Raw genomic sequence first — 144179 nt, 5'->3', positions numbered from 1 at the left:
GTGAATTAGACCTTTCTGTCCAACGAGCTACCCCAGATCAATCCATCAGCTTGGTTCTGCACGTGGATGAAAGTAACTCCAGCTGAAGAAGTAAAAGCTGCAAGAGCATATTCTGTTAGGTTCTCTTTCCCCCATATCACAAGGCTGCATTCATAGTGAAATTAAATGCACACACCGTGGTAAATCCCCCAGAAAGAAACCCTGTCAAATACTGGAAGGAATATTGTCTCATCCCCTCTCCGGGTATGCGACAGTAAAAGTTGAACACGTGCAACTGGGTGTATAGTAAAATTCACTATAATATTTTCAGCCCTAGGACCCTGTTTCAAAACATTGCTTGCCTAATAGCTAAAAAGTTGTTGAGGTTGTTGCTGTAAAGGATCGAAACCGCCCTCACTATTTACCGGAGGACTGGCATCCATCCCTGCCGCAGAGGGCAGCCAAAGGGTGCCCGATGGGAGAAGATCAGCATTGCTCTCTTGTCTCTTTCTATATCGCTATGTCCGGGGAATGCAAAATTGTGGCAGGGAGCCTCTCTACCACCTACAGCTTCCTCCTGTGAAAGAGGCTTTCCCATCCAAGCAATTTACATGGTTTTCTGACCTCTCTGTGACCAAGCTCTTGCCAATTACTTATTACCAGAAGGCCAGAACCCAGGCTTTAGTGTTCAGTATTGGAATCAGTTGGCAGGAAAAAACCCATACTGCAAGGATGTTGTGAGAAAAAAATGAGTGTTTTTTTCTTTGCAGATTTCTTTATGTTTATGACCTGCCACTCTCCTGTTTTCTGTTATTTTAGGTATGTAGTCTGCTATTCATTCAGCTACTCCCCACAGTCTGCACTGAGCTACAAGACCAGTCTTGATCCAGAAGCCGGGAGATCCTGCCTCTCTCCTTGCTCTAACTCCACTTGCTTTGGAGGAGGAGTTGCCTCAGTTTCCTCCTCTCTAGAGCAGGAATTCTACTGTTTATGAAACGTTCCTGGGACCTTGTTGGACCCTTGTGCAAAGGAGAGTCTGATGATGTGAAATGCCCTCTTACTGTGGAGCAAACTAAGACAGAAGAATGAGTGAGCGAGTGATGTTTATAACTCAGGTGTTTGGTCCCTACTCAGTTATTTTTAAGCGTAAATTTAATTTTCTTTCTCTGCCTCTGCAGTGACAAATCTGTGCAAGCTGTCACCTTGGCGTCACTGGGACAGCTAAGTGCTATTCCGTGTGAGAAAGCGCTGCAGAATTAGACCTCAGTTAGGAAATGTTTTAGGGCCATCAAAAGCCTGACCCCTTCTCTGGCTTCAAAGAAGTTATTGCTAAGTATTATTAGACTGTTCAAACTGGGACACTCATAATAGTGCCAGGAGCAGAAAGTGCTCCAGCTTCAATAGGCATTTTGCATCGGTAAGGTCTCCAGGAGCAAGCTAGCAGCCTTTGAGCTTCCCACGTGCTGTTGGGAGTTAAGTGGGCAAAGGCGCCTGTGAGTCTTCAGGTGCACAGAACTGCTTCATCAAGGCCTGGATGCACATACCCTTCCTTACACTGAGAAGCAACTCGTGTTGTGTAATGTATTTTTTTTTTGATGTGAAATCAAGCCCAGAGGAGTCAGTCCTGTCGGTTGGTGGGTGCCTTCAGCAACCATTGAAGTGAGCAAGAGCAGAGGGCATTTGCGCCCAGTCGGCAAGCATAGACCTGTAGTGTTAAGTAGAGAAATTACCTGTTGTACACCAGGGACTTGAAAGTTGTGGGAACATTTTATATGTTATTAGAGTAACTGCTCGGAAACGAAAAGGGGAATAATAAAATTACTTCTTCCTATTCTTATCTGCCACAGATATTAGATACGGTTATATTTGGTAAGATGATTTCTTTGGTAATACTTGTTTCAGTGTTATTCCTGCTTGTGGTTTAAATAATAAAAGAGCAATGAATTAACTGTCTACACTGGAAGGAGAAAAGTGCTGCCATCTTCTATTGGAATAGCAGGGAGTCAGAAAATATTTTATTTTTATTATTATTATGACTAAGGGTTGTTAGGAGTTGTGACTGTTCAAACTCCCTTAGTAATGAGTTTAATGTTACATTTACAGAACCAGCCCAGTTAAAGAAGTTATTGCTATTTAAAGTTAATTCTTACAAATAATAAGAAAAAATTAGCAAGACAGCAAAAATGAGTTTTATTATATTTTTATAACTGTTCAGTTACTGTGAATTGCTAAGATTTGTAAAGATCTTTGAAGATGAAAAGCTCTGTGTAATATTATTATACTGGCTTGGAGAAAGTAAAAGGAAAAACCCCAGTTCATCCTGTTATAATCCTTTTAGAAATTTTAACAAATCCAACAGCTTTCAAGTAGTGGAAATATTTCAGAAAGTGCCACCACCACTACTGCTGTTGCTCCAGGCTATAATATCATATACCATAGTGTGCATGGAAGCAAAGCTTAACTAAGGTCATTCTAATGAATTTTGAGCAGTTACATGGACCTAATTTGACTTTCTGTCCTGTATGAAAGGCAACCTCTTCATGCTGCAGCACCCAACAGAAACCCTTGAGTCGTCTTATCAACCTCATCTGCATTTTTCATCATCTGAAAGAGCTGCAAGTAATGCTTAGTCTATGAACTCGGTGCACGTGTGTGCTTTTTCCATCTTCAGTATAGGGGCTGAACAATAGATTTTTTCCAGCCTGAAAGGAACTGAAAATGTATTTTATTCTGCTATCTCCACTTCTGGCTCCGGTTTCATTTTCTCATTTTTGTTACCAGATTTGAGTTCTCAGGTACAAAAGGATATCATCTTGCCAAATGCCTTTGATATCAGTTCTCTCCGCCATTCACAAGAGAGCTGCAAGGCTTCAGTGGAATTCCAGGAAGCCATTTCCCTGTTGTGGATAGAAAAGCCACGTTGAAATCCTGATCTCCTGAATTCCTGTCAGCAGTGTGTGGCTGAGGAGCTGGTTGAGCTGGGCCTTGAGCCCTTTGCACTCTTAGTGCACACCCCCCGACCTGGGGCTCCTTCCAGTCCCGCGTCCTTCCTACTACAGGGTCCCGTACCAGGTGCTGCGGAGGAGGGTATGGAAACCTCTTAGGAGCTAAGCACAATGTACCGCCCCAGGAGCCAAGTCAGAGTGTCTGAAACTAGAGAAAGTCCCGGAGATCTGAAGTTCTTTACAAAAGTTTAATTCCCATTCTCTCTATTCACTGTGGATATTCTTTACTTTGTAGAAAGTTTAATTGTGGTAAATTCTTGCTCTCAGGGAAATCCAGTATTGGTGAGCTCCAAAGTAGTTGGAAATTAGAATTTCATACTGCAAGAATTGAAATACAAAAATGAAAATAGAAAATTCTCAAGAATTCCCAGTTCCCATTTTTTGGTGGAAAATGTTACTTTGTGATCACTGAAACGCTCTGATAGCATTTGATTATTTCTTTTTAACTTTTATCTAATATATGATACAATGAAAGTAGTTAAATCAACACACTGAAATTTAAATGAAATATTTTGCTTTTTCTGAAAAATGTTTGTTAGATTTATAACATTTGTAGATATTGTCATAGATGCTTTATTTATAATGCTTCCATTTTTACAACATTGTAAACTATACAACAGAAAAAACGGGGGGAAAAAAAAAATGTATTCAGGACTCTACCATAGTTTAATTTTGAAATGAAAATAAGAAGTTTCTTTTTATCATTGTTGCATTTGCCATCTTTTCATTTCAGTAAATCCCTTGCTCTTAGGTGAAGCTCCTAACCTTTCCCAGATATTCAGTTTTCATACTTGGATCATGCCCTTCTCATGTGTCTCCTTTCTAATGTAAATAACCCTGTGCTTTCAACTACTCTTCAGGTGAGGGTTTGGGGGGATTTTTTTAGGTTCTTGGCTATTCTTAATTATCTTTTTTTATCAGCTCCTCATTAATCTCTGCATTATCCCTTTTGATAGAAACTTATCAGAAATAATGCTGTATTTTTGAAATGGCTTTATCATTGATAAAGTCAGTTAGTGATACTTTTATTTTTGCCATCATATTCTTGCATCACTTGCATTTGCTGTTTTTTCACTGCAATCCAATACTACCATTATTAGTGTTTGTGTCATCTGTCTTCCTGAATGGATTTTAAGTGAAAACATTTTAAGGTTCACTAGAAGACAAAAAAAAAACATTAAAGCACTGAAAAAAAGGGATATATTTGATCATTAAAATATATTTATTATCATGGTACCTCTTCACCTATCTAGCTTACATCTCTCCAAGGGTCAACCATAGCCATCTGTGGCTGTTGGAGGTATTTAGCAGCTCCTCGTTTTGTTTTAGAATCCTAAGGTCTTCCTGGGTTTTTTTGACAAGTCTGCAAACCTTTTGACAAACCTATGCCAAGGTTTGTATAAGGAAACCAGGTGCACTCTGCATTGCTTTTGATTCTACAGCAAGAGTGGCACATAGCTGTAATTTCACTCAAGTCCCCAGCACCATTTTGCTTAAATTGCTCTGCATTTGTGTACTAGCATTTTGCAGTTCACCTGCCTGCATGTTCTTCAGGGTATACTGAATATTGCCAGGTTGCTAAGACACTCAATGAATTCTTATCAAAATGTGACTGTGTCTTCCACAGTCTCATAGGAAATTGCAGAAAGACTAAAAGCAGAGTGTTTGAAGGCACCTGTATGTGAGACGCAGAATAGTTTTGCTTAGCTTTAGACATCCAACTCTATTAGGAGGCTGATCTCTCTAGGTTTGCTATATCCTCGATGAAGAGAAGGACTAGTATTTTGAATGCACTGAAGCTCTAAGCAGTATCAAATGCACCAAACTCTTGTGTCTGTGGAATCCCTGATCTTCCAGCTTCTGTAGAGGGAGACGGGATGCAGGTTACAAACAGCCTGTCCCCTCTGGGGACAAGAAAGGCTACGCACAGTCCGCTGCTCTATCCCTTCAGTCCCTGCGAATCCTTGCAAAGACCCTTGAGATGCTTGTAGAGTTCCTTGTGATTGCAGAGCTGGATCACCAGTATCTGACTGCGATTCAGTATAACCAGCCAGTAAAAGTAACCCTTGTTCTACCCCTGATTCTTAGAGTAGCCCCAAATGAATGGGAGAAGACATTTTTTCGGTATTGTCTGCAATCTGGTACATTGGATCTTTGAGGACTTATTATACAGCAGGTATTTCAGTTCTGCCATCCATCACTCAGGCTGCTGAGTGACCTGCCCTTTGGTAATGAGGGGATTTCTGAACTTGGTAGTTACTATGCCTTTTTGTCTTTTAGTGCTCCAGCCCACAGATAACGCTTGATGATGCCGGTTTCCAGAGAGACAGTGTTACAAGTTCCTGTGAGTAAATCTCAGTGTTACAGGTATGGCCAATATTAAATTCTCAGTCTTGGCTCATTTCATTGAGTATTAATTTCTGTGGACTTTATCATGTATGTACCACTAATATTGCAGGATATTTTGGCTTCCTTGTCTATATTGACATAAAATAGAGTTGCAAGATCAAGGCAAACATCCATCTCAAGACAGAGCTTTTATTTCCAAGTATCAAGTGTGAAGAGCTTTATGTGTTGATACTTTGATCAATTTGGTTCTTGGAGCCCTTGCCTACTTTCTATTTGTATCCAAGTTACTCAACGTAGCAACTGCTACCTTAATCACCCTGATTCTTTCCTAAATATTCTATGGCTTTTCTGTGTGATCCATTTTCTTTAAATAATGAATCCAAAGGGCCTGATCCTAGACTTCCCCTCTTCAGTGGCAGCTCAGGGACTTGCTTGAGATTAAACACCATGTCAGTCCAGTGTCTAAAATGTCTGCTGTTCACTATTAAGTCCTCAGAGCTGTCCAAAGAATTACATGGCAGCACATACCCCCGACTTCTAAACAGCAACAAATGTTGAGCAAGAAAGATTTGAGAGCGCTAAATTATCTCGTTAAATTAACTGGAACATTTTAATTTTTACTAGAGTTGAGTGAGCTTGAGTAAATATGACGAATTGGAAGCTCACTTCATTTAGCAGACATCAAACACACACAGAACGTTGCCCAATTTAATTTAGCCCTGCCAAGCTCCGAAAATGCTCGTATAACATCAGTGAACAAGAAAAGGGCTAAAATTTACTCTTGGTTGAGAATGCATGCATAAATACCCTAGACATAAACTGGTGTTCTATATGTATGTATGTATATATATCATAAAGCTTCCCTCAGGGAAAATCCTCCAAACACCTGCAACCAGAGAGAATTTGTGCTGCTATGTGTTATTCCCAATGAAGTCAATAATAGCTTTCCCTATTGTTCTAAATGGAATATATAAACTGTCTCACACCCCAAGGTTTATCTCCTTTTCCTCTGCTGCCTCTTATCAAACACATACCAGCACAGTCGCTTGTTCAGTCATGCTCAGTGGAGTGGCTGTTATTTTTTTAGGCTTTATACCCTGAGCTTAATGGGCACATTTTGCGAAGAGTGAGCCAACCAGGTAAATAGCTGCTACTATGGAGCTTAAGAGCTACAGCTCTCAAATTAGGAGGTGCTTTTTGTCAAATAGGCCTCTGTAGCTCTAATATTAGTAACAAAACAAGGGCTTTTCAGACAAGAAAAAAATCTTTAGTCTGACTCTGTATCACACTTAACTCTGTTGCCTTGTCAAATATGTCAATGTTCATATTATACAGCAGCATTCATCTGTGGATGCAAAAATGCCTTACAAATATTACCTCTTGAATAGTTTTAATTTATACTTAACAACCAGGTTTGTGAGATGCTACTTGAAAAGTATCAGTGAACTATTAAAAAAGTTAGTATAAATAAATTATAGTGATTTATTTGCTTTCCTGTTGCTCTTTAGAAGGGTGTTGGTTTGAGCTCCAGAACAATGCTACCAAGGTATGCTTCAAACAGCATTTTTTCTCCTTTTGTTTTAACACCATGTCCACACATAGTGTCGTGGTTTAACCCCAGCCAGCAACTAAGCACCACGCAGCCACTCACTCACTCCCCCCCCACCCAGTGGGATGGGGGAGAAAATCGGGAAAAAGAAGCAAAACCCGTGGGTTGAGATAAGAACGGCTTAATAGAACAGAAAAGAAGAACCTAATAATGACAACACTAATAAAATGACAACAGCAATAATGAAAGGATTGGAATGTACAAATGATGCGCAGGGCAACTGCTCACCACCCACTGATCGATGCCCAGTTAGTCCCCAAGCGGCGATTCCCCGCCCCCACTCCCCAGTTCCTATACTAGATGGGACGTCCCATGGTATGGAATACACCGTTGGCCAGTTTGGGTCAGGTGCCCTGGCTGTGTCCTGTGCCAACTTCTTGTGCCCCTCCAGCCTTCTGGCTGGCTGGGTATGAGAAGCTGAAAAATCCTTGACTTTAGACTAAACACTACTTAGCAACAACTGAAGACATCAGCGTTATCAACATTCTTCACATACTGAACTCAAAACACAGCACTGTACCAGCTACTAGGAAGACAGTTAACTCTATCCCAGCTGAAACTCGGACACATAGCTACATGCTTCTTTCATTCCAGTTTCAGCTTCTCTGCTGCTGTAGTTTGTGGGCATCTTCTGGTAGAGCACCAGGAAGGAGGTACACCGGAGGCAGAATACAGCCCTGCGTAAAGGCCTTATGGTCTCAGATGCATACAACAGGCAAAAATAGTCATCTTTTTTCTCCAACTTGTTTATGAAATTTTATTACTTTTTCTGCATGCTTCAGAAACATTAGCTAGAAACATTACTGAAGGAGTTCCTTGCCTTCAGGCTGTGCAACTTCTGCCAATGTTTTAAGGCATTTTTATTGAATTTTTAAGCAAATTTGCTTTGAGCACACTCTTTCATTTTGCGTTTTCTGAGGACAAGGCTGCAAGCCTGTTTGCAGAAGGCAGATGTCACAGACACATGTTGTGAGTTTTAAACTGCTCTGTGAAATACAGTGCACTGGGACGGCTTGTACTGTTACCTGTCTGGAACAAAAATAATAGTGAGTTACCTGCTCACCGATAACAAACTGGATGCTAGTCATTCCTTATGTTAATTTATCAGCTAGTTTATTGGCTAAAAATTATTAGGTTTTGTGAGTATCCCATGCATTCTGTATATCTGTAAGAAATGTTATTTTTTGTGTTAAAAGAAGACTACGTTGAGGCAAAGAAAAACAAAAGGAAGCTGCAGGCAAGCTGTGTTTTGTGCTTCGGTTCTTGGGTTCCCGATTATTGTGTTCTAGGTCTCGAGCATCAGAGCTGGTACATGCTCACAACACTGCTTTGAGTATTCTGAGAATTGCAGGTTATTTTTCCCTTTGAAAATGAGGCTTTTGGTGCCCAAAGCTAGGTTCCCAAACTGAAACATTTAAAAGCAGAGGCCTTTGTATTCATCAGGGATGCACACAGACAGTGAGTGAGCGGGAAGGAATTTAGACTGCTTACCAAGGGACGGTTGAACAATGTGAAGGTGTTGCTGTGAAGCACATTTATTCTTGCTGCCAATTCAGTGAGGGTGCTCTTGCATGCTGAGGAAAGCACAGGGACTGCTCCTCCTTGGCGATCAAGGCTGCTTTGGGCTGGTTTGTTTTCTGGGCTGCTTTAGGATAATAACTCTGTAGACAACTAGGTTGTGTAAGAAAGCTCCCACTCAGGTACATAAGCCTAAAATAATTAGATGTGTTCCTAGGGCATAGATAAATGTTGGCCTTCTATCTTTTGAAAGCAGATGAACTTACTAGACTCACCCTAATACTCCGGGGTTATGTCCTGCCTGATGGGCTGCCACAGAAGCACTAAAACCGTTGTACACAAAGGCACCACGGGACTCCCACCATCAACATGAGCTCTCTGCCTGCCTCTGGCACTAGCTGTCAGAACCGCTTCATCTGAAATCAAGGTAAAGAATCAGCAGCACTAAATACTACAGGACAAAGGCATAAACTAGCTTTGTAACCCTGGGCAACCTGGATGTTTGCTGACTGACAGTGTGAATGACAGCCCAGTTGTCAGTCTAAAATATCATCCTCTAATCATTCCAGATGTCACCCGACAAGATGATGGCTACTAAAAAGGGGAATAATTTGGGAAAAGTCATAAAGCCCATTATCTCCTGCTGAAACCATTTTTCTTTGCCATTTCTGAAGTCTCTGCAAAATAGATCCAGAATCCCATATGTAACACGCGACTGGTTTATTAAGAGAGAGCGGCCGCTTAAAACTGCACCGGGTACCCCATTACATTCCTAGGGAAACCTGCCCCCAAGGTATGCCACTCCTTCGCGTCTTGGCAGGTGACTCCAGTCTGGCCATACAGCATAACTGAAATACTTCACCTGTTCCAAAATGCAACAGGGAGCAAAAGGCTGCCACAGAAGTCGTTCACACACACAGCCTAGCAAACCAGAGAGAGAGGATGGAGTTGTTCACAATGGCAGCAGAGTGCAGTTTCTGGTTAGAATTCTTATTAATATTTTTTCCCCTTAATAAAGAAGGAAATACCTGAAGACATTAAGGCATTTCCAGCCATGTTTAATTTATTCAACCGCATTTTAATTTCAATATGAAGAGGGGACTGTATTCTGAACGTCAGGCAGAATGAAGGGCTGCACATAAAGGGAAAATACCAAATAAAAGGAGAAAATCTCTTCTGAGAAGTACAACAAAAAATATAGCAGAGGAGGGGAAGACAGGAAAAGCAGAAGATTGTGTCTGGATCTTGAGCTTTATTGGGTTTGCGTGGCAAGGTTTTGGTAGCTGAGGGGCTACAGGGGTGGCTTCTGTAAGAAGCTGCTGGAAGCTTCCCCTGTGTCCGACAGAGCCAATGCCAGCCAGCTCCAAGACGGACCTGCTGCTGGCCAAGGCCCAGCCCATCACTGACAGTGGCAGCAACCCTGGGAGAATAGATTTAAGAAGGGGAGAAAACTATGCAACAAACTGCAGCCAAATAGAGGAGTGAGAATATGCAAGAGAAACAGCCCTGCAGCCCCCCAGGTCAGTGAAGAAGGAGGGGGAGGAGATGCTCCAGGCGCCGGAGCAGAGATTCCCCTGCAGCCCGTGGTGAAGACCCTGGTGAGGCAGGCTGTCCCCCTGCAGCCCACGGAGGTCCACGGTGGAGCAGATCTCCACCTGCAGCCCGGGGAGGACCCCACGCCGGAGCAGGTGGGTTCCCGAAGGAGGCTGTGACCCCGTGGGAAGCCTGTGCTGGAGCAGGGTCCTGGCAGGACCTGCGGATCTGTGGAGAGAGGAGCCCACGCTGGAGCAGGTTTTCTGGCAGGACTTGTGACCCTGCGGGGGACCCACGCTGGAGCAGTCTGTGCCTGAAGGACTGCACCCCGTGGAAAGGACCCACGCTGGAGCAGTTCGTGAAGAACTGCAGCCACTGGGAAGGACCCACATTGGAGAAGTTAATGGAGGACTGTCTCCTGTGGGAGGGACCCCACGCGGGAGCAGGGGAAGAGTGTGAGGAGTCCTGCCCCTGAGGAGGAAGGAGCGGCAGAGACAATGTGTGATGAACTGACCCCAACCCCCATTCCCCGTCCCCCTTGTGCTGTTGGGGGTGTAGGCAGAGAATCCGGCAGTGAAGCTGTGCCCAGGAAGAAGGGAGGGGTGGGGGGAAGGTGTTTTAAGATTTGGTTTTATTTCTCATTATCCTACTCCAATTTGGTAATAAATGAGACTAATTTCCCCAAGTTGAGTCTGTTTTGTCCATGATGGTAATTGATCTCTCCCTGTCCTTATCTCAACCCACGAGCCTTTCGTTCTATTTTCTCTTCCCTGTCCAGCTGAGGAGGGGAGTGATAGAGTGGCTTTGGTGGGCACCTAGCAAACAGCCAGGGCCAACCCACCACAATTTTGCAAGCATAGCCTGAAATGCTGAAGTCAGAATATAATTTGTCATCCATATAAAAGTAAAAGTGAACCCACAGACTGGTTCATTATAGCAGGCCGTTTTAATGACATAAACTAAAGCTGGAAAACATTCATTGATCACTGTGTTAATTCCTTTCAAGATCTAGTGCAGGAGATTCCAGACCGTGAGCCAGAAAATTCTGTATGTCATTCATATAAAACATCTCAAAGAACTAGACTGCAATATAGCTGCCAAACTTTGGCAAAGAGGACAAAAGTATGCTTAGAGCAACTGTTAAAAATCTATCTCCTGTAGGCTGCATTGGGCCTGATTCTGCCATTTTCACTCATACTGGCTGATAACTGATTAATTTCAATGAAGGCAGTAGAATAATTTATATAGTAAGGAATGAAATTGCAATGAATTTAGGCAGAAGGTTGTAGTCATTTGTCTTAATGAATAATTTCAGATTGCTTGCTATCTTAACACGGTCATTATGATGATGTGGAGGCATGGAAGAATCCCACCTAAGAAAAGGTAGATTTTTCTTACTGGCAGTTAGATTTCTAAAACTGTATTATGAAAATACAGTTTCTTCTTAACTAATCAGTTCTGCTTGCCAAAACTTTATCATATGGTAGTTCCCAAGTTTTTGCTTGTCCAAAGAGCAGCTTGAATCTAGCACCAAAAGCTTGGGTTTCCAAACAGTGACTTCAGTGGTTTATGTAAAAAGTTATGGTAAAAGATCATACTGAAGTATCTTCCCCTGTCAGGTTAGATAATATCACTATCTGCTTCTAACAATATTTTGGCTGTTGCATTGTATTGTGCCTTACTTCAGCTTTAGAAAGTCTGGAAACACAAAGCCTTGGTGGGAGCCTGTGAAATTGATATACCTCCCATGGAACGTGAGGTGGAGGCCATGATGTTCTTGGTCATGGAGCAGCCCAGAGCAACTTCAGAAAAAGTATTTATTTCAGCTTTTGTAGAAACTGATCTTAACTCTCTGTTAAAAAATTATAAATTTTGGTATTGATTCTCAGTATCTGCAAGTCCTAATTATAGCCTGGCTGTGTTTTGCTGATATGTGGGTACGTACATATGTGTTCGTGTGCGTTCACAAGTTTTGGCTTCCTTTTAAATCTATAGAACAGATATACTTTTATACAAATCTACATGTTGTTCATTATTATGACCCCCTTTCTAGCTGGAATACAATTTTTTTTCTGATATACCTTGTCCCCCATGTCCTGCTAAGCTTTGCTAACAGATACAACAATGCAATGTTAACCAGTAACTCTTTTTTTTAGGCTAAAGTTGACGTATGTGCTCAGATTGTAGGAATATAAAATCAGGAGGCTATAAATTCTGCCCTTGCTTGGTAATCAAGTCCTGTCTGATAGCAGAATTGGTGCAGTAATTCCACTGCAACGTAATAAAGTTTGGAGCCAGCAGGAAATAGAAATGTGTGAGCGTATATCCATGTATGCATCTGTGTGCCTGTAAATACTTGTTTTCTGTAGACAATTCTGGTAAATCTATCTAGTTCTGTATATTATAGTAAAGGGTTTTGATTTTCTGCAAAACTGTATGTGTATTTTATGTTTATAAACAGGTTTGCCATGCCAACAATAAAAATCCACTGAAAGTAGTGGAAAAGTGGATTGCTCCCAATTCATTCCTTAAATACAGCAGAAGTAACCTGTTGTTTCACAAGGTTGGGAGGGGGTGTTTTGCTTTGGTTTAGAAATGCTAATAATTTTATGTGTTCTGGTGAAGTTTTGCTTAGAGTTTTGCTGTTGGTTACAAACCTGAAATGCATAGTGAAATCTCAGCTTGTAAAATCACTTAGACTGGAACTTAGATCAGTGTTTGCATAGACCCTCTCAACCTATGAGTTGTATAGCTCTGATCTAGATGGAAAGGCTGAAAGAAAGCACCAGGCCTTTAACAAGTAATAGTAAACAGCAGATCTGGAAAAAAAAAAAAATCTGTGAGGAACCAAAAGGCTATTTTAGGCACTCGATTATTAAATTTATTACTGCTAGCAGAAATTTAAAAAAATACTTCTTTTCCCTCTGATATTTTAGCTACCCATTTTGTATTATGCCATTCTTTTGGTCATCTCACTAATACCACAGCTCTAATGAAACTAAAGCAACTCTAGGGATGACTTCCATTTGTTGTTGACTTTCTTTTATGAAATTTTAAAGAAATCTATTAAAAAAATGCTGTTTGTTATCTTTACTCTAGGAATGTCATGCCCTTTACTACTGTGTAATTTCTCATTACTATGTTTTAGTGCTATGTTTTGGACTACCCATTGTACATACCACTCGGGATTTTTTAGAAATTGCATCTGCCTATGTATCTGCAAGATCAACAAAGCCTTCTGGATTGTGCTGGTTTTGGCTGGGCTAGACTTAATTTTCTTCACAGTAGCTAGTGTGGGGCTATGTTTTGGATTTGTGCTGAAAACAGTGTTGCTAACACAGGGATGTTTTCATTATCGCTGAGCAGGGCTCACACAGAGCCGAGGCCTTTTCTGCTTCTCCCCCCACCCCACCAGCGAGCAGGCTGGGGGGGCACAAGGAGTTGGGAGGGGACACAGCCGGGACAGCTGACCCCGACTGACCCAAGGGATGGTCCAGAGCATATGGCGTCATGTTCAGCATATAAAGCTGGGGGAAGAAGAAGGAAGGGGGGACTTTCAGAGTGATGGGGTTTGTCTTCCCAAGTAACCGTTAGGGGTGATGGAGCCCTGCTTTCCTGGAGATGGCTGAACACCTGCCTGCCCATGGGAAGTGGGGAATTAAGCCCTCGGTTTGCTTTGCTTGTGTGCGTGGCTTTTGCTTTACCTATTAAACTGTCTTTATCTCAACCCGCTAGTTTTTTTACTTTTACCCTTCCGATTCTCTCCCCCATCCCACTGGGGAGGTAGTGAGTGAGTGGCTGCGTGGTGCTTAGTTGCTGGCTGGGGTTAAACCACGACATGAAAGAAGTAATATTAAAAAAATATATTTTTTTTCTAAATCACAACTAAAATTATTACGATTTGAGCTGCATTACATTTAGTTATGCTTTGACATCACACAACTAAACCTATGTGACCTTTAGATCAGGCTTCAGTGACTGAACAATTTCATGGGGCTTTGCAATTCCTTATGTGGAGTTAAGAACCTCTCTCCTCTGGTTTGGTCCTTGAGCCAGCACAGTGCAATGACTGCTCTTCTAGAGAATTTCCTCCTTCTCTTTAATCTCTTTGATAATCATCTCTGGTTTGTCCCATGCTATCCTTTGACAATAGTGTCAGGCCAGTGAGCATAAAGAGAGGGCCATGAGAGAGCTACCAAGCATCCTGGTTTACAGCAACTTCCACTGAAGGAAGTCTCAAGCATGCTGCCAGCTGGCGGTTGGAGAGATACAGCCAAGCAGAGGGATCTCGAAGTACAAACTTGGCTCCTCTGCTCTTCCCCACCCTTCTGCCACTGGCCGCTGCTGGAGGCAGGACTCGGCCTGAGAGACCTTTGGTCTCATCCAGTCTGGTTGTTCTTATGCTAAAACCTTTATGTTGTGCTTTGATTTTTCTTCTGTTTTCTGTGGATAGTTAGATTTCTAAATGATAAAAGGACCAGAAGAAAATTCCCTATTTCTTTTCACACTTCTGTACTTCTCAGTTTACTGTCTGTTCGCTGCCTAGAAGGAGAAAAGAAATGAAGAAAAGGAGGGCAAATATTATGGCATCCCTTGCCTTCCTGAGGCTCATAATCCAGCCAGTCACAGTCTCAGCCTCCTATAGCTCAGTTTTCCTGGAAGTTTTAGGAGCATTTCCTGCAGCCTTGGCTCTCAGATGTCAGAGCTGATAGAGAACTATGGGAAATGAGTTGGTAACTATCAATCTCTCATAATTTTTTCCAGTATCTTGAAAATTTTGTGTGAGTTTCCCATAAAAGACAGTTTTTCTAGAGCAAGTTAGAAGGAAAACATTTTGCAGGTTCATTAGAAGAATTTCTGTTAAAAATGTGTTTGAGGGAGCTCCTTTCTGATTCTGAAAATGAAGTTGTAATGGAGCAGTCTTTTCATAAGTTGTATTTTTACTGGGAATTCTCAGAAATCCCAGCCAAGAATTATTGCAGCATTGTATGAAGCTGAAATTCCCTGTAGCTCTGTGCTTAGCACTTGCTAAGGCCGTATGGCAGCATATGCTTTTCTATTCACATATTTATTCTGTGTGACTGAAATTAATGCAAAATTTACTATTTATTTGCATGAAATTAACTTATTTTTGGGCATCTTTGGCAAAATTGAAGAACTGATTTATTTATTATTGAGGACAAATCTGGTAAAATCCTTGTGTTTGTCCTTAATTTTCCTAATTTTAGCTTACTTGTTTAACCACTGTGCTCTCCTGTGAAGTTTGCAGAGGAACATGCTTGAATGTTTTGCTAATGTAAGTTCCAAGATTGGATCCATTGCTATAATGTATGGGTTCTTTTTATAAATGCGAGGTTTAACTGTTTTTCCTTTTTCAGGAGGTAAGTCCAGCACTGCAATCCACATTTTAAGACTGATCGAATGCTTTAACTAGTTGATAGTTCCCCTTGGGTATGTATTGTATATAAAGGTTAAAGCATGCCTTGGTGAAAAAGTGTTTGCCTTTAGCTGTTCATTGCTATTTTATCAATTGCTTCAGATGAGAAAAGCTTTTATATTTGGTTGAGGTTTGTTTATTTCTCACTGCTAAACTTTTCTGTAGTTTGCACCATATGCCGCTTTGGTATTATGCATTATATTCAGGTTTGAATTTTGGCTTCTCTTTGGAGTATTTTACAAGGAGAGAGATTTTACACACTAAAATGCTTTCCGTAGAACACAGCTGTGAAAAAAAAAAAAAAAAAGGTGAAGTAACTCAGTCTATACTTTATGTCTCCTTGAAACATATTCTCTTTAAAAAGGGTTTATGTAATTTTACATAATTCTTTTGGCATGAATGTTTATTGCCCAGCTGGGTGAAATTATTAATGTAGGTCTCAAGCTGCATTTTCAAAGATCAGTAATATATATAAACCTCTTTGAGGGTCCTTGATACATACTATTTTTATTGGAAACCCTTGTTCCACTTCAGTAAAAGGATGACACAAAATGTTTACTTAAAAAAGAGTCTTTGACATCCTCCTGAGAATGTTTTGATAGAATGGCATACATTTGGTTACAATTAGTAAGCCAAACAATTTGCCATTGTTATCTCACTGTATTTGTCTAGAGCCTGTAAGGAGCTTTCAGAAAATATCCATCTCCATGTTTCAGTTAATTGATTGCATGTTCAATAGAATTACTCTGTTTTATACAACTCCCTGTCCTTTTAGTTTTATCAGAGAGATTTAACACTAAGGCATGTGGTAGAAAGCAAAAGGGAAATATCGGCATGGCTAAGCATAAAGAGATATTGTAGTTGTATCAAGGCTGATATTCCTGTGTGTGGGAAAAAATACCAATGTGTTCCTGCTACTTCTGGGTGCAAGATGTTATACCCGAGGGCTGAAAGTAATAGCTGCTGGTGTGAAAGTATTCACCAATATCAAGTGCAGATGAATGCTTTCGGAGCCAGCTGAAAGCTGAGTTACTCATATTTTAGCTTAATGTTTGAACAAGTACTGTGGTATAATAAATAATGGGTGCCTTAATTTTATTTGAACTTTATTAGTAGTGTGATTAAAGGACTCAGATCCTTATCTGACACCTTTGCTGTGTTGTGATTTGTTTGCTTGTTTGCCGTTTTATACCTAATATAGAATTTCACTTTTCCTTTTGTATGTTAGCTGAAATACACTTTCTCTTGAACATTTTATTTTCTAAATAGAGATTGAAGAGTCTCAGGTAAGATGATATCTGTCTTTTTAGGTAGTAAGCATATCTTGGTAAATACATCCCATGTTGCTTACAATTGTTTGGTGGTTACGTGATTAAGCTGGCTGTAATGTGAATTAGTGTCTATGTCACAGAAATTCCCCGTGCAATTATCACCCCTTGGAATTGCTGCAGTGCCAGATTTAGGCCTGACAGCAAGAATTGGTGCTTCAGTGCCTCCTTTAATCATCCTTTTTTCTTTACCCTCTTATTGGAGAAACCACTGATCACAATTCCTGTAACGGTAGGTACACACTGGCAGCAAAGAAATGCAGAGCTTGTGCTATTCCGCTTGATAAACCTGTGTCCTTGAAGTCTCCTGCACCCCTTCCCTGTCAGACTGGTAAAGTCATGCTGCTTTTATGAATTCTTGGTGGGAGTGGTCAATACTGAATTGAATAATTCCCTTTTGAATTATATCTTTAACAAAACAATCCTTGAAAAGGCCTGCTAGGTTTCGGATGGGTGCACAGGAAGAAAAGGGTAAGAAAGAAATTCCTCCTCCAATGCACGGCTGGAGAAGAGACGTACTTGAAGCGCTTTCCACGGTTGCTGCCTCTGCTCCCTGGGCAGGGTGGGAAAGGACAGACGTACACAGAGTTGTCCTCTGTGGCTGTCCTGCCCCACGCTGCCCTCGGAGCAGCACTGCAAGAGGAGGTCAGTGTCGTGGGTCTCTGCACCACTGGCACAGAACTTGCACCTTGGTCAGCCATGCCCCAACGCTTCTCCGTGCAACGAAATCACCCTGCCTGCTGCCTCCAAAATTGGAACCGAGAGTTTGGGCCCCTCAGTGCATGTCAGCAGCGAACTCACCCTTTTTCATTTCCTTGTCATCAGAGCTAAGTTATGTCAGTTCATATTCTCTAGAGCAGTTTGAATTCAATTTAGCTGGTGATTAAGTTACTTTGTTCAAGTGAATTGGGTGCTGGTAGGAATGTTTGTTCAAAGGGTTAACTTAACCTTCCGCATGGTTGTAACGGACACTGGAAGATCAAAAGCTCCTCCAAACTCTCAGAGAAAAAAAAAAAAAAAAAAAAAAAAAAAAAAAAAGAATTGCTTGCTCTTACAGTTTTCAGTCAATGTCTTCTCTCTGCAAAGAAAGTCTGTGTTTAACGTACTTAAGCTCACAGTACAAGCGATTCATTTTGTATCTAATCATAAACATAATTTGTCTGGTGTTTCAGTTCTTTAGATTTATGCAGTAGCCATGTTTGTCAAACTATTTGGCACCAGTGACATCATCTTTGTTGAAATGCCGGACAGCGTGATGAGTCCCAGATGTTAACGCGCACCAAAAGTCAAGGAAGTATAAAATATAAAGATCAACTGTAACAGCTATGGAGGTAATAAAAAGTGATTCTGTTTTCTTCTAGTATTCAAAGATAATTATTTGTGTTTGTTTGAGCTTTGTTTTGCATAAATGATCAATCAGGGACTGTGCTGAATACTCTGCATGTGCAATATAAGGGGAGACTGAGATGTGAATTTGGATGAACGCTGAATAAAGCGTGATTTGACTTCATGAATGCACTATTTCCTTTGTGTTTTTTCCAATCTTTTACACTTTGCATGTGTAGATTACAATATATGCAGAATATGTGTACTGAGAACCAAATGTGCCTCTTCCTGAACTGCCAGGATTTAACGTGTCATTTGGATAATGGTCATGCATGGTTATGTCAGCACATCATGTTTTCTAATGTAATGTAACATGACATGCCAATGTAACCAAGAGTAGCACCATTTCCTAATGACATGTCATGTCTGTGAAATGTAAAAAGGATGTGACTTGCTGAGAATCAGGCTTGAAATTTTTTTTTTTTATTATTTTAAAATAAAATCACTCTCTGCACAGTTTGTCCATTTTCAAAAGTAGTTTTCATAAAAGTATGGTTTAGGTGTTTTAAGGGAAAAAATCATAAAGGTACCCAGGCATGGTTTCATATTTACTGCATAGCTACCCAAGCATTTCATGTTGCCTACATATGGCAAAGAAGGCATTAACAAATAATATATCCATCCACCTAGAGCATCCTCAGCACTACATAAGGCTGACCTGACTAATATTTTCACAGAAAATCAGGCAGAGATACTCCCTTACTTTCATATGGACAACGAATACTTTCTTTAGATCATTCTGTTGTCTAGATAGTGTTCACTGTCATGAAAAATTCCCATATCCACAGTTAAAAAATTGACTTGGAAAATGCATACCTAGTTGTCAAATTTTTTTCCTTAATTTACTGCAGTAGTTCTCCAGGCTTTGTAGGCATAAGACAAATTGTATTAAAGCCACGGGGAGAAAAAGGAAATTTAGACTTTTTATATCGGAGAATTGTATCCTATAAAGACAAATAATCAGTTGGATGTATAACACATATGTCACTGTCTTCTCTAAAAAGACTTCACATTAGAAAAAACCTATAGAAATGCATCAAAATATAACCTTGTTTCAGTTCTTCTTAGTAGATTATTCTTCACCTATTTTTTTGGAGTGAAAGTTTTGAAAGTACTTGGCCTTAGTCTCAATACATGTGAGGGGCTGTGGTGTTGGTTGGTGGTGCATTTTTCACTGTGCTGCTTGGTTTTGAGCCAGCCAGGTGACATTGACATTGCTGACTACGTGGGATTTATTTTGAAATTATTTGGATTTCTCTTATGTTTTCTTTCAGGCTGCATGGTAATTTGGGAATAACATTAAAATACAGATCAACTTATATTGTTCTTTCTGTTTATAAGACTGTACTCAGGTTACATTCTGATGTTGATGCATGAAGAGTAGGGTTTTTGTCAAGGACTCCTAAAGCTGTTAAAACTTGCAGGTAAGTCTTTCAGATACCCTTACTAAAACCAACATGTCTACAGGATTTTGCTAGATCTCATTTTCAAAAGCACTTATGTTATTTAGGGGTCTAATTCACAGTTCTGAAAGCAGCTTGGATGCTTAGTATATTAGATCTCACTGACCTTCAAAGGGACATCTAAGCATTTATGGTCAGATACTGAATGTAACAGGAACCTAGTAGGATTTTTTTATAGCGTTTCATCACCTCAGTCCCTTTGAAATCACTTTAAACACTTTCCTTCAATTTAAAAAATGGGGCATGGATTTCTAAATCATATGTGTACTTATGAAAATATTACCTGTAATTTATTTAAACCTTGTGAATACCCCAGGAAAAAGGTGTGTTGTGGATGTAGTGCTTTAGTAGAAAATGTGTTCTATGAATTTTGGGACAAATCCTGGGTTTGTCACTAATGTGTCATTTCAGTCATTACTTGCTGAGCTGTATCATTAGAAATCTGGGTCACACAGGCCATGCTTAAATTACATATCAGATGACCCAAATGTTTAAGGCAAGCTGGTGTAATTCAGCATCACTTTAAGCAATTTATGCCACTGAAGATCAACCCCTCAAAGTTCTGCATCTTCCTGAGTAGAATTACTTCACCTTCTCAAGTCTTTTCTTATATCTTCTCATATTAGTCAGGACCCCCTGCCTTCCCATCCCTGCCTTATCTGACCAGCTTGTGGTACTGATGCAATTACTGTCTCCATATTCACTCTATTATTAGTCTTAAAAACATAAAAATTTCACCTGAAACACAAACATACCTGTTATAGATAGTGGGTGGAAATACTGAAGGAGAAAATCTCGGGGCAGGGTGGGGGGGAGAATTTTGCTAAAGGGTGAGGAAAATGTACCTGTTTGTTGCATACAGTTATGATAATACGGTATCCTATCATGTAATAAAATATCACACAACATGATATGTCTTTTCTATGATTTAGTACTGGTTTTATTTGCTGAACAATTAATAGGTGTGCAAACAGAATAGCTAGCTTTGCCAGTTTTGCTTTGGGGTTTTTTTGTTGGTTTTTTTTTTTTTTTTTTTAATTCTTCCATCCATTTTCCAGCTGACATTCCCTTTCCTTCCCATTCTTATGGCCAGAAAACTGTGCTGCTGCACACTGACAAATGTGTATTAAGGTGATTAAAAGTCATGTTCAGAGCTATTGATTACACACCCAACGACTTCTTGCAGGGCCACTATATTTGTGCCAAACTGTGTCATCAGACTCTCTGCTAGCACAGCTTTAGTGCAATGGCTTTTCATTGGTTCTGTTTAAAATACATGGAAAAACATTTGCCAAAAGCCCTGCATGTGATGTTGAGCACAGACTTTGCAGCTGTCTCTGTAATTCTTAGAAAGGTGGAAAAGCAATGACTTAAAGCTCTATACCACCCAAGTCTCAATTTTTTGTCTAAGGTCACCTTATATTTGTAGATCTTGGAAAATTGTCATGAATATTTATGATGGCATCAAAAAATCAAGCAGCTGCAAATTGTTTACAACATTTTTAAGAATATGAAACCAGCTTCTACAATAAATCAAATACATCTGTTAGAACCGGATGAAAATTGAAAGCTCTCTGGTTCCATCCTATCCTCTTATGTACCTGCAAGTTGAAAAATTGTCAGTAGCACAATTTTAAAACACTAATGTGGGCTGTATAGATAAAAGGCAAAGCCTGAACAAAAGTATCAAGTTAATCATTCTAAAGATTGCACATTAAACTAATGAAATATTAATTTGAAATAGATACCTTAAAACTTTGTAGAAACTTCCAAAATATAGAATCACAGTCTGCCTAAAATTTTATTTTCTTATGCTTTTTCCCTGCATTTAGAAAAATAAATTCTTCCATAACACAGCAGCTCAGATGTGCATATTTGAAAAAGTGCGCGTTAAAAATGTGCGCAATATTGGCTTCAAGTATTTTTTGATTTTTCTTCTACAGAGCTGTGATTTACAATCTGTCACTAATTTAATAGCTAGCTGGAGAAATACATCAAGAGAAATAGCACTATCTTTGTTTAGGCAGAAGTAATCAATTCTAAATCTTGGCACTGCTGGTAAATTCGTATTTAGATTGCATTTATCGTATGAAAACATCAAAATATTTGGTTTTGTTCAAACCACAGGAATAATGTGTATACTTTAGATGGGACCCACTACTTGCCTAAAAACTAATATCTTGCATGAAAGAGAAAACTGTTCATCTCTCAGGACTACGATTTTCAAACCTTTTCTTGTCAGGTACTGCCATCAGCAGCAGTGGTGGCAGCAGCCTCAGCCTGCAGCTCCATACAGGCTCACATGTCATGGTGCAGACACTTGTGTACCGCTCGTGGTGTGTCGGCTGCAACTTGGGACTGCCTGTATTGGGGCCCTTAATCCATTTAAATATACAACTGTGCTAATAAATAAAGGATCTGATTTAGAGACTACGGTCTCGCTTTACCTCTCTTTAGGAGGCTTCATATTTTCTGTATTTGGTTTCTCCAGTTCTTCCTACCAGTTCAATGCTACTTGTACCATCCCTCAGTTTTTCGCTGAAACACTTTTGACTTGGAAAGCACGTGGGATTTCAGGGTCTCCCCATTTCATGTTTTAAAGATAATTCAAAGACATGTGTGGCCAGAGGTACCCCTCCACTTTGCAAGAGGATCTTCGTCAACTGCCATATAGTTCATTCTGTTCAATAAGCTGAAAAATAAACTCCATTTCTTTTTCTGCTGCCCAGTGTTAGAGACTGTCACAGACTGTCAAGCCCCGAGCAGGATTGCATTACAATTCAGTAAAGCTCCTACAACCAGCATGCAAGGCTTCATCAGAAGGCAAAATGCTAGTCTGAGAGGATAATAACTATGAGACATTCTTTTAATAAGGACCATTTTTAAATGTTAAGAATGACTTGGTTTAATTGAAGGAGGGGAAAAGAACTCCTACCAAGAGTCAAAGAGATCCCCCAGAGCTCTCTGAAGTCTTCAAATTGTCTTGTATGGAAATGCCTAAGAATCAGAAATGAACAAAGGTTATGAAAAATTTCCAACCATCTTACTGTAAGGTTCATCTGACAAAGTTATTCTCTTCGGCAGTTAGAAATTTGGCTTTAGTTTAAAATAAGATACCTGACCATCCTATTTACTGAAGGCAAATCATGAGACTCATTTTATAGACCCAACTTGTGCTGGGTTTTTGTAAGCAGGGTTGCAGAACAATTACCATTCAAACCATTCTTTTCAATCTACTATACAATATCCACCTGTTCTGTCAGACAGCAGGAATGTATGCCACAAATACTGACTACTGCCGTGGCAGCAGCAGGTGTATGGCAGCAACAACTAATCAAATCAGCTGAATTGGAGGTGTGAATCACATTGCACTTCTGTGCAATGAAAACGAGCAGAAAGGAGAGAGCTAAATGGTTGTGAATTTTTGTTTTGTTTTATTTTTAAGAACTTGCTTTAAATTACAAGCAGTACAACTGGTAAGTACAAGAAAAAAAATAATGAGGAATTGAAAGGAAAATGACATTTTTATCCTTGCTGCAAAGGGCAGGCAGAGTGAGATAGGTATAGGAGACACCCATTGTAATCACTCTGAAAAAGCAAAGCATGGATTTTGATTTTCCTAAAGAAGCAAATGCAAAAGAACTCTTGTCTGTACCATATGACTCATGATGCTTCTTTACTAGACTTAAAGAGAATTGAACTTGAGTAATAGCTCCATTAGAGCTCTTTACCAGGAGCTAGTTCCTGTGGTTTCACTGGGTCCAGCTGCTGATGACTCACAGAGGAAGTGGCAGAGATTAGGTGCACAGGGGAAAAATCAGAACAGCTCAGAAATAAAGCAAATCAACCAAGCATTACCTTTTGTGCACAACAGAACAATGGCTTAACAACTAAGGTTCAAAATGATCCGTCTTATTCCCCTCATTTGTGCTATTCCTGTTGGAAAGACCACCAGGAAACATGTGAACCACTGTGGAATACACACTGTAATCCATGGAACATCTCAATTAATATTCCCTCTTGACTACAGCTAGAACAATACATAGCATCAAGCAGTTTAATCTCCGGCAATAATGCCTTTTGTAAGATCAAGAGGTCTTTCCCTTGAATTAAGGTTTAAGCGAGGATTTTGAAAATTAGTTAGGTATTCTGCATAATGTATAGTGGTGGCTACAGGTTCCTTAAGTAGTAGCTAGGTAAAATGCATAGACACAGGCTGGTTGTCATTGGAAATGTTGTTATTAGTAATTTTTCCTTTGCAAATTGACATTGGGCTCCCTGTAGAAGAGAGTTAATCCTCCGACAGGCTTTGTTAAGAGCAAATATATTCAAGCTTGTATAAAATTTAAAACTCTGCCTCTAATAGTCAGTTTTGTGCTACAAAGAAAGTATGTCCCCAGTAGCAAAAAGTTAAAGTATCTAACTTAAAAGGGAAGATACAGGGGAAAACATTCTGGATGTTGTTTAAATTACTAATATACAGTAGTAGTGCTGCTGTTGGCTCACGTCACTACAGTCTCGGACACATAGCTCAGGGGATGTTTTCTTCATGGAAATTGCAAAGAGTTTAGGCTCTAAACTCCTTGGAGAGGAGTCCTGTCTGAGTTGCTATAGATTGATAGAAACATAAGACTATTTCGACTAGATTATGCCATTTCTCTAAAAAATCTTTGAAAAGGATGATGTACTAAGAGCACCCTAGGAAAAAAATTTTGCAAATTTTACTAGGTCAGCAATTTATCCTTGTTTTTAAAAATAAATTGGAATAGACAATTTAACCTACCTTCCACTTTCTATTTCCCATAAGAATTTCAGAGGTAAGATCAGTTAGTGATTACACAGAGAGATGCATTTTATAAACATTTGCTTTAGTGATTAATGTAAAACAATTCACAACCATCTCTTTAGAATATTAACTAATGCACTTCACTTTGCGTGTTTACCATCAGCCGGCGTTTCAAACCTCACAAGGTGACTGTGTGACACTGGTACATGGCCTCTGCAACACAGACTGAGTTCTGAAAAGGTCCACACTACCCTCAGCTTCAGCTGTGCTTCAGTTTAAGCAATAAGCACTTCAAAAAATATTGCCAATAAGAAAGGTGCTTCTGCCTGTGTTTTCCTGTACGGAAAATAAAACACAAATCCAGTTTGTGGCTTCTGTGCTCCCCAAATGCCACGGCCGCGTTACCTGCAGTAAGCAATAAGGACTGCATTTAAGACAGTACAGATTGCGCTGTGCGTTTAGGATAACGTTTAGGGGTGCAGCAGCCCATAGCGCTGTGGTTGGCCGGGGTGCGCACAGGGTGCTGTCGTGGCTGTCCCGGGCACTGACCTGGGGCACTGTGGCCTTTGGGGAGAGCTGCGCTAGCTGTCTTGAAAGATATGAAATTCCTCTTCTCTGCACGTAGCTACAGGGCCTTCACGCACTTGGAAGCACATGGATGGAGCAGGTCAGCTCATTTACTTTCCTCTCTTAAAAGTCAGTTATTTTACGTTTAAATATTTTCATTCATCTCATCCATGTTGACTCTTTGGCACATATGTGAAGATGAAAGGCATGAAACCTTATTCCTAGCAATGCCATCAATATGGATTCTGGAGGAAAAAAAAAAAAAAGGTGAAATGGAGTTAAATACGTATTAGAAATTGTTCGTTTGATACTGTTATACCATCCCTTTAAGATATACTAATATGAACTGGCTGTCAATACAACATCACTTAGTTGGTTTTCGTCTGGACCTTAGAGCACAACAAAATTATTAGTACATAAATCTCTACTAATTTACTCTAGATTATGATTCTTTCATCAACATGCACATATAAATTATACCATTAATCATAATGATTTCTTTCAGTATTCATGTGGATGTAATATGTAATTTCTTGGGAATCCCACTGTAATTTAGCATGAATTAATGTCCACTTATTGGAAAGTACTACCTACACTGATATTTCTAGGGGAAAAAAACCAACAACCGTGATGCATCTTAAACTACAGCCTAAATGACCAGGGTGCTGGTAAACAACCGCCAAAGGAGCGTCACTGCAGGTAGAGGAAAGTTACCTTAAAGGCAGTTTGTTTCAAAGCTCATTAGGCCAGATGGCAGCCTGTCTTCTAGGAGCACGTAAAGCACGTGTGAGGGAATGGGGGGAATTCTCTCTCCTTCGCCCTGCCCTGGGGAAGAACGGTGTGAATACGCGGAGTGAGGGGAGAGCCGAAGCAGAGCGGCATCACTAGATGCTGGAGAAGGCAGTGCAAAGCCATCTGCTACACTTTTTCAACAGAGTGGAGGCAATAATAGCTACATCAGTCTTAACGGGTAACACCTTCTAATTGGCCTCAACAATGAATTTCACAGAGAGAAGCAGCAGTTTTGCCCACTTTTCTGCAGACTGTATTTTAGCAACGGATTACACGCTTGGAGGTGGCTGGCCCGTAGATGGAGCAGGTTGAGGACCCATGGATGGGCTGCCTTGGCCTCAGTTTCCCCCACCTAAGAAATGCAGCTGCCTCCTTGAGAAGTGCTGTGCCCTTTCTGGAGGTGAAGTAAGATATTACTTAATCTAGCTATCAAATATATAAATGGAACATACATATATACATATGCATGCTTCATAAGTGAGACAGTGAGGGGGGAAAAAAGGAACTTCTGACTATAACGAAAGATTCATTAGGAAAAATGAACTAATCAGTGCTCTCCAAGGAGAAATTCATTCTGTTTAGGAGGCCGTACCCTCTGCTGCTGCACATACTTAATATAATTTATATTATTATTTAAATCACTGCGTAAATTTTAGATACTTTTAAAAATCAAGTTAATGGACCATACTTTACTGCTTAGCATCATTTATATCAAGAATTAGTGGCTGTGGAGATAATATATGTGAATACAGAGGTGAAAACACAAACAAGCAAATATTATAAAACTCATCTGTAGCACGGGCTTAAAATACAACCGCAGAAACGAGCCCTTGGAAGAGTTGTGTGTTGTGTGGCACAGGCTTTCCTTTAAGCTGTGTGCACCCCTGTGTTTAAATACAAGGTATTCTTGAAATCACTTACCACGACGTAGGGGGCCCATCCTTGCACCATCCTGTCATGGCAGAATATTTATTCCGCTGGGAAATGTCTTCCTCTCCTCGTTTTGGATACAAAGGCAGGCAAGAATACAGCATGGCTTTCCCATAGCCGTTAGAGAAAGCAGAGATGGCAAATTAAGGAATTCTTGGGGACAACACAGGCACCTATAAAGACTGCTTAGGAGCTGCGGAAAGGGGCTGAGACGCTTTAAACAGCCACCGCCTGGAAACAAAGGGAGAAGGAAATAGAGAAAGATAATAAGAACCTGAAAGAGTGAGAGCGTTCTGGCAGCCGAGATAAATCCAGGGCCTTCTGCTGTGGGCTCATTAAAAGACAGAATATATTCTCTAAAAATGTCTTACCTGTACCAGGCAATAAAACAGCTGTGCATCATTGCTTCCTTCAGGTTAGCTGCGCCGTATTTCATTCCTCCGCACGCTCGCAGCAGAGAAATTTTGACAGGGAGCCCGGTTTCTGAAGCTTTGACGCGAAGCCTCTCACAGCCCCAGACTCCCGTCAATGTCACGCTGAAGCTCGTGTCACCGAAGCGCTCGCGCTGTCCCGGGGAGGGTGGTGCAGAGAGGGCACGGCCCGGAGAGTCGCAGCAGCCACGGGGGAGGACAGAGTCGGGTCCTGGGAGGTGGGCAGCGCGTGCGGCAGCGAGCACGAGTGGGACACGGAGGGCGCAAAGGACCAGGGCTGGCGCTTCTTATTTCACTGCGCTTCTCTAACTTATTTTACGATGCTCCTGAAAAACAGAAATTTAGGTAAAGGGTGAGTGATATAGCCCTCGGAGTGGAAAAAAATGACCCGTGGCTGAGTCCGGGAGGTGCGAGAGGGGGAATTTGGAAGGGGAAGGGCAAAGCAGGGACAGTGCCCCTTGTCTCGCTGGAGAAAGTGTCACGTATGCCGTCACTGAGGAGTCAGTCTCTGTGGGGAGGGTAGAAGGTTTCGTCAGATTTGAGTGTTACTTTCGGATTAATTAATTCTGTACAATTTCATCAAACGTGGTCTTCCGATAGAAAAACAGTTTGTAGCTGAGAATGCTTTGCTTATGCATCTCGTGACTCAGGCCTAAATTCATCCACGTTTCATATTCCCTCATTTGCAGCCTGCTTGCTTTCTGCCTGACTTGTGAACTTTCTACTCAGTAAAAGTTGTGAGGTTTTTCCATCTAGTAAGTGAAGCTCCAGGCGCAGATCCTTTGCTGCTGCCACAGTGCAAAGGCGGTTGAAAAAGTAAGCTTTTATTAACAGAGACAAACTCGGCCCTCTGGCATCTTACAGCAAGCCCTGACAAAGTCGCTGTACTCAGAGTCTAATTTTAAACACAGAGAGCAAAATTCATAGACCAGATATCGCCGCCTCCTCTGTGCACTGCCTAAACTTATGTTTGGCCGAGAGGATGGTGAGAAAAGCTGTTTTACCTCTGTCCTGATTTACTCTCACTTAAGGTTTGTTTCTTTGGGAAATGCAAGTCATGTTTTATAAAGCTGTGTTTTACCTTGCAGTTTGGAATCCACAGAGTTACTTAGTTCCTGAATGTGATGTTGGATAAAGTTGTTTTTCTTTCAAAAAACCCTACAAATGCTGGTTTGGCCGGTTCATTTCAGGTAACAGTAATTGTCTAAATGATTACTGTACCTAAATTATTAGTTGCTGCCCAAATGACTGCCTGCATTGCTGGGTCACCTGGCAGTTTTGTATGAGCATTTTTACTGCCTATCCATAAATAATTTTCTTTCCTGATGAATTCACAAGCTGCTGCCTCAAACTCTCCATATGTATCGGCTGTATATTACTCGGGGTCTGAAGCTAAGTGGGTAGATTGCTCACAGCAACGCATTTCATATAGGTCCTTTGGTTTCGGATGCAGCGTGCGCTTCCAGCTGTCCAGCAGCACCTCCATTACCCAGCCTTGTGGTAGAGCAAATAGCATTCTGGCCTCAGTCTTCAAGCAGTAGATTAGTGACAGCAGTAGGCAGACAACTTTTGTCCCCAGGGAATATTAGAAATCTAGAGCTAGAAATAGATGGATTAACTGAAATGCAACCCAACCTCTGATCTACATTATTGCTTCTCCTCTTTATCTCACAAGGGAAGCAGAGATAAAGAGTGATAGACACTGATAATGATGGAAGTCCGCGATAATACACCGAAGTGATAAACTTCTTTGTGGCCCTCATTGTGCCCAGTTGTCTTCAGCTGGTTATGAGCTCTAGCCTCAAGCTATTTACACCATGATCAGGCTAGTAATTAGCAAAATGTTTAATATAATATAGAAGCAATTAGGAGGTGATAACATGCAATTAAGATGTGTTTTCAGATTAAAGATTTTATAGTGCTCTCTTTCTTGAAAAGATAAAGTGCCTATCTCAAAATGTCAAACTGCAGTGATTTAATCTGAGTTATTTTCAATTAATATGCATGTATTCTTGCGATGTGTTCACCGTTGTTATTGACATTGATAAATTAAGCTCATCCCAGCAGAATTTATCCTTGAGTCGCTCTATATTTCCTGAATGTCAGTTCTTTATTCGTATTTTTTTTTATGCCTACAAGCTGTGCACGATCTAACTCTAAGTCCCTCGATTCATCCCTGGGATTACAGTAATGTGTCAGTCTGAGTGGAACAATAATCTGAAAGGGCATTGTTATAAATAGTGTGTTAGAATATAATTGTTTGTCATGTCGTTTCTCCCCTTTAAATCCCTCTGAGTCCTGTTTAAGTAATTTAGACAGCTAGAATGACAAGAGTCTTGAGACTTCACTTATAGAGTTGTCCAACCAGTCTTCAGCCTACCCTGTCTTTTGAGACTGTCTCATCTGCAAAGTAGGAAGTGCAAACAACAGATGAGTTCCGACTGCACCGCAGATTTGTTATGAGATTTTGCTCAGGCCATTTATAGAACAATGTAAATGCTACTGATACTAATTTTGCCCTGGCTAGTCAATAAGAAGTGCTTAGACAATAGACATAAGGGTGTTTCCTATCTTCATTAAAGAAGGTAGAATCCTAAAGCATTGCAATTCAGATACTGCAGTTCAATATCTGAAGGTAAAGCTTTTTTTTCATTATTAGATGCTTTTTGACAAATTTGCTAATAATAAAAAAAGAGCTGAGGCAGAAAAGACAGGCAATTTATTTATTTTTATTTTTTTTTTTATAACAGAGCCAGCTTTTTAGCAAAAGTAGTAAGACATTTCCAAGGAAAAAAATTGCTAGAAATGAGAGTGTCCTATTAGGTCATCCATTCCAGTTGCTGGATCATGCAGGGTTATTCCCTGTAACGCATTTTTCTGCTCTTTGGTCCTCTCTATGTTTTTTATATATGCAATGAGGCATCCAAACTTCAGAGGATTTGCATACAGCACGTATCAGAAAGGTTTTCCTGAATTTAACAATTTTTTCCTTTCCTGTTTCTGCTGAGTATTTTCCCCATAGCTAGTGCTAACAGTTTTCAAATATTTATGTTTAGGTCTTTTGCTCTTTCTTCTGCCCACTTAGGGTCTGCTTTTATGATTTTTTGTTCCTATGTGGTTGCAAAAAGGCAAGTTAGCTGACAGTCATTGCTAAGCAAGGCAATTTGTATTTGGCTTTGTGTCATCCAGCTGTGATTAAACTCTTTGGAGGCCATGGATTTAGTAAAGTAAGATGATATAACTCATCACAGCTTATGCTGACTGGCCAGTTGCTGTTATCATTTAGTCGGCTAACCCAGATCTTCACAGGACTGCCTGAACACATTGAAATGTTGCCTTTTGACAATCCCTGAGTCACTGTTGGTCAAGCCATGCATATTTGATTCTCGCCTATAAATAAACACCTGCAATATTCTTCATTAATTGTGCAGGCTAACTTCCAGCCTCTCAGTGTCTCTCAGGTAAGTCACTTGGGACGTAGAACAAAATGCAGCTCTTGAATGTTGTCTATGAATACCTCAGTGTCCTGTCCTTCGACTTGGCTTCACAGAGCATTGAAAAGACAAGCAAAGAACAAGCAACGCAACTAAAGGAAGCTGCCAAAAACCGTAGAAGTGTCAGCTGGCACCGCTGCTCATTATGCAGCTCAAGTTATTGACTTTTACATATATAAATGATCTGAGAAAAGCTATGTGAAGTCTTGAAAAGAAGGCTTTATTTTGGCAAAAGGAAAAAAGGAAAAACATTTTTAAGAACCTCTACTGAAATTTATTGGTGAGTAGGTAAACATCTCACTGTACCTGAGCCAACAAGAAATCCCACTCTAGGAGCGAGACTAGCTTTTACTCAGCTGATTCAACCCATCAGTGCTGAGGTCAGATGGAAAGCCGTGACAATGTAGCTGGCAAGCCCTGATAGCCTGGTTTGTTTTGGATCAGTACCACAGGTATGACCAGTTATGTCCTGTCTACGCGGAAAGTCTTGAACCAGAAAGAATTATGGTATTTCTTTCCCCCGGTCGATGAGGTAACTCTGTGAGAGTAGCTTTGCTCAGCGGACCATGGCTGGGCACAGGACCTGCTGGGTGCACCATCCAGAAAGGATGGCAGCGGTGGGTGTGAGGTGGAGCCGGTGGGGACAGGTATCCCAGCCTGACACAGCCGGGGTGCTCCAGCCAGCCTCATGGTGGAGGGGATCACCTGGACTCCAGCATGTGAGATTTCGGGGGGTTTACTTGTGCGTTGGTAATGCGACGCGTGGAAGTCAGTGGAGCAGTCAATGTCACCTTTGCAAAGATGGCCCCATTGTTCATCCCGAAGCTCAGGAAAGCCTCTGATTGTCTGTGTTTCCCTCCCTGAACAAGCAGTGTGCTAGTCCGGAGGCATTAACAGAGGGAGGTAGTAACTAAGTTTGGAAAAATGCAGGATAAGAATAAAAAAATCTTAATGTTGACAATATAAGACTAATACATAAACAAACATAGCAGTAATGCAAATGTGTTAATGCCATTGGGATATTAAGCAAGAGGGGTATTTCTGTGCTGGATTTGCCTCTAGCTACAATTATAAGACCATTTGTACAGTGTATTTTTGTTTAATATTTTTCTTTACAGGCACTCCATCAATGTCGTGTACAGAGCTTACTGAATTATGCCACTCACATATTTAATAACAAATAATCCTTCCAGGAACTATTATGGATTTAAGTGTGATTATAGTAAGGATATCCAATAGCTACTTTAACTTATACAAATATCCATTTTGCAAAGCTGCAGACTTAATGATACTGTAGCCTAGATATGTATCAGTTTCAGTTGTCCTTCCAACAAGTTCTTTTACTTTTGACTAAAAATGATGTGCATTACAAAATTTTCTCAAATAACGTTTGTGATTATTATATTATGTCCACACAGATGAGAAATGTGGCATTTAAAATAATGTTGTTGGCATTTAAAATAAAGTGTGATAAAGAGATTTTTGGTTTTGCTTCTCTGGGTTAATTTCTACATTAGTGAAATCAGAATTGGGCCCAATATTTCATGCAAATGGTCTTTCCTATGTGCTGTAACGAGAAAATTAAAAATTTTCACTTGATCAACAGTGTCAGCTGGTAAAAGAAAAGGTAGTGTTCTTTTTTCTTGTGTTTGTTTCTCTGTTTTCACATTTATGTAATGCACATTTAAGAAAAGAGGAAAACAGATTTTTGCAGAGCTACCTTTGAACCTTAGAGTTGCTTTACAACAGTTATTGCATTACTAACAAGCCACAGGTGTACACTACAGGAGCGGGTGAAAATGTAATTGAGGGGTATGATGACAGTTAATTGTCCATAATGTATTTATCCCAAGATGCACTTATGCATCTGTTATATATTTAGGTATTTGTTACCAGTAGCTTTGGTGATACTTAAGCAGAGGGGCATCTATATCTAAAAGACAATAAAAAAAGGAAAATGCTATCAGGGGGCTCTAAAGTGGCAAGACAAAGAAAGTTCGTCTCTTTTTCACTGTCTCTGAAATGAATAGGTCTATTTATTTCAATGGGATTTTTTTTTTTTTTTTCCACATATGCCATATTAAGGTTTGAATACAAAACACTTGACTCCTGTTTCTGGGTGTACAACGGGACTGAGTTACTTGATTACCTGCAAGCATTTTAGTAATGATGTATTTTGATATTTGCCTTTCTAATATAGTTTCTTCTCTGTTTCAGCTTATTGTTGTTATAAAACAGCTTTGCACAATAGATTAAAGTAGTGTCTATTCACCCATTGACACATAGAGGATTTATGTGTGGGAGTAACCCACAAACTTCCCCTCCTCTTTACTGCCTCCCTCCATGCATGCCTTGAGAATAGATGTGATAATTAGTCATTTACTTTTATCTATATTTGTATGCCATCCAGACATTTAAGATGAGAACAACAAGTCGCTGTATTGAAGCGGTGTCCTGAATTCAAAATGCAGTGATGCAGCTTAGATGACTTTGGGTGATTATCCATTTTCTGGGCCTGCTTCTACTCTCTGTGAAGTCAAGAGCAAAACTCCTGCAAGGGTCAGCAGTGAGGGGAACCAAGCCTCAAAAAAAAAAAGGTTATTCTTTTTGAGATTGCTCAGCAGAAGTCAAATAACTAAAACCAAACTGCATAACTTTAAAATCCAGTGTAGACTAGATTAATAACAACATCATTTTAGGTCGGTGGTTAATATCAGGCAGACACTCAGCGAACAGCTCGTGCCTTCCAAAGGTTATGATGTAAATGGCCAAGCTGTACGAGGGGAAGGCTCACCCCATATCAGGCAGCGGCAGAGCCGAGGTCCTAACACAGTTGTGCAGCGCGTGACGGTCCTTGGGAAGTTAACTTTGTAATCAGAGTTCATCTTTCTTGCCATGAAGCTGGCCCTGCATTTGGATTTGCTTGCACAGACTCCCATCAAGTTTAACAGGATTTTGTAAGGGGGACAGTAGTCCCCCTACATATAAGATCAGGGCCTGTATAACCATATTATCTTAAAAGACCAGAACTCAGTTCATATCAGAAGCTGTTTGCTCATTTGAAATTGGCTAAACATTAGCATCTTAGAAATATTATCTGAAGTTGCTGAACACTGATATTAACCTGCTGCATGCTTGGAATGCTCTGATAAAAATGCAGTTGCTGTGGTAATTGTTATATTATGTTCAGAAAAGTGCCAAGAATATAATTGCTTGCAAAATGACTGTGCAGTTCAGCTTTAATCTACACGCAAAACTGTTTACTAAAATATAAAAAAAAAAATCCAAGTCTTTGCATAAACAAACATATTCAGAAGTAGACTCTTTATTAAACTTTTAACACCAAAATTATGTTTATAGTTTATTAACCAGGCACTATTTGTAACATCTGCTGTTTGTTAAAAGCAAAACCAAAAAGCACATAACACCCAAGAAACCCCAACAAAAAACAAAACCCCCAAAACACAACAAACCTAAACCACCAGAGGATGATTTCCTTAAGAATGTTCTCTCAGGTATGTTCAGAATATTAATTAGGCCCATCTATTTCTGTCGGATAATAACAATGTCCAAGAACTGAATAGAATCTGTGACCTGTGAAAGGGCCATTCATATGCTTTAGTCTGCCTTAGCGCATTCCTTAACAAGTGAACATAGACCTTTTTCATAGTCATCCTAAATGTTTCAACTGTGTGTTTCATGGTTTGGTTCTTGTGTCTCCAAAACACATAGCTTTTTCTCTTCTTTTCTTTTCTTTTCTTTTCTTTTCTTTTCTTTTCTTTTCTTTTCTTTTCTTTTCTTTTCTAGTGGGAAGTATTCCATGCTCTCCTCATTTAAATGCTTATGCCTTTATGGTTATTTTTACTGCCATACCTATGGGGCTTCTTACTGTATTGCCTGTAGCTGAAGGAGATTTTAAAGGAATTAAATTTATTCAGTTTAAATCTTCAGGGGCATACAACAGTATCTTAAACAATTAGCAATAATTAAAAAGCATCTATTCAAACTGTATAAAAAGCAAATAGATTTAATTTAAATACAGTAGTCAGGCCTAAAGTTTTTTTCCATTAAAACCAGGAAGGGTTTTCCTTCTTCCCCACCCTTCTTTTATTTGAGGCAACTCTTCAGCAGTTACATTGTTAAAGTATTTTGTCAGTTTGGTGGCTTCCAACATGTGAAATGAGTTTGTTGGTTCAGAGCATTTCCTGGAGGGTTTGCATTAGGGATTGCCAAAGCCTCCACAGGGCTGACCTAGGTACGCTGCTTGGTTGCCTAAGTTGATGCCAGAAGTTGAGCTGCTCTGGAAACTTAAGAGCTTGCTCTGTTAAATGTGACTCCTTCTATGTTTGGTACACTGGCTGTACAAATATATCCACAGCACAGTAGTCTAATGGAGATATGGTCAAATATAAGTAATTGCTGGATACCCCAGTAACTATAATGATTATAATAAACAGTAAAATGACATTAGAAATATTTTAAGGTCTTACAAACAAATCTCTGTTCAGTGTGTGATTATAAGTGGTTGGATTTGCTGTAGTGACTCTCCTTTGACACAGCGCTGTATGTGAGCAGAACAATCCCCACAAGTGGTGCGTGTACCAGGGGCAATTTCGGCGGCTACTGGTCACCAGTGATGGTGGAAGGTACCTTCAGATGGGACTCCAGAAGCTAGCTGGTGTCGGACCTCAGCCAGAGCTCTTTCCCAACTCCAGCTCCAGTCCATCCTCTGTTGGTTCTAATGCACGCTTGGGAGTGTAAAGTCAAATACTGGATGGAACTGGGACATTTTAATTTGTGCTGTTATGACCAAATTAGGGTGTTCATGCCATCCCTTACAGAGCATCTCTGCTCTGCTCCCTCCCGCTCTGTTCAAAACTATGTTCATATTTTTCTTGAGGATTGTAGCACAAAAAAGGCTATTGGGGTACAGTGTCACTCAAGTACTTTTTAGTAGCAATTTTGAGTTAAAGATACTTGTCCCTACCCGATCACTCTCGGTCCCACAGCACAGCTCACTGATCAAAAAACAAACTTGTGCTGACACACGAGGGAGGCCAGCGCATGGCAGCCAGCGACAGGGAGGAATCGGTAGGACTAAGGCAGAGCAGCAACTCCTTGTGCCAGTGAAGAGTAATGTCTACAGAACTGGGCCTTTCCTGGGTTGCAATCAAAGTAACGTAGACTTTAGCCTCAAACTGTGAAAGTTTTACTTGTATAGTTTATCAAGGTGCTTAAAAACTTGGATTCAGGTAGCCTTCTCTTTTTTAAGTTAGCCAAAAATGTATATATATTTGACCAATGTGGTTTGGTTTTTTTTCAGCTTGGAGTCTGAGGGTATTTTGATAAGGGGATGAAAGGGAAGGGATAAATTCTAGACAGTTTGTTCTAAGTGCCAAAGAAAGTGACAGCTATGTACATGAGCAAAATTTCTAACAGCGCCTCACATCCACTGGAAAATGCTTAAGAGTCCACAAATAGAAAAAGGTTAAAAACTACTGACCTAAATAATTGGTTCAATTTTCAAGAGTGCTGAGCATCCAACTGTTCTCATTGATTATAAACAGATGATGATAACGAATAACAGCTCCCATAGTTGATGAAAGGCATCTTTTCTGGGGAACTTGTCCACAGATGCTTAGAAGAAGGATACATCTAATACAAGTCTTTGATAAGGAGGAACATTTCTCCCTTGGTTGTCTATTTTGTATGCATAGCATACATAAATATTTTTGCTTTCACACTACCTTATTTTTCCTTAGAACTCAGTTTAGAATTGAACTGTAGCAGATAAGAGAAAGCATAAGACAAGATCTTAGTTTCATGTGTGGATTGTATGCTTTTTCATGCTTCAGTCCTAAAACTGCTTTCATATTTACTGTATTATTTGACCATCTTTTTTAAACTTAGGAAATTCAACATCCTGTAATACAGAGGAGTTAGAAAAATGTATGAGTAATCTGTTAAATTTTATACCAGCTTTAGATCTTTTTTGGATGCCACATCCAACAGGTTTTGTGTTTTGATTCTATACTATTGTGGTAAATACAGAAGAGCTGTGTTGTTTACTGGGAGAAAAATTGCACCAAGTGTTACCCAGAGAAAATTGAAGCGTGCATTTTAATTGAAAATTCTGGATACCCTCCTTAAAGTTTTTCTTTTTGATGTTGTTGTTCACATACTCCAGATCTGGATTTTTAGAGCTTTCTTTTAATTAATCTTTTGAAAGTTTCTGCAAGATTGATGTGGGCAGTGAGTTTTGTTAGTCTTGTTTTGCAATATTAGTGCTTGTGACTGACAAGAATCTAAGCTGAAAATATGTGAAGCTCTCTTCTCAGAAAGGCTTATCAGTCTATTAAAAATATCTGCGTTCTATAAAATAACAGCCTTGGTCCATTTTGTCAAATTCAGTACTGCTCTGATCTATCCGTATTTTGGGTAGCTATGTTACACCAACTGTCAACAATGAAACAAGCTTCTTGCAAAAGGGTGTTTTTCAACACTTCTCATTGTGAGGGCATTAAGTTGCAATACTGACATTAGCTGGAACCACTTTAAGTTATACACAGATGAAGCCATCTGATCAGTACTCTACCAGGAGAGTATTTATATAAACTTTTGCTTAAATCAGTAATCTACTCTGAGGAACTTTTAAAGACATTGAACTGAACTCCTTCCCCAAATCCATGTGGCCACTAATAAAAACAGATATCCTAGTCTTCCATGTTGGGAGCATTTATGGTCATTGTGCCATTTTCATACAAGGTGCTAAGCTTGTCTATATGAGCAATGCTGAGCATAGCCCGTAGCTCCCAGGCTTCCTCGCTATGCCTAGTACACATCATGTGGAAAGTGGAATAGGATCTGGAGTCAGTGAGCCACTGATAAATCATAGTGCTGTGGAGCAAAAAAAAGATGCTCAGATGGAGAGGAGATCTCCAGGCAGCTGCTGGTCCTTATGTCCAGCAAGTGAATAAAGCCATGTGGTGGGTGAGGGCAGCAACAGTTGTGCAGGTACTGCATTGGCCCTCCTCACATTCTGCTCCTTTTAATGACGCCCAAATGCACTTAAAACCATCAGTTTCACATTGTGACTTAATAGTTAAAGGGAGATTGTTTAATAAATACATAAGATCATCCTCTCCACTCAGAAGAGGGAGCCAGAAAGCCAAACTCAGGGAATCCTGGGGGCCACAGAAATACAAAGGCTGCTGAGAACACACACATGCAAATGGCAAATTTGATTACAACGATGGGCTGTCTGCTTTGCAGCTCCTGGAAGCCCACCCTCAGCCATAAAAATGCAAAAATAGTGCAACAGGCAATGTGGCAGAACAGGGCGCTCTGTATTCATTCACAATTAGGTGTTCTATTCTGTTGTCACCAGATGCTGCCACGCACATTACACAACAGAAATGGGATTAGCAGGAATAACAAAAACCTGTCAAAGCACAAAACCATGGCCTAGTAGTCCTGACAAATTAAACAGCCTACAATGAGTGCCAGAGCATGAAAATCACTCACCCTTCCTCTTCTATCTCTCAGAGGTACGCAGTAAATTCCTTCTTAAAGGCAGGCCACCATGTAGCCAACATTAGAAGTGGAGGAAAAAAGGCATTTTGCTTTCTGATTGAGCGTAGATTAAGAACAAACCACCTGACTAGTGAATATCTGAAAGATACATGTTTCGTTCTGTTAAATAACAGAATAATTCACATGCTCCTGGTATGTCCTAAGTAAACCATGTCAGAAATGCTGTTATATCTAGCAATGCATTTCTATACATATGGGCTTCCATGGAGTACTTTTAACTTGATTTGTATCTGTGTAATGCAAGATAAAATAGGTCCAATAGCTATGTGAAACTCATGTTTTCTCACCATGCTCATGCTGGTGGGTCATCAGCACGGCATGCTGGAGGATTCAGAGGGTGAGAGAAGACTATTTTTACAGAAACTAGCTCCAAGGCTGGAAACCAGATGATTCCTTTGTGTATTGCTCTGGGGCAGCTGCAGTGTTTGCAGGTTTTTCAGGTAAGAACAGGAAACTCATGTCTGCTATAGCCTGTTTTACTTATCTTGAGTTTAATAAAGGTGTCATTAAGCTGAGCAGTGAACTGTGTTTGAAATTTCTCTAGGGCTGTATGACAAGTTGCTCTTCATAACCCCGTTGTCCATTCTGCATCAAACTCATGTCAAAAGCGATGACTTGTAACAAGCTTTTTCACGGGGATTTTTTCAAGGCATCTTTTGGTTTTGAGGGCTGGCTGTCACTCATCCTACCTTACTATTCTCTGCAGATGGTGACCATTGACCACTCTTATTGCATCTGTACAGCTCTTCGGCTGAAAATTTTTCTCCCAGCCACACTCAGACATTATTTGCTGGTCCTAAACTTGATGAACTTTTATTCTTGCCATAACCTCAGCTGTATGGTTCTTCATTTTTGCTATGTGTGATTTCTAATAACAGAAGTGAATGGACATCAGCTATGGGGAAATGGGACATAAGTAGCTGGAAGATCAAAACCTTTAGGCAGCTTTCTAGATGATACTTACTTTCACAATGCTCTTCTTTTTCCCCTATACTTCTTTATCCTCACTTTTCTTCCTCCCTAAGGGGTGGCAGATAAGTCACTCAGCTTTAGTGCTACTGTAAGTTTAGATGACCAATTCAGTAAGGGTGACAAATGCTACTTTCTTGCCTCTCTCCTGACCCCATAAGATTTCCAAGATTTCTTCTGGGAATTACTTACAGAAGATGTATTTCTTCATCTGTGGCACAGAACCCATTTTTCCCCTTTATTTCCGCCCTCTGAGAAAGTCCTTGGAGTAATAGGTAAAATGTCAGAAATAATTAAGAAAAATACTGATATACACTGTGGCAGAGAATTATACCTTTTGAGATGGTCATTGCCATCATCTGTAATCAGTCCCCTGATAGATATAAATACCAGCTTTATCGTCTTGTTTTAGATGATGATGTGTTGAATCAATGTTGATGAAGACTGTATTTTGGCAACTTCAGTTAAAGGGAAAGAATAGTTTCAATTGTGAAGCAGAGGACATAAGTTCAAAATAGAGTAAGTAATTGACAGAGAATACAGACATTCTTTTATATAATATCTATTTGAGCCCGTTCATAAAATTCTTTCTTATCTTTTTCATTCTTAATTTTTCTTTTACTTACTTTTACCTAGACACCTCTGTGTATGGAAAGTAAATGTCTTTGTGTAAGAGTGCTCAGGCAGCAACTGGTGTTAATATGTTTAATGTATTAAACACTCAGAACATCATGTCTACAGTGGCAGGCAAGTGGCAATGTCTAAACTTAAAGAGCTTATGTAATTTTAATGTTATGGAGGAAAAAAATAGATAGGTGCTGGTTACACCTTAAGGAATTTCCTGTGATGTGGTGACTCCATAATACATATACTAATACTGTCACAGCCATACACTACGGTACGTACACAAAAAAAAAAAAAAAGCAAAGGGACCAGACACCTCTCCTATGGCATATCTAGGAAATTTGTAGTTTCCCTTGGGGTTTACTACAGAAGATGACAGCCTTGGAGATAAAGGAGCACCCTGAGTGAGAAAACTGCCACTCTGAAGAGAGTAAGTGAGTGAACTTAAAGGGAGATGATTTGCAAGATAGCAGAGACATTGGCAGATAAGAAATGGAGATTTGATGTTTGTACGATAGCAAAGGTAAATGCAGAAGACAAGAAAAAATGCAGGAAGAAGAGTAGGAGTAGCAAGAAAACATGAGGAAAGATGTAGAGAGGGCAAATTTGCCTGAAATAAACACAGGGCACCAGCTGATGCTGCCATGGTGCTCTGGGCTGATGATAGCATAGTTCTGTCCCCAAAAATTTCCTGTCTAAGAGTTTGCTTTCCGCTTGGCATGGAGAGCATGTATCCAGTGAGTACCCATGCCCAGGAGCAACGTCTTTACTTTTTGGGCTAAGTGGCTACTCAGATTATTAGGTGTTTCAGCCCTTAAGAAAGAACCTTTTTGTCCTGCATCTTAAAAGAAAAGGTCATATTTATTTTCAAGAGAAATGGATCATGACTAGATTTATAGTACCGTGTATTCAAAGATCAAATTGCATGACCGCAAGCATTTATATTTTTATTTATAGGAAATAATATAAAGGAGCAAGAAGCTTATGTGCAGCTTAAGTGTTAAGCATTTATCTTTTTCAAAATGCATTAGAAAGGCAAATGGACTTGGAATGCCAGTTAAAAAGCTAGGATCACTAACCATAATTTATTACTTTTTATATTTAGGTAGATTTGAAGTACAAGTTATAGTGCCTGCAGATCAACTTGAACTGCTTTACTATATTTTATGAGGTACAAGGTAGCAATTGGTTGCATAAGGGGCTAAAGATTTGGTACTAAATCCTCCTCAACATTTAAATGATACCTCTGTATTTTTTTACTTTTTAAAAAAGCCTTAACAGCTATGTCTACATAGTAAGTAGGTACCATAATCTGCTTTGGAATGGTTCTCCATGTCAAAAGCCTTGCATCCACATGCAGACCTCTATAATTTACTCAAAAAAAATTTTCCAGGCATTGGGAACTCTGGGATGTTGGGACAGTGCTCAGGGTCAGAGTTCTCATGGTCCACATTAGACTTAAAAATTAGCTGGGTCCAAAATCCTCAGCAGGGGCATGCTGTGTTCACATGACGGACAATCCCTCAAGCCACAACAGTGTAAACCAACTAATCTACTGCCTCAAAACTTTTATATAAACCCCGGATTCTTCCAGAAACTTTTCTAGAGCTTTTCTGGTATGTTTTGACCTCTCTCTTTCCCTGCCTCTAAATTCCTTTTCTCCTTGTCTGTTTATTCAAAGCAAAACTAACAGTGGAAAATTTATCCTGTTTGCATCACAGATACAGCAGGTCTCTGATGACAAACAATAGCTCAATGTTCATTTTCATCACACAGGCATGAAAATCCACTGAAGCTGACTTGGGAAGTCTAAATGTTGCTGCCTTCATAGACTCCTGTATCCTGGAAGCATGGAAAACTCCCTGATGTCCGAGATGTGCATGCAGTCTCACAGAATATGGTATGTGAATATACTCTAACACGTGTATCAGGGAGCTGGAGAGTACATTGTCTTTTCATGTAAATGTATTAGCAAAGTCCCCAGAACTAATTTCTTGAAGCGGTTAGGAAAGCTGACAGAGCATAGCAGAGCTGGAGACTCTTTTTCTTGTTGCTCAGCAGACTGTGTTGAGTGGCTGGGCTCAGCAGAGCACTGCACACATCCAGTAAGCACAAATTGTTGGCATCACCTGAAGATTATTGTTATCTCTGGAAGACTGCCTGTCATGTGGATAGTTTTAACGCACGATATGATGTGTGGTATGAAGCAAGGTTTGCATGTTTTCAGACGGAATACAATCCCAAGAGCTGCAGAGCATATCTGCGCAGAAACAGCCAAGGGGACCTGGCAATGAAACAATAGCCCCTGGTGGCCCAAAACCGGGTTCTACTGGAGCTTCTGGAAATGCCCCATCTCCTCACCTCACTGCTGGCTCCACAGGGCTTTGAATCAGGCTCTGCCCAGCTGACATTACGAAGGCTGAGTCTGCCTTTATATTTTAGCTTGGATCAGGAGTGTACTTCCAAAGCAAATCTTGTGACCGTCTCCACTGTTGATGCTTTCGTTCATGTTGATGAACTTCCTTGAGTACACGAACCGGAATTAATTTTGGATAAAAGTAAACTAGAAGATGTGCTCTAGGACTACGTCTGACACACTCCTGCTAGAAACAGACACTCAGTCTGTGGACTTATACAAGAGACAGTCAAAAGTGAAAAAGAAATAAATAGATAAAAATTGCTTGTAATGCAGATTTCTTGTCCTCACTGTCAACTGTTTTGCTCTGCAGATCTGATTCTGCTGGTCTGCAGCATTTGCCAATGTTGATTTAGCCTTAAAGTTCAACTGAGCACTTTTTTTGCAGTGTAAAAAGATCTTTCTGGCATCTTCAGAAGATGCTCAGTCTGTCTGTGGTTCAGGTTCTAAAAGAGTGAAATGGGGAAGATAATACTTGACAATCTTTATCAAATAGTACACTTCTCAGAAGAAAGCCCGAATAAGTCCAAAGTGCAGTAATAAATATTTTAAATCTTACTACGGCTTCAGGTTCCTCATACAATTCTCTTTAATATATGTGTGTATTTTAATGGTGCAGATCCGAACTGTAAAAATACACCAAAGTTGATGGCAGTGCAAATAATCAAATCCTCTTAACATAAGCTCTGCTTGGTCTCCCATATGATTCTCAGTGCCTGGTTATTGTTTATGGACCAGTTTCCCCTGCAGTGCTGCTTATATATGTATATATAAAGGGACAGGAGAACAGCAGCCTCTCTTAGTGTAGCAGACAGTTGCTAAATAGATCTGTACTAGGTAGGTACAATGTCACCCTAGATGAGGCATAAATCATGAATCAAATTTTAGAAATAATGACACTAACTAGGGCAGTGTGGCATTGTGAATCTTTAATGAGAAAAAGAAAAATAGAAAATTTTGAAAAAATAGAAAAAATAAAAATTTTGTAGTGTTTTGTTTCAGCTGTTTTAATAATAATTTTCTTTCACTGAGGGCTCCATGCCATTTGGAATTGTTTTCATTGAAATGTGAAAGCAAGGTACTCGTATCCAAGTGAAATTAGGTTTAGGGATTCTTCCTCTTTTTGAAAAACAAAGGTACTTAGTACACAACACAGGAATTGCTTATGACACTGGGTTATCAAGCCATTTTTGTGGAATTGCAAGAAAACATGATAAAACACAATTTGCTGTTAGTGCTGTTGGCAGTACTTTGAACTGGTGCAAGAGATACATTCCTTATTATTCAGATGTAATTTTCTTTCTGTGTTAATATATGATAAATATACAATCAGTTCTATAAGTCCTTGAAAGATATGATATTCACTTCAGTATTTTAAAATTAAGTTTGATCCATTCTAAGTTTCAGCATGAGTTCTCATTGGCAGCATGACGTTAATAAATCATCAGAGCACCATTGATCAACTGACTTATTTAACGCTGCACAAACAGCAAGAACTTATATTGGGCCACAACCCCACTCCATGCTTTTGCCATTAAGAGAGTTAATAATTCCACACTGACAGGTTATTAAGTTCTCCCTAGCCCTGGAGTTAATATGAAAAATATTTAGAAGAGGCTTCTGCGCAAAGAAGAAGTGAGGTTGGGTCTGGTCCCAGATCAGGGTGAACTGTTCCAGGTGAGACAGTCACTGCTAGCTCTGCTCAGAGCCTCAGCTTCTCCACCCGGAAAATGGGGGAAATTATTCTGGTCCTTATAACGTAGTTGCAGATTGACTGCGTCCCATTCCTTTCAATCCATTTTCTACTTCTGCTGTAGGATAGTGTTTCCCAAGTGCTGTAATCCTTAATCAATTATCTTAGACTTCAGTCTGACTCGGCTCATTACATGTTTCTCTGCTCTCCATTCCCTGCTCATCTTTCTTTGATGTTGCTTTTTCATACATTATATTCCCCACATGCACTTGTAGGATTCAGCCTATATTGGCCTTATTATAACTTTCACTATCTTCATAATGAACTGGCTCTGTTTTCTCATTTCATGTAATGAAAAGAAACCACTGTCAAATAGCAACCATTAATAGCATGAATTTCTCCATCTCACTAAATGGAAACACTCAGATCTTCACCTGATAAATTCAGAAAAATTTGATCTAACTCTGTCTCCTTCAAAACACCAGCCTGGCATCTAAATTATGTCTTAGATTAGAACTGTCATCAAGACTCCCTCTTTCCTCTGGGAAAAACCAGTAATATTAGGAGAATGATTCAGCCTGTGCAAGGTGAATCCTTAAATACAAGGTGAAGGTGTGTGAGCACCCTCCATGGGGCAGGGGAGCAGCCTGGGATGCCTGAATTCACATCCTTTACAGAACTAACACCTACACAGGCCATATTCTTCAGCCTGACAAAAAGGTAATGCAGAGAAGGTATGAAAAAGGGTCAGAAGATCATGACTGCCATGGAGAGGAAGAAGTGCCCACGATATTTTCTGATACCAGAAGCGTGGGCGTCAAATGAAGGCAATATGCACAGCCTCAGAGGAGACCACGGTGGCTCTGCACGCAGTGTGTAGCCAAGCGTCACCTGCCATAAGCCCCTGGGCTGTGGGTACTGATCCTGTATGGGGGTTCAGTGGGCAACTGGAGAAGTTGACGGAAGAGAAATCCAGCAAGGACTGCTAATAGGAAGCCACTAAGATGCAAATTTTTGGAGGCCGGCAGAGTTTTCTGGGTAAACACCACTAAATGTTTGCTCCTTTCTTGCACTAATTCCCAGGCATCCACTTTTGGTCACTGCCAAGGACAACTGGGCTGAATGCACACCTTGCGCAAGCTGGTTAGACACTTTTTATAGTCTTCAGTACCTCAGCTGTCTGCCTAAAGCTCATGGAGTGGATCTGTGCCTCCACTCGCAATGTGTGGTTGTGGGTTCCCTGTAGAGGAAGGTTTGTTCGGACCTGCTAATGGGCCTGCTCCTGCGAGCTGAGTTGCACATACGCATTAGCATTTGTTAAGATAAAGTTTCTAACATAACCTTAAATTGAGTTTTAAACGAGTGAGCTGATAGAAATGCCATCCGAATGATCACATTTCAGTTCAGCAAGACTGGATTTCTTTTCATTTGAGAGAGCTCTGATCTAATTTCATGTCTTCCCACTGGATTTTTATTTCTCCCAGTCGGCAGTGTAATGGGTTACATTCTGGTAAAACACACAAATATTTTCTAACTGCAAACCATCATGTTTCAGTAGTTTCAGCTTTTCAGATTGTTATCTGCAACTGTTATTACTACGCTATTGTAACCACCACTTTTTTCCAGATTGAATGTGCTGCTATTTGAACTCTGATCCCATGGATAGAGCGTGAACAGCACCTTTAGTAGGATGGCAAATGCTATCTGTTAAACCACGGCCGTTTAAATGGTCATAGTTTCTTTGTATATGTTGACCACTGAAAAAAGAAAATAAGCTCTGGTCTTTTACTAATGGATGAATTGTGTGAATTAGTATATTTAACCATTTAAAGCGTAGAGTGTGTATGTGCTGAGTTGTTTGTGGGACTGAATTTCTAATAACTTTTTTAATTGGAGGTTGAATTCAGGTCCAAATGGGCAGATCTTAATAACTACATAAACCACTAATCACACCACTAGGCAGATCTTCATGTGTCTTCAATATTTAATTCAGTCAGATACCTTTAAATAATTCAGTGATTTTTAATTAAAGAAAATAGGGTATTTAGTTGATTTTTTTAGGCCAGGGAATATTTATCAACATGATTCCATGCCTTTGCTCTTCTCTAATATCTTTTCTCTCCCTGCTTGGTATTTTATGGCTTTTGGATTCTTTCTTAGTTACATATTTTTCTAAAAACAGGGACTTTGATTTGTAAATGTGAGTGTGATCAATAAAAACCTATGGCTTCAAAGTGTCCTTATTTATATTTAAATCCTTCCTCTCACCTGCTGTTTGTTGCTTTTTAGTTATGCCACCAATCCCAATGGAGCTCAAAAAATTTAGCCTGTCCTCTCTAAACTCCCAGGCGTGTTCTTTTCCCATGTACTCTCCTGTCCCTTCAGCTTCTGATGTAAAACAGATTTAAGTTTGTGTAGAGCAGAGGTCAACATGAAAGCTTAAAACAAAACAAAAAAAGAGCTGGCATTCAGCTTTTAGCTCTGGTTCTTATTATAACTCAAAGCTCTATTTTAGTAATTTAAAAATGGTAGTATTGTTCTATACCCATACCCTACCTTTCACTTTCACTGAATTTCTTAATGACTGTGATGCCCAGTTTAGATTAGCTTCTAGACTAGTTGATGACCATTTGAATGAACTGCAGCCAGTTATGCCACAATGGTAAAATTGACAATTATTTTGCAAATTGAGCTCTGTGAAGTTTGCATTTATTTTGCTTTAGATTATGGCCAAGAGCAAAGCTTTGAACCCATTTCTCCCATTCCTGAGTAGTTATTTGCACAATCATGAGTTTGGTGAGCCTTTGGCATGGGTAGCGGGGGTAGTGGCTTCGTGAGATCTCTTCAGTAATAGATTTCCTAAAAGTTAATTTCTAAGTACTTCTTTTTCTTTTTCTTTTTCTTTTTTTAACAGAACAGCTTTTTCAGTTCTGTAGCTTTGTAGTAACACATCCATTTCTGAATGCCTCAGTAAATAATCATGAGTTAAGTGTTGAATGAGGATTAAATACTGCATGCTATGGCTCAATGTGTTAGTCCATTTACCAGTGTTGTATATATGTACGCAGCCTTCTGCATTTTTCAGTGCTTAATCAGATGGAAATAACAATTGGAGGTGTAATTCAGTGTTGTGCTTAAGGTCATTAAACCCTGTGGTAATGGGTAAATCCAGACCCTGCTGTGGCCTTATAAGGCAATTTGGCAAAGAAAGCCATGCTATTTTACTGAGCCAATGAGAGTTGGACAAGGACTACGTCCCCATTAAGGGATGAAGCCCCACTGTATGAATTTGCTGTATTTTAGCTTATGTGGAACATGTCTAAGCTGACAAGGATCTATACCGAGTGCCTCCCTCTTCTTCCAGGGAGAGGTATGTACCCAGAACAGCCCTAGAGCTGCTCCCTCGTGCACTCAGGAGTATTTGTCTTTCTGCTCTTCAGTTCAACATCCATCTTGAATGTAAATTTCTGTGCGAAAAGTACTTTTCCCCCAGGAATTTCACTCATGAAAAATGAATCCAGAGATGAGGTAGAAGGTAAAGAAGGTATTCACTGTAATAATTAATTATAAATCAGAATAGAAGGCCTAATATGGTAAAGGTTTAGGCCTTATCCTGTACTGGGTTGGCAATAAGACAGTTAGAAGGGTATGAGAGGTATCTGCAACTTCATGGGAGCTCATAAAAGATTACAGTCAGCATTCTGCCCATAGAGACAAGCTGTGAATTTGGTATTAATTTAGCACCTCTTTTGTTCCTGGATAAATGTGACCGCTCTTCCCTTAATGGTCATTTATTGGTCCTCTGGTAGAGATTGCTTCATGGAGATGGAAGATGGGGTAGAATGCAGAGAGCAGATAAAAGGGCACTGGTGAAATGGAGGCCTCTGAAAAAGCAGGGGGAGGAGTTTTTATGCCTGATTGATAGCTAAAAAACCATCATGGCCCTTGGGCCTTCAAATGTGTTTGGTTCTTTTGTCTGCAATAAGTAATTTGAGCTCTTTGAGCATTTTGGGGAAGGTCGGGTGGGTAATTTTGAAGTTGTTTGCCACAGCTATGTAAATCTTAGAGAACTCAGTGAGGCCTTGAATGCATAGTATAAACTCAGTAGATCTGAGGTGGACATTGTAAGAGGCAGGACTTTATCACAAGAAAACTGTTGATGGCGAGGGAGAGTCATTTGCAGATAATTCTGAGATGGAAAGAAGGAAGGAGAGAATGAACACTGCATGAGATTTGGATCTAGGATGCCATGGGGTATTCAATCAACAGATATTGTTTAGAATCCACTGAAGATTAGAGATTATTTTAATACCTCTCATTCCTTGCACAAGAGCTCTGTAAAGCATGCCAAAGTGTAGGAAATTTTAGAAATTTCAACAAATGCTATTGTTAACCCAAAAGTGCTTAAAAATCATGAATTCAGTTCTTAAAAAGCTATGATGAAAGTAACAGAAACAATACATGCAATGCAAATAATAAAAGCTAATGTGTCACATTTTCAGGCATTCTCTGATATTATTGAGGATTATAAATGTTGTCTTTTTATTATTAGACTTAATATGTTGCATATCCTCCATTGTTACAGACAAACACTAAATAACTGAGACTTGCATATAATCTTGAGCTGGCAATATTGTCCAGATGGCAGTCTTTTTCCTCCAAACTCTGGCAATCCATCTTCACCCTTGTTTCCATATTAATTACTCATCCACATTATTGTACACTGATTGAAGCTAAACCCCTAGAATTTCCAGGTCCTATTCCTAATGCTTTTGCACTACAATATCTAAAAATGGTTGTTCATAATCTTGATAATTATTTTTTTTTGTGACGAAATCACCACAAAGATATTCTAATACTCTCTGGTTAGAGTTGAAGGTGATTACATTCAATCTTATGTATGTTCAGTGGACTCTCATTTGACCAATGTGGCAGGTTACCATGTGAAAACAGGTAAAGTTGCAGAACATGGTAAAAGGTTTTTTTAATTATTTTTTCTTTTTTTTTTTTTGTAGACATAGGAAAACTGCCATTTTACAAAATCCAAAATTTTCTGCCTTTGCCTCCCTTGCTGTTGATGCCTTTGGAATGGAGCATGTTCTGCACAGTTCTAGAAGTTAAGCTTTGTTTTTCAATGGACTTGCAATTCTTCCTTTGGAAATACAAGATACAGCCTTGAAACTACTACAGGTTTTTGTGTTAGATCAAGTGGCTATAGAAAGAAACCTTGTCTCAAGAAGGTTGTTTGTAGGCTAAGTTCCATCAACGTCAAGGGCTCAGGTGAGAGTCTGTGTGCTAGTGAAAGCTTTAGGACTCCCTATATTCAAGACATTGCTGCATAAAAATATGGCAATGCATTGCATTTTGTTTGCTGGAAAGTCAGATTCTGTCCCCTGTTTTGTCCTTCCATAACTACTTTAGAAAGGTTCACCAAAATAGATAGAGGTATTTACAGAGCACTGGCTGCTTCCACTCACAAGCAGGACCATTAAGATGCTATTATTTTCATACAAATTATTTTTAATGTTTAAAAAGCTGTATTATAATTACTTAAACCTGTTCCCTCCCCCCTCCCCCCCAATCTGAGTTAAGTAGGTGAAAATTCTGTCTTCAGAATCTCAAGTTTCAAAAGAAACATAACTCTGGATTTTTGATCGTCTGACTTCCTTTTCCAGTGATGTGTCAAGTCCAGTATTTCAGTGTGAAACACTGATGTGACAGACTGCCATAATGCAATGTGTTTAACCACCTCAATGATGCATCAACTGGAAGGAGTTCCCAAAGATTCAGTTCACACATGCACACACACACAAAAAAAATGAGGGAGAAACAGTTTGGGGAAGCGGAACATAAATCTTTTTCACATAGTTTGGCACAAATTCAATTATTATTTGTAAATGTTCAATCAATTAGACCACTTGATTGTTTAACATATAACTTTGAAGGCAGATTATCTTTTCCAAGAGAAAAGCTTCTTTTAACCAAGACCTTTTATGTTAACTGCTCCAGAAGGAAAACGCTATATTTGCCATAGGGCATGAATGGAGAAGCAGGAGAAAAGTGTGTAATACCATGATGTCTTTGGCTGAATTTCAGGATTTTCATAGGAATGGGCTAGTTAAATGTTCAAACTCCCAGATTACAATCCCCACCCACCCCCAAAAGCAACCCACTTTTTTTTTTTCTTACCATTAGTAATTATATTTAATAGAAGTAGTCATCTAGTGACTTTATCATATTTAATGTTTATAGTGGCAATTCAATATTAATTGCAGGTAGATTCACATTTACAAGTTGAAACAGCTACATGAAAGCCAATAAATTTTTCCTTAATTTTCAAATACTTTTCCAGAGTCTCACTTTCACACTTGTTTTACTTGTAATCTATTTAAGTTCAAAACCTGGCATTTCCCATACAAGATAGCATAGTCTCCATAAATTATCAACAATCACTTCAACGACATTGGGAACCGCAGCTGGGTGACTTGGCTGGCATCTGGATGCCACAGAGTGAAGACTTGTAAATATGGAGATACAGAAAACTACTAAGAGTGAGATGGGAGGAAGATCAATACCAGGTGAGTACCCACCATGCACTGTTGTTTTTCTTGAGTCTCACTTCCCAACTCTGTCATCAGGGGGAAAAAACATTGTATTAAACATTCTTTCCTGCTGCAGGGACAGAGCATGCCCGTTGGAGAGCAGGAACGCTGGGGGCTTTGGCAGCCCCACGATGGCACCAGAAGCAGCAGTGAGACGCTGGAGCTGGAGGTATGTCCCCTCTGCGGAAGAGAAACTCACAGGAAAAATTCACTGAATACATTTTATGTGGACACACCAGAGCTGTCTGCAGTCTGGGAGCAGATCGGAACAGACCATTAGTGGCTGTGGTCCACTGACAAAGCAACAACCGAAATATTGTTCAGACAGAAAACTGATCACATTTACTCTCTCCTGTTGAAGGCAGTCGCTGCGTTGGCTGCAGAAGGAGTTTGACTGAGCCCTGAACATGTAGACCAAAACTAAATCATAACCAGAGTCTGTCTGAAATCTTGTCTGCCAGCAAGCACAACAGAAATTATGTCTGTCCAAGCACTGCTGCCGCTGAGTTAAGATGTATTGTAACAATGAGCTGCCTCACTAATTCTAACTGAACGCGGGAGTCTTGGCTGCCTGCTTGTGACTGCATGTAACCTTTTCAAAAGCACCCAAATATCTGAGGAGCCTGAATCTCATTGAAAGTCGGATAGCTGAAGGGTGACTAACATAAACAACAGTCTAAATGCAGCGAGATTGCCTGGAATGGTCTCATAAATCTCAGAGCTCTCCTTCTACCCAAGTTTTGGCAGTTGTACTCTGTGGAAGTTGCATAGTGGCTGGCTGAACGTTAAACAGTGTTCAGCTGGCCAAATCTGGCTGATTTTTGGAAGAGCCAGTGGCTGCTAATTTTTTTCAGCCTCCCATCGTCCCTCCTCACCCGTGCCTGTTGATCTTCTCTGGGACTTTGCACTGGCCATGTGATGTTGGTCTGTAGGTGTATGGTGCTGCACCTGTGCACCACGTGCTACCCGAGGTGGTGGTGAGTGTGGAGCGTTCTCACAAAGCATGCAGCATGCCAGCTCTCTTCAGTGAGGACTGGAGGGTTTTTTCCCTGTGGATCTTTTACATGCAAGTCAGGCTTCACATAGCCCACAGTCAAAAAAAATAAAAAAAAAAAAAAAAATAAAAAAAAAGGAATAAAAAAAAAGGAAGAAAAAAAAAAAGGAAAAAAAAAAAGAAATCCCCCACTACAGAGACAAATAGCAACATGTGGCTGGAAGATAACAGAAACGTACATGCAAGTGCAAAAATTAAATATGGAAATATGAAAATGAGGGAATTTTTTTTTTTTTTTAAAGCAAAAGAACTGATTCACTTGTCATTGCTGGAAATTACATGGGGCTTTATTTCCTTAGCAGTCCATCTCAGAAAAACAAAATAGAAAAAAAACCATCCATAGATAAGAAGCACCATCTCAGTACCCTGTCTTTTTGGTTGGCTTTGGCAGTGGGAGCCTTTTGCAAAACTTTGCAGCCAGCCTGAAAAGCAACAACAAAAAGATAAAGGCAAAAGAGCATATTAGAACAAAATGTGCAGAATGCAGATGTGCAGTCTTCCTGCCTTCCCCGCTCTGTCTCCAGTCTTGCTGCAATGTCACACCTTCCTGGGAAACACTGGATTTATTTCAAAAGACTGTTTCTTCATTTTCCACTGTCATTTTCCACAGCTCCTCCCTCCCTCTGTGTCCCTTATCCCTGTCCGTAGCCCACATCTTTGCCAGATATTTAGCGTAAAAATGATTACCTCAGCTTCTTGCAGGCTCTGCCCCTGCTCTATGGTGGTTTAAACAAGCTGCCTGGTTGCTGCAAAAAAATCACAGTGCTCAGCAACGAGGCTGGTTGTCTCTGAGCCACATCACGCTGGAGTTTGCAGTTAAGAGCTGCCTCCAGGAGCAGCAGAGCAACAGAGATACATACAGACTCTAGTGTTAAAGATGCAGACTGCTGGGATCACTCTGTTCCTTCTCCTGTTAATGAGCCAGTCTGTATTTACAGAGGAATAAAGTAAAAAGACACCCATGATCCTGTAATTTTCGTTAGTCCCCAGGAAATCAAGTTATTGAAGTATTCTTTGGTAGGGAAGAAAAGGCTTCCTCTTCTTATGCAAGGATTTTGTATGAATTTTGCCCATACTGCATTTTAAAGTGCATGGGGCTGGGACTGTCTCTCACCAGGGGCTTTTTCTGAGTCAGGTACAATTAGAAAACAAGACTAACTGGGGCCAATATTCCACTACATGTTGTACAGTGATAGTGAAATGAGCTTTCATTTTAAGGTAGATGGTCCTGGCCTGTGTGTGGAAGCAGTCCTGACTTTGGAAACAAGCACAGGCCCATTTTGCACACACAGAAACCAAATTTTTGGGGTGCAAAAATAAGCAGTCACCTATTGAGTTTACTTATCAGAATACATCCCCAAAACTGCTAGTGCTCCAAGACCGAGGCTGCATTGTTTGCCCTTTAAAACACTAGAAAACACTTTTAAAAGTATATATATATATGTATTGTTTGATAGGTAATTAACTTCAACATTACCCCGTAAAGGCAGCTTTCCATTAAACAACCAATAAATAATCTAAAATTGGGGTGATTTATCAGTCCCATGCTATACAACAGGAGCCTCGTGACAGCCCGGTATTTATGGAGGGGAGCAGGGCTCTGCAGTGCACCAGGAAAGGCAGCAGATATGCTATTCATTCTTTAGCCATTAGAAATAATTAGGGAATCGTCCCACCTCCTTCCCACCTGACTACTAATAAGTTGTACTTCAGAGCATGCTGCTATGAAGACTGGCGAAGGCAGGGCTGTAGATAAGCCTATAGCTGTACCTGCCAGTGATGGTCCTTTTGTGTGTGTGTGTGTGTGTGTGTGTGTGTGTGTGTTGTAATATCCAGACTCCAAACAAAGCAGAATGTGAGACAGCATTAATGTCCTTGGTGAGCAGAGGGTCCTTGCTAGTACTCCCCTTGCTTGGCTGATCTTACTGTGTTGCTATCCCCCTTTTTTATTAGATGAAAGCGCAAATAGTCCCAGCTTGCAGGATGGTGTGACTGCAACACGGTGCACCCAGAAGAGGCTTGTGCTCAACAGGTCAGTGCCTGACAGGCTTCCATGATGATGTAACTTGGTTAACAAGGTGCTCATGAGCACCCTGAGCAGAAGGGAGTAATCAATGACAGAGGATTACTTGCTTTTTTATATTTCATATCAGTCTAAAGAAAATAGGTTTTCCTTCCTCTTGACAGAATAGTATCATTCTCCAAATGAGGTAGGCATCCTTTTACTGCACCCCATTTGCTCTTCATTGCCTCCCATGCACCCCATTCCCACAATTTGTGCTCTACCCTGTGCAGATATATACTATTCTCTACTTGTTTCCTCTACTTGGAGACCTTATTTTCTCTGCTCCTTTCTCTTTCTGTTTATCTTTTCTTTACAATGCTTCTCTTATTAAACTTTTTCTTCCACTTTACTAGCTCCTTTCCAATCATTCTTACTCTCTAGAGAGTGCGTATAGTTTTCCTGGGCTAGTAACAAACCTCTGATTGACCACTCCTCAGCTTTGAAGAGTGTCATTTACCACCTCAGCCGTACAGATTGTGTACTTCAACTTGTCTTCGTCTTCTTCTGACGTACAGTTCCTCTAACCACTCCTCCTGGTTTCCACAGGTCAACTGATTATATTCAGAGACCCTGCAAGGGTAACCTGCTTTGAAGGTTTGTGCTACCTGCTCTTTTCCTGAACAGGAAACTGCCGAGTTTCATCTCCTCCCTACAGCAGTTAACTTCAGGTGTTCGGTCAGTATTCAATATTGTACGAGTCAGAAGGAGATTATGAGATAGGCTATTTCTTGTCTTTAAAGGGTGCACAAAGTAGTAAATGTTTTTCATTTTGCCTACTCCTGATTGGCTCCAGGGAGGTAGGAAGGTGGAGATAGGGACATCTCCATACCTTCTTGGAAGATTTCAGTAATGAGAGAGGATTGGTCTGGTCTGTCCTGTACCTCCCCATGATGCTGTGAGTGCAGGGAACAGATAGGCTTGAGTGACTGCTAGCGCTGGAGTAGATTATCCTTCCCTGGCTTGTCAAGGGCTTGATGGAGACCTAGTCAGTCAAAGTACTGTGCACCTTTGAAACCAAAGACAAATCAGACTCCTTCTTTAATATACTGAGCATTCATCACCACATTTCAGATCACATGTTTCTTGGAATGATTGCCTAAAGAAGGCACAGATAAAAAATAGAGGAGTCCAGTTCAGGTGTATAATGTACTCTTTGTATATGACTTCTCTTGTGGAATACGGGGAGGTTGTAAAAAACTGCACAGAATTAACATGCAGTAAGTTAAGTAAGTTCATACCTCATATATTAAATAAATAGCCACTCTGCCAGAGAAGTACATACACACAAGAGTATATGTTAATGTTCAAAAAATATACAGATAGGAGGCAGTTTCATGTGCCTGTAAAGACTTTGTTGTCAGTAGACCCACAGAATAATATCTGTCATTCCAGAAATGAGATCAGGGATCAAAAATGTTTTCACAGTTGCAAAAGTAATAAAGAAAAGCCTGCAATCTCTGCCTGGTTGCAGCAGTAACTCCTGCCACACACACACACACACACACACACACACACCCTTTAATGAAAAGATGAGTGTTGCTGGGTGGGTAGAGTATTTTTGGTCTTAATAATACAGTCTTTGATAACTTGTGGGAGGTCTTCAATGGGAGTCTTCCATAGACACTATGACCAGAAGAGCTTATCAGCTTTTATGAGAGCAAATTGGGCTTTGTGATGCTTACTCAGTTCTTTGCTCTTTTTTTGGAAAAACTTTGGAGTTATCTATCATTTAAAAATAAACCCCCAACCAAAACCCCCAGCCCCCCAAAACACCTCTGGCTTTCTAGTTCTTGTAGTTTTGGTTAAAAGAAAAGAAAAAAATCTGTGAATAGAACCCAGTGATGATTAAAGGTGAGGGATATTATTGGGAATGGTGCAAGGTGAGAATTGCTGTATTGTACCGGGGAAGTGGTCGATATATGGCGGTGCCATATCTCTGGCACAAGCCAGGGTCTGAGTATTCAGTTGAAGACACAGAATTTTGTGATGGTAAATGAGGACTACACTGTTCCAGACCCAGGTCTCTTCTTATTTGCCAGTTAATTCAAGTTAACTGTTGTAATGCTGTAGATCTTTGTATTATACAAACATCAGATTTCTGTGTTTATTCTGTTGGATTTATCTGACTCTGATGAATATCATGGTATTGTGTATTGACAGCCTAAATATCCAAAGTGGGGAAAAAGGGGTTTCCTTTTATTGGTATTGAATTTGCATCTCCCTATTATCACTCCTTGTCCTTGTGTTGCAAAACAAGGAGAACAGAAGCACTAGATCTATATTCTCTAAACCAGCCACAGTTTCACATACTTTTTATCATGTTCCAGAGGAAGCTGTGCTATTGTTTTATACAATGCCAGTAGTACCATAGTACTTCAAACAGTTCTGTGAAACACAGTTCCTTCTATTCCCGCTGTTATCATTTCCTAGGACATTAGAAAAGATCCTGAGCCCAAAAGGTTGGATTAAGATCTTCACTTCTTCAACAGCTGAGGTCAGTGGCTCCTGTCATTTGCTTTGCACTTCTTCTTAGTCTGAGACAGGTTACAAATGGACCCCCCCAACCTAACAAGCAAGCAGGTCTTAGAGACAGCTGTTTCTGCTGTTGTGCTCCTAATGAGAGAGCCCTAAAGAAGGTAATTTCTTTTCTCTTATCCATTATGTAGCATCAAAACCTGAATTCAAAACTTTTTGTAGTTTTAAAAGATCTTCCCTTAGTGCTGGGTTTTTGAGTAAACTGTGCACCTGATACTACTCAGATCCTAATTACTGTAAGTCAGGCACTTATTTCTTTCTACAAGAAACCCTTTTGTGTTATTAAAATACAAAAATGTCTAACTGACTGACTTCAATATAAAAGGGGAGGGGAAGGAGCCACACATAACTTGAGTTACTTGAGCATAAGGTATTTTCATTCAATCGAGCCCTTTAGTTCAGATTAGGATCATAGCTTCCTTTGAATGTACGAGTTACTTTGAGTTCTTAGTTCAGCATTGAAAAACTAAGACTTCTAGACATCCCTGACAAGTTCAAATAAAAATCCATTAGGATGTTCTGAATTTAAATCTCACTGGTAAGTTGAATTTACAAAAATGTCTGTCTACAGTCTATATGAATCTTTACAGGAAAACAAGAACACAAGTTAAGGCAGATGGGAAAAGTCGCATTTGTATTTTTCATCTTAAAATTGGGAGAAGAGCTGTATGTTATAGCAAACAAATTTGTAACAGATTCTGAGGAAACGGTGGAAAGACTGTGCTTATCATGAAGAGCGGTATGTTCATTTTTTCTTCTTACATCCCTGTGTAGTAAGAGGCAGTTGCACCAGTGTCAGATTCCTTTAGAAGACTATTGATTGGTTTATTTATTTGTACATATATGACAAGGGAATTACAATGTATTTCTTTATAAATTAATAGTCATATAATAATAATATTAAATGACACAGTTCTTATGCTTTTACTCCACTGGCTTTTTAAATAAGGCCAGTGTTTTAACAGATGGGTAAGTCAGAACTGACCAGGAAGAAAAAAAAAAAAAACTCCTCTAAAACTAACACGTCTCAAGGAGGCTGTAATTATTTCCTTCTCTGTGACTTACAGCAACATATTGAAAGTTAATAAAGATAAATGTAACATTTACTGGGTAATAAGAGATTGTGGAAGGAAGTAAACAAACCTAGGATATAGTGCATCTAAGTAAACACAAAGGTTGTAAAACCTTCAAACTCAAATATCAAGAGCACTGCAAATTAATGCTGCACACAATAGACCCTTTGGAAGCTAACTTAATCCACCCCCATGTATCTACATGAGGGCCATGCATAACAATGCATGAGCTGGATTTCCATTAGAGTTTCCTCTGCAGGCTGTCAGTTGTTTGAAGAAATAACAATTTCCTAGGCATGAAAGCTTTTTCAGAATGTTCCCACTGATGTGTAATAAAAGTGACTTTACTTTTTTTTTCCTTCCCCCCTCTCCCTCAGCCCCTCCCCCCGAGATGTGACTTTGGGGGGGTAGAGGATGGACTTAGACCCTCGGCCCCCTACTAGTTTACCTTGCCTGGATTATCAGTGCAGGTGTTAAAATAATTGAAGGTGTGGTAGGAGATACAACCCCTAATAGCCTTTCCTATATGGAGATTACCTAGGTAGAGAATGCCAGAGTACCTGAAGAATAGGCATGTGAGTACCTTATTAACATAGCACCATTCAGCGGCAGCTGCATATCTGGAAAAAAAACCCTTTAAAGAGCCTATTCATCTATGTTAATGGGCCCATTGCACAGTACATTGTGTGGGAAATTAAGTCTCTGGCTGTGAACTTCCTGTGCTGTGCAAGCTGCCTTGACTCTTTTTTATTGCTTCAGTGTTATTATCTCCTCCTGGAAATAAAAACAATCATGTTCTCACATTTGAGAAGCCAAAACATTCCCAGATAACAAACTGGTTGAAAGTTTCTTTTGTTTCCCTTATTAAGTGAAAAAATATGTTTTGAAATTAAAGTAAACCCTAAATTAACATCAAAGCCCATCAAATTAGCTGAGCTGTCATACGCATGACAATGTTGGGTTTTCTTTTTTTTTTTTTTTTTTCCTCCCCTGTAAAATACACAACTTAAATTGCTTTCCTATTTATTGTTCCTTCCTTGGAATTAATTTTTTCCACAAAATATGTTAATTTATTCAAATGAGACATGATTTTTGAATGTCTAACTGGCAAAAGAACTGCTTTCCTGCTGAAAGACTGAGGTAGAAAATAAAATTTTTTTGAAAGCATTTCTCCAAAATATAGCCCTTTTCCATTTTAGCACAGAGTGGCCCAATTCTTTAAAAGTAGATCTGGAAAAGTATACCAAAAAAAGGAAATTTTGCTTATTCAACTTATTTTCAAGCTCTATCATGAATTGGAGAGTAATATATGATGTTGTGCAGCCTATATCACCTTCAAGAAAGAATTATCATAAAATATTTAAACAATTTTTCATCCTTTCCTTATGATCCAAATGCTACACGTTGCATCATCGTCATCATTATCTTCATCATGCTGACAAAAGAAAGGACTAATGATCAATACTAAATGATTACAACTCAATTAAGGAGGATCTTTTCAACGTAAATTTTTTGTTAATCTTGCCTCTTCCAGTCCTTCCCCATTTTCAGGTTAACTTAATATGTTCCACTATTTAACATGTTTAATGAGTATACCGGTATATAAATAAAATCATCATTTAATGTGCTGTATTGCTGCCATGGAGTGTACTCAGCTTCCCTTGGACAACACTAATATATAAAGAGCAACCAAAAAAATCCAAACTCTTGCCGTTAGAAAATGAGAGTTCTTGATATAAAATGCAACGGAATTTAGCTCTTCAGATAAGCAGCTATCTAGAAGCACTGTAAAGATGCTAGGAAAAGCTCCAGATCTCTACCTAGCAGTAAAGAGAGTGGAAGGAAGCCAGTGTGGAAGGAACTTCCTAATACAAATCATCACTTTACCCAGTCTGTTTGCACAGACTTCCCTTGCAGCCATCCTGTTATTTTTCTTCAAAATTTTAACTGTGACCTCCTTGGGGCAGGGTTGGTTTTGTACACACGGTACTTTGCTCTGTTTTCTATGCTTGACAGTGCTTGACAGTGTTACCATAATGCAAATGATTGTTGCTGCTGGTAGGGACTGCGCTGAGTGCTCTTTGGCTATCTGCAAGTCTGACAAGTGGTAATACAGTAATATCATAGAGGAAATCAATATTTCATATTAGTTAATGATTTAATTATGGAAATCCTTCCCTTAATGCCATTTGTTAACTAAAGTCACCATAAATTGTATTCTGTTCAGCTCATCTTTCAGTGGCACTCTGAATTACACCTTCCTGACATTTAGATATTGGAATATTAAACAGATTTCTCTTTCCAGTCCAGTCCAACACTTTGTTCACAATGCAGGCCATCTGGGAATGTGTACCCATTAATGCTCTGGGAGACACTGTTAAGAGTTTGCATATTTTAAAAAGTCAGAGAAAATTAGAACTGCAGGAAGACCAACACATCGCATTCTCATTACATTCATTACATCAGTAGATTTGACATCAACATTATTACTTTTTTTTCCAGTGGTATTTTGCATTGTATTTTTTCCCTCTGCTCATATATTTATTTTTTAAAACAGCTTGCAACTTTTTTTCTCTAAGACTGGCATTTTGCAGGTTTTATAGTGTGTTGTTGAGACTTTAAAAATATACAGTGAAGTTCCAGGCTAGCCATTCCCATTTAGCCACTTTTACAGAGCAATGTTATTTTTCTATAGCAAGTGTGTTGTTGGCATTTCAAGAATCACAGAGAGACCAGTAATTTGGGCGCAAGCAAAATTTTTTGAAACAGTTCCTGTAAAGATAATTCAGATTAATGGGCCATTTACAGTCTTGCTAACTTACTAACTGGCTATGTGCTCTAGGTAATCAGGGTGACATTACTGCCGGCACAAAAATGACATCTCGTCATCAGAAATTTTCTTCATTGGCACGGAAAATGCCAGGCACATCAACTCTGACTGTGTGGCCACCACATCTATTAACCTTATTGATTCGGAGTCATGCTGTGCCACACTGGAAAACTACTCCCTGCTGAAAGACTCAAGTGGATCAATCCTGAACCATGAACAAAAACTCAATAACAAAATGTAGGCACCTTTCTCCATTAAGTATTCCTCAGAGTAAATCACATTAGAGAACATCACCATGAGGAACTTCCTTTGGGATTCTGTGATCTCCCAGAAACTAACAGCGAAAAACAGCAATAGCAAAGTAGGAAGGAAAAAATAGGCATATTGCTAAAGGTACTTTATATCACTTGATTTTGTTCTCAGATATCTTCCTATAATGATATTTTATTTTTATACTGTAACTCAGTTCCCCTTTCTAAACCTTAAAAATCTAACTTGCTGTTTGTTTTTAATGATGATTGTCCCTGGTAAGTCATCCACTGACAGACAATTCTGAAAAAGAAAGTTTTTTCTCCTTTATGAACCCTTCAGCATTTTCATGTATTTATCACCATTTATTTTTGAGAGCCTCATTGTGATGGGGCTTGAAAATGAAACAAGCCATCTAACTCCTTTCAGCCTCATACAGTTAACAAAGGCGGCAACAAAAGGAGTTCCAGAGCTTCATATTTCCTGACAAAAGATAGAGGAGTGCAGCAAGCCCCATTCATATTTAAATGTTCCTGGCTTTGGAATTAAAAGTCCATCTTTCATGTTACCATTTCCGTTCCTTACTTTTTTGTTGGTGTTTGCCGGCAGTGAAAACTATGTCCCAAACATTAGTGTGATTCTTCAGTTCAGTCTGCAGAACTTCTGTTCCTAGAAAATATTCCTTGTCACAGATAACTGTGGCTTTATTAAATAGCAGTTGGGCATCATTATAGTTTTTATTTGCCTTGGAAAACTCATTTAGAACAAGAAAAGTGTGGGTACAACCGCTCTGTGCACATGTGAGTAATGACTGATTATAGCTGAGTAAGTTTTATTAAAGCCCATGGGACCCGTCTCCTCAGGAAAGATTACTCACACGAGTAAGGGGTACAGGAAGGGGCAGGATCATCTCTGTTGCTCCGTACTGTGACAACAGTATTTTTGCCCAAGGGTCTGATCTGGAAACTTGACAGCTAAAACCTACAGACATAGGGTTTAATTCTGCATTGGTTTTGGTGTTAATGAATAGAGCAAAGTTCATTAAAAGTACTCCTTGCACTGTGTTCACTTATGCCTAACAACTGTATATTTGTCTCTATTACATATTTTAATCTTTTATTTCAAAGAAAATTCTGGATTATGCAAAGAAGGGAAAAGAAAATGTAATGACATATTAGAAAATATTACCAGTTACTTGGGAAAAAGTGATTTCTCAAAGCCACATAAAAGTCTAGAAAGTATTGTTTTTATTCCTTAGGAAATAACCCTGGGTTTCTAATTAATATCGTGAAATTAAGGCCATTTATCTGAAAAACTGAAAGAAGATCTATATATGCTCCAAAGTTCAGTGTTTGTCCCTGAGCTCTAACATGGGATATACTGTGTGAAAGTCTAACGTGGGATACACCATATATCATCTCTATTTAGAGCCCCTAGGCAGGAAGTATGGATAAAAAAAAATAATCAAAATTACTGTTTTTCTTTACTGAAAGCCCTCTAAGGAATTCATTGGAATGAGTTCTGTCTGCCCATCTAATTGATAATTATTTAATTAGCAATTTATAATGATAATGGGATTTTACCCCCCACCAGTCCATCTTGTCTGTAAGAAAAATATAAGTAGACAACCTTATGTATTACTTTACTACTTTTGGCAGTTGGCACAAGATATTGTGGGCCAGCGTTGCGATTCCCTACAGTTAAACCATAAAAGCAATGTATTCATATATTTCCTTTGCCCACAGTGTTTCCTTTTCTCATTACCGTGGGTGACTGGCATTCTCACAATGTGTGTGGGTGCACAGGCTTGTTGTGTCACCATGGACAGTTCTAAGAGCAGCTTCATTAGTTCTTTTTACAACAAAAGCTAGGTTTTTTTTCCTGCCTTCTCTTTCTTTCCCTTAGTTGGCATGCGGGTTGAATTTTTCTTGGACCCCCTGCTTGACTTTTTTTTTAGAGCTCCTTTTGAACAGTGCAGCAGTGTGAACACTAGGAATTGTAACTGATAGACTGTTTGCAGGAGAACTCATGAAAGTTCTCTTTGTTCACTTCACATCAACCAGGTTTATGCAGACCCTCCCCCATCTCAGCTAAACAGGGAAAAGGAAATCCACTTTTAATTATACATTGATGGGAATCACTGTATAGTGAAATTGCATCAAGTGGAGAATGCCCACTTTATACTCTTTTATCTAAGAATCCAAAAGAAGCACTGGCGTAAAAAAATGGATATGCAAGCATAGGCTCCCCAATATACAGCCAGGACTGACTAATTTAAATCAATTAGCCAACTCCACTTCCAGTCCTGATAAAAATTTTCAGCACTATCTTTGCACTGTGAGAGTGTCTTTTCTTTAGGCCTTGAGCCTGGAAGGCCTTACTTTTGAGACCTTACAAAAAAAAATTTTCCCAAAACCAATATTTTTCTAATGTGAAAAGAAAGAGTTGCAAGTGTAAGTTATTTTCAAAATTTGAACTGATGATACTGTGCTTTTTCCCTTTTTCTCCCTCAGACAAGCATGTTCAAGAAATCTTGTAGAAGAGTCCTAAGGGCAAAAAGAAAGGAGATCTATCTGGTGGCAGAATGAAAAGATTACACAACCTTGCAAGAAGTGTAAGTAAACAAGAGAAGCACGTTGGGTCGTTTTATGCTGTTGTGCCTGGTGAAACGAATGGAAAAATTTCCAGCAGTATTACAGGGACTTCTGAGATTATAAATCATTTGAATAATCTGCTAAGAAATATGTAATGTTAATTTTCTTAGACTTTTTAAAATTAATAGCACAAAATACCATTAATATAGTGACAACAATGTGGGATATTCAGCTTTCCTGTGTATACTATTAAAGTTTATTATGTTTATATTTGCCTTTTGAATCTTCCAGTACAGAAAGGAAATATTGGTGGGTTTCTCAAACATTTAGTCAGGAAAGGAACTTTTTAAAGAATGTTCTTGAAGGTAGTTTTTAACATTCTTTCTTACATTGCTTTAGCTTAGTTGTCCCAATTAATTTAGTTTATACAGTTTAGGCAACTGAGTTTTTTTATATTTCCTGAGAAAACATGTTAACACCTGCAAAAGAAGTGTTGTGAAGACCAAAGAAAGAGCAGTCTACCTATAAACAGCTTATGATACTGCCCTTACAAGTAGTCAAGAAAAATGTTAACTAAGGATGTAATTAAGCAGAGTCATGTAAAGGGACTGGGGGGGGGAGGGGGGGCGGGGAAGAAAAAATCTCCATGGATATTAGGAGGCATTTTGGCCTGCCAAATGGAAGAAGCCAGGTGATGTTGATAAATCTCACCTCAAAGACAAAATCCTGATTACACCAAGGTCAAGGACAACAGCACAATTCTGTCTTGCACAAGGGCCAAGGATGTGTTATGCTGTCTATAGGCTTCTGTCTTAGGAAACCTAATCTAGGCACTGCATCGAAGTGGAACCTGAGAAAACTCCATCCAGTTTCCACCACCAATACTGGCATACGCTCCTCCGCTGCATGATCGAATCACAAATTTGTGACTAATAGTCCTTTTGTCCCCATTCAGATTGGGACTTCTTCTACTCCTCTCCTATGTCACCACTGTCCCAGATTTTCTTCCAAAACTCCTTCAAAAATAAGTTTATTTCTTCCTCAGCAAAAGTTTGCACAAGAGGAAAGCATGAGGGTGTAGCCAGGAAGGATGAGAAGCTGAACGAGGCAGAGATTAAAAATTATGTTGGCTTAAAGGAACTGACTCAGAACTAGTCCATGACTAGTCTTCTAGTCTAGAGTGTCCAGTAAACAACAAAACAGGCATGCACCTGGTAAACACCCACCGAACTTCATTCCTTCCCTCATCTGCAGTACCCCAAGTTATCTGCAGAAGTGTGTAGTGACAACTGAAGTTCTGAAAAGACCAGGAGTTTTCCATGGCTTTTTTGGTTTATTTATTTACCAGAGCCATGATTTTCCAATCTGGACGTAACTCTGAATCCAAGTTTGTGAGATTACATGACTTAATCCATCAACGGTCTGCTATACCAGAATGGGAACAGCATAGTTTCCCAGATGCTCACAGTTTCAAAGAAGTAATAAGGAAAACAGGAGATATTAAACAGTTAAACACTAATTCTTTTGGAATTTTTTTTGCAAAACTAAGGCACCTCATGATGTTATACCACATGCGGTAATTTGAAAAGGTTCATTAAGCCCCAGGGAAAGAACAGAAGGAATCTTAAAACACAAGATCCCAGTCAGATCCCAGGACTGAACCTAAAATTATACAGTATAGGCAGCAAGTCTGCTTCCAACCAAATGAACTTTCACTGTAGCCAACCACTAAATGACACAGAAGCGTGGAAATTGAGGCCAAAGTAGCTGTGGCAGGAGTAAATGTTCTTTTAGGTCTGGGGAGGCTGAGACATGCAAAGGAGCCTCAAGAAAAAGACTACAGGGGAACAACTGATGCACAGCAGGAGTTGCCTGGAATTGGTGCCTCTCTGTCCACTGTGAGGGAATCAACCAGGGAGAAAAAGATGGGAATGAAACTGACTTGGGAAGAGGGTGAAGGGCAGGCCTGAGAATAAAAAAGATAGCTTCGAAATATGTGAAAAAGTAAACCTTCGGTTTGATTGTTCTGGTTTGCTTCCTTTTTACATCCATACTAGAGGTTATTTAAAAGACTCCTCGAAGACCAGTCTAAGGTTTGGTGCTGAAAGTAAAGCCACTGAGATGGATAATGTTCTAAAGCAAAAGAGTTTTAAAAAAAAAAAAGTAGGAATATTTTCTTGTCACGACTGCATTGTCCGAATTCTCTACTGCTCTCCTAGCAATAGACCAGAGCCACTCCTTGCCTTCAGTGAAGTTACTCATTCATTACTCCCTCATTCAGTTTAGAATCAGGACTTTTTTCTTTAAAGCTCAGAAAGATGTAGTTCAGCAAGTTTCCTTCTGTGGAGAACTTAGGAGCACTGTTTGAAAGAGAAGCCCTTGAGGCTGACGTGCTTTAGTTGGAGTTCTGCTGAACTGAATTTGCACACTAAGTACTGTACCTTACTCTTGCCTGCTAAAGCGTCCCTTGTCTAAGACTACATGTGTGTGTAAATAAAGGAAAATGGGATACAGCCTCAGGATTTATGCTGTGTCATCTGTGAACAGGCCCTTTGGGCTGTGTGGGGAGACAAGAATTGCTGGGTTGTGGATATGCAAGCCGTATCATCCTTTCTCAGTGCTATGGTCCTGCAGCGGTGATGGGGAAGGCAGCCCTATACCACTAGAAAATTCACCAAGCCAAACTTCCCACAGCTGGATTTTTCTGGTTTAAGCTTACTTTGGGACCAGGGCTAATGTAAAGCAGGTTTAACATTCATAGGATATAAACCCATAGGTTCTTCAATAATCTTAGGTCTCTGCAAGAGCATTCTGTTCCAAATATTGAAATATTGTTAATAATGAGGGGACAGGTTTGTACTGCTTACTCGTGTTGATGAAATATTGCCCAAGTGCACTATCCTCACAAAGGTAAGGATGTGTAATTGGACTTTAGATTAATAAGTAACACTAATGATTAAACACCCATCTTGACCAGATGTCCTGAATACAATCACTTCAGTCTTTAGTGACAGTTTTCAGGCAACCGTTGCCAGGTTTGTGGACATATAAATGAGATCAGAATTTGTCCACTTATGTCTCTATACTCTGCTTGGTTGCCTATAGCAGAGAAGGCTGACATCTATTAATGGAAAAGCCTTTGACAATGACACGTCTTTTTTCGCAAGAATCTGAATAGCAGTGACAGATCAGGAACCCCATTTTGATGCTCACTGTATATTTTTCTTTTCTCCTCAGTTCAGCCATACTCGTTTCATTAAGTTGGGTCAGTTAGGTCAGGCCGCCTTATAATTATCTCCCAGGACCAAAGCTCTGGCTGAACTTTTAGTTCAGAACATTGTATCTTTGCCGGGACCTGGTGGGGTTATCCTCCATTTCACTTCAAAATTATGCGGACCAATTCTTCTGTGCTTGTGTATACTTTGTATACCTGCCAAGTCCTCTCCTTCCATTCCTTCAGGTAGTCTCAGAAGTGACTGATTAGAAATGCTGATCTGACTCTGTAAGCTTTCAGCAGCACACCTGAGGTTCCCGTTTTCTTTCATGGTGAACAGTTTTTCTTTCTTTCTTTGACTTTTTTGAGGAACTGATTCCAAAGATTTTATTCACAGTAGTTAACAGGTGTGAATTGGTGTTTGCTAGCATAAGTGTCGTGCTGGGTAGCCCTTTGTTCCCTTCCTGCTGCTTCCCTGCTCTATTATGGCAAAACTTACTTTAATAGGAGTTTTTTTAATGGTTTGTACAGTGTGTATTTTTAAAGCATATTATGGAATAAAAGTGAATACCTATCAGAACAATGTGTTCCTATGAACCTCTAACAATTGGGCAGATCCCTTGATTTCAATGGACACACTCCAGAACAAGGGACTTGTATCACCTGAGCAGGAGTGCTAGAATCTGGCCCTCAACAGATGCAGTTTTGTTTCCACCAGCATGTGCCAATTAAAATGATTCTGCTGTAATAAAATAACAGGAGACAGAAAAGGAACCGCCGTGAACTGAGGCAATACTGAAGAGTTAAGCATCTTTTCAGCTGACACAGATCCCCTGCTCCATTGGTGATCAATGATAATAATGACATCCACTTTCCAAGGTAGTGCTGGGCTGCTGAGGGCTGATTCTGATGCCAGTGGCTGGTGTGAGTTGTTGAGGGATATTCAAAGACCATGTTGGATGGGCGGCAGGAAGATCTGAAGCCACCAGACCTGTAGAGCAGAAATAATAGGAGGAGTGGTAAGAATGACACCATTTCCAGAATGCCTGAATTAAGAAGGAAGGCAGGAGAGGCTGATCTGTGTTTGAAATACTTTGTCAGCTCAGTACCAAGTAATTGTACACCGTTTCAGCTACTAGGGCCTTGAAAATGAAAATTAACAACTGAAAATTTTAGTTCTACAATTCTTAACAAGAGTGGGTTTAGACAGCAGACAAAAAAAAAGTTTCTTCTGGTAAGTATTTTCCTTTATCAAGAATATATAAACTGCTGAGTTAAGTTTCCAACTCTTTACACCTGTTTCATGCCTTTATAACATGACCCAACCTCATGGACATTTCTCCCAATTTCCGTAATTTGAGCGGAGACTGAATCCTGGGCTCATACTTAAATTTTAAAAAAAACCCTAGAGATGGAATGTGTATGAGTTTTGGCTATTATTTTTTTTTCTGCCTATTTCTCTTTACTGTGGCTAATGTTGCTAGTTTTAATAAGAACCGCAATGCTTGTATTTGCTGAGTCTTTCAGTAATTACAACACAATTTCTGTACTGGTAGCTGTGACACAATTTCAAGCTGATTTCAGTGTTAGAGAACTTACAGGATTTTACTACTTTAATTGTGACTTTTGGTCCTCACAGCTCACTGTCTTTCTCTGTTTTCTTGCTTGAGCGTTTTCATTCTAGGTTTATATTTTTTTATACATGTCTGTTTAAAAACTGATTGGGATGGGGAGAAATCCAACATCAAACAGTACAAGAAAACAAACAAAAAAACCAAACAAACAAATAGAGGGGTTGTAAGAGCAAAGAAAAATGCATATAAAAAAGAGGAAACTGCAGCATCACACATGTGCCAGGGTACAGCACTCCTATACTCTTCAACCATGTTTCTTTTTTTCCTCCCAAAATTGCACCTCTGCTAAGAGCTCTCAGGCTTCTTGTTTTCCCCACAGACTTTTTAACAAACCTTCCAAACTACCTGGTGCTGGCAGAGGCAGGAATGAGACCTTGATAAAGAAAAGGAAGGTTTATCCTTTGAAGTAGAGAGCTCTTCAAAACTGAAGCTCTTTGTGAACCTGCAGAGGTTCATTCCCAGAAACTGAGAATCAAATCTAGAAGATCCATTTTGTAAAGTTAGGCATTGGAAATGATACACCAATTTAGCCAGTGGCTGATGACATGAAAAGCCCAGCAGAAATGAGCTACAGCAGAAATTATTTTAAAAAGAAAACAGTCTTTTGTTGAAAGTGAAACATTTTGCAATGAAATCTTCCTATTTTTTACAGGAAGGCTTGCTTTTTCTCTAAAGTCCAATATGGAAGCGGAAGGAGGAGGAATGTGGTCCTGCATCCCCTCCTCCTGCATCCCCTCCTCACATGCAGACTCACACTTGAACATCTAGAATAATTTTGCCTGAAATCAGACATTTTAATGCAAAGCATTTTCTCAGAAATAGTCATATGATTGTTTTCAAATAGTTAGAAGAAAAATCAACATTTTGAAAGTTGATGCAAAAAGTAACTTGCATCCTTCAGATAGCTCTATTCATGTATTCTTTAGCTGTCAGAAGCCGAACTGTAGTTCAGCAATTACCTGCGTTACATTCACATCTTCCTTTTTCTGTTAAATCATGCACACACATTTTCAATTTATTAGCACTGGATAAGTGGCCAACTATGTCTAGAAGCCTTGTAATGTGTAAATTACCCTAGCCAGTTCTAAGAAGGGATATGTGTCCATGAAAGTGAATTACTCACAGATCACAAAAGAAACCACCTTTTCAAAATTATTTCAGATGGTCTAATTATCTGCAAAATGTAGGATTGGTTTTGTACTGTTGAAATTTGTTAATATCCACCAAAAATGCTCATGGCATTTTTGTATGCACAGCAGGAAAATCAGTATGGAACTGGAACTTGTTGTTAATAAAATTTGAAAAGCACAGCTTAAGGTCTTTGCTAAACTATAAATGGTTTAGGCCTCTCAAACCTACATACTGTCTTAGGGTGAGAACATATAGAAAAGACATATGAAAAAGCAATTAAAGAGAAACTTGGGTTTAGGGTATTGATATTAATTAGAGGTGAATAATGCTGATTTGAAAACTTGGCACTCCAGAAATGGCAAAGCAAAGCAATCACTAACATGTCTGGAATTCATATTACCTGTCCAAGCAATTTTCTTTCACCTTCTGTAAGTGCACAGTATTGTTCATTTCAATGAGATATCACAGACAGACACTAGACACTCAATTCCCCCTTCTTCAGACAACTGGGATTTAAATATCCATTCAGTTCAGTAAATGGTATGTCTATCATGAAACTCCTTTTTAACTCTATGTCTACGGTTGCATACGCATGGTTGATATATAATTAATAGGCATTTTGCATCCTTCTGAGGAGCAGAAATGTGTACAGTTGCGGGTTTGTTTTTAATTTGTGATACAGGCAGTAGATGACTGGCACTGAACATATACGAAAATGATAGTGCTACATGAGTAAGAAAAAAGATCTTTTACAGAGGGTTAGATCAAAGACAATAAGGTTGGTGACATACTGAAAATCAGTATCTACCTCTGTCTTATATTAAGACTGAGTAGGCTTCTCTATCAATAAAAAACGTTCCCTTGTGTCCTGGTTTCAGCTGGAATAGAGTTAATTTTCTTCTTAGTAGCTGGTACAGTGAGTTTTGGATTTAGTTTGAGAGTGATGTTGATAACACGCTGATGTTTCAGTTGTTGGTAAATAGTGCTTATCCTAAGTCAAGGATTTTTCAGTTTCCCATGCTCTGCCAGCGAGCAGGTGTACCAGAAACTGGGAGGGAGCACGGCCAGGACAGCTGAGCCAAGCCAGCCGAAGGTTCCGTACCATAGAACATCATGCTCAGTATGTAAACTGGGGGAGTTGGCTGGGAGGGGTGGATCGCTGCTTGGGCATCGGTCAGCGGGTGGTGAGCAATTGCATTGTGCATCACTTGTCTTTTCTTGGATTTTATTTCTCTCTCTTTGTTACATTACTTTTCATTCCAATTATTATTTTTATGATATTTTTAATTATTGTTGTTATTATTGTACTTTATTTTACTTTAGTTATCAAACCATGCTTATCTCAACCCACAAGTTTCACTTTTTTTTGATTCTTCTCCCCATCCCACTGGGAGGGGGCGATGAGTGAGCGAGCAGCTGCGTGGTGCTTAGCTGCTGGCTGGGGTTAAACCATGACACCTTGTTATCCATTGATCTGTTTTGATTTCGTTTTTTCTTGGATCAAATTTAGTACCAATAGTAGGTGTATGCTGGGAGTGGTTTGTAAAGAAGAAAGATCTGTCTGGAGGGTTGTGACCTGAGTGTGGTTTTGGGTAGGTGCATTAAACCTGGTTTATTATCTGTTCTTCTTCAGAATCGATACAAGAGGTGCAACAGAGTCTTCTGAAAGTCCTGAAGGGAGTTCCTGGAGCTCCATGTTGAAAGTATAAATGGAGCATTTAAGTAACGTCAGGTCACAGCAGGAAAGATAAACTAAACTTTGGAATCAGCATTTAGCACTAAGGCTGTCAGGAGACTCTTTGTTTCCAGGCTTCATTCTTACAGGACATGAATATAAGATGCTATTTTGAACTGAAGAGTCAATAGAAGAGATTTTGGAACAAATAGGGGAAAATCAACAGGATCTAATTATAAGGATCAGATAGTATTTCTCCAGATAGAATTCAACAGGGAAATTGCTGAAGTTTAACTTTGATATCAGGTAAGTTAGTTAAGTATGAGAACAGTTTCTATGAGAACAAATACAATTTTGTAGAAGCTCAATGAACAGTGTGAGATAAGTTTGTATGATCAAGATACTATATCTGGGTTTTCCAAAAGCCTTATAAAGGATCCCTAACCTAAAAGATCTTTAAGAAACTAAGTTCTTAAGAAATAAGAGAAAACAGCTTGGATTAATAACTGAATAAAAATAGGAGACGATGGGCAGGAATAAAATAACTGTTTTCACCACAAAAAGAGGTTGCTGATGGAAGCACAGAGGATTTGCGCAGTCTGTGAGAACTGGGAAAGGATTACAAGAGAGATGGGAAGAATGTAACTGCTTTCATATGAGTTTGAGTAGATTAGGACTCTTCATTTTGCAAAAGACGTGTCAGAAGAGAGATAAGACAGAAAACTATGAAAACCCATGAATTATATCAGAACGTGAACAGGGAATCATCATTCACTATTTCTTACAGTATGAGGTGCAAGGCTTTCACAGCAAATGAGCTTTTTAGGTTTAAAATAGAGAAAATGTTGCCAATTGTGGACTTCACTTCAGAAAACTACGGAGGTTAAAAGTATAGATAGGCTGAAAAGCAATAAGGCAGAGTCATGTAGTTCTGGTTCATCAGTGGTTCTTAAACAAGATGACCTGGAGCCAACACTGAGCTTAGTAAGTTCATAAGTCAGTAATATCCAGAGTGCGGGAGGAGAAACTGAAGGAAAAATCACTGTATGCATGCCACTGTCTCTGCTTTTCTCTAGCCAATCATCAGTGCTGGAGCCAAGAAACAGTTATGGAAAATTTGGTCTAGCCAGCATGACAGATCTGCATTTTTATTATAAGATCCCTCCCATTGACCTATAGTGCACTGGCTTCTCTATAGCATAAGAACATGGAGTAAATATGCAGGGTCTGTTCTTCCACATATATACCATTGAAAGCCAAGAATAAATTTTAAAACATCAGAGTATGCTAAAAGAAATAAAAGAACCCTTCAGGAGGCTCCCCCCCCCCCCCCCCCCCCAATTCATTGTCTCATATTTGGCTATATTAACTTTGAATCATAGAACATACGTAATGCACCTTATACTGACAACTCTGACTGCAGAAACAGCCTGAAATCATCACTGAGTTAGAGATACTGCTGGAAGAGAACAGCTTTTGAGCAGTTACAGAAACTTTACACAATCATTCAGGACAGCAGCTGTGTAAGGGAAATTCCGGAGGGTGATAGGTGCACATGCTGAATTCAAACATGCAGGATTTAAGAGTCTAAGGATAACACCACTATGGGGAGAAACAGAAATACAGGAGAAACGATTCCAAAGGTCAAATCTTCATGGATTTTAATGATCAGAGCTACTAGTGGTTGATTCCGTAACTCCTATTTCTGGTTGGCACCAGAAACCCCCATGCAAAAACACTTCCATGCTGCCTCTCTTATAGGTCCTCCACAGCCTTTTCCATCCAAGCAAGGGCACCTAAAGCTTGTTCGTACTTGCATAAAGCAGTTATGCCCAATTCTGGTATATTCCAGAATGCACTGGAGGACGCATCTCTGCAATCTGGCTGACTGAAAGAGCTCTACAGGGTTTGTGTCAAATCAAATGCCTCTAGGAAGGCTTTATGAGAAGTCATCTTTCTCTGACATGCGTGCTAGATGTTTCCTGCCATCTGGGATTGTTCTGAGCTTTTGCCTGTTCAGGTAAATGTGTCGCTCTTTGCAAGGACAAGTGACACCAACTGACAACCTTTAAAGTTGCAGCTCTGGTTTAGCCACACATGAACAGTTTTCAACTTAGAAATTGTTACAACTCAAGGTAATGTAACGGTTACGGCCAAAATCCTAATGTGAACCATAAACAAACAAACAACAGAATAAAGTAGTCTCCTAATATTTGATATGACTATTTCCTAGGGCAATCATGTTTCATTTCTGCTGTAATATCTGCTGATCTCTTTACTAATAAATCTCAGTAGATGTATTTTAAATTTGCAATTGTGCACGTGTGTGTATATACACACACATATATACATCCATCTGTATATATACATATACATACATACTCACGCACATATACACACCCACATTTTTTTCTATAGATAGATAGACATGGCTATACAATAGATTTCCGGAGCAAGCAAAAGATGAGTCAAAGGCATAACTGATGGTCTTGTGATTGTGCTTGGATCCCCACAGCAATGAAGCTGGATCTCCCTCCCTAAAGAGAGCTTTGGGTGCACACTGGGAGACCTGCCACCATAACTGCAGCAACAGTGCCTGCCGACAAGCCCTTTGCCAGTTTTGGCACTTGGTGCTTTGCTGGGTTGCTGGTTTTCAATCTCTGTGAAAAGCTAGGAGCAAAGACAGGCACAATATGGTAGCAACACGCAGCAACGTTGTGGTGAACTGTGAATTAGTTATAGCAGGTAAAACTGAATGGTTTGGTATCACAAGGCGAGCAGAAGAGGCTGTACTGGGGCAAGTGCTAAGGAGCACCAGGGCTGCACTTATATAGGCAGGGCAGTCCCTGAAATATATGATAAAGTATATCCTTTATTTTATTTTTGTGTAAAACTTTTCTGCCCAGCCTAGACAAGAAAATGAATGCACTAATGGGAAGGTCCAGTTATTTCTCACTCAAGTTATTTCTTTACTAGGTAATTACTGGACCTACAAGGTGATGTGCCTCAGACCAGGAGAATTAACATGTGGCCCTGTATGCCTTAGCAATTAAATTACAACCTCAGACAGTATACGAGAAATAATAAAAGCCTGGGAAGGAATGGGGGTGGGGCAAGGACAGTTGAGCAAAAAAAGGAACATCTTGGCACTTCATAAGGATAGTGATACACAGAATTGGCAAAAGTCGAGCAGAGTCAGACCTTGCAAACCAAATTAAACAGATGACAAAAGCTTTCTCAGTTATATGAGGGGAAAATAACCGAGAGAATGGCTGTGCACTGATGATAGAATAGAAACTGAAGATAAACTAGGTGTCACCCAAAAACTAAATTAAGACTTTGAGAATAAAAAAAATATCAAAAATGGGATTAAGTGAAACATTAATTTATTTAAAAAAAAGCAGGTAAACTTATCTCACCCCCTTTATTTTAATGACAACTTGATTGTTGAGATAAAGCAAATGCAGTAGATTCAACCTTTCTGCTCTTCAGTAAAGCGTTTGATACATTACTGCATGGGGAATTATTAGTTAAATTGGAAAAGATAAGGACAAGTATCAGGACTGTAAGATAAGTAAAGAAGTGACTGAACAGGAGACAAGAGTGAGTTATGTTGAAATGATTTCTATCTCTCTCCCTGGAGGAAAGTTACTAGTGGAGTTCCTTTAGGATTGGTCTGGGGATTAATTTTATTTAATATTTTCCTTAATGACCTAGGCAGAAAAAGTAGGAGTGTACTAATTAATTTGCTGATGATACAAAATTGGGAGATGTCATGAATACAGAGGAGGATTGGAATATTATACAGGAAGAATTAAATGACCTTGAAGACTGGGGTAATAGAAATGGGATGGAACTTAAGGTCATGTGCTGCAAGGTCATGCACTTAGGGACTAATGAAAAGTATCTGCTATGAACTGTAGGCTCATCAGTGGGAAATGACAGAGAGAAAAACCACCTAGTTGTAACAGTCAGTCACAGAATTACTGTGAACTACCAGTGCACTTAGACCACGGAAAAGGAAAATGCAAGTTAGAGATATATTGAGGAAAATATTTTTAATGAAGCAAGGAGAGTATTCATGCCATTGACCAAGGTGCTTGTTAGACACCACCTGAAATTCTGAATCTGTATGTCTGGGGTGCAAATGAATTATTTTTTTAAACCGGTACAAAGAATGACTTGTACTGTGATCAGAGGAAAGGATGGCCTGTCTGAAAAGAAGCTGTGCCCAGGAAAGCAAGGGTTGAGAGGGGAAGCAATTGCTGTCTATAAATATACGATGAGGTAAACACTGGGGAGAAACAAAAGCTCTTGAATTCACATGATAATTTTGACATGAGAACAAATGGACATAAATTGGCTATGAATACATTTGGACAAGTAATGGAGAAGAGCTTTCTAGACACCAGAGGCATAAGTACAGGAGTGTGGGAGTAAACACAGACCTAGACAGATTTATTAACTGGGTTTATGTGATGTGATTCATGTGCTGGCACATACTTGAACTTGATGACTCCTGGTCAGCCCTATGCCCTATTTTTCAGGCAGCCTTGCTTCACAGTCCTTTGCTCGGCTCATTATATTTTCTGGCACATTCTTAGCTGCACTTGTGGATATATTTTATAACACAACGTCCTTGATATAATACAAATATTACATGATATTTTTAGTTTATCTATTCTCTTCTTTACTGAGAGGCAAATGGCAACAACAACTGATGTCTTGCAATGACCAGAACAATGGAATGAAACAGAAATCAAACTACTGTTTCTTTACAACAAATTTGTTGTACTGTAGCAAAAAATCTAAAATCAGAATAAAGTAGTTCAGAAAATAAACACTTTGAGTCACATCCACTCAAAAAAAGACATTCAGAAATAAGAACAACTTCACTGTAAGACAGTACCTGATTTTTGTCTTTTTGTTTCCATTCTGTATATTTGTACATATTTCTGGAAGTTCCTCAAGTATTTTCCAAATGTAAAGTTTTCTCAATATATAGACCAAACAATTTTCATGATGACACAATACAACTGTTATTAAGTTCTTACGTTCATGCAGTTCCTTCTCAGACAAGAATTACACTTGCAATAGTGATAGGAAATTTTTTTCTGAGAGAATGACAGGCTCTAGTATTTTATACACTAAGTTGGTTAATTTCTCAGAATATAAATATTCTCTTTTCTTAACCGGACCACAATTGTTAGATTATAATTCCTCAGGTTTATGGCATTGCTATCAACAAGAGTAACTGGGGCGGGGGGGGGGGGGGGGGGGGTGGGTGTGGGGGGGGGAGCCCTCAGTTCTCTCTCTGTTGAGTGACATGGCTTAATCATAATGAATGGAAATAGTCCCAAGGATATGTACTGTATTTGTGGTGTAAAATCAAAGCAGTCATATTGTGCCTTTAATGCTGTCTCAAATGGATACTCTCATTATTGCATTCTGAGAAATTCTCTACCCTAGTACGTCTCAAATCTCATTCTAATCATTATAAATTAGCAATGCAGAGGTTGAAAAGCAGCAGCAGCATACTCTGATACTGAGTAAATAATGACAACCCTGTGTTTCACAGGAGAGGGTCCTTACTTTATGATAGACCAGTAAATTGAATAGGTTTCTCCCTATCGGATTGAGGAGTTACAACTATTAAAAGTTTGAGATTATTTGCAATGACTACTGCATCTGACAAATACTGAATTACAACACTTAGTCTGTGTAACCACCAACTTACACCATTTTGTCATGTGCTGTTGTGTTGTGTTTCAACTTCAGAGACAATGATGCAAAATAATGCAATGTGACACCATGGAATACAATAAGATATGACATAACACATTAGAAATTTAAAGAATGAAAAGCTTCAGTCAATTCAGGAAGTAGAAACCCTGTCCAAATTTACTGTGACAAGTAAGAACAGCACAAACACTAAACACTGTTTTGAAACCAGAGGGCACCATTGTTTTTTGACCACCCAAATTGCTTGCAGATACTGCCGTCATCTTTATTTTTAGTTTAATTTAATAGGCGCAGAGCTGGGAGCTTTTTCAGTTTGGGTGGGGTTTTTTGTTGTTTGGGGATTTTCCTCTCCCCTTCCCCCAGCCTGGCATTAGTATTTAAATATCTAAACTGGCATCTGAATGACTTGGCGTGATTGTCGGCAACTTTCCATTCCAAACAAACCCTTTCCTTGACATTTCAAAAAGATGTATTGCTAACATGCTTCCAAGGATTTTGTAAAAATCCAATTCTGTGAACACAGGCTCAAAATGGGTGAACAAAAAAGCATCTGTGTTAGCAGAAAAGAAGTGTTTTCAGTTCATATCTAGGGTATGCTAATTGAAAATCTAGAAACAGGCTGCTTTCCTGTAGAGTACTAAAATGAATTGGAATATGAAACAACTCTCTTAAATCTGACTACTCCAGACTTTTCTTCCTCACATTTTCACTGTCATCTATTCATATCTGTCTGGTGATATTTAGGTCTGCATTAATGGATTAAAGTCCACATTGATCTCAGTTGGAAAATATGAGTTGCTGTTGCTGATCACCCTATGCTATTGCCAAAGCCTTCTCCTTTGCTAGTAAAGTCAGATTCTATTGAAGTCTATCCCAAATAGTCATCTGTATAAACAATGATATGTGATTCTAAACTTCAAGCACATTTTCTGACCAGCTGTACTAACCATTTTTATGTAAGTTTTATTTAAGGGCAGCACTACCATGCCGTGAAGTCAGACAATGAAGAGATTAAAACTATGTTTTTTAAAGCCATTTTAGGACCTGGATGGCTCATTTGATCAGACACTGGCCTTTCATCACAGGGAAAAGCAGTTCATATCTAGCCCTGTCCGTTGTGTTCAGAAGTAATCTTTACAGGATGCTTATAAAATGTTTATAATGAAATGAGTACAGGGATTCTTGGTTTACTTGTCAGTACACTGAAGAACAGGGAGCTGTCAACTAGTGTATATGCAGGTGAAAATTGTGTCTCCTGAAAGAGATTTTTAAAAGTGCAAAGCTCACACAAGCGCCTAGCTAAATGAATAATAGACAGGTGACTGCTAAAAAACACATTTCCCTGGCAAATCAAAATTAAATAGTACAGCAAATCCTTCTAAATCAGTAAGTGCTATAAAAGTCTCTGTGGAGATTTATTTTTGTGCACAAAAGGATAAAATCTAATGTTCGTTGAGACGGATGAAGAAATAAATGAATTAAATATATGTTCTGTGCTGCTCCTGCCACTTTTAAAAAAATAATGATTCTGGACCAGATCCTTAGCTGAATGGTACATCTGATTAGCTCTAATAGGTGGATTTTGTGGTAAATCAGATAGCAATATATAACTGTATAACTTTTTTAGAGCTAAATCTGTTATTAATTGAGTTCCACGTGTTACATAACTGAAAAAATGGCTGAAAAATATTCACCTACATTTTAACATGAATTGGGATCCAAATGGGTACAGTTGTAGCAGAAAAAAAGTTCTGTAATGAATGTAAGGCTGCTTGAGCAGCTTTCTAGACTTCATTGCCCTCACGTAGAACAAAATTTAATACTGATGTGATTTAAAGCCAGCTTTTAATGTTTTTAGGTAACTAGCCACAGTTCATTTGAAATCTGGCCTGTAAGGGTTATTGTCTATTTAAAGAATTACTCACAATCACTTGATCACAAGATACTGAATTTTCAGTACACCCAGAAAAACAATTCCCAGGAAAGCAGTCTTCCAACTTTCTGTATTTTTTAACAGTAATGAAAGAGCAACTTAATTTGTGTTTTTCAAAATCTGGTTAGAATTAAATTATATTTTTTTTATCTCCTTGTAGGTTTAATGATTATTATGAACTTGGCAAGTTAAAACTGAGCACAAGAAAATTGATAGGCTTTCCATGAGCTAATTCTTGGATGACATATTAAAATTAATAAGCTCCTTTAACAATACAATAACTTAGTTTCAAGTTTTATGGAATAGCCAAATTATTGTCAGCCAATGAGATTCCATATATGGACATATAAACATATGTGTATGAACATATATAATGCATTCACACTATACAGATAACATTTATAAGGTAGGCACAGCTTTAGCTGGTGATGGAGAAAGGCCCCAACGGGTTACTGGGGCTGTACCTGTTACCCCATCCTATGGCATGGGTGCAGATGCACGGTAGGGAACCTCCCCCACCCCTGTGCTCTGCTTGCTCTGCACCCTTCGGAGCAGAGGAGGGACCCCAGGGGTGGTTAGCGACGGGAGAAGAGCCATGGACTTCATCCTTAGCCAGTGGCCTTCAGAGCTGACTGTCTGCATTTGCAGAAGGACTAGTAGCGCTTTTCTTCTGTACAGGGAAGGTACTCGGGAGGCTGCAAGCCTCTTCTCACTCCCCCGGGATAGTTTGGCTTCAAACTGTGCCTTCCGAAGAGCAACTTGCAACTGGCATGGCCTACTGCTTATATTGTAATTTATGAACACAGCGGTGAGTAAAATTGTTGTGTATTCGCTATTCTTGCAGTTTCCAAGTGCAGGTTCCTCTGTAATAGCCTGGCAGTTGAATGAAAGTAATGGTCGGGGGGGGGCTATGCCCATCTATTCCTTGGTTTCTCTGCTAGAGCTGCCAAGAAGAGAACAAACGGTAGTAGTGTCTTTTGAGATGTGGACATCTGCCCACTGAATCTGGATAAGCCCACCAACATGTTGCATGTAAGTCACCAGACAACCATCACATGGTAATGACTTTCAGTCACCTAGGACCTGTCCAGATTTGAAACTCTGACCCCGAGGTGAAAGGTTTTCTATAACTCACTCTTCCCCTGAGCTCACCGGTACCTCACCAGTTCACACTTTGATGAATACGGCCAGAAAAGAATAAAAACACTCTGCAGACAATACCGATCTTATGCACCAGATTCTGGAATCAGTTTTTCTGCTGTGTTTTCTGTAGCTTCAATGCCATCAGCACAAATACAAGTTATATAGCCAACATAAAAATTATCTACACCAGCTCATGGTAGAAACAATTTATTTATTTTTATTTTTTTTTTAATATGTACCTCCTCAGTGCTGTCTTCTGGAAAAGGTTGCCTTGCAATTTGTAAGTATAATTAGATGATACAGAACTGGCCATTGGATGGGGTGAAGGATCAGTTTCTTAACACATGACAGTACAGGAATTAGAACTAGAGCAGGAAAGGTCTACAAATTGTGTAGCACTTTGAAGCAAACAGGTAACTGAATGGCAAGTGTTTTCACATACACTAATATGAATATGGATCAATTGGTCTTTGAAAGCAGTAGAAATGCTGATAAACCAGCAGAATCTGACCCACGTAGTTTAAGCACTCCTTCTACGAGTGTCGCTAAAAACACATGGATCTGCCAAAATAACAGCTTCAAACCACGCAGCGGATGTGAAATAAGTCGCTAGTACTTTAGGCAATGCTAATATTGCTAAAATTTAGAAATATGTTTTAAGTTCAAATTCAAAGGATGGCATGGGTTTTTCTCTTATCCTTTCATGAATTAGAGGTTCCGGACAGGAAATCAGATATTAGGTGTCATGGTTTAACGCCAGCCGGCAACTAAGCACCACACAGTCGCTTGCTCGTTCCCCCCCAACCTACTGGAATGGGGGAGAGAATCAAAAAAAAAGTAAAACATAAAGACAATTTAATAGGACAGAAAAGAATGATTAATAATAATACAACACAATAATAATTATACAATAATAATACAATGATAATAATAGAATAATTAGAATACACAAAACAAGTGATGCACAATGCAATTGCTCACCACTCACCAACCAATGCCCAGTCAGTTCCCGAGCAGAAATCCACCCCTCCTGGCCAGCTCCCCCCAGTTTATATACTGGGCATGATGTCACATGGACATATCCCTTTGGCCACTTTGGGTCAGCTGCCCTGGCTGTGTCCCCTCCCAACTTCTTGTGCCCCTCCAGCCTTCTTGCTGGCTGGGCATGAGAAGCTGAAAAATCCTTGACTTAGTATAAACACTACTTAGAAACAACTGAAAACATCAGTGTGTTATCAACATTATTCTCATACTGAATCCAAAACACAACAATGTACCAGCTACTAGGAAGAAAATTAACTCTATCCCAGCCGAAACCAGGACATTAGGAAACAGAACTCCTTCCTTCCCAGCTTGAACTGCCAGGAGTTCTGAGAAAGCAATATGCAACGCCTGCTACTTTCAAAGTATCTCTATAATGTGTATAGCTTCAGGTCCTGCAAAGGCAAATAACCTCTTGACCTCACATTTTCAGTGATGGAAAAAAGGTTATATGTTACTAAGGCTATATTTTGCCATATCACAGATTATTACAGCGTGCAAGGTAAAGATATTCAGCAAGCAAAATAAAAGAAAGAATGAAAGGAATCTTAAATTCTAAATTGTGAAACCACCCACCCTACTGCTTATTGTTTTAAAATCCTCAATTAGGGCTTAGTGTAGGGAACTGAAAGGCTGACCAAAAATATTTTTAAATCCACATAGTGCTATTTTCTGTAAAATGGCAAGGAAATTTTTAAATGATTAAGCTTTTCGCATTCTCATGTGAGTACTCTGCTTTAGTATAAAAATGAAGGGAAAATAAGAAGCAAATAATAACTGATCTTTGCCATGGTGTCCAGATTAGAACCATGTTCTGCGCAGAAGTGATGGGCATGTAAGCCCTTCGTATCAGGAGATCTGTCTGGCACTCATCAGGCAGTGTTACTTGATCACAGCTGGATAAAAATGCACACCCAGGGCAAATCTGTAAACACCAGCTTAATCTGCATGGGAAAACTTACTGTCATCTCCTCCGACAGAAAAAGCCTCCAGGACACATTCCAGCAGTAACAGTCACTTCAGTTTGTTACAAATGTTGTCAGATTTAGACACAAAACCATTATAGATGTCAAAAAGCTACAACTGAAAAAATAAATGTATTGCTTTTTAGGAATTTTATTTTAGAAAAATGAGGAAAGTCAGTAGTTTTACCACTATGACCAAAAGAGCGTGTATGTTGTGGGAGGGGATCCCTATCATACAGCGCTAACTAACAAGCTACGTTTTAGACTGTAATTCACAGTTCTCTAAGATAGCTAGCTTCTTTTTTATATCAGGACATCTTAAAGAGATTTTTCTTTAGGGGAGTCATTGTAGTTTGGATAATATTTTGCAGGAGTCTTCTTTGTGCATAAATTAAAAACAACTCTGTCTTTAGGACATGCCAAAACCTACTTTTGGCTTCTTTTGTCTCTATCGATGGTCATATTTGCAATTGCAAGACCAGAGCCCATTACTCCTGTAATCAGCCCTGGAAAACACCCTGAAACACTTCATCATCAGAACAGCTATAAACTAATGGGGAAAAAAGGGCTTTAATCAACTCTAGACAGCTTAACTAAAATAATGCAGTTAGAGATTCATAGCTTGTTTGTCTTTTTCAAGCAGATATTCCCATTTCCTTCAGAGAGAACATGCATATGTGAAAAAAAAAAAAGAAAAAAAAAAAAAAAAGAGGGCTTGGGACTTGATTCAGCTATCCAGGACTGGCAATGGGAAACTTCTGTTTAAATTTAATGTGATCTGGACCAGACCCCAGAGTTCCCAATGTGAAAATCCTAAAGCTACAAATTCCCTCCCTGACCGCGTATGTTCCCTTCTACCCTCCCATGCCCACACTCACGTATAACAGAGCTGCAGAATGACTGGTTTCTGCAATGTGTTAAATAGGAGGAAAGGGAACATTCAGAGGAAAACTAGGTATTTGGGGCTTTCTTCAACCCAAGATTAATGTCAAGAGATTTTTCTTAGCATTAGTGTCAGTGCTAGCCAGGAAAAATGATCCCATTAAAGGGCCCCCCATGAATAATTCATGAGGCCCAATTTAGTGTTAGTACTGAGGGTGAGAGATAAACAGGTGATAGAGTTTGTAGGGAAACCATTGCGCTTGGCATGGTATTTTGGTGTTATTAATATTATTTTTAAAAAATCTGTACATATATTAGAGGAAGGAGCCATAACATGGTTTTTAAAACTCAGGTTACTGTTCAAGTTTGAGTTGAAGATCTATGTGATCTGTATTTCCAAATCATTAGTGATGAGCTATTCCCCCTAAGTGCATTAAAGTAGAAAGCTCCATAGACAAGCTGGTAATTTAGGGCCTGTGTTTGGCAACAGGATTCCTCACTTCTTTGCTGTTCTCTTCTAAGTCCATTGTGAGTATGGAAGAATAGTTACTGAATGTTAGCAATTAAGGGGTTTTTTTTTCTCCCCAAATTAAAAGTTACATTTTTGCAATAATTGCAGTAGTTGAATAATTTATGTCCATTTAAATGGAATAGCACTTAGCACTGAAGTTTACTGAAAACCTTTTTGTGTTTTGTGTAAAAAGGTGAAAACAAAAGTGATGTAGAAGAGGTACGGGGAGGCCTGTGAGCATGAGATTATTATCGTGCTTGTGCAAATCGTCAGACTTCAACCTACAACAGACTTCTTTAAATTATAGCATGAGTAGGTATATTCCAGCCAAATAAAAGTTATTAGAGATGGTGCTGGGGCTGGCTGAGCCATCTCAATTTGTCACACAGAAAACCCCTAGTAAGGCTGTAGTAAGAAGCCTTTAATTTAAGCAGTATGACCTGCTGATTATCAGGCATTTAGAAAACCAAAAAGAAGAAAAGAGATGCTCAAGTAGCTTAAGGTGACTGGGTGTTGTGCTTTTTTCCATGCTGTCCCTTGTAAGGCCAGGCACAATTAAAATCTTTGTGTTCGTGTCGTGCCATTGCTCTCCAAGCCTCTTTCTTTCTGACCAAGCTAATCATGGGGGAATGGCTACCAGCCACTCAGTGGTTTTGTTTCATACTGTATATTTTGCACTTCTCACTGATAGTTAGAAACACCAATAGAAAGAGGAATTCAAAATCCCTGGCAGGTCTGAATGGACAAAATGAGAGACAGCTTACTATGCACATGCTTGCTGGGCCTGGCAATGTGATTGTTTCCATTTTATCATACCAATTTTTGCATTCAGCCATATGATATGATTCTGATTTGCACCAGTACAATTCCATTGTTACTTCCAAGTTGCAAGGAAGGCAAGTGAGATCAGCATCCATCCTCCTGGGCTTATTCTGATAAATATTTACTGAAGATTGAATTCTACAAAAATGCCACTAGGATTTTGCTCTAAATAAAAATTATGTCATTGGACTTGTAGCCTCTATTGCCAAGATCTGTGAGCTGTCAATCCCAGATGCTCATTCCCATGCAGTGGCTACAGTTTGCATGGTTGAGCTGGTTTAATCCAAAACTAGGATGTCTCCACCAGTGAGTGATTGGCCTAGAGGCATGAAGTGACAGGACAGTACTTCAAAATTAATTTACTTAAGTGATGTTGCTGGTCTTTCTAGAGTGGTCACCTCTGTGGGACATTGGTTTTGTAAGCTAAATGCACATTTCTCAGTGTATAATAATCACTATCCCCTTAAGCCCCATAGGGTGACATAAATCTACTTTAAAAAAATTCTGCAGTGACATGTCCATGCATATGATAGTTCAAGTTCCTATAGCAAAAACCACCACCAACTCTCTGAGTTTCTGTTCTTGAAAAGAATAACAATATACCAAGTCTGTAGTAAAAAAGTTGTATCTTTGTAACTGTGCTTCATGAATCATTGCAAAAGTTGGGCAAATAAAAATATTCTCTGCTTTGAAACTCCTGTTTTACCCTCAAAGTGGATAAAAAATGAAGGTGAAATACAATCTTGTGATCCAGATGTTGAGGTGAATAATGATACAGTATACAGAGAATAAGTTTAAAGAATAAGGCTGAAAATGTATTAACCTAATTTTAGAATTCCATGCCACAAACAGTCCCAGGGTCCCAGCTGTAGAAGATATGGCCTCATGCCAGCAAGAGATGGTTTTCTTTCTGCCTGTGCTCTTCAAGTCACCTGGGGGGATTCAGCTCACTGCTCAGCAGGAGTAAGGATAGGGATAAAGGATTCCTCTCTCCTCACTAGATTTAAAAGGTTCCTCCAGCTGCAAGGATCATGGTCACATATCACTGGGGCCCCAAACTTGAGTTTACCTGGGGATCCACTCCATGGATTTGTTGAGAAGCTAAAGTCATGATGATGCCACACAGTTATCCTCCTGCCCCATGCTCCTGCAAGTCCCCACAGTGCTATACCTCTATCCTAAGGAAAGAGGGAGGAATAAGCATGATCAATAAGGTTGGTTGCTTCCTTCCTTCACGCTGGTGAGTACAAGGTCTTGTGAGAAGGGAGTAGGCAAGATTCAGTTTTCACTGCAAGGATGGTCTCCCTCCCACCCTGCCTCCCTCCGAGGCATTACAGGCTGCTGGGAATATATTTGCTTGCTTCTCTGGTGAAGCACTATTCCTGAGGAGCTGGAAGGATGGCAGTCTGATATACTGGCTTTTGGGCGTACTCTTCCCTTCTATGAGATGACTGTGTAGCCCGGCTGTACAAAATATGTGTGTGTAAATATATGTATATATATTAGCTTCTTTGGATAGTTGATAGCTATGTGAACTGTATGTGTTTTTTCAGGTATCAGAAATATGCACTTTTGCAAGTTGGGGAGTAACTGTGCTTTCTGTTGCATTTTTTGAGGTGCTACATAAAAATTATTCTTCTGTAAAAATGCTTCTACCTTGTATTACGTTTGTCACCAATTTACATTGTAATATTACTGACACTGCCATTTAATTTGCCTAGTTGCCTATGGTCTAAGTGTAGGTAATTTACAAACCTTTAACAATGTTCAGCTTTCCTAAATGGTAGGGAGAACTGCAATTATACTTAAAATGCACTGGTGCACTATGTGTCAGCAAAAAAGGACCTACAAAAGACATAATTACAATGTAATTGCCCACAAGTTCATGAAGTAAACATACATTATTAGAAGGCACTCATCTATTCAATTTAAGTGACATTACAGATAACATATTGCATAAATAGGAAGCCATTTTGTGACTAGTTAGTATAATAATAGGAGTTGAAATTAAAATGTGGTATATGTATTCCTAAGAGCACTTCAAGCTCAGCATCTGCTCTATAGTGGCTTGCATTATGCTCCATTTCCAGTTTTAAACATTTGAATAATCTCTAAAGATATACACCAATAAATAATGACACTATTAGGCACCTCCTTAAAAAAAAAGTTTCAAACAAATGTTTAGCCTGCCTAAGGCCATTTTTATCCAAGAAAAGTCTCAGAAGCAGGAAATGGTCAGAGACAGCAGGGAAAATTTTCAGGAGTTGTTTTTTTCATGAGCAAAATTGTCCAAAACTGTGCAAAATTCAAGTTCTGTTTCATTTTTGGTCATTTGAAGATCATTGTAACAAAAGCAGTATTACTGCAGTCCACACCCCATTCCAGATGTACATCCAAAGGTAACCACCCAAAATGCAACACCAGCACCTTCTTGCCTCTGCTTGGCGAGACCTGGGTATGTGTGGGGGTCAGGGGTTATCCCACATCGCACCAGGCAGAGGATCTAAGGTGTCTGCAAACTTTCATCTTGGAGGCCAAAACTGCATCCTGAATTGCACATTTTAGAGAATTTGGCCTTGTACCTTTTTAATAAATAGCAGTTGAATATATATGTAGATTAAATTTGGTCACTGGAAGTTAAAGGTCCCTCCGGATCACACCTCCTCTGAACTGTCCCCTTGTGTCTGACAATTTCTAGCAGGATAGGCTTTGCAGGGATTTAGGGCAAATAACCGACTTACTCTCACAAAATCTCTGGAACACCCATCCCTCACGTGATGACACCATATCCTCCTGAATCATTTTGTTGGTTTTCCTGCTTGCTAAGGAAGCAAGTGTGTATCCCCTGTGTCTGGTCCCTCGATGAAGCAGCTCAGCTCTTCATGCAGTGTCCTGGAGAGGCATCAGGCTGTCTCAGCAAGGACGTAGAGCCAGAAATGTGAGTTTGGGGCCTGTATTGTTATCAAAAGCAAAGTTGTCCCCTTAGATTATGCTTGTGTTGTTAAGGACCTAATTAGTGTAAAAAACCACTTTATTTTTTTTTTAAATTCTTTATTATTAAGCTCTTGTTATGTTCTGTACTCTCCCAGTGAAAAACAGTTTGGTTTGAAAGTCAGGCAAATATCTTAAGGCTGCTGGAGCCAGCTATTTAATGTTTTACTTTTCTTGTGTGACTTTATAAGCAGTCTGACACAGTGTAGGTCCAGAGTAGATTGTTTACTTTTAATTTGCTCATAACAGCCTTCCTTGCCAACTTTTACAAACAATGTGATATCATAGATTTTTACTTGGGATTCCACTTTGTAGAACACAGCTCAGATCTTTTTTTTTCTTTTACCTCTTTCACTAGATAAATATAATAGTGGATTACAAACTTGTTAAGTATTTCCTTTCGGAAAACATTGTCTGATACTTGATATTGTACCAGGGCTCAACCTAAATTGGTTTAATTCCTTGTACCTGCTGTGTAGTTAGATGAGATCAACTAGACAGACCTTTCCCATTGGTTAAAGGTCAAAAATAGCCTAAGGACATGTTGTTTACAGCACATCATATTGAGAAATATACTTTTCATAGAAGGCATGACCATATTTTCATTAGCAGTGATAAAAAAGCTTAAACAGCTCTGCAGATATAATTACAGAGGATTATTTTTAACCACAAACCCATTTTTAAGAAAACGTAGAAGAATAAAATTCACCAGAGAATATTTTCATTTTTATTTTACTATAATTGTTACTAGATTATATAAAATGTTGGTTTATTTCCCAGTATTTGAGTACATTTGAGAAACCCCAGACATTTCAGAGTAAGAGCCACATTCTTATGACATTTATATAACTGTAAATAACTTCACCGATGTCTGGCCCTATGCAAAATTGTAATGGAGTCCCTGATGGCTGAAATGATGACTAACATCATTGGGTTTTCTCATTTTAATTATTGTTAGATGACAAAATGGAAACTAATCAGTTTCTTTAAACTTTTCAAATTATTTCATCTTTGCAAAAAGAATGAAATTATTAACAAATTTTGTAAAGCTTTGTAAGGTAATTTTGTAAATGTTTTGCAATCTTTGTTTTGCAGAACTGAAAGGCAAACAGATTAAGTGCATCTTTGCAAAGAGCATGAGTTTTTAAAAAGCTCAGGTTAAAAGAAAACACAAGCAAGATTAAGAAATTAAAGGCTGGGATGTTGGTGGTTTTCTGGATGATGGCTTGAATTTTACACTGACCTGTAATAGTTGGGATTCAGTGGTCACCAAAATATTGATGTCATCATATTTTCAGACATTGATATTACTTTTTACTTTTTTCTAGGAAAAGTTCTCAAAATTATTTGCTAATTAATATAAACTTACCAAGAAGGCACAGCAAGCACTTTAGCATTAGATTTTTTATTTAGTATGTATAGTTTCCTAGGAACAGACTTATTTCTATGATGCAAAAGAGAGGCACTACAAGTTTTTCACCTTTCTTTTATTATGGAGCTCAAAATCTCAGTATTTCACTTGAAAATGGTTTATATGGACCTAGCAAAACAATTGAGAGTTTTCTTGATGCATTTAAGATGGAAAATGCCCTTTTTTATTAGGCTAAAATGTTTCATGTTGACAATTTAAAAATAAGCCAGTAATACTTTTTATTTAAAAAGTCATGCTTATTGGTAGGTGACTACTTCATTAAACTGGCCTTTCATTCTGACGAGAGAACCAGAAAAGGCTCAAGACTAGGATGAAACCATTGTTTCTTTAAAGTTGCAGTTGCATAAACCTAGATTTTTAAATAGTGTGCTTATATGAACTGCAATTTACAGAAATGATGGAAGCTATTCACATCCTGTGGTTCAAGGGACCTGGATTCGGAAGCCTGCATTCCTTCTATAGTTGGGGAAGACACAGGCATCTCCAGGGAAAAATTTGTCAAAGTTAAATAATGACAGGATTTCTTTACAGGGAAAAGGGCTGCTAGAATGGACCATGTCAAACAGTGTGTTACTAGTAGAGTGAGAGTTACATCTATAAGATACAAAAAAGAGGAAGGTTTTGCGGTGAGGTGTTAGTTATGGTAGATAGCATGCCAATGATGAGTTTGACAAATAATAACCTGTAAAGTCCGAATGCAACATCTGAAGTAAAAATGGACATGAATTTTCCAAAAATAAAGACATTGTTATGTGGGGTTGACATCCTCCCAAGAGTCGTATCTGTTCACACAAGTCAAGTCTGAGAAGAGGGAATAACATTTTCAGTTTTATATGGCTTGAAATTTTCAGAAGACTAACAGGGAAAGATCTGGTAATTCTGTAATTTACAACATTAGGTAATTAAAGCACTGAAGAGGAGGAAAAAAAACAACAAAATGATGATGAAGAGTGACTTTCAGACATTTGTGATGGCACATTTGCCTCTTATGTGTAATTCCCTGAGTTTTCATAAAAGATACGTGCTCCAGCGTTGAAAAGCCTGATTTTATTACAGAGGAGACCTCTTAACTCCACTGATCTCCGACCAGCTGCTTGACAAAATATCTCTACGGCTGAGTTTTGAGGTGCTTTGGCAAATAGCGATTAGCTAATTTTTTGATGCGTTTGTTGGTACTGGAAGCTACCAATGTCCTGAGATGTGAAACCAAAGTCAATGGTAATGTCAGAAAGCATACAATTTTTTAATATACTTGATGATATTTTAAATTCACTATTGTGCTTAACTGCTCTTGGTTTACCTTTTTAAATGATTGTTTAACAAAAAAATTGGTGCATACTTTAAAACAGCATATATATGGAATGAGCAGATCTTAAACATTCAGCAGGTGGAGACTATGTGTCTAACATGGACAGAGGAGTCCATGTTTGTATTTTATATGACAAGAAGCAGTAACTTGGTAATTAAGTAAATATTGTAATAAGTATTGCTCTGACATCCACTTGAAGCTTATAACTCCCCAGGGAACAGGTGCTTAATTTGTGGCCATGATAATAACAACCTAATGAACCTCCCATCTTACTGGATAGCTTAATAAACTTCAAAGAAAACAAAACAAGAATCTATGAGTAAAAGTACATCCTTAGCTTTTCATTAAACAAAATGAGCATGAGTCAAGGCCCAGCATGGCTTCCAAAGTTAAAGCTACCAACTACAAAGCAAATGTATGCAGAGAAATGTACAACAAAAGACATAGCTTTTAAACCTCCAGTTGAGTTTCCATAAATGTTGCTTACAAAAGCTACCATTCTCTGTGTTAACAAAAAGTTGTGGATATGTTCTTCACTAAATCCTCTTTTCCCATATAATCCACCTTGTGCACTTTATCTCAAGTGTGTTTTATCTGATCTAATCCTGGGCTCATTCATTCTCAGATAGAAGCAACAGGATTATTTCACACTTAAACTAGGCCCAATCTTTCTGTGGGCCCATAAGAGGACACCTGGGTAATGAGAAATGATCTATGGAACAAAAGATTAAGCAGGTGCTAGGAAAAAAATAATTCTTTCAAATACAGCAATTTTTAAGGAAAAGATAAAACATTTTTATTCTGAAAAATGTTCATAGGAGGCACTAGCTTTTAAATGGAATGAACTTATACCATATTTAGTACCAATATTACTTGGCACAAGTTTTATTAGAAAACAAATTCTGTTTCAGTCACCCTAAAGCGACATTGATTTCCCCAGAGTTAATCTGGATTTTAATGGGTGTAAAGTATACAGCATACAGGATACATCAGAGCATTAGTTTTAACCAGGTCAAAGAGACCAGTCATAGTCAGTCATATCTTTCTTCCTTGTTCTACCAGCCCTTACTTTAGCACACTTTCAATTAGGGGGAGGAGGAGGAGGAGGAGGAGGAGAAGGAGGAGGAGGGAGGCTTTGTGGATCAGTAAATTAGTTTCAGATTATTTTTTTCCTTTGCAGTAGTGGGCAAGACAACTCAGAAATAAAATTAAAGTCCTCTGCTCCCCCCCTCAAAGTTGTGGGACATGGATTGGTATGAACTAAGTTCAGCCTCCTTTGCTTGACTCAGCAGAAACATTAAATAAAAAATTTATACGTGCATGTATATCTCTATGTCATCCATATCTGTACCTATATCTATAGCTATATCTATATATCTATGACTGTGCGTCTCTGGTTTTAGAGACCACAGAATCACCTCAGATATTGTCTTCTATCTTTTCCAGTGTATATCAGACCCTTGATGTGAAGGTGTGAAGGTAGAGCAACAATTTACTGTATTAAAACAGTGGACCAGTTCCTCAGGAGACATAAACTGGTAAAGTATGTCATTATTTCCCAATCATTCCCTCTTTCCCTTTTGTTATCAGCCTCCTCACGGACCAGTGTACAACAGCAGAGAATTTGTCCCTTATTTCCATGGGTGCAGGGGGACCGTGGACTGATGACTTGACTTTCTGAGTGGTGGTGCTTTGAGTTTTCTTCTCACCAAAGAAATACAACAGAAGTACAGTAAATAGTCTCACAGAATTCAAATGAATGCATTACTGAATTATTACACTAGAGATTGAAAACAGATACACATTAGAAAGAAACAGACGAAAAAGGAGTGGACGTGATCTAAGTCCTCAGGCCTCAGGGTACAGACTAATCTTATACTTAGCTGGCTAATAGGGAAGAAATGTCCAGTAAGGTATCATGCAGCTGCACAGTAGAGGTTTTGTTCTTTTTTCCTTTGTAATATCCGGTACTACATGATTTCAGTCACAGAACAAAAGATTGAATGGCCAACAGATGCAGAATTTTTATGGTCTGTGTCTTGCTCAGGTATAAAGATGAATCTGGAGTTGACACTGGGCTTGCAGTTTTGGCAGGGGGGGGGCCCAGTGCTGGGAGTTTTCCCTTTCCCTGGATGTACGCAGGGAAGTGAGAGTGCTCAGCACCTTGCAAGGGTACAGATCTACGGCTTGATAGTAGAAAGCAAGACTACCAGATCCAGAAGTGTGTTTTCCTAAAGCGCTCAAAAAAATTAGTCTAGCTTTAACATTTTAAGTTATTACTTAATTCACAATGCACGCTTTGTAGAAGCAATGATGCTTGAGCAACACGAAGCTTCAGTGTGGAATTTTATTATCAAAGCTAAAATGTTGTATTGAGAACTGAAGTGAAAAGCTATAAATGCCTTCCCTTTAGAGTTGTATACAAATGCAGTTATATTCATTCCCACGGACTGTAAGCCACTTTTCAAACTGACTTCTAGGTGAATATGTATGAATAACAATTTTTTAAGTGTATTTCCATATAAGTTGAAGATAAATATAGGTATTATCACATAGACGGAAAAAGGTGAATGTGACTTAAAAGCTTGTTTGTCCCTAATAAGAACTTTGATCCTTTAAATACTTTCAATACATGAAAACAAATAAACTAAATCTATTAATGATTTTTTGTGTGTGTCTGAAAATAATTAAAAGTTTCGGTTTGAAAATGATTTTTTTCCTGACCATGTAGAGGCATTTTTCTAAGTGGAATAATTCCCAAATTCATTAACTGAGAATGGTTGCTAAACTTTTTTTTTCTTCTGTGTGGGACAGCTCGTTTATGCACTATTTTATCTGACAATTTAATGCAGAACATTCTGCCCCAGATATGCTTCTCTTAAGACTCTGTGGATGAAAGACAAATAAAAACACATAGAAAGACAAAATCAGAATAATGCTAACACTGATGAATGACAATATGAAAATAATATTCATTTTTCCCCATAAGCATTTGGCAGTATGGAAACAATTTCTTTCACTTTCAATAAGGCAAGCTTTGCTCACCATCTTGGTATCCCCAGCTCCTCCCAGCTGGCGGGACAATCCCAGCACACTGAGCAAAAGGGTAGACAGTGGGAAAATAGAGTAAATAGCGTAACTATCCAAATCTCAATAATGTACAATTAATAGTCTTTCTAGACATGACTGAACATGGAGCAGCAAATCTCTGTCACATGCAGGAATTCCTCTAACCAAGGACACATGCAGACTGATTTAATGAATTATCCTTCTCAAAAGTGAGAGCAGTAATTCAGTCCCTGCAGTTTAGGGCTATTCAACCCAGGATGTGTTATCCAGGACACGTACAGAAAAAAGATCATAACAATTTTTTTGACTTGTCATCCAACAGCAGGTAACAGAAATGCAAACAAAGTTAGGCCCATTGACTAGGTGAAATGAAATTTAAATTAATTTCATGTGTAGAATTTCATATTAATTTCAAAATTTATAACAGTATGATATTAGTAAACAAAATTAAATATCAGTAGACTTTGAAGATCTCAAAGCTTTTAAAAATATATTTTAAAGACAATTTTTGCTTTTTACCAATCTCATGGTAATACATATTTGTCAGTATAAAGGATGTTTATTAACCTTATGTATATGGGTATTTCCATTTCTTTATGATAAAATGTTACTTCAAACAGAGCTATTCTCTTGAATAATCTTTAATTTTTATATACAAGTTGTGTGACTGTAAGACTTTCAGCACAAAAATAAACACTGAAATGACATGAAATTCAAGCAAATCAGTTAACTCTCTTGGCTTCTTTCATAAAGTTCCAAAAATACAGTAATTGAGAAGAGACAATCAGAAAATGTTTCGTGGAACAATTATCACCCTTAAGTACTCAAGACTTAACAGAAAAAAGATCTATTTGCTAAGGGTTGTAGTTTGTATATCACTTGCTTTTCTCTTTTAACTGAATAATGCAATAAAACAATGGCTACTTCTCTTGGAACAATACGACTGTTTTAAAGCTGATAATCCTTTACAGTCTGGTTGAAAAAAAATCCCTTCAAACAGTGTTTCGGAACCATCACGACAAAAGATTCTACACTGATTGTCAAACTCAATTTTTGATTAGTTAAAAATGATTTGCTCTTTCTTCTGTATAATGCCCCTCTACCCATGCAAGGACCCCTACTTATAGTTTGGATGTGAAGTTTAAGAAATACAAAAATGACTTGCAAAGTGATACAGGGATAAATAAGACAGAGGTGGGCATATCTGTATATATGTTAAAATATGTATATACACGTATACACAATTATATGCTATAACCCATCTATATACTATTCTGTTTGCTCTTCTGACCAATACATAGTGGTAATTATCTGTGTATAGGTACACGTATGAGAAACGGAGAACAGATGTCCATGATTATGTAAGTTATGGTAATTAACAGTACATAAATGAAACAAGTTTGTTTTTGTTGATGTGTCACTTGCACACTGCTCCTCTTGAGCATTGGGTTACATCCTGTACACGATCGCCTTATTGTCTACTGTCATAAAAATTCCAGTTTTGTTTCTGAGCAGTCACAGAATGGGACTTGCCAGCTGTCATGGAAAATGTATTCAGTTTCATTTCCACTTAATTTATCTAATCTTAATTCTATTATTATTTTATTACAATTATTTAAGTGCTTGGGGCAACAATCTAAAGTAAAAACAAATAAACAGTGGGAGTTCCAGATAATTTGTAAGTGATCTGAAAGGTCTAATGGAAACAACATCATTATTGCAGTTTTATTTTTTGAAAGGTTAATATTATAGAAGCTTCATCGTTGCTGCTATAGTTAACAGTCTGTCAACACTGACATGTTAAATTCCTGCTTCATGAGATTAATTGCTAAACTATAAAAACTCACTCTGGACAGGGAAAAAAAAAGTTGTGAAATAGTGTTTAGATGTTCAAAACCTTGTAACTGCAGGCCTCGTATCACCTTCTTTTTCAGCACTATCAACTTGAAACACAGAAGAGCATCCAAGCCCATGATTAAGTCCATTTCTGTTCTGCTCAGCACCTTCATGCAAGGCACCTGCTAGCTTCCTTGACTGTAATGAAATCCGAACACAGGCTTAAAGATCCAACAGTCCAAGTGTTGCATCGAACTGAGATGAACTTGTGGTTTGCCGCCCTGGGCTCAGCTGCTCATGTCTCCTCACCCTCTTCAGCAAAACCCGTGAGCAGCTGCGTTCAAAGCAGTGCATAACAATCATCTTGTCTTGCACTCGAAGCATGGGTTTGTTGGGGTTTATGCTTAGTCATAACTGTTAGCTTCCATTTAATGTCTGAACCCAGTCACAGTTGCTCTCACAAATGTGACAGTCACCCTGTCTGCTGAGTCTGTGTAACCAGAGTCCTCGTTAACACTCGTTTTACTTCTCCATCACCTTTGTCGCCTTGCCTTGATCCTCCCCATCACATGGCTGGTTTGGGGTGCCTTGCAGAGAAACTTGGGTTCTCGTTTTCTCCTAATGCAATGGGTTATTTATTTCTGGCATCCCAATCTTGGTTTTTTCTCTTTTCCCTTCTTCTTTTATTACTCAGCCTTTAGACAGCATGATACATGTTTCACTGTGTTTATACAGTAAAAGCACATAATAAAAATATATGAAGAAGGTAATAAATCAACTCATTCAAAATTAAGAAATTACTGATGCGCAATTTTAACCCTATTCTAGAAATTTCAGGTAAGAAGTATGAAACTATTAAATTCAAGTATTCTATTGGTCACATAATCACATAGTCGTTTAAGTTCATCTGCTGCTTAATAAGACATTTGATTTGACTAAGAAATTGCTGTAAAGTATCCTGGGCCTGACCTAGCCATCACTGAAGCTGATGCAAGGTTTTCTAGCAATACAAGGCAAGGGGGATCAATTCCTAATTATCACCATACACATAAAAATGAATCGCTGAATCTGGGGCAACAAGAATTCAAAGAGAGGGTTTTGAATGACATCTCAGCTTGTAACTTCTGGGAATTTCAGCAGCATTCAGCATTTCTTTAAAGGAAATTTGGATTAAACTGGAGATAAGCAGCTGCAGATAGCATTACTTGTCTAAGACGATTCCTCTCTCCATCTGAGAGGAGCCGCTACAACGCAGGAAAGGAAGGCAAAATTCCAGAGTGACTACTCCAAAAATGGTTTATTTAGAAACTGAAACTTGACTTTGTTTTCTTGCAGAAACCAAATGTGTTAGTTTGGTTTGGATACAGTGTATTGACAAAGGGTGGGTTGTTTTTCCTTTTTATCTAAATCTGGTTGTGGAGATAGAGAAAAAATAATCTGTCCTGAGAGCAAACAATGATCTAAAGTCATTGTTTGCTTGAAATGGCTGACCTTGCTAGGAAGACATATCAGCACAGATGACTGTGCCTCCAGAAGTAGTTAGGGAATCCTGGCAAGTGACTCGATGCCTGTGTGAGCAGTTGCAAGACCCTTTGTTCGCGCTCTGATCCGAAAGCTGTGCAGCCCTGGTAGGCGAGCAGTGTGCCTGGGGAAGTCTACTCTGCAAAGCCTGGCCCATGTCTCCTCCTATTGATGTTCTTCTGAGGGGAACCGATATTCTCTCTCTCCAAAGGGAGTAGGGAAAGGCACAATGAGACAAAATCTATGCCCCCCGTAGTGGCACAACCTGCCTCAGCGCAGTGCCTGGGCAAGTGGGAGCTCTGCCGATGGTCACCCTGTCCATGGGGCTGGAGCTGCCTTGTCTGACCCCATTTTCTCACGGTGGAAGCTACGTTTCCTCCTCTGGTTGGAGTGAGAAAGCTGTGAGGCTGTGACACAGAAAACACCTTGCAGCTTGCTATTAAGAAAGTTTAGCAAATTGACTGCTGCTAAAATAAGAGATATGAAAGTGCCATCTGCAGTTCAGTCACACGGGGCAAATCTCACAGGCCTTACGCAGTCAGAACACCCATGGAGCGTGCACGGCAGGAGCTGACCCGCAGGATAATAGGGATGCATACTGAATGAATCGGAAGTAACACCTGGCCTTTGTCTGGAAAATTACCATTTTTTTAGGCCAATCTTCAAAGCTGAACATTTCTTTAGGACTCTGGAGCCATTGAGGAGGCAGACAAAAGGAAGAGAGTCATGGAGAGATGTGTAAAAGCTGTAGACCCAGCAGAAAGGGCGGGAGGGTACGCAAGAAGGCTGGGGGAACAGGAGTTAAAACCTCAGTATAAAATTCCAGTTCTTCTTGTGCAGATCAGTTTTTCCAAGGGTGAAAGGAAGATGAATTTCCCAATGCATTTAAGTGATTTCATTACACAATTATCTGCTTGCTTAAACTTTAGCCGCACACTGTTACTCATCCTTGCAAGTAATCACATTTTGGTCTGTGTTTTACAACATATACTTAGTTTAAATATAAAATACATTCATGTCTGTGTGTGCAAAGAGACACATTCATCAAACTCTTTGCACTGTTCCCTGTTCTAGATGTAGGGAACGCATCTCTTCTGGGTAAACATACATACCGTAGAGGAAGAATGCTTCATCTTTAGAAACATCCAACATACATTTACTACATATATCTAATTAACAGAAAAATATCACTCTTCTACATTAGCACTCAAGTTTCCAAACAGATGCTCAACTCATTACACTCAGGTGCAAAAGAAACCACTGCGCAGCTCAACTGGAGGGGTGTGTGCAGAACACTTGGCAGTTGCATTCTCACAGATATCTCGCTCTAGTCTGAGACTGATCCAGCACAACGTATTAGTAAGTTGAAGTTGGTAGAACTACTCAAATGCTTAAAATTTCACACTTTCTCAAATGCTTACTTTTCGGGATCAGGCTGTTGTGAATAATTGGGCCCACAGCTTCTTGGACTTTTTTGGGGGTGATCAGGTCATAAAAATGAGAATGCCATCTTTGTAGTGATTTAGCAGTCACGAACTGCAAGCTGATCATCAGCCTAATTGCATGTCATCCTTTCCTAAATCAGATTAGTCACAAATGATTATCAGTTGAGCCCTAAGATCCTGACACAGTTTGAAAATATACAAGTTTTTATGAAGGTTATCTTGGAGACCCAATAAAAAAACCAAACATGCCAGCTTTTAATGTATCTGGTGACACTGACTAACAGCTAAGAGAAAACATCAGGCAGAATTTCTGTGTGAAGTTACAATCTTTTCAAGAACAAGTCAGCTAGCTGACCTACAGCATTGGAGTCTGCTGTCGTTGCCAGCAGCCACCCTCAATATTTTTGCCTTTTTTTGTCTTTGCTATCTCACAGCTCTGTGCCAGCTATTAGTATTTTGAGTAAATTATGCAGTTTTGATTTGCATAGGCAGGGAAAAATCATTCTCGTCTGCTGGTGGCACCAGGTCTACCCAGCCTGAGTTTTTCTGTGTGGTCTGGTGTGAGCTGTAGAGGTTACATCAGCCTCCAGGTTGGAGCATTTGTCTCAGAAAACCTCTACAAGCGTTTCATGGACAACAGGGTGCTACTGTCCCAGGAGAGCAAGGCTGTGCATAGGTATTTACCCAGCTGTGTACCACATTCTTAAGTTTAGCGCAAAGCAAGGAGCCAAAGCCATGGTCTGTTAGCATCCCAGTGACATGCCTTGTTAAATCAGGCAGCTACTTCAGCACTTTCTGTGCAGTGTTGTAGTCACAACTACGTGTTACACCTTTGCAGAGATACTTCTTGAGGCATGAAGTGTATATGTCCCAGTGCATAACAGGTTCAGGTGTATGTGTTGGCTGAACAAATAATTTCTGGTTTACTTTTCTCTTCATCTGTCTCTCCTACTACCAGAATTGGGTTTTGCCCATATTAATCTCTCAGTCTATAATTAAAGAAACAGATCTCTCTACTTCTTTTCTGAGCACCTCTTTCCTGTTTTGGCGTGGTTTAGGGTAAGTGACAGTGTGTATTTTTTTCCTGAGGGGAAAATCGTTTACTCCTAGAGCACAAATAAGGTTGTTTATATTTGCCTCAAGTGCCAGAACCTAGCATACTTATGCTCTAGTTATCCAGCTGTCATTCTGCATTTATTAGATTTTTAATACAGTATGTGGCATTATAATCAATGCACTATTGACAAAAGCACTTGGATCACAGACTATTTATTTAATTTACCACACTGACTCTCATTTAGTGAACTTAATACATACACTGTGTTTTCCTGGCACATTCAGATACATTATTCAGAAAGGGCACATGGATTGCACGACAAACCCCTCTAATGTCTAAGTTATGTCACAAGCCTTTCTGTAAACTGTTGATCATTAACCTATTCTCTGCTGCAAACCTAGCTTACTACATGCGTTGGGCAGTAACTTGTGAGGTTTGGCCATAGTTACACAGCATTTTTAATGTCTGCTAAAGTCATAACGCAAGAAGCATTTTCTTGTAACCTGCAGGCACCATAAATACTAAATCTCCAACATTTTTATAACCAGTTATATCAAAGGCAATCTGATTGTCACTCTTTTGCACATAGGATTCTCCCATTAGTAAGCAGTCTTATATTACAAGCATAAAACACTGTTAAGCATTTTAGCTCCACCAGACTAGCTGCAGCTGTGTCACATTTGTGTTTCCTTATTTTATGTGTGCCAGTTATCTAGATTAAAGTTGGAATAGCATAGCACTCCACTAGATGACAGGCTTGGTTTAAAGCCAGACCACTTAGTGATGCTTATCAAACAATTTTCAGCTACATACAGTAGCATAATTCAAAAACCTGAGAAGACTCTAAATTATCAGGCATGCCATGAGAGATCATTCCTTTTTTGGATGGAAGATTAAAACATTCCCCTCACAAATACGTGAGTCTCCCTAGTCAGAGACATCAGTGAAATAATCTGATTTCATTTTTTCTACTCAGTTTTGAATGAATGTGTGACCCTCATGGTTTTGAACATACACAATCTTAGCCAGTCATTTGGGGCCCAAGATGGAAGACGTGTCAAATCAGTGGCCCATGAACTTCAGAAAGTCCCGCTTTCAATAGCTCATTTTTCTGTTCTTTGTTCTTATGATCATTTAGTCTTTGTTAGCTTGGTTGTGGTTTCTAAGCTATTAATGACTGATTCAACTCCAGCTGATGGGCTGCCCTAAGGCAGCTATGCATTAACTTGCAACCCCATTAGATACAAGTTCACCTTGAGCTTCCCATCGGTTTAGGTGGGACAACCTGTGCTCATAGATCACCACATGTATTTGCAGGAAGAGTGTGATCGCTGATTCTGACACATCCTTGAGAGAGGATGCCTCCTGAGAGGCAGAGGGGGAGTTATTCCCGTACGCTGCTGAGCGTTTGGACAGTATCTTGACTGGCCGTCTGGGTCGGCTGTTAGAGGAAGGAAGGAAAACCTGGCTTCACCATCCAATGCCCATCATTACCTGGTCTAGGGAACTTCTTTAAAGCAAGACTACCTTTTGCATTAGAAAAGCAAATTAAGTAAATTATGTGGAAGGTAGACTGGAACTATGGCCTGAACATACAGGTTTGTCTGTTGCTGCTGTGGAAAAAAATCAAGAACTGTCCCCTGTACAGAGAAACAGACCAACAGTCTGACAGCATCACTGCCACCTCTGCCACAGCTTGGGATGTACGTAGTGACCCAAGTTGCGCTTACAGCTGATTTCTTGCACACTGAGGAATGACAGTTAACTTGTGTTAACTTCAGAGAGAGAGACAAGGCTCATTGCCTGGCCCCGCTGAGGGAGAAAAACCGGGCTGCTCACATGCTTTGCCGACATCATGATTTGAAAGAGAAAACTCTGAGTTAGCAACTCCATACCTCTTCACTCTTTTGAGTGAAATACCTCTTCTACTATACAGTAGTTTATAATAAGCAAGCTACAAACAACAGCAAAACCAGCTAGCATTTAGTAAAACTACATAAATAAATGAAGTTAAGACATGCCAGGTAACTTGAGCATCTCTAGCAATAATATTACAGCTGAAACCTCCCTGTGATAAAAGCAAAGCAGCAAAATGCATCCTGGTTCTCAGAAAGGTTAAAGAACTAATGGTATGATCTTTGCAAAGACTGATTCATTCATTATTCTCTTCTCAGAAAAAAAAAAAAAGGAAACATAATCACCCGTCCTTTAGGCTTATGTTGCATGCATTTATATTTTAATGTCTACTTAAAATGTCCTGCACTTTTCTCTTAGCGACACCTGTCAGTGTTTTAATATTACAGAGCCTGATTCTTCACTTTCTGAAGTCAGTGGAAATTTTCCCACTGATGTCAGTGACAGCAGAATCTGGCCCCTAATTTTTAGAGGATCGGAGCCATCCTTAGAACAGCATATGCTCCGCTCTCCACTTTCTTTGATGACTTCTAACATTCTTTTGATGTGGACTCCAAAAAAAGACATTTTCATCTTTGGATATATGTGTTTTAAAAGATGAAAAACATTGAATAGCAGAATAAGAACATTTTGTGTTTCAGGCCACAATCCCATTTAGACCAAAACTTGCTAATAGCTATTAGATGAAACAGAAGAAAATGTAGAAGGATAAAAACGTTGGGCAAACAAAATGAATAACAGTTAAACAGACACTCCTCAAACTCATGGCAATACCTTACTGTTTGGATCATGAGTGTAGGCACACATGATATGCACTGACATAGCATCAAAATGTCACTTACGCCCTGGTGTCTGTCTACGATTATGAGCAGGTTATTCAAGCAGAGGTCTTGTTGTTAGCATCCAGCTTCTGCTTCTCTGCACTCTGCAGAAGGAGTAGTTAAGAAAAATGGATAGGAGGGTAAATGCCATTTATAAGTACAGAAGCCCTGTGCTCTGGCGTGCTGATAGTGGAGGGAGGGGTAGAGGCATGTCAAGATTAGATTTGCTTAGGATTCATTCCTTCAACACTATGATGAAAATAAACTCTGATGAAGTGTACATTAAAAAATAATTCCAGTGGCTAGAGAATTGTGGAAGATGCTTGGCAGTCCTGCAAGATGCTGAGCAGTCACAGCTCTGATTGACTTCATGGAATATAGTTGATGGAACAGTCAATGGAATGTAATCACATTGTTTAATGTAGTATGCTGGAAAGATGCTCCAATGTTACGATGATATGTGTAGTGTAAAAGCTGGGAAAGAACAGAATAGGATAGAATAGAATAGAACAGAACAGAATAGAGTAGAACAGAACAGAGTAAAATTCCCTTTCAGCGGTTGGGGTTTTGACCACAACAATGAACTGACTTGAATTTCCTTTCTTTTTTTTTTTCTTTCTTAGTGATTAATTATTATCAAATATTATTTAAGAGCTGTGACATCTGTTAAATGTAATTACTTTCTCTTCCATGTGTAAATCAAGGTCTTTCTTTAAAAAAGAGGCAGTTTATACTTAAATTAACTACTTTTATCTGCAATTTGCAAGTTAAGGTGTATGTAAAGCCTGTGGCTATACTAAAGGCTCAGTTGTGCCTCCTAGGCACAGTGTTAATTAAAGGGTGATGTGGATTCGCACCACTCTGAGGGAACTCTGGAAGGGATTATACCTCAGAGAGGCACAATGCCTCCAGTGCACCACAGCATGTAAGTGAAACGCGCATGCTGTGCACCACCCGCATTGATGTTGCTCAGCATCTCTGTGGGTGCATCTCCTTTCCACACCTCCTCATCCACTTTCCTGGGGTTCACGCCTGGGGGCATCACGACGATGCAGTCCTGGCACTCCTGACCAATTCCTGCATACCAAGGGAGAGGTGGTGCTGGCATCCTTATGGTTGCTGATAACTATTCAGAGGCTGGATACAACCTGGTCAAGGATAAACAGAAATTGCGAAGTGTCATTCCCTAGATACAGCTCCTCTTTTTACTCAATGACAGGTCTTTTAAAGTCTGACAGTGTGCGTGATGCTTGACAGCTTCTTACATCTTACCTGAGCCCATCCCATATAGCTGATTTTGAATAATTCTATATCCAGCATCTGATTTTGTTCTTGATATTCTTCATCGGGGATCATTTTTCCCTGGGGTAGCTCTCTTGACACCACTGAAGTTTTTGATATGATTTACCCCTGTGCAAATAAAATCAGCATCAGACCCATAGACCTTTGGTTTAAAATATTGACAGAATCTAAAGGATGTATTTCAATATCTATGTAAATAATAACTGTGATTAATTTAATGTACATTTAAGGGTTTTTCAAGGCCATATTACTCACTGGATTAAATGTACATTTCGGTAATATATTATTGTTATTGTACGTCCAATAGAACTCTTTCAGCCCAGGGTGATTTTTTTATGACCAAGTAATAGAACACTGAAAATAGGATTTATTATAGAAATGCCAAGACGTTCTTATTTATAGTATAATAGTACAAATTGCCACTATAATAAATACTCTTCAGTTATCAAATCATCAGTCTTTTATGGTAACATTGACAAATGATCCCATAGACAGTATGATATTATTAATGTAATGTATTAACTTTCAATTTTAAATTGCTTATTGGATCTGGAACAACTGTACATTATACCATGTGGTTCAAGTAGAACTTGTGACCTAAATTTGCACACCTGTACAGCAAAATGTGACTACACATAGTGCTTTAGACTATCCGCGTGTGCAACATGAAAACAGTATCACTCTCAGTCCACAATCCAACACAAATCCGTAGATTGCGTCCACTTAGAGGAAACTGTTACCAAGGAATGCCTAAAAGGAAAATTTAAAAATTATGCCAAAAATTTTTGGTAAGTCATTGTCATTATTAGTCCCAAGAGAAAGCAGGTCAGTTGTTAAGAGTTGATGAAAATAAAGAAAATAGAAGAACAGAATGAATTTTTTTTTTTTTAAATTCAGCTGTTGAAGGTTCTTTCCTTACCAGCAGGTGTTTGTTTCATAAGAAGCTGTTCACTGTTACTATACAAGAAAAAGCATTAAATTATGTATATTTGATCTGGAAAAAGTGCAGAACCTTTGTAGAGGTTCTACATTTGTATAAAGTAAAATAAAATAAGCAGGCAGGATTAAGAAAATGTTATAAAAGTAAGCTTTGCAAGAAGTATTTATTTGAACAATGAGATTGGCAAGTCTAATAATATAAGAATTATACACTTAGCAACTTTTCATAGCTTAGATCTGTAGTACTCAGCACATACAGTTTTTTATCCTCAGTTCTGTCCCATATTTCAGCACTAGAAATCCCAATAACTTAAATCATTTTATTAGTCTCAGAATGAGCAAGTGTCTGGTACTATTTAATTTTATAAATTTTATGCTTCAACATCACCAGTAATTAATTCAGAATTTTAACTGCTCTTTTAATAATCAAGGCTTGATTGGAAATAAGTGAAAAATGTTCTATTTGTCTTTCTGAGCAGTTGGGTAATTATTTTATTTAAAAGAAATTTAGGACATTCTTTCCAGCAGCCAGTTAAGCGTGGTCATTTTTGGTGCCAATGCACTATAGATATTTTAAAGGAAGCTAAATAGTTTAGACAGTCAGTTGGAAAAGTAGTAATCACAATAGGATGTGGGGAGGATTTTTTCTATGTCCTTCTTATGTTATGTCTTTTACTGACAAGATATACTCAGCACAAGAAACATTTTTCCATCGTGGAGAAAATCATAGTTTCCTGCTCTTGGCTTACTCTCCCTCCAGCACCCAGCCTCACAATTCAACTAGAGCAGCTAACTGGCTGATCAAACTTAGGACAGCTGGCTATTGCCCCCAGACCACACTATAGCATGGAAAAATTCATGCTGGATCCCAATCAACAGTCTCTTCCCTGTCTGTCTGTCCACTCCCATCCCGTTAATGTGGTCTTTTTTTCTTCAGAAATTCCTGCACTTGAAGACACAGCTTTACCCCAGGTGGAGATTCCAGTGCTTTTACACTCTCCACCTGAAAAACATTTAGATACTCAAATATATAGCCAAACAGATATTTCTGCAGTCCTTTCTACTCACATTTGGTGAGTAGAGTGTATCTGTAGTTTTATTAATTTACACTGACACAACTCTGGACTGGGGATTAAGTGTTCACAGCAAAGCATCAGCTGTACTCATTAATAGGCAGTAAAGTAGGTGTTTATGCCTGTCTATCTGTCTTTATTTTTTCTTTGTAGAAAGCATCCCTATTTATCCCAGCTACCATCTCACACATTCATAAATAGTCATCTTAAGTGTAATACCCTTCAGTCCCCCTGTGGGAATGCGCTCTCTTCAGCTCTTCGAAATGAAGTCTACAATTACAGAATCCAGCAACTTAAAGTCCAGTTCAGCAGCCCTTGTCTCGTCAAAGCTTTTGCCCAAGTGAAACCTTAGGTGGCTGATGGACAAGCAGTTGCTATGAAAATTAATAATCTGGAATCACCCAGGGCACCAATAAGAGTCTGAAACAACCCCTAAGTCCCACTCTCTGTTGTGTACGTAACAGAATTTGTCACCAAGGCTTCATTTTGAGATGGAACATTTGATCTAGGTACAAAAAATAATTCATCACTGAATTATACCTGCAGTTACTTTTGGCAATGAAATTATATCCGCTATCCCAAAGCCAGAGACCAAGTCAAAAATCATTCTAAGAATCAGATGCTAAATGGATGGTGGTGATGTAAAGGCCTCGAACAGCTGCCCATGCTCTCTTCACACTTGATCCCAAGCCCATTGAAGTCACTGTGAATCTTTCCTTTGACGTCAATGGGCTTCAGATCAGGTCCTGAGCAATTTTTTTAAAACCTCAGACAAATCAAAACCATTTCCTTTGGAATGAGACTGTTCACGCCCCTTGGTGAAGACTATTTCCTTTCCAAACACAGCTTTCATACCAGAGTCATGTCAGCTGAATTTCTATTTTTACTGAAAGCTGCATTTTTTAAAGAAGCAGGAAGCAATTTTTTTATTTTTTTAACTTATATTTCATCTATTAGCAGCTAAGCCGTTTTTGTTCAAACTTTCAAAAATATCCCCAGCTGGGCAGGCCAGACCTACAACCAAAAATGGGGAACATCTTAGACAGTTACAACCATTTAAAAAATCCTTTTTTTAAATGGAAATTCCTTGCAGATTTAACCATAATGGTCACCACACTTTACATGGTGAGGGACTGTCCCTACACACTGCAGCCAGTAGACTCCAGTAGATCATTTAGTCTTCCAAAACATAGGACGTCTCATAAAATGTATGACACTATAAGAAATGTTATAACTTGTATGAGAGAACTAATGTAACTTTAGCTCTTATACAGAACACTGCATTAAATACTGTATAAATTGATTCAGAAATGCTTCCAATATGCAAAGTAAATGATAATATATAGTCCTGGGGAGAGTAGATCCACCCATTGGGCACCATTTGTGTATAGCAGTTTCCTGAAAGTGATGGGGAGATTCTTGGATAATTTTGTCTGTGGAAAGCAATTGTTGTGATGGCCAAGAGAAGAGTGAAGTGTTCCCCCTTTATGAAGACTGTGAGAGCGGTGAAAGTGCGTTCGCTGCCTGGAAAGAACAAGGGTGAAATGACGTGTTCAGAGATACCACGTTGATAGGCAGAAGAGGCCAAGCAGAGTACACTGATTTGAATCTATTCCTCTGTGTAAGTAGGGTTTTGCATAGGCACATCACTGACCAGTGGGCTGTGGAAATTATCTGGGAGACATTCTGTCCCTTGTTGAATGCCACAGAAGTAGCCATTCCTCCAGCTGCAAGAAATGTCAATCTTGCAGCCGAATCATTGCTGCCGAATACACTCCTGCAGGGACACCATGGGATGCCATGCACCATACAGCCTTCTGTAACAGTGTCTGAGATTGACTTTGATCCACGTATTTTGTGTACAATTTTTTCCCTTCCACCTAAATACTTATTCCACCATTTCTATATTGTTTCATCAACACAGTAACTGTTAAGATTAGCGTGTGCCAGCATGTAAGTATATCATCCTTTCAAGGGATAACGGTATAAGGTGTCTCTGCTTCTTGACCTGAAATAACTCTTTATGGTGATGGAGAGACTACCTCAATTAGATTAGGTGAGTTACCACCGAAAAAAATCAAACTCGATGAGCTGTGTTTTCTTTTTTTGCTCAAGCATGGGCATGACAACCCCACCTCAGCGATGGCCATCTCCTGTTTGATGTGTGATTGCAGCTTTACTCCGGGAAACAGCACTCTCTAAATGATGCTTCCTGAAGAATCTCCTAGGGACACTTCTTGCCAAGTTCACCGCTGTGTTTCTGTTGTACTGGGCCTCCATCCCTTGTGAGAACATCTGTGTAAAACAGATGGATAAGGTGATCTTCATCTGCAGTCTCCCCCCATCATTTTCTGAGTATTCTGAAAAGACATACCTCTCAGGGGCCCCAGATCTGTGATTGATTTTGATGCAGGAGCAAAAGCACATGTTTTGCAGAGGAAGAATGTAGATCTTGTGGGATAACTTACGATGCACAGTAGTCTTGAGTGGAAGCTAAGGAAGTGAGATAAAGCCAGAAGATGATTCCCCAGAGCCTACTGTTAGAGGAATAGTCCAAGCTATATGGTAGACAATCCTGGGATGAGATAAAGCAGAAGAACTGAGTACAGAAAGACAACCTAAGAAATCTCTCCCAGAATGAAAACAGCAGCTGAGAAACCTGACTGAAAACTGTTGTCATCTACTGCTTCTGGACTGCATCACTTTCTTCTCCTATGGCAGTGAAAGACTGACTTACCTCAGAAGAAAATTTATTGTCCAAAAAGGGCTTGTTCTAGCATTTCAAAGGGGGCCAGTAGAAGGGACAGAGATTACTAGGTTGCCATAATATGTGAAATTGCCCCCAAAATATGTACTGTGCCTCACATGAAAAACAAGCAGACCAGGAAGTATAAAATCAGCCTTGAAGGCAGTGCGGGGGCAGGGGGGGGGGACTCACAAGTTTTTTTGGTGTGAGGGTCTCAGTGGCCTCAGCTGATGTCAATTTAAAGAGACAAATGATTACACCAGAGGCAGAAAAAATAATGTGGTATTATTCCCTGAGGTATCAATATCTCATCAGACATGGGGTTTTGTTGGTTTTTCTTTAGTTAAACAACAAAACAAAAAAAAAAAAAGGGGGGGGGGGGGGGGAGGGAGCAAAAAACAACCAGAAAACCCCAAACCAGAAACACCACAGGTCCTCTGAGTATGAATTTAACCAATTGGTTGCCTGGTTTTATTATGTGTTTTTAATCCCACAAAAAAACCCTGACTTGCTTATTCAGCTAATTGGGACCCTGCTTGTGTCATGTCAGTTCAGGAATCCTAAAGAAAACAGAAGGAAAAAATAGGCAGTCATCCTGTGGGTTTAAGAATTTCCCTAGCAGATACTGGATTCCCAGTTCTAACTCATTTCTTAAACAGCACTGGTGAACATCAAAGAGTACAGCACAGAGCATGCTGAGTCCCAATTACACACCTCAAAAGTAAATGTTACCTCAATGGAAAGTCTTCAGAAATTCTAAATGAAATAAAGGCCGAGATGCCCAAATGCTCCCTGAAAAATGTGGACCCTTTCTTTATTGATAACGATTGCTTCATTAAAATACATAGTTGTTGATAAACAAAACTACATCACTCAGTGAAATATTGTTTCAGAAATGTGCTAGAACATATATGGATATTACTACTCTTTGCAAGATATCAAGAAAAGTGTCAAATAGTTAATTTCATTGCATTTCTATTGTTTTTTAACAAACCATTTTTAAAGGCAGGAAATCTTTTCTGAGCACAGCTCGTGTTTCAAAGGAGAAATAGAGTTAGTACAAATAATTGGTGTGTGTTGAAGTCAGAGGAGCATGAATTGTTTTATTAAAAAAAAAAGAAGTCTTTAAAAGCTGTTTAATCTCTCTGTAGCTAAATACAAGCTCAAAGAGTTACGTCTTTCGCATTATTTAGCAAAAACTCATGGCAACAACCACCTTTGATTGTTGGGGTTGGTTTTTTTCCTTCCCACAGTAATGAACAGATTTTTCTCCAACACCTTAATCCAGTGCAAGGAAACAAACGTAGCAATGTGGCCATAAAATTAATTCAAATATGTAATGAATAAGGAAATAGGCATAATGAGTGGCCTTTAATTTCAGTTGTACGTTCTCTCTAACCTTCATGCCAGTGCTCACATGCATATTCCTGTCACATATACTTGTCTTCCTGCAAGTATATCCAGTATTCAGTGAACTGGCTATGGCAGGTGAATGAAAATATTGAATTACCTTCTATAGTCACCAGCACTCCCAATGTTACTTTAATGAAAAGACTTTCACAGAAAAATTGCTATGCTATGGTAGATATGCCAATACACTACCTAGGGTAATATATATCAAATACAGAGAAGTGGGTGTGTGTACACTTAAGCTTTTGCATTGAGCTGCCAGCAAACAAGGGTTTGTGCCCTTTACTCCATTGATGTTTAGCTCATGTTTTACTTAGTCCTTCCTTTAAGATTACAAGTAGTTTTGTTTATTCTTCTAAGAAACAAACTAGAATAGGCCTTTCCTAAGGAACTGAATATAAACCAAAACTGATAAAGTGTGCTAAGCCTCTTTTATTATTATTTGGATTCTAGTCTACATGCATTGCAACTGCAAGTTTCTAGATGCAGGAGATGTGTCAATACTGAAAGACACAGCAGATATTCATACTGAATAACTTCATTGATAGCATAAAGTCTAATTCTGCAAGGCTAAATAATTGAAAGAAGGCTTCATTTTAATCATGTAATAAAACAAATCATTATGTTTTCATTTCTCCAACTTTGTCAGAATTATAAAGTTTTTTTAACTTGCTCTTCATTGCTCTCTAATTCTCTTTCTCTCACTGCTTTTCTGTTATATTTTTCTTGATTTTGTTTTCTGTAACATTTCTTATTACTCTCTTTCAACCCATGACCATATCTTTCCTCATTGTAATGGGTTTCTCTACTTCTTTTTTCCCTTTCTTTTCTTTTCATTTTCAATAGTTGTCCACCATAATTCTATAATTTACATTTTAAAAGAATGGGGGATCAAACAAGTAAAGGGGGAGAATTTACGTTAGATTTCATATTAAAAACAACAGCTGAGCTTAACTGTAAACACCATGGTCTAAAACCCTTCAACCACTCATTAAGAATTTTTCTTTTAAGTAAGTACCTATGAGTAATGCCCTTTAATGAGAACAGCTGTATTATGTTAACACTCCTTCCTGTTGTGAAAAATAGCAGAAAGTCATCTGGCATTGCCCACATTGGCATCCCCCAGCTGCCAGACCTGAACTTAAGTGCTGCATGCACCCACTGCCAAAAGAGGCAAGGGGCAGACTCAACAGCTGAGATTGCAGGGCAAGTGCTCAGCAATGGCTGTGAGCCCCACTAAAGAAAATATCTAGAGGTAAAAGAAAACATTAGGATATAAATTTTTTTATATATATTTCTGCTTGATTAAGCAGTCATTGTGTTGGCCAAGGGCTCTTACACATCTCAGTCAGGTGCGGTTGATCAAGTATGAGCAGGAGCAGGTTGCAATACAGGATTAGTCAAACCTATAAACCTTTACATCAAGATAGGTAGCAGCCTCAGCAGTACTGAAGCTAAAACACAGAAATCACACAGCAGGGAGGCAATAGACAGTAAAATGTGAGAAGCTTGGAATTGTATGTTATTCTTTCCACACCTCTTTTTTTTTTTTTTTTTTTTTTTTTAATGCTTTTGATCATTTCTAAAATGGTTGAGAACTGCCAGTTAATGCTGAATCCAGATAAACGGCAGCAGTTCCTACATGTCTTAGAACATGAGGGATGATAAGGGTTGCTCTAGGTACAGACTTTTGTAGGGGGTTTTGCTACCATAAGGGCTAATGGTTTACTTTTTTTTCCAGGAAATCTTAGATTGTGGACCACAACTCATTAGTCATTCCTTGTGGCTGAATATCACCATCAGCATGAACCAAACCACACGAGTCACTAATTATGTTTCCTTTTTTTCATTAGAATCAAGCATTTTTACATTTTTTATTATTTTTTATTTTTTTATTACTTGTTTCATCAGGTGCATAAAAAACAAAATTTATTCTTCACCGATACCTGAACATGACACACGTTTTTTTTATTTTTTGTTGCTATTTCAATTTTTCTAAAACACAGAATTATCTGCTCTGTGATGCCATAATGTCTCTTGCTGTTTTACAGTAAATTACCAGTTTCAGGACAGTCAGAATGACAGGAAAACTTGCTTTCAAAGTTACACTAAAAAGGATTCTTCAGCTCAGACTTAATAGGACAGCCTTGCGGCTAGATGATATCAGCATTTTTTGCTATTAGCAATTTTAAGAAATTTTCTCTTAGTACAGTGGTACTAGACAAGTACAGACTACTTTTAGATTTCAGGTTACTTGGTTCAAACTGCAGTATGTGGAACTTTTCAGAAACTGTAGTGCACTCAGCCCACTAAAAAAGTTGTTTTAATACAGCTTTATGGATCACTGCTGTTAAAAAAGATGATTTTCAAAATGTCTCTTTAAAGCCCTCTTATTTCTTTTGACTGTTTTACCTTTCCTTGCACCAAGAATACCAAGACAAACTGATACACTCTCCTGTAGTTAGAACTGATTCAGGGAATATACACAATATTTCTGCATTGTAATCCTACAATTCCCCCAGATTTTCTGCATGCATGGCGAGCTCTAGATTTACCTACTTTAGTTCCTGTGAGCCTAAACAAAGAATCCACATCAGTACTTCCATATTTCTGCCCAGGATTTCCCAGACACAAATATGCGTTCACATATCCTTAAAATATTTGAGGTATGCACAGTAAATCCATTACTTTCATAACATGTCAGACATACTTGTGAAAGTGCAGAAGAACTGGACACCACATGCTAAGTAGCTGTTATGCCCCCTGAAAAATACAGACACACTGTGAGCGTCAGAACTGCCTGGCAGCACAATCCAGCGCTTTTTTGGGGGCATCAGCCTTAAGGTAGCACCACTGTCCCACGTGACAGTGACCCTGCTCTTCCCAACACAGGGCTCACACACAGCCCACTTACATAGGCTGCCATACACTTAGGAAAGAGAATGCCTCCTCAACACCACCACGCACTGCGTTTGGGGGCTGAAAAGCAGCAACAGGAAAACCCCTGGGCAGCTGGAAACCCGCTGCCAATGCAAGATCCCATGGGTGCAGCCTTCTGGCAACTCCTATAGAAATGAGGAAGCTATGCTGGTCAGCGTAAGGCTAGGATCTGACCCACTTTTCCTCTCAAGAGAAGAGTTTGGTCTTTGGAATTGGGTGTTACCGTAGATCAACAAACAGAACTGACAAAGGGTAGACCATGCATTAGCGTAAGGATAATAACAAGCACATCAAGAAACCCAAGAACGAATTAAGCCAATAGAAACAAGCAAAGCAAAAATATCTACATCTATATACAATCAGTCTGGAGAAGGATAATATTTACAACAGATGTTCAGCTTCTTGTCCATTTTCTGCAATTTCAAATTTCAGGAGACAAGCACTGCTTTGGCAATGTTTAATGCAAGGTATTTAGAAAGCAGATATGCACTTTAAAAAGTTGACAGTCATGTTGGGGGCAATTTAAAAAGAAGAGAAGGAAAAAGAAAGAAAAATGTAGGTAAGATGAAGGTGCTGGAATTGGCTCTGTTTATTCATCTCTACATGCAAATGTTGTTGGTGCGCTTCTTCAACCTGGACGCACTGACATGTACAGACAATCAGGCACATTGACCCCAGCAACAGGGGACAGGGGAAGCAGCTGGGCCAGGGAGGAGACAAATTCAGGGCAGACCTCAGGATAGCAGTGGAGAGTGTGTGAGGAGTAAGGATTTTACGTCCTAGGAAGGAAATTTTGTTCATTCAGGACACTTGTACATTATAATCCAAAAATGGGATGTTGGGCATACAAGGTTTAATTGCTGTATTTCAGCCCCAAAAAAGTCATGTGCGATGCAAATTTCAAAAAGCTATGTCCCTCATTCTTATTGGACAGCTCTGGTAAAAGTGTATGAAGAATGTGACATATCTTCCTTGTTAATATACAGTATAAAGAAATAGCTCTAGAGCTCAGGACACAAATGGAGCTTTAGATTAGCTGTCAACAATGTCATATCCATGTTAATAATGCCCTATTCATGCCTGGGGCTGACAGTCTTTCATATTTTTATTCACAAATTCCATTTAATAACAGCAATAAGTCACTCTAGACAGTGCATTTCTAAGGGATTTTTGCACTTCTCAGGTGGTTAAAGTCACTTGACCTTCGGCCTCATGCCTTAAAAACTCCCTAAGAGATGTGCTAAATTGCCCAGAAATACATTGCCTGTCATGTCTTGTTGCTTAATTAAGGGCCAACCTAGATGGCCTATAAGGACTGCCCTTAAGTAATTACTAATTGATCTCCTACTCAGGAAAAATGAATAAATTCCACAGCAGCCGCACTGTCACATGGCATTTACTCAAATTCATATTCCTCCAATAGGGAATGAAAAGCACACAGCAAACGGGTGGATTGAGGGCAGAAACATCTTCAGAGCGGCTATGCCTCACTCTCAGAGTTTTTCATGACTTATTGGCTGTAGCCACTACTCTCAGCCCTTCGCTTGCATTGAGACAAAATAAATTGCTTGAAAATCAGAGCTTTTGGAGACTAAGAAATATCTAGAATTTTCCATCTGGATTTACCTACTTTGCAAGATATTTAGTCTTTGTTACAAATACCTAACCAAGGAATCTCAGCAAGAGTGATAAATTGTCACCTGATGAAAGCAAAATAATTATAGCCTACCAAAAAAAGCCAGAGGAAACATTTCAGAGCTCTTTTCTGAAGAAAGGAGGTAGGATTTAGGTTGGCATAGGCGAGGTTCTTGCAGCTTTTATTACCCAAATTGTTTATTAGAGTGCATGAAACAGACATTCTGGACTTGTTGCATTTTCTGCCTAAAGCTCCAAATGGTCCTAAAAAAGCGCTGATATCTACTGTTTTTATAAGATGATGAGAATAGTTTGGGCCGCATCAGAAATCTTGACTATGCATAGGAAGATGTTTTCAGGTATAAGCAATATGAATACGATGCTCTTAAGAAATGTATGGATGACAGCATTTATTATCTCCTATTATCCTCAGTAAAAGTGCATTTATATGTTATCCTATCCAAGCAGTTTTTACATACTGACTTCTTCCATCTACGTTAATTGTTTACACATCTCAAAATTACTCAAAGTAACAAGGTCCCACCTCTGAAACATTTCTCTCGGACACACTGGATGAAACCAGGACTCGTTGGAGTCAAAGATAACATTTCTGTTGACTTCAGTGAAGCCAAGATTTTTAGTCCTGTAGGTAAGAATAGTATGAAACTATACAAAATTTGGGCACCACTGAGATACATGACAATATATGGTACAGGAGGATAAGCCAATTTTTTTGGTGCCTTGTATGAAAACCTGCAGTAGTTCCATGCTTTGGCTGATGCTTTATGCCGGGCTCCCCCGACTCCTCTGAAACCACATTAGGGGAAGAGCAGCATTTACACTGATAGCAAAGAAACAGGGAATCTGAACTCTGGAAAGATGCTCTGATCACTGCAGTGGTACTAAGACCAATGGCATAATGCTAGAACCATATTGGGATACCTGTCTTGCTTGTTAAATGCTTAACTGTTTTGTTTTCCGTATCTTTTAATACGTTAAACGTTACGCAGTCGGTGTATGTAAAACTGTAAATGTTACGGATAGCTGGGACCTGTCACATAAATATACCTTCTTGTCATTACAATTACTTAACTGCTTGCTATTATTTGATTTCAACACTCTATACTAATTGTTTTAAAATATCAAGAGATTGATAAATGAAGTAAATGCGCTAATCAACAGGCATTCCTTAAGCCTGTTTGAAACAGAGAGAAACAATGAGCTATGAAGGGCTGCTGCCCCTACCTGAATAAAACAAAAGGACCGAAAAGCACAGTCAAATCCAACAACCACCCTTTCAATCAGTCCTCTGGGTTTTGTGTAAAAATTACATCCTGTCCTGTTTCTGCAGTTGATGCAACTCTGGAATAACGTGTTTGATTAATGCAAGCTAATTTTTTGTGATAAAACATTTTACGGTTACCCATGAGCAGCAATGAACGGGCATTTCTAGTCTTTTTTTTTTACAACCTCAGAGCTCAACTAGAGCTTTATCATGTTAACATCATCTTAACCAAACATCAATATTTATGCATCATTTTGGTGTAGCAGGAAAGCACATTCCTTTAAAAATAAGGAAATAGTGATACTGATAATTCTGATTCCTGGATGTGCCTAGTTTCTTGCAGCTGAAAAGGCCTTTGCTATCATCATGTTCTGCAATGATTTTTGTGTTTTTCTATAACATTTTTCTCCCTACACATGTGGGTTTTATATCCTCTTCATGTTGGTATAGCATGAAGTCTTATGTGGAATTTAGAGGATCTGAACTAAATGTAGCTAAAAGGAACTTTTGGATGAACTGCCTGGGATTTGTTCAGATCTGTTAAAGTAATGGGGGAAAGCACAAAAGGATAAAGAAAAGAAAGGCCTTAATCTTTGTTCCATGAGTGATAAAGCAGCATCACATGGGTGAAAATTGGCCTGACCTTCACCCACATGATGCTGCTTCTGCCTCAGCCACTCTTTCTTTGCTCTGATTAAGTGAAGATAGCCTCTTTCTCTGCAAGGAAAAGTCAAAGAACAAAAAGAAAAAAAATCCTGTCTTAACTATAAAAGGTTTATTTTTTTAATCACAGTTGGGCTCATACAAGCCAGTTTCTAATCTTATTTTTTTAAGCTAAAAAAGTGTCTTTTTAGAATTTCTTTGGCTCGGTTTCTTTAGCCCCCCTCCTCGAACCTCGGGGCCTAGATCTTAACTTGCTTCCCTTGGATGTGCTTTGTTGCTCATCTTCACTTTTACATGATAGCTGTTTGACTTAAATGGGTTGCTCGCCAAAGGATTGCCCCTTGGGGAATGGAAAAACTGGAGGGAGGGAGAGGAAAAGCAATACTCAGCTGGCTTAAATGGCATGTACAGTATATCTATTGGCAGGGTATTGCCAATGCTCTGAGGAAACTTCCAGTGCTCGGCCTTTACTGCTGGATGCCATACACCAAGACGTGGTTTTATGTATCAGGTTATCCATGTCCATATCGACAAGAGAACTTTACTGCAACACTGTTGTCAAACAGCTCCTGTGACTAATATTTTTAACAGCATGATATTTTAAGTTTGACAAGGACATAATGAGTCATTCTCCAGAGAGTCAACGTGTGGAGAGCTGGTAATGTCTTCAAAGGTTTCAAAGGGGGCCCTCGGAAATTAGTCTCTTTTTGAATGGGTACTATGTAAATAATTTTTGGTTACACTATTTGCAAGTGTGTTATGATAGTTATGTAGGTGTATGTGTATATCTGGCTGGGAAAGCTGGCTGAGATCCAGTGGATTATTGGCCAAGTCCACAGGCTAGCTTCAATTTCCACTGGTCATTTTTTCCCTCGGGAGCTAAGAATATATGATGCTGTGCAACATAATGGAATGTCACTGTAATGTGTAATGTCTGTTATCGTATTACATATCTGAGGTAGGGAGTGAGGAAAGACCTCCCCAGCTTACCTACAAAACACAGGCATCAGACAGCTTTTAGCTGGAAACACTCTGTATATTACTTAGATACGCTATATTACAAAATGGCAAATTACTTAATAAGTTCACAGTAGTTTCTAAAATTGAAGTCAGACATACTGATACTAACTAGCATGCTCTCTGTAAGTCCAGTGTGACTACTGCTGATTAACTAGTGTTGGAAACAACAAACACCAATTCACTCTGTGCAGAAATTTTGCAGCAGCTATGATTTCTAAGAACATGCTTAAAATAATGCTGCTTCTAATTTTGATATGTGAATACACTGACACTAACAACATCCCTTCCTCTTTGGCAGTGGTTTCAGAAGCATCAGCATGAGTTGTTTTCTGGCCTGGAGAGACATTATCTAACTATACATCTTCATATGCACAGCTGAATCAATTGATTATTTTTTAGTGATATAATTGAGATTCGCAAGACCTAGTTTTTGAGTCTGTAATAATACTGGTCACACCATCTAAGAATATGTTTCCATTTGTTTTCCCAAGTAAATTGCACCATTGTGCCCACAGAGAGTACCACACAAAATCTTGTGGTTGTAAATATGTTCAGCAACAGTTAGAATTTGGACTCTGATTCAAAGCCCATTGAAGTCAATGAAAAGACTCCTATTGACTTCAGTGTGCTTTGGCTCTAGCACTTGATTCTTTATTTAGAACTTCTAATGATTATTCAGTGGAAGAGGCAATCCTGTGAGCTTTGGGTGCTGCAGTCCTCTTGCTAAAAATAGAATTAAATATGTAAGGAAAGAATCTTTTAGGGGAAAAAATTATAATTTCTATAGCAAGGTTAAATTAGTCTGCTATTTAATACATATGTGCATCAAAACACACACGTTTATGAACATTTATAGGGAATCATACGTGCTTGCATAATACATACAGACACACACTCACACACACCCTCCGTGCTCATACAAATTGTATTAAGAATTTAAGATATAAACCTCTAGGGACCGATACACTGGCTGAAACAGGAGTGTCCAGTGGCGTCCATGGTGCTGCGTGGTATCTACGACACCCCCATGGGACTGGCAAAAATGACAGAGGGTCTGTAAGAGTCATACTTTCTTCTGAATTGGCAGCAGGAGGCCTGATGGCATCCCCAGACCTTGCCAGCTGGCATCAGGGTCCTGGCTGGAGGAAACTGAAGGGAACCCTTAGCCTCAGTAGTTAATTACCAATAATGGATTATCAAGGTTCTGTATATTTCCTCCGTAGTCATCTTACAGAATTGTTTTTAAGCTCAGAATTTGACAAACCAACTGGTTTTAATTTTGTGGCTTGAATCATTATTTCATTAACAAGAGGACAGCCTTCATGATGGCATATAAAATATTGACGCAATAGGCTAAATTTAAAAAGATGGAACATACTGAAAACCACATTAAACAAACAAGAATGTGTTTTTACTTAAACCACTAAAAATACTTTTAAAATACATTTTTGGCTGAATTGTCTGGTTCTCTCAGAGTTTCTCAGTTCTATGGCGTTGCTTTCACACACCCATTAAAGCTCACGTTGAGCATATATGGTACCACCCTCACCGGAAGGAGGCAAGGTAGTTTGGTAACTTCACCAGCTAGTTAGTAGCTATTGGCAGGACTAATCTGAAGCCTTCGTGAGCATCAGAAGATAATAGGACCAATACTTCTGTTTATTTAAAAGAGTCTAAACCAGCCATTGTATCTTACTGAAAATGCACGTTTCTACATATTAAATTGCTCTACATACAGCATGTTTTGTATGACTTTTTCAGTTCGTGGCAGCTGCCTCAAACAAGCTTGAAAGGCTCTATTATGGTCTATTGGGTCAAAAATGGCTTTTTTTTTTTTAAGTGCCGAAGTACTTAGTTACAGTGAATTGGTAACATAATATCCACACCATAATATGCATATTGTGCATGACAAAAAGCGAATCATTTGTAATCCCCATTTAAAATAAAAGCATAAATACCTACTGTATTCAGCAGATCTGAAATGTTCTACCAGTACATATTTAAAATAGACTCAGTGTGTTCATGTGAAAGACCAAAATGGTCTGTAATTTGTTTGTGCAACTTAGTGAACAAAAGATTTATAGCCCTTTTTGAATTTTTGTTTATTCCCACTTCGTTATTAACATGTAATCACTATTGAAACGTGGCTTAGGAAATTCACAAGTGAAAATCTACATGCAGATAACAGGAATGAAGGGAGGAGAATCTGTAGTAAGTCTATCCCACATGTAATCCCCCAGTGCGACATAAGTTCAGATCAGAAGGATGTCTCATCCTTCTTGGAGGGCCCATTTCTGGCTCTGTCCTTCACACTAGGAGTCCCTTCTCCTTGGAGAGGACAAGAACAAATTGAAGAATAATGCAAGACACTAAGAATGTCAGAAATTAGGTTATGATTATTTCATTGCTGTATCTATTTGCTGCGCAAATTCAGTCCCTCTAACTTTTGATAACCTTTTCACTTAGTCTTTCTTTATCTATGATACTTGTTATCTTTTTGTCAGAGAAGAAAAGGTCATTAGGCAGGGGGAAGCATTGGCAGGGGGAGAAGAAACCTGTCCAATGCCACCACCAGATGTGGGTAATCCTAGTGACTGCTGTACTGTATGACCAGTGTCCCCCGTGTCCTTCATACGTTCCTTATTTGCCAGAGATTTACTTACTTTGCCTGCTGTTTCTCACAGATTTTTACTGATAATTTATATAAATATCATCCTTCCTTCTGTTATATGTGTTTAGTGATCCACATGTAGTATACATAATATGGGGGACCTGCATTCATTTGCAAAGCCTGAAGATATTGTTCATTACGTTTATGTGCCCGAATAGATAAAAATTATTCCCAGAAGGGTGCGTGTTTAAACTGGCAAAGAAATATGATTGACATCTACCATAAGTACTTTTGTCAAAGCTTTGGCATGTTATCAGCTTGCAAGACTATTCTAATGAACAGTGTCCATACTCACCAGATGTGCTATCAAAAATATGCCAGATACTTGTAAAATTCTGCTGCAGTCTTAATGCCAAATGTGTAAAATACAAACAAGTTAGGCTACAAATTCTGCTGGATAAATTTGATTGGATAAAAAGTTGAGCCTAAAGGGTCAAAGAATGTAAATAATTCTAGGCAAGAGCCAACCCTCTTGGCTAGTTTCAGAAAATGTGGATTATTATCTCTCTGCTCAAACATTAAATTGCCTTGTATAAATTTGCAACTTTAATACTGATGCAGGCAGAAGTAGAAAATGCTTAATTAAAATAAGGCTTTTTCTATGTATCTGAGAAATAAATAATAATAATAAAACTATTGAATATTCCTGTTTGTTTATCCTTTTATTCCCAAATGCCCGTTCCTAGCACATAAGCATTATTGTTTACAGAGGGTACAAGAACAAGAACTAAAACAAAGTCTGTCACATATTTGAGGGAGGGCTTAATTCTTTCAGGCTCTTAAGACACCAAGAGCTTGGCAGAGGTTTTTAGCAATGCCTTTTACTCCCAATTTTGAAAGAAATAATCTACAGAGAGCTTGCTAATTCCCCAGTGCATGGTAGGCCTGCGCTTAGGCCTGGTTCACATCTGCTCTGGCTACCTGAAGTCAGCAAGCAGGTAGAGGGCTTGGATGAATGCGATCTTGGTCTGTGTTTCTCTTCCAACTTTTTCAGGGATTCGAAGCAGGGAGTCTTTTTCCCCAGTCACTTATTATGGCATTCAGATAAACATTTATGAACCTCCAAGGCTCTAACTTTTAAACACCAAGCAAATTATTTTAATTAACTAATTAATATATAATATTTTGTTAAAGTTTAATTCTTTTTTGGGGCTGTGTTCCTGTTGGGATTGATGTGTTCATAACAGAACATCAGACTTTTGTTTGCCTTTGTTCCAGGAAGCAGATAACACATATTTGTGGATTCAGGTAAGAGCTGTTACACAAATTGGGGATGTTTTTATTCCATTTCCCTGAGAATCTACCATAAAAGTCTGAAAAATGTAATTTGATTATTACCACTTTCTTATCAACCTCCCACCAATCATCGAAACACAGATTTTTAGGTAGCTGCTTGAATGGTCTCAAAAATTGTCCCAAGAAAATATACATGTTTATTTAGTGGTATTTATTTGCAGTGATTGCTCCCACAGTGTCCCTCACAAAGGAAAACTAAAGAAGATCCTGTTTTTTGTTGTGGAGGCTGCGATAATACTGGTTAAAAAAGGTCCCTATTCCCTTTCTGGGCTTAGGAAAATTCCGCACTGCTGTTGGATTAGGGTATGAACTCCACTGCTGTAGATGTCTAAAAGCATTATCTGTGCATTGTACTAAAATATCCACTGCCCATGATTTCAGGTGGGCCCAGCTACGTGGAACACATTTTTTGGCTGGTCTCTCCCCACTTGTCCCTGCCATGGGAGGGAGATCCTCCCTTACAACCTGCAAGGCTCAGTGACAGCTCTTCTTCCACCTGCTTTACTTCTTCCCACTAGTTCTTTCTCAGAGTTACTGTGCTTTCATACAGAGTAATATTTTCAGAGTGAAAGTGAATAAAAACCCCAGAGTTTATTAGGATGTATGTCAAAATTACAAACACAGAGGTTGGTATATAGGTATACTAATCATTTCTAGTTATGCATGAAGTTAATTTACAGAAGAAGATTTACATTATTTTAATGACATTCTCTACAGATAAGATTCAATTATTTCAGTTTGGTTTTGATGCCTTTTTATGTTTTGCTTGTTTTGAGATATGTATTAATTTGCTTTATCAATAATATGAAAAATTAATGGAGCTCTTATTAAGGTTAAAAGCACCTCAGAGAAGTCATCACTTGTCAACTTTTGGTTTATTACTATGATTACAACAAAGCTGTGTTGTTATCACTGGCAAAATAATTACTCCCTTTTCCCTGGCAGAGTTCAGGTTGCTTTCCTGCTCTTGCTCCTGGAGAGGAGACTTTGGAAGCTGTCCTTCAGAGCTACGCAGAAGCACTTGCAGAGCAGCACAGAGGTAGGAATGGTGCCCGTGTGTCCTCCATGCCTGGCATATCTGGCACACCCCAGCATCATCCTCAGCCCCTGAGCACGCAGGCACCCGCACACTGTGCCAGCTCCTGGGGTCCCTAGGACAGCTCTGCAAGGCACCCATCTGCCCCCCGCACACTGTGGCTCTCCGTCCCCCAGCATGGGACACCACCAACCCTGACTCTCCTTGGCCCCATCTCTTCCCGAGCTCACTTGGACTCAGTTCACTGGTCTAAAACAGTGGAATAAATCTCACAATTTTTGCTTTAAGAGGTCTGATCCTTCAGATTTCACGAAGGTGATTTTCCTGTTGATTTCAACAGAAGTTGCATCTGAAGATGAATTGCAGGATAATACCCATTTGAAATATAAGTGGACAGCAGCATCAGATCAGATTGGCAGTGAGAAGAGGCTGAAAGGAAAATGATGACGGGGCAAAAATATCTCAGCATCTTCAAGCTTTTCATTTCAGAGTGTTTGTGAAGCAATGAAGAGGGTCTTTCTTTGGTTAATGCAATTTAGTGATTATTCTTTGGAAAGGAGAAAGGATCCTTTCACAGCTGTATCAACAATACCTACTCTCTTATTAAAAAAAATAGCAGCTGACTTGACATGTCAAGCATCACATATTTGGCCATGAAAGCAAAGGATAAGCCATGCTGGCCAATAGCACAGACTTGGAACAATGCCACTGAAAAGTTGGTCTGTAAACTGATGCTACCTTATTTCTTGGATTCTAGGAGGGCTTCCTGAGATTTAACAGCAATGCAGAACTACCACATTCCTGGTAGATATTTCTTTTCTTGTTACATGAGATCCATGCATGAAGTGAAAAAGAGCAAATGAACATCAGGTTTACATCACCGCTGATATGTGAATGATTGATCACCCATTAAATCACATACAGAGCTGGTAACAGCACACGGGGTAGCGTTAAAGTAAAATGTTTGATATTCTTTACTCTAATTAAACATGGAAATAATATGATGCAGCCTGTATTGTAAATGTTATTGCAGATTATAGACCTAGAGGAGAGGTGTTATGCCACCTTTATAGCCTCCAGTTCCTGGAGACTGTGACTTAGAGCTGCCTCAGGGCTGCCCTAAATTACACCAGTTGGTAATGACTCCCAAAGGGCTGCTATGCATCCAGTGGTTGCTGGAGTGTAAAGTACTTTGGCTATGCCAGCAGCCCATCATTTCACAATGGAGGCTGAGAGCAGCTGGCATAGTGCTTGGAGGAAATCCCCAAGTAGTGGTTTAAGACATTTTTCTAACACTTTTTGTCATGAGAGTGATATAAAACAAAGGCCAGATTTCACAAACACACAAGGGCTCTTTCTTTTTTATTTAAGCATCTGTAGTTGTGGGTTGATAAACTTGGAGATGAGGTTTTCTATAGGATTTCAGAGCAGGTATCAACCTAATATTACTTCAACTTGGCAATATTCCAGATGTCTGTCCTGGCCCTGATTCCCTGCTCAGTAACACTGCCTGTGCAGTGTAGCACCACTGGCTGTCAAAGACATACCGCTGATTTACATCTGTGTTAGCAAAAGGAGAATTGGATTCCCCCTTGTATGTGCAAGTTTTTTAGTTCAGGCTCATATTCCACCCTTCGCTGGAGCTGCCAAATATGCCAGTTGACTTTGCATGCATAGATCTTTTGAGTACATGTATATGTAGCTCATTCAAAAGCTCAGCCAATTCAGGCAGTGAGTGATGTATGCACTGTTTTGTCTGTAGAGCGTGTGGGTGGGCCAACCATTCTTACACAAACGTCTCAAAAAGTCAGCTATGAAATTATTACTTAACATTGGAAGTTTGGGGGATTTGGTTTTGATGTGAGTATCTTCAGGCTGCTCTTAAGTGAACATCCTGAAGACAATAATTGACTGCTGGCAGCAGAAACTCATGACCCTCAAACTAAGCTACTGCAGTCCAAAACTCAACTTATGACGGTGTTTTCAAACCTCTGACGCAACAAGCCACCACTTATGATCTTACTAAAAGTTCTATGAAACACAGGGAAAAATAAAGTAATTGACAGAGATATACACAGTGCAGAAAGGTACAAACCCTCTGGGCATCTACAGAAAGGATCGGTGAGGTTCTCAGATAAATTTACAAGGAGATGTAATCATCAGTTCTGTACTAAAGATACCTTTAAAAAAGAAGTCCATGGGCCAAAATAACATCAAGGCGAAAGACGTTTTTGTGGATAGGTGAAATGCTCCTGGATGTGAATTCATAAAGGACTGACTTTCAGTTTAAGTGAAGAAAGGTGAGTGTGCATGCAAGGACTGAAGTGTAACCTTCCTAAAGGGAAACAAAACATACCATCCCCTTCTCTTCCCCGAGTCCCTTCTTTGAGCTAGTGCTGGCTAGCAGGTCTGCGTAGGGTGGCAAAGGGTCAAAAGGAGGATGTATGAAAGAAGCTAACACCACATTTTGTCTGTTCCCTAACTGCACATCCTTTTGTAAGAGGGGAAGAGAGATAGTCCAGCACTTCTGTCCTCTTCCGCGAAGGTTCAGAAAGTCATGAGGAAACTTTTTTAGTGCCCTGTACATATTCATAGATGGACACATGATGGATTCCCAAAAGAAACTGAGGAAAGTGGATCAGTGTGCTGGTTTTGTGTGGGATAAAGTTAATTTTCTTCACAGTAGCTAGTGTGGGGCTATGTTTTGGATTTGTGCTGAAAACACCGTTGATAACACAGGGATGTTTTCGTTACCGCTGAGCAGGGCTCACACAGAGCCGAGGCCTTTTCTGCTTCTCCCCCCACCCCACCAGCGAGCAGGCTGGGGGGGCACAAGGAGTTGGGAGGGGACACAGCCGGGACAGCTGACCCCGACTGACCCAAGGGATGGTCCAGAGCATACGACGTCATGCTCAGCATATGAAGCTGGGGGAAGAAGGAGGAAGGGGGGGATGTTCGGAGTGACGGCATTTGTCTCCCCAAGTAACCGTTAGGGGTGATGGAGCCCTGCTTTCCTGGAGATGGCTGAACACCTGCCTGCCCATGGGAAGTGGGGAATGAATTCCTCAGTTTGCTTTGCTTGCGTGTACAGCTTTTGCTTTACCTATGAAACTGTCTTTATCTCAGCCCACAAGTTTTCTTACTTTTGCCCTTCTGAATCTCTCCCCATCCCACTGTGAAGGAGGTGAGTGAGCGGCTGCGTGGTGCTTAGTTACCGGCTGGGGTTAAACCACAACAATCAGAAAATCATAGAATGAATCATAATAAAATGGTCAGAAAGGGGGAACATCTGGCCCATCATTTTGTCTGAAAGCAGGACTGACTTCAGCTAAGTAAATTCTGATAGCCTTCTGTCACTGTATCTTTTTAATTATTAAATTATTTTTAATAGTAGTAGCACCTGTTACTGTCGTCTAAGCAATCCATTCCAGTGCTTAGCTACTATTTCTGCACCTTAGAAAGACATCGTTAGGCTAGAACTAATATGACTCCAATACTGGAAGTCCATCACAGCCTTAATATGCTTCCTTCTTTCACTAGATGCTTTCTGGAGTTTGGAAAGAAGCCTAACTAAAATTAAATGGCTCATTCCCTACATATCAAAGGATCTGGGCCAAAATTTCTGCTCACCTTAAGAGTGTAAATTGGGCATAATTCCTTGGAAGGCAAAGCTATTTTACTCTACATTTCCACTGAAGCTGGAATACAGTACCTGAGGACAGGAAACTCTTTTGCTATAACGTAAAACAGATTTTTGTCTTCCGTGTACGTTTAAAATTTGTTCTTGAAGGCAGAAAGGCGGGGATAGATATACATGTAATTCAAGAGAGCTAATGAAGAAACACCGTTATTTTTGACATAGTTCTTGAAGGGAGCTAAGGTAGAGGTGTAGAAAATCAGTTACAGTGATGCACTTCACTTAGCATGGGAGTTCATGCAGTGCAAAGAGCTTAATGTGTGCAGCTGAGCTGGGCCTAATGGACATCAGTTGTTATCTGTGGAAATGGAGTATGTTAGAGGCAGCCTGGCTACCGTACCCATCTGTGATGGCTAGTGGGATTTTCGACACGCTAGTGACCTTTTCTGACTCATTTTGCTGAATTTTCATCCAATAAAAGCCATCGTCTGACTGGTCCACCCAGCCCCATATAGTGCAGGCTAAGCCCATTGGTAAGGGTTTAGTGAGAAGCAGGAGGGAGAAGAAGGGGGGTCGGCAAACATAAAGCTGGGGCTGGGGACTGAGGGGAGCTGCTGAAAGACCTATGCACCCAAGCAGCTCCCACATTTTTATACAGCTTTTTGTATGTGCTTTTATACTTATTTGTATGCATATATACATGTAACACTTTCTACACTTTTCTTATTTCTCTCCCAAATAACCAGAAACTGTTGTAAGCCTGCTAACAGACTAGCAGAGACCTTTACATGCCTCCTTACACTACACAGAGTGAAAAACCTTTCCCACTGTGCTTCTCGGCTCTACCTGTCCCACAACAGTACCACACATACTGCAACACGCCTGCAGTCAGATCCGCATGAGAATAACCCCACCGGTATACCACCAACTGCTTTAGCTCTTGCCAGTTTTGCAGACTGATTTAGAGTTAATATCCCCCAGCACCCTCATGGGCCTTTTAGGACATCAAGCATAGGAAAACAGATCTTGTTCTCACCAGAAGTAGGGACTTCTGAAGCTCTCTTCTGCCTGAGAAGACTTAAATGTGGGGAAGAAGACTCCCTATATTTTCTTGCCCCACTGCACATGTAAATAAAGGCCCAACAGAGTATAAACTTATCTCTGTGGAGGCAAGAAAAGTTTTAAGGACTTATCTCTTGAAACATTCTACTTAGAAAGAAGCATTGTGAAACCTACCACTATTCATCATAAACACAGTTTCTTAAGGAAAACAATTATATACCTGATCTAAATTGATCCAGTTTAATAAGAATCTCATTTATTAATTATATCTTTATAAAGCTCCTGGCACATGAGGAAGTTATGAGTGACTAAGTACGGAAATTCATATAGCAAAAACTTATTACCTGTTATTGCTGTTTCTTGACTATTTTGATGGTCGCATGCTGGGTATGTTTATGCAAAAAGTCAGACTATCCAACACGATAATGTGAATTTAACAGAAATGTTGCTGACTTCATTTTTATTGTACAGCAAAATACTTTTCTATAAGGTTTAAGTATGGATAGCTGGATGGAGTAAGTCACAAATACCAAGCGGTGTTCCTCCATAGAATTACACCAGAGGTGCAGTAGCCTGATAGCGCTGAGTTTCAAAATCCTGACAAGTTACTAAGGCTTTGATCAAACATGAAAAGAAATACAATTTTGTTCCAGACCATTTAGAACAAAAACATTGTTTACTTTTTTTTTTTTTCCTTTTCTTTCTTTAAATGGTGGGTTTCTTATCAAACAAGATCAGCCTCAGTCTTAGTTAGGTCAACATTTGACATTCCGAATGCATGAGTGTCTTTGTACAAAGGCAGACCATATTTCAATGAAATTCAGCTCTATTTTACAGATGAAAGTGGATTCTAAAGGTTGAAGTTCTACCACAAAACTTGAACCAACTGCAATTTTAATGACATGCAACCAAATGGAATACCTACAGTAGGCTGAAGCCTGACATAGGTGAGCGGGAGAGTGGGAGCAAGATCCAGGAGGCAAATTTGGAGTCTTGGGAGTTGGAGAGAACCCTTTTCCAAAAGCACAAGTAAGCAGAATTTAATTGGATAGGTTATTTCCTCCAGGAGGGAAGATCTGTGTTTGCAAATGTTCATTTAAGGGGCGGGGGGGGGGGGGGGGGGACGGGACGGGACATGACACAACATTTGGGGGAGATTGTGGGAAAAACCGTTTGCCAGTCTGAGTGAAGGAAAGATGCTGTTTATTATCCCAGGAGTCTTGCAAAAGGCTACTTGGAAAGTGCAGTGATTTTTGACAAATTGTCAAAATCTTTGAGGTGGCTCTGATGCTGTCAGAGCATTTTTCTCTCACCTCACACAAAGCTTTTCAACTCCTCCTATTTTAACAATCCCAACAATAAAAAATCATCGGATATTCTTTTGCTATTTTAAATGGCTATTGTTCCACTGTATTTAATCATTAAGGAACCAGAAGGGACACATTTCATTGAAAAATGTTCATTTGACCCTCTGTAAACAGCAACTTGAAGCATTTTAACAGGCTCTTCAAACTGTTTCGGCAGAAATAAAGCAGCATCTGGTTTGAAGCACGCTTTCATATTGTATTGTTTATGTTGATAGCTTAAGTTCTTTGCTGTGCATTGTTATTTATGACAATTGAATGTAGAACATTTTTGATTCAACAAAGTGCTTTCGTTCTACAGCATGGGAATAAAGCAATCAAAGCTGAGGTGACTTGACTGATTTCATTTAGAAGGTGGATTCCAGCAGGCCTATTAGTGTTGAAGGGAGGGGGAAGGAAAGGATGGAGAAGGTAACTAAGGGATACAAATTAAAAAGGGTGAGAAATCTGGGAAAGAATCCTGCTGATGGTATGGACTATATGAGAAATTTCCAGGAGTCACTAAAGCCATGGGAAGAAATTGCAGGAATCTGTCCAAACAAAAAGGCAAGAATTCTATATAGATGTTTCTTTTCTTTTTGGTTTTTTTTCCTGGGGAACTTGGAAGAAAACATTGATGCTTCAATCCTCTTGTCCCCTAAGACAATAAAAAATAAAAAAATCCATGCATGTTTTTAAAAAATTTTCATTGTGTTTCCTATATTATTTCAGAGTTAAAACCAAACCAAATTATGCTTGTTATAAATGTAAAATGAGTCAAATGCCAAAGTAACCAGGGTTCATTTCTGCAATGGCACATTACAGTGAAAAACAACCAACCAGAAATAACACGGACTTGTGCCAGCAGCAGCAGAACTGTCCCATGGCTGAGGAAGTTCTTAAAAAGGCTTATCAGAACACTGGTTCAGCCAGGCATTACCTCTATATTAAATATATGTAAATAAATTTAATAATGCATAAAAATCCACAATATATCAACCCACATATTAAATATATAAGTAAATTAATTAATACACCCTTAATGCTGATCTTATTATGGTAAATGTAAAAAAGGAACAATGAACTGCTTAAGAACAGAGTTTATTATTTTTAAAAACAAGTTAAAAGTATCTATTTGGTTAGAAATGGGTGCAGGAGAAGTATTCAGGTTCTAAGGAAATCTGTTTTCTAAATATTCTAGGGAGACTTTAAGGGACAGAAACAGGTTTAGAAACTCTAAAAAGCATTACACATTTCCAAAACAGCTGAGGAAGGCATTTATAATTATGACTGACTTTTCTGTTTAATTTATTCTGTCCCATGTTCCTATTTGCTGCGTAAGGTGCTGGTTTTGAAGCCAGACCAGCTAGCTTAATTTGATTTCAGAGCTATTTCCCATAGATTATCCACTAGGACTGAGGTCTTATAACAGCAAGCAGAAGCCTGACTAGCCCTAGTGCTTGCTCCCAGGGTATATGTTATTTCCTTAAAGACTCTTATTAAACACTTCTGGTTTCAGCCATATTCAACAATTCAATATCAGCAGTATTCCAGTCAAAGGACTATAATACAATTAAATATTTTTTCCTGTTGTAATGCTGTTACATATGGTAGCATCTTCAACTTGTGGTTTAACAGAGCTTTTTAGTCAGGGTGAATTAAGCACTGTATGCCTCCTTTGCCTGCTCTCCCCTCAAGACTTCGGCTCTCTGCTATTTAGTTCCTCTCAGGCTGTTTTCCTTTCATTTGCCTTATTAGTAGGTAGGTCAGTAGCTGATGCCACCTACTGTGGGCATCTAAAGGCTTTCCTTTTGTTTCCTTTTTTCCTAAAGCTTGAGAAGTTGCCACTTTCTTTAGTAGTGATTCACAAAAGATATTAAAAAATCATTTAAATCTCTTCTGATTAGAAAAAACATATGCTGCACCTTCCTTTACAGGTATGTATATGCCTTTCTTTATAAGCATGTATAATCCCAGTGCCTCATCCAAATATCTTAAGCTGACAAAGGTAACTAAAAATCCAAATGTGTTACAGATATATGACATATTAATTAACATCTTTCCATTTTCAGAGCTCTTTTCATCTACAGTAGTCTGGTGATTTTTTTTTTTTTTTCCTTTCCTCTACTCAGAAACCCCTGGAAGCGGGGGAAGGTCAGACCTTGGCTGCATTGTTAAGACAGAGGGACAAATTGGCATCCATATATCAGATCTGCATTGCCTCCCTTGAGCATTTTTCCAAGAATCTGAACAAATGCAGAAGATAATATTGTACTTCTGGGTCATGCTTGGCTGTAGAGGAGTGTGAGGCACTGCGTACGTGTGCATGTGTACACACCTCACTAGGAGAAAATAAACTGTTGAAAGAAAAAGCTGTTAGCATGGGGGGAAAAAAAGGATTAGTATTAAATCTGTTCTCAAATGCTGGAATGATCAGGCAGGTCCTGCATGTGTCTTTTTACTTTACAGTCTAAGGTAACTAAGAGTTTTCTGATACTCTACCATTCTTGTCCTTAATGCTCTGCTCTCATTATATCTTTCCCTTTCAGTCAATCATTGGCTTTGAGAATGGTCCCACTAATGCTCTTTTTCTATGTTACATCCTTTTCCCTACCAGCTACTATCTTGTAACATCCTTTGAGTTTAAATTTGAACCTCTCCTGCCCAGCTGGCTTTCTTCTACTCTTGGGCACACTATGCAGATATTACTCACAGTACAGCTCCCCTCTTACCCTGCTTACCTTTTGAGCTATTGCCCTGTATCTATCCCCTTTATGCAATATTCTTTAGTCATGCAATTTGTTTCTATTGTAGCCCCTGCTTTTTCTATTCTTATACCTAGTTTCTGCTAGCTACCATTGCTCCAGTGCCTGTGTTGATATAGATGAAACTACAGAGTATAATGAATAAACTGTTGCAGATTTAAGTGAGTATTTTGAGATGTACATCACACATCTGTCTTTCTTTGCTATAGAAGGAGGTTATTGGCTCCAAAGAGTTAGTAGTACTAAATCTATACTGACATATTCATCTCTGAAGTTCATAGGTGAGTTTCTGAGCTTAAATCACTGATGCAAAGTCTGAGGTAGGAGGCCTCCAAACGACAATTTCAAGAAATCTGTTACTAAGAATAGCTCCACAAACTGAATTTTCTGATGCTGGAATCACAAGAAGCTCCACACCTAATTAGTTAGGTTGAATTTGTGGCCATTATTGTGGCCATTTCAAGTCTGTACAAACATGTTGCCTCCTTATTTTGCTGGTTTTCTTGCACTACAAGCTCTGGAAAACAGCTGCACCATTCAGTATAGATGCCCAGTGGTGTGCGGCCTCTGGAAGGCTTTCACAGTCATAACCACCTGCTCTGTATGTCAAACATACCTAGCCAAGCAGCTACTCTGTTGCCTGACCAAAACACTGCAGGAAGCAATTTTTTTATGCAGCAAAACCAGGTCTATAGCACAAAATAGTGCTCAGACAAAAGTAAGAAGTATGCATATTCAAAGCTATACTAGTAGGCAAAACCTACATCATCTGCACAGAAATTGGAAAGGAATAATGAATACCCCTGTAATACAATACAAATCCACTCCTGTAATAGCTCGTTTACAATGCCCCTGCTGCATTCCCTCCTTCCCCTTCCCGAGTGTAGCTGCATTCAAAATACATAGCTGTAGACCCACTACAGTTGCTAGTATACTGGTGTAAACAAAATTTCCCCAGCCTGCAGAGGGTTTTGGCTAATATATGTCCACAAATGTGCAACATACACTTAGTTATGTGTATCTGAGTATAAACATATGCATAAGCATATATGTAACCAACTCAGTTGCAATATAGCAAAACTAGGTCTCCTGTCCTGTCCGTGTTTTATTTCTCTATAAACGTCAGAGGTTCTAGGATCTTCTCCCCATTTTATGCTTCTTCTCATTTTACTCATCTTAAACTTTTTTTTCTTCCTTTATCTTCTCTTCTAATAGCATATGCAATGTTCTTATCTTTTTTAACATTTCAGGAGGCTCCTTCTGTGGGGTTTTTTTTTAAGCAGTGTCTGGTCTGCCAGTTACTCACAAACATAACAATTCAGATTTCTCTGTTACTTCCTTACATATCACTTTAATGTTTCTGTTTGAAATGAAACCAAGAATGAAAACTCTCCAAACAGTGAATTAACTTTGACATATAGACATTCTTTCATGATGCTTTCACTTTGGGGACTGTATTTGTGGAACGTTTTTCCTCATACTCCATTTCATATGAATTTTGCTAAATTTAAAATTTTCTAAAATGATTACATTTCATTTACTAATGAACAGAATAGTCATATTTTCAAAAGCATTTATGCAATAAAATTATGTCTTCAGCTGATTCTGATTTTTCCACAAGGCACTTCTTTTGGCTTTTGGAAACCTTGTCTTCTGGCTTCCAGCAAAGTTCTTAAGTACCTAAATCATTGCTGATGGTTGGAACTGAGGATCCAAAATCCTTATTTAGAGAGCTTTACTCGCAAATTCTGACCACCATCAGGCACCTTATCATTTTCAATGTGGTATTCATGTCAACAAGACGCCAGTGGTGCTTGTTGTGAAGATAGAGAATAGAGAAGTTGTGTATCTGATTCACTGTGAAAAGTTGACACAGTGAAAAGGAAATTTAAATGGCAATACACAGTTCTGTTCTGGCTTATTAGCAGAAACACTAAAGGCTACTATCCTGTTTCTACCTCTACCAGTACAGCAATAATTTGGACAGTAGGTGTTTGTATTTCTTGGTTTGGAATCTTGACAGCTGCTATTGCCAGATCCTGCCTTCTTGTATTGCCTTTGACGCTGGAAAAAATAACTACCACAGCATGTTTAATTTTACTGTCTTACAAACATAAGGGGGGAAATCACTTAAAATTACTTCTGGATTTTCATTAATAAGCTTAATAATCTCTTAAGAAGTCTTTGGCAAAGCAACCAATAAGAACGAAGGGATTACAAGCTTTAGATTTTAATGAGAATTGGTTGTTTGTGGTATTTTTCATTCTGCCACAATCCATCATCAGAAGAATGTGTATTAAGGTTTCTGTGCCTAGAATCACAAAATCAAAGTATCGTATTTGCATTACTCATGTAGGCTTTGAATTGGACTAGTTAGATGAAGAGTTTTAAATGTGCACATTCGATTTTGTTGGCCATTTTTCCCTTTGTTTATAGGCAGCACAGATTTTTAGGAAGGAATTCAGTGGCCAGCTGCCCAAATTAAAGAATAGTGAAAAGATCAAAGTAGTGCATATTGCTACTGTGGTAGTTATTAGCATTTGTGATACCTTATTCTCATGACAGAGCAGAAAGTGGCATAACATCAATCTTGTTTTGTTACAAAAAATAATAAAAAGGGGAATTGGTACAAGTACAGCTGTTTTCATTATAATCTCAAGAAAGTAATGTTGGAGTCCTCTTCAGAGGCTGTAATGAAAGGACCTTTGAAGAGCTAGTGTATTCTTCTGCTAGTCACAAAGGTACTGTACGCAGTAATTCCTTTTCTTAAGAAATGGCTGTTCCATTAGACCAACAGGAACTGATCACGAGGGTCCCACTATTGCTGAGATGGGGTCATGTAGAGTGGAAATATGAGCTCTATAACCCTTGACCCCTTTCCCTCTTTATTTCGATTCCTTTAACAATGCATGGTTGGCAGACAAAAACAATGGAAAGTTCCAATCTCTTTTGTTTGGCTTGGGAAAAACTCAAGCCAGCTCAGTTTTGTTTTTACCTAAAAGTATGTCTGGGTTTCAATTAAAAGGAGCTACTTTAAGTTTGCTAGTCTGTGAAACTTTGAAAAAAGCCATTGTTGCCCATCCATGATCTAAGCAACAACGAGATACAGATTCTCACAGTGTGTCACAGTAAAACTACATCTCATTTCTAACTGTAGATGCAAAGAAAGGATAGACTGCTAGCAAGCTAGATTTTTTAAAAAACTGCATACCCATTCATGTCTACTTATTAACCATTACTTTTTTAAAACAGGACATAATATTGTAGGAAATTCTATGTCAAGGAAATACTGGCAAAAGGAAGAACCACAAATAGCACGGTTGCAAGCACTGGTGCAACTTGGGAGCTTAGAAGATGATGCCCTCGCCCACCATCCCTTACAGAAATATTGCATGTTTTATAGTAGTGGGAAGTTTGATTATCTGAAAAGTCAAAAATAGTTGATTCAGGAGTCCTAAAAAATTAGAAATATTTTCTCTAATTTAAGGTTTGGTAAAATTTCTATCTTTTAACATCAATCCAACAACTCAGTGTCTTCTTGATAACCTAGGTACCTAGGTATGCGAAACAGTGATTTCCCTTACAAACATCTCCTCAGCATCAGCTGCTAAAGAACTGGTCCCTGCTAGCTCACTGTGAGTCTCTGTGTTCGAAAGAACTTTGCACGACATAGCAAAATTCAGCTGTCAGTAGTTTCCAGTGTAAAATTTATAGTAAACACACATGGTAAATCATCTGCAGAGAACTGTATTAGCTGACACAAATTTGTCCAGCACAGATTTGTCCAACACACTGGGTATGACTGAAAAAAGGGAAGACACAATTGAAATCCTTATCCTATTGAAACATCATAAATTTTTATAAGGTCAGCAGTTTATCTTTGCTCCATTTTGGTGTTTAGAATCTACAGCTTTGGGTCAGTCCCCAGGCATATGACCTATGGGAGTAGATACCCTCCTAAATTCAAGTGTCCCTGCCAGAGGAGACACTGGAAGACTCTTCCTGTGAAAAGTTTAAAAGTGTTCCATTTTTGGATAGAGTACAACAACTGAACTACCAAGCAGTAGAGAACAGTCAGTTGCAGGATGTATAATTACAGCTCTTGAAGGACCACAACTGAATAATCCTGAACAGTTTGCTATCCCTAGTTTTAATTACACATTTCCAACAAATATATTTGCCAGGTACTCAGCCTTCACTTGCTAAGTATAGATTATAACTGATTCTTTTTTTTTGTTTGCTTTCAAGAAAGTTTACTTTTGCCTTGTATCATCCTTTAACCCTAAAATTAAGAATTCTTATAGACCTTGATGAACTTCTACAGTTCAAAACCAGTTCTTAACATTTAGTTTGCAGTATCACAGTGTGTGTCCTCAGTTCCACTGATAAAAAGGAATTTGTAAGATGCAGCTCTGAGGAAGAAGTCACTAAAAAAAGAAAGTTTCAGAGTGAATTAAAGCCACCTCTGGTACAATTTTGTTACCGGAGTACCAATAATTTAATGTATATACAATTAAAGAGAAATATTTACAATAAGGATTCCTAAACTTGGGATTGCTGGGAGTTGTTTCAGTCTAAAGATGAGCCTGGGGTGATAAGGACATGATGGCTAGACCTAAACTAGATGAAAAAGCTTGCTAGGTTCCTTCTGAATAAGAAAAGGCATATAACTTGGTCATTGCCAACCACTTGACCAGCTGCAGGAAAGAAAGAAATGTTCTTACTAAAAATAGAGCTAAATGAAAGAGAAGGTGGTACAGCCCACCTTCTCTGTGGGTGCTGAAGGGAAACATTTGTTACCTTTTCCACACAAAATTGTTGTACAGAAGCAAAAGGTACCTCAAGTAGGGAATTTCCACAGGCAGACCTATGGTTCTTGTCCAGAATGGTACCATCTAGGAATTAAATTCCTTTATAATGTACAATTCTAAAGATTATGATATTGTTGACACCCAGTAGTTGGATCAAAGCACACACATCCATATCCTGTTGCTTGAAACAGAAGTTTGGGTTTTTTTCTTTTTCTTTCCCTTTTTGTTTGTTTGTTTGTTTGTTTAATTCAGAATTTAAGGAGACTACAGACCAAATTCTGCTTCTAGATGTGTGCATGGCTTCCACTGGCTTTTATGAAAACTGTGGGTATGCCTCTCAAGGCAGAATTTAGCCTGGTGTATGGTTTTGATTCAGCCTGTATTCCTTCAATGTTCAAAATCTTAAAGATTATTTGGATATAATACATGAACGGGAAGACAATATCTGCAAAACGACAGAGAACAATTATTCCCTGTTTCAAGGGTGAATTGCCTTAAGTGAGCAGAAATCAGTCACAGGAGGCTGCTTGCTTCACTTATTTTTCTAACTGCTCTAGGCAAATAAAGATTAAGCCATTCTTTTATCAGGCAGGCCCTCTCCCCAGTATAAAGACGTAATCAATCTAAATCGAAGGCAACTAAGAGATGCACAGAGGATTTTTGGGGGGCACATTTTGGTTGTATAATGACATAAAAGTGTAGGGTTAATTTTGATTTAGATTGTACTCCACTGTATGCAACAGAAATTGAGGTCAAAGATAAACACCTGAAATGAGTGTCTCAAGGTTTTATAATAATTTGCTTAACAGTTGATAAAGGAGTGTTGCATGTCATCTGTATAAATTTTGTTTAGAGAAATTCATTGCTGTAAAACATGGGTAGCTAAAGTACAAGATCAGCTTAGTTTCTCAATACAAGATCAAATCAGGTTGGATAAAAATAATTTACTCTACATTGAACCACTGCAACCCTTAATCAAATTTAATCCTGTTTCTCTATTTTGGAAATCTCAACCAAGTTATGGTTCAGAGAGAAGGCAAAAAGTTCAGATACCCTGGGCTGTCAGGAAAGATTAAAAAGGCTAAATCTTATTTTTATACACGTCTATACAAGTTCATGATTTTGATAATAAGAAGCATGTTTTATCCAACCCAAGCTCAGATCTTGTTCTGCAAAACCAAAACTTAACTTATGAGCTATTTCCAAGCCCAACTGAAAATCACATTCATCCCAGTTTGCTCATAATAGAAATGACAAAAATAAAACCTTTTTCTGAACTCAGGAAAAAGTGTGATTTTGCTCGACCTCTGATGATCAGAATAAAAGAGAACAAAGACTTAAACTACCCATAGTCTGAGTTTTAAAAAAGAAAATGTGGGTTTCCTGCCCCTCTCCTGGTACTTTTTGTGGTTAGGAAAGTTTTGCTGAATCCTAGTTGTGTGTATTTCTGAAACTGGGGCACAGAACCAAGAATGCTCCTTGGTGAAAAATTTTATTTACACTTAAAAAGCCTTATGAGTTCTGCCAGATCAGTTCATATTTACAGGAAGGAGAGATAGCAACAGGGTTGGTGCAGAGCACAGCATCCACTGCACTAGATAAATCATCAGATAAGTAGCAACACAGATAAGTGCTCATGGATTTTACTCCTGTATAAAGTCACACCTTAATTTTGTTACCATTTCAATTATGTACTTTTCAGCTTCCAAAAGGAGGGATAGCATAGGCTTTGTGGCACTGATTAACTTCTGAGGTGAATAGGGGGTTTAATAACAGCTGAGTAAAACAGAGGGACCAAAGCAGCACCCAGGAACACTATTCAGCACAGATTTTTCTGTTCTACTAATAAAAGGGCAGCTTCCGCCGTAACTTCTTCTTGGAGCCCTGAAGAGTATCTTGGAGCTGCATTAGGCTTTCAGGAAAAACACAAATAGGGCTGGAGAGGCTCCAAGGAGATTTCCCCAAATACAGAATGCACCTAGGAGTTAGAACCCTTGTTCCTGTCTCACTGTGGTGAAGAATTTCCTCCTGAACGTGGGGATGGATTCCAGAAGCTGCGTCGGCTACAGAGGTTGCACTGATAGATCGGTAGCCCTGCCACAGCAGCTGCCTCGTCTGGAGGCAAAGTACGCACTACCCTGAGTCCACAGTTCCTCCTGCTACATCTTGCCTTTGTAGTCCCAGCTAAACATTTTTTTGCATGAAAACAAAACATTTTGCAATAATCACTGAGCTCAATCTAAAATATGCAGCATGTAACAGCCTTCTAAATAAACCACAGCATCGCAGACACTGACAGATTCACCACAACTTTTCTTTTTTAATTGGATAATCCCATTTTTCTTAGCTCAGCTCTGATGCTGGACTTACTTTCCACATGTTATTAAACTTTTTAAATATTGACTTGCTCCAGTTGCATGTTGATATCACTGTCAAAGCCATAACCAGATCATTGCATTTAACTCTTCCTACATGTAGCTTTAGCTTTATTGTGTGCTGTAAGTTTACTTTTAGTGTCGAGCCAAGATGAAGTCAAATGACCCCGCCTTTTCTGCAGTGATTGGAGATTACAGTGTGGATTTTCTTTTGTGGAAAGCACTGTGAATTTAAGCATTCTGTAGCAAAAACAACCACACAAAAAGAAATCAGTGAACTGAAACACTGCTAAGGGTAAGCTAATTTTTCATTGAAAAAGACTGGCGTTCAGCAGCCCATATTTGTTAGCATGCTGGTGTCTTTCAAAATCAGTTATTGTATTTCATTCACACAGCAGATGAAGATGGTAAATTAGTTCAATTGCAGATGAGAACTCAGAGCCTACTGGAAGTTGATTTGTTTGTCAGCATCCAGGAACTTACAGCATGAAGCACATCTGTCCCACCCGTCCTCTGTCATGGGGAAAGGAACACAGGGGCATGTACATGTCAGTTTGCTAGCCTGAAAAATGCCCTTTCCTTCTGAGTGGCTCCCACTTTGCTTGCCTCAATCTTCTACAATTACTTCAAATTTCAAACATTTACAGACAAACTGGTGACGCGCAAAGCTGTGACATTCCAAAGACAATGCTCATTGACAGCAAGAGACTTGCTTCTCATATGTTTCAAAACTCAGGGAGAAAAGTATCTAGAAAATAGAACCTGCCACCCTAGGATGAAGGCATATGGCAGGTTTATCTTTTTGCCAAACTGTCAACCAAATTGCTCCCTAATTGTGGAAGAAGGGGATCCCCTTTTCAAGTTATGCTCTTAAGCCTGAAGGAAGCTCCCCCCTCCCCCAACACTGTACAGGGGGTGCAGGAATGTGCTACTTACTGATAACTATCTTGATGGGCTTCAGGAAAAGAGTCATTGTGGGGGGAAATGGAAAAATAAAGGGCAGTTGGAAGTGACGATGCTTACACTTTAGTTCCACTTTTAGGAAATGGAGAGGTAACTGTAGAAACACCAAGAGCTAGTAATCTTTGACACCCTCATTATTAGGAGGTTTTTAAATTTTATTCATGTGGCTCATATTCAACCTGACAAGTCATGTAGCGATTAAAAATTGGAATGCTGCAACAACAGTGTTAGAATTAGGATCAGTGACTGGTTTAACTCTCCCTGACAAGGAAAGCCTGGCAAATGACTCGGTTCCAGCCAGTAGGGAATCTTCAGCCTCACTGCGCACTACCAATGCATCCTGACATGTCTCGTCAAGACAGCCAATGTGGGCCTAGCAGATGCCCTCAGAAAGTTTCTTCTTCTTGCCTTTCTTGCTCCTACGCAGTTTGTTGCTGGACTCCAGAGTAAGTGTTAGGATGCGCCTAATGGGTGCTAGATGCATTTTTTGAGAACTTGCATAAAGCCTGGAGGTAAGGAATTGGGCTTCTGGATGTGCTTTTTCCTCCTCACCCTTCTGGAAATATAGAATTTTTGCAATGCCTCAAACCCAAAGGTGGGAGATTTCAGAGCCCAGGTTATTTTCCATGATGAAGCATTATGAAAAGCTGCTAGAAGGAATTACTGTGGAGCAATTACATGATCACAGAGGACTGAAATTTCCATTACAATACGTGGGCTCTGCCATGGGTCCTACAGCATTCAGGCAGCCTCAGTGAGTGATATATTCAGATAATGATTTTGGCTCCCCTGGTAGCTCTCTCTCTCTTTCTCTCTAATAACATGCTGCCCTTTCTGCTGTACAGTTGCAGGACAGATGTCTTTGACTGATGTGTTTGAAACATGGGTGGCTTAATATCTATGCTATAATAATGACTGATTTTTGGTATCCTGGGAGAACATCTCTCTTGGCACTTAAGATATAAAAAACAAGTGACATTTTGAAATAAACAAGGTCTACAGGTGGTAGAATTAGCACTCAATCTGTCATCCTGCATGCAAGGCAGAGCCTCAGCCACCAGAGGATACAAAACAGAAAGTAGTTTGAGGTAAGCAGACTAGAAGTTTGACTTCATTATGAAGAAACTCAATGGCAAACCTTAGTCTCCCTTTCTCCAAAGCTGTCATACATTCTGGGTACGTACAGCAAATGCCATTTCCCTGGGCAGAAAGGCAGGGATGGGAGCAGAGTTTGAAGAGCCACAGCAGAGGTCTTTCATTCCCCAGGTGACATGGGGCTGGACTCCTTGGCAGTTCTCCTGTGGGCAGTGTGTAGCATCAATTTTAGCAGGTTGGCTGTCCATTGACTTCCTCTGTTTTCTTCACCTCATGCAAAGGTTGCAAGGGCTGGGTCTAGGCTTCAGGTCTGTAGCTCTGTAACGTTTCTGTGCCCCTTGGGGGAGGGACTCCTTCCCTCCCATGCCAGCAACTGAGATTGGTGGTAAGATTTTAGCCAAATATAGCACCAGCAATACTGATGGCTCTGATGGCTAGAATATCTGGAAGTAAGGAAATGACAGTTTTGCTGGCGAAAAAATACATAAGTGTTTGAGGGTTTTTTAGTTCCATTTTCCTGGTTAGCAAAATTTACTTATAGACAAGAAAATCTAAAATTTTACTGGAAGACTTCAATGTCCATACTCCAACTCATGTGCTATTCTAGTGTAGACTTTAAATATGCAATTACAGATACAATCTGCCTCTGATAAATTATTATTGTGTGCTGGCAGAAGAGATACTAATCATCTCTTGATTAATATTCATTGTATACATATATGTATTCAGGAAATTAAAAGGTATTTTCAGACAATCAGAGAGCATACAGCACAAAAGACATTCCTAGATAAATTGAACAAGCAGTGGTCAAGGCAATCTCTTGAATTCAGAGTTAGCGAAAGGCCAGCCACTTCATTTTTTCATTCACCCCAGAGGATTAAGAAAAACTGAGCTGATAGAATCTTATGATCCCACCCACTTTGGGTGCATGTTTTCTAATTAAAATGGAAATTTGATCAATTATCAAAACGCACTGGCTGATAGAGATGTGCCATTCATCTTCTGTTCAATCCTACATCTGCCTTGGAAGCAAGAGGAGTGTTTTCAGGTTCTGCAATAATTTAGACATTAAAAATGCCATGATTTTTATTATAGTCACTTCTAAGGCCATCATCATTAGTATTTTAAATGAGCCAAACCAAACCACTGTCCTGTCCTCCACCAAGATCATGCAAAATTATCTCACACATAAATATATACAGACAATTAAATACAGGGAGATACAGATATATGACATCAACATAGTTATCTGTAAGTATCCTGGAATTTGCAAAGGCTAATCATTTCATAGAACTATTTGCAGAATGGGGTACTTCTCTGTGAAGTCTCAATGACCATTAAAGTAAATGGAGAATTTTCCACAGTGCTTTCATGAGGAAACAAAAATCCACTGCTCAGCACATAGCTCCCATTCAAACCAGTGGAATTCTCATGAGGAGCTACCCACCAGCAGCAGGGTGTTGTGTGTACTCTGCTCAGTTCTTGATACACTTTGGACAAATAACAGACCCCCATTACAAACATATTGAAACTGGAATGCTGAGTAAGTAGCACTGGGCAAAGAATACATTTTCACCATTAATGTAAGTGTTTGTGGTAGTCTGCTAAATCAAGGCTCTTCTGTTGATGTGTACTTTCTTATAATCCTGTTTTTCAAAGACCTGGGCTTTCAGTGTAGGCAGTGGGTGAACACTGGGGAGCACTGCAAGGGTAACTGCTAGACATAGTCAGATACAAATTAGTGAGCCAAAGTCCAGAAAATGCCTGCTGCTGAGGCAAATTAAGAGGAAAAAGGACAAACCACAGACAGAAATGAATGGTGAATGGTTATAGAGACGCTTTTGGCCAAAGCTTTAAACAATAACTGGGAATACCATAACAGCCACTGTTATGCTAAAATGAGAGAACAAGAGCACATGAGATGGCTGGTTATGGTGTTGTATTGTCCTAATCCTTCTCAGACAGGTTATATACCCTGGTTAAAAAACTCTGAGCTCATACACATCAACAGGTCAAATGGCAAAGGCCAGCCTTAATGCACTAAGACTGGAAAAGCCAATGTTAATTTGCTGCTTTCAGTGACAAGAATCTGCTGGTTCCCACCAGTCAGGGCCCAGGAGCTCAGCCTACCAAAAAAAGTAGGTGAGCAAAACAACCATCACATTGAAAGCTGAGGAGACATGGCCTGAAATGAAGCAGATGAATGCTCCACAAATACAGGACTCAAAATACAATAGCTATCTTCTTCCTATCATGCATTGTCCAAGAATGCCCTTCAAGGGAAAATTTTATGGAATACAAAAAAAAAAAAACAAACACTAGAAGGCTTAAGTGAAAATTTCCTCTCCTTTTTCTTACTTATATTTACTTAATTATAGACTGCACCTAGCAAAAACGTGCTGTTACAAGGCACAGGTAAGTGCAAAACCCCAGGTCAGCATCATACCTTAGTGGGCCAGTAGTTCTGCCAAAGGCAGTGGGAGCAAGAATATCCAGGCTCAAAAAAAGCAGAGGGACTTGGCTTGCTGGTTTACAGTAAGAAGGCTTCAGTACCTGACATTTTTCCACATTTGAGTCAGTGGACTGCTCACTTTTGCTTCCATATTCAAGTTCCAATTAAATAATTCACTGAAAGTCTTAGAAGTCTAGTCCTACTCCTTAGAGCTCAAAGTTAGTAAAACTGGTTGTCCACCTAGGCAGGGTGCTAAAGCATTTTTCTATTGCTGTATCTCCAAGTATTCCTAAGATTAACAAAGATCATTTAAACACATGTTGTTCACAGCCATATTGGTAATACTAATAATGCATTTGCTCCCCAGACAGGGTGTAGATGTCCAGCATTGGGACAATACATCTGCCTAGGACCACCTTGCAGCAGAGGCTCTTTTATAACGGTAAGGTGAAGAGCAACAAGTAAATGTGACTGACTGACCAGACCAGAGACCCATTTAATTTTTTTACCAAAGACCATGCTGGCATGGTTATAACACTGCTTTGCATTGTAAATGTACAGTTATTTGGGATTGTTTCTAGTGTTTGTCCCCTCTCTGTGGGTGAGCAAGAGCTAACATAATCTTATTTGTTTGCAAATTACAGTGAGTTTATTCTTATTTCATACACAGTTGTTTTCCAGAGTTTAACTTATTCAGGCCTCAGTCTGTGTAAACAGAGTAGGAATGAGAGGAAAAGGAGTCATCTATCTCTGCCTATTTATTTTTTTTTAAGAATATACCTCTGTCATCAATGAATTTCAGTGGGGAAAAAAATAATCTTGATTTGCCACCAGCTTCAGTAGTTGAATTGTGATGGGTAAAATTCTTACTGTCTTGATATCAAACTAAGATTACAAATAGCATTTCATATTTTTATCTGAATTGGAAGAAAGGATTATATCATTTCTTTAGCAATAACTGGGGTCTTATGCTCTTTAAATTTCAAATATCAGTTTGAATCTCCAGAATTAATGGGAACATGTCTGACAGAAACCTTAAATTAGATTACATTGTTTATTTTTGGATAATTCAAAGATTATTTTTCTATCTGACATTGACCAATAAAGAAAGAGTTAAATATAACTTTGAAAGGTATTTTAGTCATAACAGTAATCTCTTTATATATCAGTGGGTCAATAGTTCAGTAAAAGAAGGAACTATAACTTGAATAGACACTAATTAAAAGAATCAATTCTTATCCTACTACATATGTCCAGTCATATTAACACATTTCTAGATTTCTTACTCAGTGGACTAGTCAAGATTAAAGGATTTGCTAATATGGATGAACTGAGTATGCTTCCAAACTGACTGAGCAGATTTGTGAACAAATTAGTTCATTTAAAATTGACAGTGAAAGATTGATTTTGCACAGAATGAGTTACCTAAGGTATTCATCATTTCCTCTGCTTCCATACACAAGACAGAGATCTGCTTCTTTTTCTTTCTGATTGTAATAGGACTGCTTACTGAGCACCTTTATTTTACAGCAGTGATTGCAGCCTGTCATTCTTTTAATTTAGACATATTTTAGCCTCCATAGACCTTCAGAAATAACTTCCTTAAAAGCCTCAGTCTAATGACTCATTACATGAGTTGCTCAATTCAACCACAGTACTTTAAATTATAATGCAAGGGGAAAAATTGCTAATTACACAGAAAAAGATCCAATTACTCCTGAGACCATTTGATTCATTATTCAGATTGTTTTGGGGGGTGGGGGAGGGAGGAAGGGTGTCTCTAAACATGGGGTTATGTATCAATGTATTGTGAATGGCACTTAGATGTCAGATTTGCCATCAGTTCTCATCATTCAGCAGTATCCAACATCTCTGTATTTTTGCCCTACCAATCAAAATATAATTTCCCAGACTGTGATTCATGCATACATGCCAATGCACAGTTCTTCATTTTTAGCCATTAAATGACGCTAGAAAAAAGCTATAACCAATTCTTTCCTAATACTGCTACATGGTAAGTCATTCGCTCAGTTGCCAGGGGGACGTATGTGACCACAAATGCAAAGGGAAGTGACCCACCAGTCACGAATCCCCAGAGAGGAGAGTTTCTTCAGTGGTGAAACATGTGTTGTGCTTGATTTTCTGCTAGCCCCAAACCAGGGAACATCCAGACACTTCTCTTCTGACTTGCCCATGCCCAGGTCCTTCCCAGGGTTCAGTGTGATGTTTACAGTTGGATGGGAGTTGGAATCAAAGGAAATGACAAACTTATCAGTGTGTCCTCTCCAAAGCCAAAATTGCTGAGATTTATCTTGTTTCAGCTACCACTATAAAACCCTTTGGACTCTTCAGAGGCAGATCACATCCAATCTAAACTTGGCTTTTGTTTATGGGGCATTCAGGATTCCCTTAACAGGACCACAACCTCCTCAAACCTGGCTCACGTTTAAGGGCAGAAGGGAACTTGAAACCAGTTAACTACTTTCTGTTTCCAGTCAGACAGTTCTAGTTACTAGATAATAAATAATTTTACATGTATGTGTGCTTTTACCTTACTTTGCCCAGATGTGAAATGAGCTCAAATTTTAGTCCAAAGAAGAACATTTTAATGTCATCGTCTGAGTGGGTTTATGCCAAAATTAACAAGACAAATGAAGGTGATTCTAAT

The sequence above is a fragment of the Accipiter gentilis genome, chromosome 6 (assembly GCF_929443795.1).
Source record: "Accipiter gentilis chromosome 6, bAccGen1.1, whole genome shotgun sequence".
NCBI lineage: Eukaryota > Metazoa > Chordata > Aves > Accipitriformes > Accipitridae > Astur > Astur gentilis.
This window is presented reverse-complemented; position numbering follows the sequence as displayed.